The sequence below is a fragment of the Spermophilus citellus genome (genome assembly GCF_964194105.1).
Source record: "Spermophilus citellus genome assembly, chromosome: 5".
Classification (NCBI taxonomy): Eukaryota; Metazoa; Chordata; class Mammalia; order Rodentia; family Sciuridae; genus Spermophilus; species Spermophilus citellus.
This window is the reverse complement of record NC_138186.1, coordinates 123,760,388-123,904,566: the sequence shown is the minus strand read 5'-3', so window position 1 is coordinate 123,904,566 and position 144,179 is coordinate 123,760,388. Positions and strand designations below refer to the sequence as shown.

Genomic DNA, 144,179 nt, shown 5'->3' with positions numbered 1-144,179 from the left:
TAATAATAATAATAATAATAATAATAATAATAATAATAATAATAAAGTTGTATTTTTTTTCTTGAATGACCTTTGCAAATAGGACATTTGGGACAGACACCTCTCTGCTCTCCTTAAGTCATGGTGGGCACAATGGGTATTACCAGATCAGAACACATCACTGCTGTCACTTACCCAACATTGTATCAATTGCTTCACAAATCATATCAAGGGCTTCACCAAGCATATCAAGAGCTTTACTCAGGATACACTGTGAGCATATTTTTCTGATTTACCACGTTAAAGATTCCATTATGAATGAATATAATGGAATATATAATTTATGTCTTGTTCTCAGTAAACTCATATTGTGATGTCAAGTTCTCCAAAGTTCTTCTGAATATAAATGTTTTATTACTTCACTCTATAATTTTTCTAGGTAATGAGATTATGTTTTCAGGTCTATTCTTTCCAAGTTCCCTCTTTTTATCTTCTGGAAATTAAGCAATTGACTCACAGTTTTCTGTCACTTTTCATCCCCCCATCCTTCCCCTTTCTCCCAATTAGCAAGAAAATAATGATTCTTCCTATCAAACTAGGCACTTACTAATGCTAAAAATGAAGACAGGCTCACAGTGAGAACAGAAATGGCTGAAAGGAGATGCTTCTGCATGGTGCATACCTGAGGTTTTCAGATTCCTTTCAGTTCCCTTATGATTCTTCAAATGAAAGACTACTTTCTACTACTTAATGGTAGTCCAATGACTGAAGCAGACATGATTGAAGTGCCTCTGGTTGCAAATAAGGAATACATCATATGGTGGTGCATGCCTGTAATCCCAGAAGTTTGGGAGTCTGAGGCAGGGAGATCACAAGTTCAAAGTCAGCCTCTGCAACTTAATGAAGCCCTAAACAACCTAGCAAGACTCTGTATCAAAATCAAAATAAAAAGGGCTGGGAATGTGACTCAGTGGGTAAATACACCTGGATTGAAAGGAAGGAAGGAAGGAAGGAAGGAAGGAAGGAAGGAAGGAAGGAAGGAGAAGGGAAGGGAAGGGAGGAAAGAAGGAAGGAAGGAAGGAAGGAAGAAAGGAAGGAAGGAAGGAAGGAAGGAAGGAAGGAAGGAAGGAAGGAAGGGAGGGAGGGAGGGAGGGAGGGAAGGAAGGAAAGAAGGAAGAAAGGAAGGAAAGAAGGGAGGGAGGGAGGGAGGGAAGGAAGGAAGGAAGGAAAGAAGGAAGGAAGGAAGGAAAGAAGGGAGGGAGGGAGGGAGTGAAGGAAGGAAGGAAGGAAGGAAGGAAGGAAGGAAGGAAAGAAAGAAAGATTTTCTACATACTTTTAATGTGTGCATGAATCTCACCTGAGGATCCTGTTTAAACTACAGATCCTAGATCAGTGGGTATGCGGTAAGCCAAAGAATCTGCCTTTCCAATGATCTTCTAGGTTGATGCCCAGATTTTCACCCACAGACTACACAATGGGGCAGTTATGGGATATTGGCAGCCTCTCAAAGCTGGAAAACATGAGGACCCAGTATTTATTTATTTATTTTGATACTGGGAATTAAACCCAGAGGTGCTTAACCACTGAACCACATCCCCAGCCCTTATTTATATTTTATTTAGAGACAGGGTCTAGCTAAATTGCTAAGATGGCCTGGAACCTGCCGTCCTCCTTCTTCAGCCTCCTGAGCTGCTGGATTACAAGCAGAACCCAGTTTTCTTCCACAGCCTACACAAAGGAACGCAGTCCTACTTATATCTTGATTTTAGTTCAATGAGACTCATTTCATACTTCTACAGAGCCGTAAAATTGTTTTAATCCAATATATGTGGTAATTTGTTATAGAAGCAATAGAAAACTAATAGATTCTCCGTACTAGTGTTTTCCTGAATAAAGAACTAACTCAAATTGTCTACATAATATCATGGGTTTCTCTTTTTAAAAATTAGATAATATTTGAGTGAAACTTTTGTCCTCTGAATTGCTACTTCATTTTCAATCTTCAAAACTATAAGGAAACTCACTTCATGTAAGCGTCAGTGGTGCATGTGTATGACAATATAGTATACTTTATTGACTAACTGAGCATCTGGAATTTGTTTACAAAGTACTCAAAATTGGTGGCTTTCATTTTTATTTTAGAGTAAGATTTACTACTTAAACTAATTGAGTAGAGTCCAATTTTTAAGTGTGAAATTTTGTTGGTTTTTTTAGGTGTTCAAAATGTGTCACCATTTGTGTTTAAAAAAACTAATTGAAAACCTATGAAATGATTTTTTTTTGTTAAAATTTTTATCCTTGTGGAGAGGAGATCAGAAAAAAATGTGAGATCAGAATGAGAAGAGCCTCAGTGGATGCCTAAATGGAAAGAAAATCAGGGAAGGGTTCCAGTATCACAATAAAGCAGTAGTTAAATAAGCATGGAACTTTCATCATCAGAGGTTTGAAGTTGCAAACAACAGAAACCCACACCGACTTTTTGAAAATGGGTATTATTTGAGATCTTACAATGTTGTTCACAGTTCTTTGCATTGGAGAACAGGAGGAAATGAGGGCAACAAAGCAAGACCAAGTTCCAGAACCAGTCCATAAAAGTCACCACTGCTTCTGTTACTAAATATTGGAGCAGGTCTGCCATAGCTTTTGGCACTGAACATCGAACGCCATAGTAATACTGCTATAGTAATACTGTAGTAAAGCCATAGTAACACTGCTAGAAACAGTATTACTGCCACTTCTGCTGACACTATTCATCTCCAAAATGGATTTTCTCCAAATCTTACTCCTTTGAATCAGTAACTTCTTATTTAAAGTCAGAAGAGGTTATCATTCCAACCAGACTGGCAGTCATCAAAAATACAAATAATAATTAATGTTGACAAGGATAGGGGTGGGAACGAACTCTTAAACATAGTTGGTCAGAATACAAATTAGAACAGCCACTATGGAAATAAGTATGGAGTTTCCTCAAAAAACTAAAAATAAAATTACCATGTGATCCAGCTATACCACTCCAGACATTTACACAAAAGAATCAAAGTCAGTATACTTTACAGATACATGCATACCTATGTTTATAGTAGTACAATTCAGAATAACCATGATATGAAATTAGTCTAGGTTTCTGGGAAGAAATGAATGTATAAAGAAAATATGATGTATATATACATAATGGTATTTAATTCAACTGTAAAGAAGAATGAAATCCTGTCATTTACAAGAAAATGGATGGAGATGAAGACCATCGTGCTAAGCAAAATGTCAGATTCAAAAGTATTGTATATTTTCTCTCATATGAGAAATTTAAAGGAAGAGGTGAAGGAGGACATCATGAATGTAAAAGGGAAACTTACTGTAGAGAAAGGGGAGGCATAAGGGAGAGTAAAAGGAGGTAGTAGGAAATTAATCTGATCAAACTATGTTATAAGCATTATGAATATGCCACAATGAAATGCAATATTCTGAATAATTAATATAAACATTAAAAAACTTAGAAGAGGTTGTGTATTTGCCTAGGTCGTAGAATAAAGGTTATGTGCTCACATCATATACCAAAAGTACTTTGGGGATACAAATATCAAGTATGAGAATATCTATTATATAAGACAGACTCTCTCTCTCTCCTACACTATAGTTATCCCCTTGTTATCCACAGGGATTGCTTCCAGGACACCTCTATACATAAATCCCACCTTCCTGCCCCCTGTGGAGCCCAAAATTTGTAGATGCTCAAGACCCTTATATAACATGGCATAATATTTGCATATAACCTATGCACATCCTCCTGGAAATTTAAATCATCTTTAGATTATTCATAGCACATACTTCAATGAAAATGCTATCAAAGTAGCTGTTATTCTGTGTTGTATGGGAAATAATAACAAGGAAAAATGTCATTATATATTTGGCATAGATACAATTTTTCTTTTTCCAAATATTTTCTATGTGTAGTTGGTTGAATCCACAGATGTGAAAGGCCTACTGTAAGAAATGGAGGGCCTACTGTAATTACGTGTGGAATCCCAGAAATATAAAGGGACTTAAGGTGTTGGTCAACCCTAGCCTCTCAGAAAAGGTATTATCCAGTACAAGCAATCTGAATTAAATGAAAGGAAGCATGGAATTCCATGAGTGTTGGTTTCCTTCAAATTAGCTACAAATTTTTGGAGTAAGAGATGATGAAAAGATTCCTTCTACTTTTCCACTTACTCATTCTTTTTTTTTAAGAGAGAGAGACAGAGAGAGAAAATTTTTTAATATTTATTTTTTAGTTATCAGCGGACACAACATCTTTGTTTGTATGTGGTGCAGGATCGAACCTGGGCCACACGCATGCCAGGCAAGTGCGCTACCGCTTGAGCCACATCCCCAGCCCATACTTACTCATTCTTATACTCACTACCTGAAGTACAAGAACATCAGTTGGTACTTTTAGATTATACCTATGTGTCAACCCCTGTGATGATTCTGAGTACAAGATTAAGTATAATAACAATTATGGATTTACTGAATATTAGTACAATTTTTTATTTTTAAGAGCACAAATAAAAATTTTACTATCTATCTTTATGGTAAAAGATAACAAAAAAGGGCTGGGGCTGTGGCTCAGAGGTAGAGCACTTGCCTAGCATGTGTGAGGCACTGGGTTCAATCCTCAGCACCACATAAAAATAAACAAATAAAATAAAGGCATTGTGTCCATCTACAACTCAAAAAAACTTTTTTTCAAATAACAAAAAAATATAAATTAATTATAACAGTATCTTTACCATACAATTTTGGTGCATTGTCTTCTCCATTTAATGGTTAATGAAAATATTGAAAAACACTGTTAATTGCTTATAAAATTTTTTATTCCATCTTCATAAACAACTTTATGAGGAAAATGGAACAGACTTGTTGCAGTTAGAGACTTGCTGAGGATTACACAAACATAGCAGAACTAAGGCCTCACCCAATTATATCTTAATTTCAAGTTCCAACTCCTAATTCCAAAGTTCAGCACTGATTAAAACATGCTGTAGGAGAAGCCCAGCAAAGTTTATCTTTCCCATTTTGTTTGACTCATTATTCTCTCCTAAGTATTAAAATTAATTATATCAAAACTTTAGGGGGAAAAAAGTCTGAAATTGCAACTGGAAGTACTTACATAATTGTAAACCCCTGTGAGCTTTTTGAGACCTTGGAAAATATTTTTGTAGAACCCCTATCTAAATAATTTGACTTCAAATAAATTATAGAGGGCTGGGGATGTGGTTTAGTTGTCAAGCACTCCTGGGTTCAGTCTTCAGCATCAAATTAATTAATTAATTAATTAATTGCAGATCTAATAGGTCCCTGTAAAATTAGCAAGGTATTGATGAAGATTATAATAATGGTAGAAAAGAAGTATTTGTGTGTTTATTATCTAGTCATGTGAAGTCTCACAGTGTCCAGATGTCACCTCTTCCTGTTCTGAGCTAGGAACCATCCTCTTATGTTCTTTGTTCTCAACTGTGCTAACTTCATTATCTCCTACTGTGAGACTGTTATTATCTAATGTCATGCCTCATCAGAACCTGTTTGTGTTGAAACAATGCACATCTTCTTACCTATGCAGCTCCCTAATACTATTTGCTGAATGCTGGTTACATCATTACTGATGATTTCGAATTATCCCTCATACTGCCCATAGATATTTTCATCCAGCTGCTGATTTTCTTCTCAAAGAATAATGATGATTAACAAATATTGTCTTATACAGAGGAGGAAGGAAACCTGGACAATACTTCATTTATGGGCCACATTAAATTTATCATTCAGAATCTTACAAAATATATGCAGAATAACACATTGTATAGTAACGTTGACTGCATGGTGCCCTCCTCATAGCACCTCACCAAGAAAGACAGGGAAGGGACCCATGGGTGAAAGGAGAAGAATGTTCATATTTAAACAGGAATATGAATCCTATATCCCTCATGGCTTAAGACCAACCCAAGAGAGCATATTCTGGGAGCACTAACATTGCATAAAGATCTCAGAATCCCTGGAGACTGCACAATGCATAGTTATAAGCCTGAAAAGGAGTGGGGTTGGCCACCCTGGGTGCCATTGGTGAGGATGGGGAAGTACGGGGAAGGAAGCCTGCAAACCCACCCTACTACTGGTTGTTTACTTTTGTACTTTTTTTGCCTTGTTGCTGCCTCATCTATGTCATTATACCTGACTTAAACTCTAAAGAGATTTGTATGTGTGAGGAGTCCTGAAAGTCACGAATTCTCTGTAAATACATCTTCTCTGGTCTTGGTGAATTTGAGGACATTATGTGACAATTTTTCCTAGTTCTTTTGACCCTCAGTTTAAATATCTGTTCCTCTGGTTGAATTACATCTAAAATTTAGCAACTGGTTAATATCTTGCAATGGTCAATGTTTTGACAAATGCCTGTATGTTGCTGCATCAAAAGCAAATTACCAGTTAAAGTATTGGATAAAATACAAAAATAAAGAAACACAATCTTCTAAGTATTTGCTGAGTAATCTTGCCTGTGGCTGGACAAATATATATACCAGCTGACATCTGTTTCGATCTATCCTCCTAAATAAAAATGGGCAGTTTGACCTTACAGTTCTGTACTGCTATTAACTGTGATCAAAGCATCCTATGACAAATTTTAAAGGGATCCTCAGGAAAAATAATGTCTGCTAGAGACTAGTAAGATCAAATTATGGGGAGGAGGAAAGGAAACATTTCTTTTAAGTATAAAGTTAGAAATGTCAAAAGGTTTTTATGTTTGTTATCACTACAGTGAATGCAACACGTTTAGCACAATACAGTGAATTATGTTACTTTCAATAATTTCATGTTGGTCCTTTTCAGTTGAACAACACAGTTAATGTTTTATCAGAAATTTACAGTTAATCTTTTATCAGAAATTTATAGTTATTCTTTTTCAATATGTGATTTAATTTTTTTCTTGGTAAATAACATAGTTTTATCTAGCCAAGTATCATCTCTAATTTAATGATAAAATAACAAGAAAAATAAAACCAGAACCTTTTACCAAAAATTTGGATAGCAAACTTTTAAATTCTATTAAGGGAAGCATGGATGAGTGGTCAAGTGTAGCTCAAACTGTCAGATACCTTCTGTAGTTAATTAAATGCTTATTTATATGGCATCTACAGATACCTAAGGCACATGAAGAAAGAATTAGAAGTACTCCCAACAGAATTTTCTTTAACTTTTGATACAGGCCAAGTTCTTTATCCCTGAGAATTAGTTTGTATAGAGAAGTGTCCTAAATTCTTCCACAGTGCACTTCCTAGCAGCTCCAAGTAATACATCTTGTCCTCGTACGTGAGAAAGTGTTTAGTAAAACCAGATGGCCAACTGTTTTCATGTCCTGAGGCACTAAAAACTGGGAAGAATAGATTTAAGGTCAAAAAAGTTACAGATTCTAAGTACATGAACAGACTCTCGAAAACTCTGGTTCGCCCATAATTAGAATATTTCATTTATTCTCCACCCAACCTGTACTAAGGCACAGTTTGCTATCTGAAAAATATTATTCTAACACACATTGAGCTCAAATCACCTCTATCCCTAACTTTGTGAAAGTCTATAAAAGATCTGTTTTGTTGTTTGAAGCACTAAGAAACCATTGGGGAAATAAATGTAAATTTACAACCTGCTGTTATAATCAACTCAACTTTATTATTGGATATCTTCAATGTCATCCCTGAATACTCAATTCAGAGATGTCCAAAAATAAGTGGGTCTTCTAGGCTAGTCCTTTCCAAAAACAAATCACCTAGAGATCTTGTCACTAAGAAGAGTGCAGCTTCAGGATTTGCATTTCTAATAAGTTCCCAGATGATGTCCATGCTACTAGACTAAGGGCCATTTTTGAATAACAAGTTCCCAGGGCTAGATGATATTCAAAATTCTACTGCTGGCACTGATTTCAGCTTCTCCCACAATTTTCTTACAACCTTCTTATTCCCTTCTCCAACACCCATATTTTATAACCCCTACCCGAACTCCTCTTCTATTTTATATTGATGTGTCTGTCCATGGAGTGTGTAGTTTTGTCTACATCTCCAGTCTCTATGTTTCTTATTTTGAATGAAGCCTTCCACTTCTAGTTTCTGCTCTCTGGAATTCCTGCTTCATTTGTTGTCACCTCCAGAGCTCCTCATAAATGAACTAACATTTGGGTAATAAGAATATAAAGAAAGGGTGAAAGCAGACCCCAAAATACCAAAGGAAGTGCAGTATAAGATAGCAATGGTGTCTTTGGGAACCTGAAATCTATTTAATAGAGATCCTAAATTAAGATTAAAATGCTATTAGGAACACCAGATCTCATGTACGGGTCGAGAAATCAAACAGTACTTGCGAATTCAAAGAGAAAGCAATTAATCATAGCGATTAATTCTTAGTAGGGAAACTTAGTTAAGAAATATAAACTCTAAAAGTTGTATGGGAATAGATCTTGGGTTTATAAAAATAGATAAATTAGCTAAATATCATACAAACTTATAAATACAGTTTGTTAATCACTAGAACTTTTCAAAACATAAAGTTCAGAGTCAATAAACAGATTTATAGAAAGTTAATAAGAGGGAATCTTCATCTTATTAAAGTATGTCAAGAATCAATGAAGAAGGCAATGCGCAGTGTGGGGAGCATATATGGGGAGCTGGTTAGGATGACAACAGTCATGGAAAAATAAGTTAGATGCCAGATACATTTTAGTTGGAGAATCAGTGGGGCTTAGAACCTGCCTGGCTACAAGAAAAGGAAGAAGTGAAGGATGGATTTTGAATTTTAACCTTGAATGCCTAAAAGATATTATTAGAAAAGCAAAAGGGACTGCAAAGCAGGAGAGAGGGTTCAGCAGACATATTGATGGCATTATCCTCAAGTGAATGTACCCACTAGGTACCTCAATTAATCCCTTAGCTAGAAGCTGCATTCTTCCCTTTCATTTTTCATTTATAGAGAATTTATCCTTTCCTTTTGTAAATAAATCAAATTTCTAGCTTATGTTCTCAACTTCAGGGCATCCTTCATGGATGTTCAAAATACTGACATTATCCACAGTACTTTTTATGAATTAAGAGGCCATCAATAGGACAATTATCAATTTAAGTTATGTTTTATACTATGTGACCTTAATATCAATCTGTGCCCAAATTCAATGGTATATAAAAAAACTATCTTCATTAAAAATTGTAAATGAAAGACAAAAATTGGTTTGATGTACACATTTAAGGATGAATTCTGCTACTCTATTTTCCCAGACTCAATTTATATGAGCTATATTCCTGTTTTATTTTAAACTTGAAACAAATGAGGTTTGTTATTACCTGAACCATAAGAGTGTAAGGAATTGGGCAGACAGTATTACCCCAACTATTGAAATTTTCTTGGAGATGCTGCCTTAAATTGGTCCTTTTGTTCATTCACTTGCCCTACACTTCAGGCTCTTATCAGTGTCTTAAAGCAAAGACAACTCAGACTTTGAACCCTCTGGTTTCCCTTGTGCTGGTATAACATTTTCTCCCATGTTATACCAATATACAACTGCCATATTCAAGGATGCCTTGACTCTTGTTTTTTGTCCTAGTTTCTAACATCATTTCAAACTAAACCTTTTGTACTCATGGATGTTTCTGGGCTTTTCACCAGCAGGAAATTTGATGATCTTTACACACAACCTAAATCATAATGTTAAAGTAGTGAGGGAAACATGTGGAATACAGTAATTTTATAGATGACAAAACTGAGCACAGATAGATCTATTAACTAAGCAGGGCCATAAGGCAAATTTGTGGCAGTTTTAAGCCTTGGAACCAAATGTTATATCTTCTACTTCAATGTTTTGTTTACCACAAAAGTTTATTTATTCTTTACCTATAATCCCAGGGCTAAGACCAAATTTAACAGTAATTTTATGGTACTCATTTGTACATACATCATTCTATATTCCAGCATCTTACTAAGCTTCATTACAAGGTATAGCTAATTCATTTTCACTTCTAAAACAGAGATCTTCCTGGAGTGAAATATAATAGCTAAAGCTATTCACTGGGAACAAATTCAAGCAACAGATAAGTAGCAATATCCATTTGAAAGGATATGGAGAATCTAAATGATGCTGAGTAGCTATCAAAATTTATAAAATGGATACAGCTCAGATATATTGTCACCTTAGTAATGCTCCTGGAGAACTACTACCCTCAAGGAGAAGTTTCATGGGGTTTTATAAGAAATTAAAACTTTTACACTTTCCAGGAGCACAGAAATAATTAGTTTGTGTAGTCATGATTCAGTACTATTTCAAAAGGATAATTCTGCATCCCAAATTGCTAAAGGGGTGGTCTAACAAGCTGGAAGCTCAGTTTGTCTTTGGATTTCAATTTCTTTTGAAGATAAGTTAAACGAATATCAACAATGACACAAGCATGTCCAACCCTGAGAGGCACAGAGGGTTAAAAATCACAGGAGAATTCCAGAGTCTCAAATCACAGCTTGTTCCAGCAACAGCCCATGAATTTCACCCTTCCCCACCAAAAATCAAAACATTAATTTAAGTGCTTTAAAACTAACATGGCTTTGTGTAAAGCACTTATTGGATGCTTGTCATGGAAATAAATCAAGGGATGGTAAGAAAAAATGTCTTACACAGAAGAACTAGGATTTACGGTTCAGGTCAATATATCCTTCCTCTACCTTTTCTATTTTCCACAAGTCTCAGAGGAGAATAAGCTCAAATAATGAAACAGGAAGAATAAAAGTTGGAATATCTGACTTCCCAAGCCCTCAAGAGAAATTTATCAGTAAAAAGGAAAGATAAAACTGAGTCCTGCTTGGTTTCTCAAGTACACAGGAAGGCTGACTTTTTACTTTGAAATTTTTATGTGTGCATTTTTAAATAAAGTACATAGGGATATAAACAACAAAGTTTCTTATTAAATACCTTTAGAAAATTAACAAAATTAATTTAATCAGAAAGCTTATTAGTTTCCTGTTTTGTTGTTTTGAGACTGGATACAGACTTCTGAGTTAGTGAAAAGATAAGAATGTATTTTGCATTTTTGACTAAGAATGTATTTTGCATTTTTGACTAGAAATTGCTGTTTCTCTGTTGAATGGTTTCTCCATTGTTAAGTAATTTTGGCATGGATGATCTTTTTTCTTATAGTTATAATATTTGCAATATTCATGGCAATGACAAAATGACAGCACAAATATCAATCCCCCTTGCTAGACTTATAAAAATCTCAAGAGGAAAAGTAACCTAATTGATTAAACAATTACTGTGTTCCTCTACTGATGCTAAGAGTATTAAGTACAATTTTTACAGTAACTTTAGAAAGTATATATTATTGACCTCTGATACCAAAGAGTCTACCATGACACAGCACTCTACAGCCACTAGCAATTGCAGGTGGTCAACCAAAAATGTCAATTAGACAATGATTTTAACAAGCTATGCTATGAAATCACCATGATGTTTTATTAAGATATCACAGAGCACCTGGGCACAGTGGAGCATGCCTGTAATCCCAGTAGCTCCAGAGGCTGACGCAGGAGGATCTTAAGTTCAAAGCCAGCCTCAGCAAAAGCAAGGCACAAAGCAACTCAGTGAGACCCTGTCTCTAAATAAAATATAAAACAGGGCTAGGGATGTGGCTCAGTGGTTGAGTGCCCCAGAGTTCAATCCCTGGTACCCTCCCCACTCAAAAAAAATATATCACTGATGCACAAATAACTAATAAAACTATTTAGAAAAATCCCTAAATTACTCAATGCACCATTTTCTGAATATGTATTTAATGGCTTTTATCATTCCCCCCCATATTTCCCTACTAGAAGGGATAATTAATGGTAAGATGATTTCATAGATGAAATTCCACAGAATTGTCATTAGATGCAACTCTGAGTTGATTTCCAATAATAGATATTAGTTCCAACCTTCAATTTTGAATAAGTATGTAAGGGATAGCTAACCAGAGATTTGAAGGAAGCCTGTGCCAAGGAACAGTGTGTGCTTCTGTGTGACACTAACTGGCACCTACAGAGAACTAGTCATATTGACCTCATAGAAATCAATCTATCATCAATGAAAGTGTCTGGCTCAGATAATCTATGAGCTCCTGACACCCCTCCAAAACCCCACATGTTAGCTATATGTATTAGTTCCCAACAGTCATATATTCAGTTACCAAAAACCTCAGTGGACAAACATGAAAATGTTGAGAAAAATCTTCAAAATTCACTTTTAATTCAGAACCTCCTTCTGCTTTGTAAGAAAATGAAAATATTGTTTGCTCTTTTATCATACTGAAAAAGCAGACATCCACATAATATTCAATGATCAGAAACCTCTCAAAGTGAGAAACTACTCCTTTAAAATCTGAACTTTGCTTTATTTGAGAAAAAAGTGTTTGGCATTAAGTTCATCTTCCTCAAAGCCACATTACTGCGAGTGAAATAACAAAACTAGATTATTTAGCATGACAACCTGCTGGGCACACTTTTCTGAGTGGTTATCACAAACCCTACCTCAGGTGACGATTGCAAGGCCCCCAGCCAAAAGCAAAGTGATTTCCAAGTACTGTATAAATCAACCAGAAATCATTTTGCTTGGCTCTCATATTGCTATTATGAAATAGAACAAATACAAACTAAGAAAGAAAAATCTGCTGCAGGCTGAACATTCCCTTTGCCTTTTCTTCATGTTCATGATAGACTTTGGTTCGTAAAGTACCATGGGATTGAAGATGTGTATAAAGTTCTCCAGCTTTACAAGGACATTCTGCAGCTTATATCTGGTTTCTGGTTACTGGCATATACCTTCTTTGGTAGCTCAAAGGACAGACTAATGGGTAGCATACAACTGTATCAAATGTGGAAGTAACTTTTGATCAACTGGAGTATAGTATATTTCCAAAACATATTGAAAATTAGTTATGTACCAAAAATAATTTGTTGATAACTTCATGAGCATATAATATGTTCTAGGAACTTGGCAATCATTACTTCATTTTCAGTAGGCCTGTTTTAACACAGCTCCATTTTAAAGTTGAGGAAACAGGAGAGATCAATTAATATATTCATTCTCTTAAATATTATCAACATGAACATAGTTTAATTTAATTCATTTATGAGTTACTAAAAAAATCAAGCAAACCATAGATGTTTAAAATATAATTGCTGTTGAATTGATCAATTCCAAAATTGAAGGTACTTTTCTTTGTACTATGCTAATTCTCTAAATAAGAAGGGAAAAAAATGAGAGAAAGGGGGAGGGAAGGAGAGAGAGAGAAAGTATCATCTCTTTAGTAAAAAAAAAAAAAAAAGAGGAAAAAAATAACTTCAGTACTTTTAATTGTTCAGAACATTCGGGCAATTATTTTTCTATCCTTTCCCTGTCCAGCTAATATAGTTGTAATTACAATGTAGTTACTGAGTACTGTCAAAATCCTTTTTATATATTTTTGGAACTTAAAAAAAGTGCTTCAAATTTGTTAATGAAGTACAAATTGAGGCAAAGTTACATGACTTGCTCAAGATCATCATATAAATAGCAGAGCTGGGGTCATCTGATCGTTCATTTTTTATATGACTAGGTACTACACAATGTTCTAAGTGTTGGAGATTTATATGTAAGTGCAGTACAGTGCCTGCCTCAAGAAGTTTACAGGTCTGTGAGTAATACTCTAAAGTAATTAAGCAATGAATATAAAATAATTAAAACCCCAAAGAATCAAAAACATAAAAGAATATCTTTATGACCTTGAGATGGGCAAGAAAACTTTAATCCAGACACAAAATCTACTAATGATGAAGAAATAATCATAAATTAGACTATAACACAGTTCAGAATTTCTGTTCATTAAAGGATAATTAAAAGAGTGATGGCTACTTTTATGTGTCAACTTGACTGGACTAAGTTAGCAAAGCATTATTTATGGATGTGTCTATGAAGGTTTTTCCAGAGGAGATTAGCATTTAGAATCAAAACATTGAATAAAAAAGGAGATTCTCACAAATGTAGGCAGTTATCATTCAATCCACTGACGCTCTGTACAAGATAAAAAGGCAGCCAGGGGAAAGAGAAGAGTAAATTCACTTTCTCTGTTTGAACTGAAGCATTTGTCTTCTCCTACCTCTGACATTGGCACTCCTGTTTTCTGACCTTCAGGCTTGGACCAGAACCTAGCACCATTAACTCTCCTAGTTCTTAGTCCTTCACACAGGCTTTGGAATTTTGATTGAATTATGATATCACTTTCCTGGTTCTCCAGCTTACAGCCTACATCTAGGATTTTGCAGCCTCTATAATGGAAATAACCAGAGTTACAGGAGATATTCACAAGACATTACAAAATGATAGTATTTGGAACATACAAAGAACATACAAATTCATGTAAAAATTAAGATATTTCAATAGAAAACACTTCACAAAAGAGGATAGCCAAATGCCCAATACACATATGAAAGATGAGACACTACATTGTGTACGACCAGAGAAATGAAAAGTTGTGCTGCAACTGTGTACAATGAGTCAAAATGCTTCTACTGTCATATATACCTAATTAGAATAAATAAATTAATTAATTTTTTAAAAAATAAAAATCGCTGAATCACTTCTTTAAAAAACCCCTGTTCCTGATAATGGGGAGAATCCTATCCTTTAGGACAGGAGTCCTCTGTGTTTCTCCTTTTCTACCAAAACAATAAACCTTCTTTTTCCTTTTTCTCAAAAAGAAAGAAAGAAAATTGTCTGATATAGTGGTGCTTGCCGGTAATCCTAGCAACTTAGGAGCCTGAGACAAGAGGATCACTAGTACAAGGTCAGCCTCAACAACTAACCAAGGCCCTAAGCAACTTAGTGAGGCCCTATGTCAAAATAAAAAATAAAAGGACTGGGGATGTGACTGAGTGGTAAAGTGCCCTTGGGCTTAATCCCTAGTACCAAAAAAAAAAAAAAAAAGAAAGGAAGAAAGAAAGAAAGAAAGAAAGAAATGAAACTACAATAAAATATGACTGCATATACACTAGCCTTGATAAAATTAAATAGATAAAATTTAAGATGTACATAATGTGAAACAAAAAATTCATACATTGCTGGTAAGAGTCAAAATTGGTATAAAACCTTATGAAAACCAAACAGCACTGTTTATTAAAGCTATATGTATATAGCTTTATATACTCTGTTACCCAACCATCCAATTACTATTTATATTCCCAAGAGAAATATATTTAAGGCGTGCATGGTGGTATACACCTGTAATCCCAGTGGCTCAGGAGGCTGAGGCAGGGGGATCGCTCAAAACCAGCTTCAACAACTTAGAGAGGCCCTAAGCAACTCAGGGAGATCCCATCTCTTAATAACATATGTAGAAAAAGCTACGGATGTGGTTCAGTGGTTAAGCATCCCATGTGTTCAAAATCCTTGGTACCAAAAAGAGAGAGAGAGAAACAAAGAAAGAGAAAAGAAAAGAAAATGTTCACCAATACACATGTACCTCGTCAGTATTTATCTAAAAAAGTTTAAATTCAGCATACTATAGCAATACATAAATATCCATATTTATAGCCACACAAAAAGTACTTGCCACATAATTGCAAAATTAAAAAGGAGAAGAACCATAGAAAGAAATGAATCTATGCTAAGACTTCCACATTCAACCAAGATATAGTAACAGGGATTTGATTTAATGTTCTACCTGAAACAACTAAATCCTCAGATAAAATATAGGATATAATGATGGATTTTTGTAACACTAAGCATGAAGCAATGAAGGAAAGTGATCCTGAGAGATGAAAAACAAATGAGATCAGCCGTACCATTGCCCAACTCTAGCCTGGAGAGAGATTTCTGGCCATGGCCCAGGGAAGGAAAAAAGAGCCATATTGCAGAAAGACAGGTGAATTTCCCAGGAACCACTGGTAGCTGGAGTTTGCAAAGCAGAGTGGTAGAGAGAATGAAACTTCACACAGAGAGTTCTCCAGAGCTCTGCAGAGTTTTCCTCCACTCTCCAAACAAGTATTCATTATCATGGGATATCTAAAGTGCTACCTATGGCTAGAGAAAGAACCATCAGAAAGAAACAGAGGGAATATTATTGGAATTTACAAAGAAACTGAGATCGTTATTGTTCACCTACCAAGAGTGCAAAACCTCATGGTTCATGGGTTACTGAGGAGACTACTCAGAAGAGTTCTGCCCAAATAGTGGGGCAAAATAAATCCTAGGAAAGGCTGTTCTGGTTCCATCTAACAAATTTTACATAGAAGATATAAAGGTATTAGTATGTTTCCAAGTAACTTATCAGTTGTCCAGAAGAAAAGTTCAAGAATATTTATAAGAAAACAAAAATGTCCAAAAACATACAAGGTTAAATTCCTGATGTCTGACAATCAACAACAACAAAAATCACAAAGCATGCAAAGGAACAATACAATCAATAGTAAAGAAAATATCAATTAAAACTGTTAGACAGTCATTAGACATGAGCAGTGGATCAGGAGTTTATGAAAATTATACAGAGCAAATAAATTGATCAACAGCTCTGCTTCAATGGCATTGCAAGGTCTAAAAAGTATAGCTATTCGGGACCTTTGCCTGACCTCAGCCATATAAACTATTCTTCTTACATCAGGAGGAAAATAGATAAATTCAGGGGAAGACAAAGATGTTTGCTCAGGAGGACCTAATTATTAAGACATTTTAAGAAAAGCCCTACACAAACAACACAGACTAGAGATTCTCAGACGTATTAATAAGGGTTCTCTAGAGGAACAGAACCAATGGGGGGATATTTGTGTGTGTGTGTGTGTATATATATATATATATATATATATATATATATATATATATATAAAACAACATAAGGGGGTTTATTTATTAGATTGGCTTACACAACCAGAAGCTGCATAGTTCCATAATGGCCATCAGCAGGCTGGACAGCAGGAAGAACCAGTAGCTGCTCAGGATAAGAAACTGAGCCTCAAAACAAGAGACATCAATGGTGCAGCCCCAGTCCAGAACTGAAGGCCTGGAAACTCCCTGGAGAGTCACTGGTCAAGAGTCTACTTTGGAAGCAAGAAGGATCTGGAGATCTATGATCTCAGGTGATCACAGCAGCAATCGAAGAATCCACTCAAGAACTGAATTTTTACTTGCTGCTGCTTCCTTGTTCTTCCAGCTTTCATTCCATATATGCCCCCAACTTATTGGACCATGCAGCCCACACTCAGTGTGGTCTCTGTGTCAGTCTGCTGCCCCATATGGCATTCTTTCTAGAAACACCCACATTAACACACTCAGAAGCCTCTAAATCTTGGACATCTCTTAATCCAATGAAGTTGACAAATCAGATTGACCATCATGCCTAAGAAAGCATGATGATTAAGATCATCTGACCATAAATTCTGAAAAACCAGTTTCAATTAGGACCTGTCAGCAATGAGCCAGAATGCAGCACCATCCACTGCCTTCACTAGAGGCCAAACCAATGGAGTCTAGGAAATCTTGGATTCTAAACATCTAAAATTCTAAGATAACCTTTTTCTCTTTATAAATTAGCAGCTTCTGGCATTTCGTTATAGTGATAAAACTCTAAATAACACAGTAGATTGCTAAGTAAAGAATATTACCAACAATTCAAAGATTCATTTCACAATGATAAAGGGATAAATTCATTAAGATAATATGATAATTGTAAGTTTTTTATGTATCTCATCCATGAGTATATGAAATTACATAGAGCAAAAACTGAAAGAACTATAAAAGAAATAGAAAAATTCACAATTATGTTTAGAGATTTCAGCCTCGAAATCTGTCTTGATAGAATGAGCATACAGAAAATCAGTAAAGAGCCAAGAATGTAATCACCTGTCAATCAGTAAAGTGCCTATAATCCCAGCTCCTCAGAAAGCTGCTCCAAGAGGATCACAATTTCAAGGACAGCCTAATAATTTAGTAACACCCTCTATCAAAACAAAAACTTTAAAAAGGGATGCGGATGTAGCAAGGTAGTAGAGTGGCAGGGGGCTTGCCTAGCATTTGTGAGGCCCTGAGTTCAATCCCTAGCACCATATAAAAAAAAATAAAGTCATTCTGTCCATCTACAACTACAAAAAAAATCTTTTAAAAAAAGGAATCAATAAATGGGATGGAATCAAACTAAAAAGCTTCTTCACAGCAAAAGAAACAAGCAAGAAAGTGAAGAGAGAGCCTACAGAATTGGGAGAAAATCTTTGTCACCTGCACCTCAGATACAGCTTCAATATAAAGAACTCACAAAAACTTAACACCAAAAAAAAAAATCAATAAATGGGCTAAGATACTTCATAGAAGAAGAAATATGATTGGTTAACAAATATATGAAAAAATGTTCAACATCTCTAGTAATAAGAAAAATGCAAATTAAAACTACACTAAGATTTCATATCACTCCAGTCAGAATAGCAATTATCAAGAATACAAGCAACAATAAATGTTGGCCAGGATGCAGGGGGGGGGGAGAGGTGGCTTCTTAATGAAGAGTTTTTGCAAATATAGAACTTATTGCAAAAGTAATTGGAGAACAACTCCTTAGGGTTATGATAGATACATTAAGTTGGTAAAGAAAATAAAAATCTGCATGGCTTGGAGGGCACATAGTGTGCATTATCACAAGGAATAATTCCAAGAATTATTAGGTGAGTTTCAAAGTGCCCTGGAAGCACACACCAAAGGTGGGGCATATGAAAACAGAGCCAGGAAAAAGCACAAATCTGTGTTAGATGTTGGTCTGATGGGAGAATATCTACTGGGTGGGATTATCAAAGAGTTTAACTTGAACAATATTTATATAAGAAGTAGCTGTTTTGATGAGTCTAGATGATATCACTATCAGCATCTACAAAAATCTGGAGGAAAAATCTGGATTATTCAACAAAAATAATCTTGAGGGAAAATGCAATTACATGAAACAGTGTCAGAGAATGAAAGGAAACAATTTTATGATGGAGTTTAAAATTCAACAGGGCCTCTCTGAAGGTGGAATACAAGAAAGGGAAATAAAATTAGAGACAAACACCCTACAGGTGCAGAACAAGATGTGGAAGAAAATATTGTTACTCAAGACCTGGAACATTTGAAAACTGAGCATAAGAAATAATTTTTTTAAAAGACAAGTATAACGTTTCAACGTGCAGGCCCCTAAGGGGCAGAGCTTTCAGAATAATCAAAAGTAATTTCAGTTTTGAAATCTATTAAGAGTAATTCTTAAATAGATACCAGTGGAAAACTTCCCTCTCAGCAGGTTTCCGGACTCATGCAATTTATATCACATAGAAATGAAAAGATACAAAATGAGAAAATGCCTGTTCACAAGATATTGGAACTCTGTATCTGTAGGTACAGTCATCGTCACTAAGGTCTAGGATGCTGGATGTACAAGACTCAAAGGGGAAAACAGAAATTAAAAAGGTTTAAATATGCAAAAGGAAAATAAAGCACCTGAAATGAGACCCATGGGCCAAAGTTACCACCATCATAATTTCTGAGCTTGGAAAAATGCACAAAGGACCTGGATCCCTAAATCTGATCATGAGATAATGCCAAAATGAATTCCTTCTAGAAGATATTGCAGTCTTTCAAGTTCATTGTTTAAATTAGTCAGCTTTATGTTACCATAACAAAATACCTAAGATAACGAACTAAAAAGGAGGAAAGGTTTATTTTGGTGCACAGTTTTGGAGTTTTCAGTTCATATTTAGTTGGACTTTGTTTTGGGGCCTGGGGTGAGGTAGCACATCATGGTGGAAGCATGTGGTAAAGGAAACTGCCTACCTTACAGCAGTCAGAAAGCAGAGAGACGGGCAGGGAGGGGCTGGAATTTCAGTATGAGTACACATACCTAGTGACCTAAGTTTCCCCCACTAGGCCTTATTTCTTTTTTTTTTTTTTTTTTCTTGGAAGGTTAGGTATTTATTTCTGTTGCTTAAGACAAGCTCCATAAGGTAAAAACAAAACAGAGAGGCTGAATGGCATAGATATTAAACATCCACCTTGGACCATAGCATTTAGGATTTCCAGAGCATGTCGGTGGAGGCACTTTTGTACCGAGGCACATAGACTTTCCCAGGCCGCGGGGAGTGACCCGCTCTCTTGGGGATGCTGTTGCCAGCTGCCTAGTGAGGTAGGGAGGAACAGCAGTAGACACAGGTCAGGGCCAGCCCAGGGCCCCTTCACTAGCTGATTGTCTGGTGGCAGATGACAACGACGCCTATTTCTTCCTGTCACCCACCTTGGGACCATTTCTGACCTGAACAGCCTTGGCAGGAGGCAGGTGGAGAAGGAAGGAAGGACCTTGTTTGGTGTCATCCTCTTTGGTGTAAGGAGGCACCCCCAGCCAGGGACCGATGGAGAAGGAACAGCTGACACCCACTGGGGCTGGGATCGTGGGAGGTTCATGTGCCAGTCAGTGTTTTCCCTGCTTCTCATTAGTAGGGAGACCCCGGGCCCTCCCTGTGCCAAGCAAATGCCAATCTCTGCTCTGCTCCTCCCCCTTTAGGTGAACCTCTCATAGGCCATTTCTGGCACTCTATCAGGACCAATTTATGTGACACGCTTCTGCCTCCAGCCTGGGGGAGCACCTTAGAAAACAGACACCCCCCCCCCCCCACACACACACACACATACACAGCCCTCCTCCAGCAGCCACAGGCCTAATGAGAGGCTCCTACACTGAGTTTTTTATTCCTTATCACTTAAGGACCCTAATGCAGTCTGTAGACGTTAGTACGTGAAGCCTCTGGGGGCTGGCAGGGGCATCTCACGCACTCTGTTGGCCTCTGAAGACCTTACTCTCTTGGCTTCATCAAAACATGCCTCCTGGTCCAGGAGCCCTCTGTGATCTTTGGGTTCAGAAATGACTTTTTGGTGGCTGATCATTCTAACCAGGGGAGGCAGGGCCGTAGGGGAGACTCAACAGAAAACAGCTGTTTATCAACAGAGAGTAAACCAGTTTTAGTCTGAATCAGTGATGGGTGGCATGGGATTGGGGGACAGATGTTCTGTGACCCTGGCTTTTTTGGTCTGGTCTCTTGTGCTTTGGGGCAGCAGTGTTTTTAGATTGGTAACTTTAATGGAAAAGTCCCTCCTAGCTGTTCTGAACCATACATAATACAGTAGTCCCCTCGTATCCTCAGGGATACTTACAGGACACCCCAACCCCCAGTGGATGCCTGAAACCTCAGATGGTATGAACTCTATACGTACATTCTTTCATATGCATACACTCCTGTGATAAAGTTTAATTAATAAATTAGGCACAGGAAGAGATGAACAGAAATAAAAACAGAATAATTATAACAACCTACTGTAACAAAATGTGTGGTCTCCCTATTAAAAGTCAAGACAAGTATTCATATTTTCAGACTGCAGTTAACCATGGAGAACTGAAAATAAGGACCATGAAACTGTGGATAAGAGGAGACTACTGTACCCCATGAGGGGGAACCACGAGCCACTGTGATTTTCAGGGTGCTGGGAAGGAAGTCAGTTTCTCTGCCTTGCATCAATGGAGGACATTTGAAGGTGCCCCGTTATTTTTCCACAGAGCCAACTTAATGAAGACAGTCCTTCAGCCTTGAAGGCAGGTTCAAGAAGAGGCTCAGCCATGATACTCAGTGAGCAGGTGTGTGTCCCCCTCCTACTGGACTGATCTGTAAAGGGTCTACTCTAAGCCTTCCAGGGAGACATTCAGGGTAACAATGAAAAGGTGAGAAGGCACAGTGGTTTAAAGAACGGTCACCACCTACTTAATGGAGAGAAAGCAATTACACTTGCACGGAAGACAGTTCATTAGTGGCTCCACAAAGAGGTGCCTTCACACCCTCACAGGAGGATCCATTTGCAGGCTCCATGGTGACTCCCAACTTTCAAGGGGGAAAAAATCTCCCTGGCTCAGTGAGAACCAGGTGCAGCAGCTTCAGCCCCAAAGTAACCCCCACCCCACCGCCAAATGGGTGGACCTTCATTTGGCTCCCACCCTTCCCACCACTGCCCAGGGGAGAGGAAGAGAAGGGACCACAACCCCTGCCCACTGACATCTCCTCATCTCCAGGCGCCCTTAGGTTGCAGGTAGAGCTGTTGTCTCCCTGTCACTTATGAGTCCCAGCTCCGCATGAGCCTTGGGAGAGCTGAAGGGGGACTAGGGTGGAGGATAAAGGCCGGTACTCATCAAGGCCAAAGCCTCTTCTGTACAAAAAATGGGTATATCTCCGCAAACGTCACAATAGCATGATCTTGCTATTTAACATCTGGCACTTGCTTTTAGCTACAAGTTGAAATCTCAGGGACCCAATTTTTTTTTAAGCTAAGTAAATATAATGGGAAGTCATGTTATATATGTAAAATACACGTACATCTATGACGCGCACACGTGCGTCATTCTGAATATTACCGCGCACAGTTGCATCCCAGGAATTCCAACCTCAAACCACCCCTTTGTGCGTGGACACTCCACATTGCTCCATCCAGAAAAGAAAACCCGAACAGGGCTCGGGCTGCCGACCCGCCCGCACCTCTGGAGCTGAAGCAGGCACCTCACAGGTGGCTCTTCTTCTCCACCAGGATGTGGTCTGTGGGTAGCACAAACTTAATGGCGCCATCCTTCTCCCAGCCCCTGCGGATCTTGGCAAGTCTTCGGCTGAAACAGGGGAGGAGGAACAGGCCTTTGGCCAGGATGATGACGCAGGGGACCAGCAGCGTGAGCGTGAAGGTGGGCGGCAGGTAGAACTTGTAGCGGTTCTCCTCGAAGGCGCGGGTCCAGCCGTAGGTGAGTGTGTGCAGCGTGGTCAGCACCAGGGCCACGAAGCCCAGCGTGGACTGTACAAAGCTGAACTCCCTCCAGTTGAGCGAGTTTGCAATGGACGGCAGAGAGGTGACGGCCAGCAGGGACAGCGTGCCGAGGGCCAGCACTCCCAGGGAGACGTATATCTCCATTCGCCAGACTTCCTCCTCCACCCAGAGGTGGCTCTTGTTGGCTACCTGATCGACAGCCAGGTTGACCAGCTCGTAGCGGGAGGAGCGCAGCAGAGGCAGGCAGAAGCTGTAGACAGCGTGCAGAGCCGCACAGTAGAAGCTGAGCAGCCCAATCTGCTTGCGGTGCTGCAGCCAGTGGTCCAACCAGTCGTGGAAGCGGCGGTATTTGGTGCCTCCTCGCAGCTGCAGAGCGGCTGCCAGCACGCCAGGCAGGTAGACCACGGACAAGAGCACGTAGGCCACACAGGGCAGCGTGGTGTTGACCACAGACACGGGCAGCTTGTAGAACTTGTTCTTGCCGTCTTGCACATAGGGGTGCAGCACGTCGCGGACGAAGTTGTAGGCATAGAAGCAGACAAAGAGCCCCAGGGCCAGGAGGGTGGGCACCTTCCAGCCCGGGAGGAGGCGCAAGGGCATGGCCTCTACCTCCTGGGCTGATGCTAGGGATCCCATGTCCACAGGCATGAAGCCCATGGCGTGCACCATCTCTGAGACGGTACGCTTGGCTTCTGGCTGGTCACTACAGATGGGCACCTGCCTGTTCCCATCCCTCGGGCCAGCCTGCAGTGTCCAGGCGGAGATGACGTTGAAGGCCTTGACCACCATGCAGGTGGGGAAGAGAGAGGCCAGGTATTCGGCGTTGGACTCGCGATGCTGGAGGTGCTCCTGCTCCGTGGGATTGCTAACGTCCATCAGGATCTTGCCGGCTAGCTGGTCACTGAGATCACACAGTGAGGAGTAGTGCTCCCGGAACACAGCCACGAAGATGACTTCTGGGGAGCTCACCGCCTCCTCCCTCAGAGTCACCTGGGCTGAGGAGGGGAACAGCCCGGCTGTGCGCTTGGGATTACGGCTTCCCACCACCACGCTGAAGCCAGAGCCTATAAGGCGTGTGGCCAGGGAGCGGGCAAAGTCCCCACTGCCCAGAATGCCCACTTTGGGGGCCTTGCTGGGGGTCTCCGCGAGGCTGCCGTCACTGTCCACCAGGCAGCGGCCGATCAGTGGCTTGTCCATGTCTCCTGACATTTTGGTGGCTCCGCGGCCCGCCGCTCCGTGCAGCGGCAGTCTAGGCCTTATTTCTTAAAGATCCTACCATCTCCCACAGGCTGGAAACCAAATCTTTAATACATGGACCTTCAAGGGACATTTCAGATCCAAACTATAACACTAGTCATGGATTTGAAAGAACTAAATTATGTATGGGAATCATTTGAGGTGTGAACCTCCCCCCAAAAAATCTACATCTAACTTCCTTCTCTAAAATTACTATTAAGACCTTAGGAACACTAAATTTAAGGATCTGGGAACGCACTTCTTGGGACAACTACTCTAGGAGATAGGAACCAACCCGTTTTTCAAATTGCATGAATGTAGGATTGACGCTCAGATAATAGTTTGTTCTACTAACTCATTCATAAGTGTTTTCATTTAAAGCAATATTTAAGACTTAACTAAAACAACTGAAAGAGTCATACATATTATAGTGAAAAACTCTGATCACAGATGCTAGTGGAAAAAAATTGACTCTAGACTGGGGTTGTGGCTCAATGGTACAACACATGCCTGGCACATGTGAGGCACTGGATTCGATCCTCAGCACCACATAAAAACAAATAAATAAAATAATTAATATTACTTAAGTGGTATAATTTGATTTGGGACTTAAAATCTGTGGCAATTCCCCCAAATTCAATAATTAGAAAGCACTTATATTCCAATTTGGGATATCTCTGTGTGATAGTTTTCTACCAAAAAGTCTTAATGTATCATTGAATCTCATTGCAAAACTTGGACAAGGAATTTTGGACTATCATCATCCTTAGATGCAAAATGTTAATTTAGACAGTAAACTGATCTGACTTATTTCAGGGCCTTGTTCCAAAATGTTTAAAAATTGGTAAGAGGAGACTAGCCCCACAAAGAGAGAAACCTGTCTCAAAAAGCTCATTTTTCTCCCAAAAGGAAAAGCCACACTTCCCAATGAGCATAAGCTAAATGATTAAACCCAAAGGGTTAAAAGCAATCAAGATATTCTATATACTAAGACTATGGTAGAGTGTTTTGGTCCCTTCAGTCTTCCATAGTACAATGTCATAAACTGGGGAACCAGTAAGCAACAGAAACGTGTTTCTTACACTTCTGGAGCCCGGGAAGTCCAAGATAGAAGCACCAGGAGGCTCAGTGTAAGATGGGGGCTTCTTCTTTATAGTTGTGCTTCCCTTAACCTCACATGGCAGAAAGGCAAGAGGCCCTCTGAGGCCTGTTTTAAAAGGACACTTACCTCACTCGTGAGTTTGCTGCTCGTGAAGCAATCGGCTCCCAAGACCCTACCTCCTAACACCATCACCTGGGGGCTGAGGATTTCACATGAATTTGGGGGGGGGATATAAATATTCAGGCCATGAGACAGAAGTAGAGGGAAACTCAGCACATTATTATATTGATAAATTTGGGAGCAAGCACTGGACAAGCTGAGTTGAGATTCCTCCCGTACCCTTCTTCCTTTCTTGGGAACAATCCACCAAAGGATTCTCTATTCTTAACACAACTAAAATTTTACAACTCTGCCTTTTGGGAAGTGGCCTGCTATAGTACAGGCATGTGGGAGGGAAAACTGGCCTGTTTATGGGTTCAAGATTTATAGGGTTTAATATCTTTATCACATACTCATACAAGTGTCCCAATAGCTCCAGCAGTTAAAAAACAAAACAAAACTAACATTCAGATCCTCCCCAGCTGGACTTCCTTGTCCATTTCAATTTAATCAGAATCAAGACAAGGAATTCTGAGTGATGTTATGTACTGCTCCTCTTTAAACCCCAGCTCTTAAAGGTTCTTAAAGATCGACCACATGCTGTTGCCCCACAGCAGATAGCCCTGCTACCTGCCTAACGGAAGATAACTTCTGAAAGTTGCCCTTGTACCAGAGTAATCACAGTGGGAGTGAAGAAAAGTTTACTAAATAAGCACGGATAGGATTTGGTGATAGATTATTACAACATTACTGGGTAGTAGATGATGTCAAATGTTTCATTTGGGAGCACAGCGGAGGAATCAGAAAAATGATGGTGCTTCCAATAAGAGAACTAAGAAGAAGAGAAAACAGAGCTCAGCCTGGTATCACTCTTCTTTCAAAAAATTGAATATCTACTTGGTACATGCTGTGTGCTGGCACTGGGTTGTTAGTTAATAGTATACAGACAAAAGTGGATCCAGGGGTGCCTTGCCAATTACCCTTAGCTCCTGCTGGGCTGCACCAGCAGCAAGAACAGTGGCATACAACATACAATAAAATACAAGCTCTATACAAATTCTTTACTTAACATTCATTCAGTATCATGAAAATACCAGGCACAGTGGCACATGCCTGTAATCCCAGCATCTTGGGAGGATGAAGCAAGAGGATTGCTGGTTTAAAACCATCCTCCACAACTTAGCAAGGCCCTAAGCAACTCAGCAAGATCCTGTTTCCAAATAAAATATAAAAAAGAACTGGGGATGTTAAGTTCTTTTTTATATTTTACGGTTAAGCTCCCCCTGGGTTCAATTCCCAGTACAAAAAAAAAAAAAAAAAAAAAACATACAAAGGAGAACCAAATGCATAGCCCACAACATAGTAGAATCCCTTTATATATGATTCTCTTCCTCCCTTCATGTCTCTAAAAACTCTTATTCCCTAAGATCCAATTTCTCAACCCAGAGTTTGTTGTCATTTATTTTTAAACTCTTCCTCTTCCTCCTGGTTCTTCCTCACTCTTCATTTCTGTCTGTATATGATGCTTCGGAGCCTTCCCATAAATCATAGCTTCCTGAGAGATGCCCCCTTAGCATGCATAGATTTCCCCCTGAGAACCAGCCCACTGGCCTGGTTCTTTCCATATCTGCACTTGTTCTCCTGACTTAAAATGCTTAAAATGCTTTCTGGAAAAGTCAGAACCCTTTGTAAGGTGGAGGAGGAATGAAGCCAAGTGAGCAGATCCAGAATTCTTTTCAGGGGAAACTAGAGGGGAGAACTGAAAATGTTTAATCAGTTTTTCCCAATCACAAGTCACTAATTAAAGCAATAATTAAGCTGGACCGGTGGCGCATGCCTGTAATCCCAGCGGCTGGGGAGGCTGAGGTGGGACAGCATCTCAAGTTCAAAACCAGTCTCAGCAAAAGTGAGAGGCTAAGCAACTCAATGAGACCCTGTCTCTAAATAAAATACAAAATAGGGCTGAGGATGTGGCTCAGTGGTCAAATGCCCCTGAATTAAATCCCCAGTACTAAATCATCATCATCATCATCATCATCATCATCATCATCTTGAATACAAGAACTTATACTGAACATTCTTCCATGGAATTTTCCATTTATTGCAACAATTCTTTGGGATAATTAGTGCTATTATTCACATTGTAGATAGAAAGGAACTGAGATTTAGGGGTCAAACATTACCCAAGTCCACAAAACTAAGTAGAAATGAAATTAGAACTAGAACTTGGGTGTACCTGACATAAGAATCCTTAAAATCTTAATGTTGTACGTGACAACATATTTGCCCCTTTCTTCTTATCACCCTCCAAAAAAAGAATACCAATTTTTTCAACTTTTTCTCACAATAAAGATCAGAAATTTTAAAGCACTTAGAACAACATGACATATAAAAGCAAGCACATGGTGCCAACACACTGTCAGCACTCAACCAATAGTTGCTCATTTGATTTATAATGTCTAAAACACAATCATATACCTCCATCCAGCTTTACCCTCCAAATCAGTTTCTCTAAGTTTGCATGCTTTTGTTAAGAATATCATCTACTACTACCCTCAGCTTAGGCCACATCACCTTAGACTTTATTGATTTTTACATAGTCTGTTCACTCAAATCTCCTCTAATTCTTGTTTGAGATAGTGCCTACCATTACATGACTACTACCACACATAGCCTAAGGTCTCATCTAGTTTCTAAATTACAATAGATTTGATGGACTGTTTATTACCTTTATACAAACCCTTTAATTAATTCATTGTCTTTAGATGTAACTACATATTCTTTGATCAGAATCTGGCCCCTGCATCTCTACACTGTAACTCACTCAGTTTCAAACTACCTTACTCATTATTCCCTGAATATATATTTACATTTTCCTAAGTAAAATATGAACAAAAATATATAAAAATGAGCTCATCTTCACTTACTAATTATAACATATTTATTATTAAATATGTATTAACTAAAACCTTGAAGTAACAAGTTTTGATTCAATAGGCAGAGATAAAGCTAAAAGAGATATAACATTCAATGTTAATAAGAATATAAGAAAAGAAGCATTCTCATTGGCAACAAAAATTACTTCAGTATTTGGAGAGCAGTATCTCTATCAAAAAGACAAACCCGTAACTAAGGGTTTGTTCTATAGATATTTTAAAACAATTAAACAAAAAATACAAAGTTATTTACTAAGCACTGTGCTATTAAAAATACTATCCAGTTCAGTTCTATGGCAAGAAGGATGACTATAAATAACAATAATGTACTGTGTATTTCTAAAAAGTTAAAAGAAATCATTTTGAGTGTTTTCACTAGAAATGATAAATGAAGGAATGTATGTTTCTACTGCACATATATCAAAACATTTTATTTTAACCAATAAATATTAATGATTCCTATGTATCAATTAAACAATTACTACTTGGGAAATAATAATATGCCAAGTAAGAAATAAGCAAGGTTGGGAATGTAGCTCAGTGGTAAAGTGCTTGACTATCATGCACACCATAGCTCCAGATCCCAGATTCAATACTCAGTACTACAAAAAAAAAAAAAAAAGAAAGAAACCAGTGAAACAATTTATGGTGTATACTTCACTTTTGCTTAAAAAGAAGATATGTATAAAAAATATATATGTATATATATGTATATGTATATATATATATATATATATATATATATAAAATTGGTCTTTATGTGCTGATATAGAAAGATATTTATGATATAATACTAAGGGCAAAGAACAAATTTCTTCAGCAAAATCAATGAGTTTGCAGGAAAATTATACCAAGATAGAAGAAAAGACAACCTCAAAAAAAAGTTTTATACTGTATAATTCCACTGATAGAACATTCATAAAATAATAAAATTATAGAAATTAAGAACAAATTTGTGACTGCCAGAGGTGAGGGATTGGGGCTAAAAGGGGTAGCATAAAGAAGCCTTGTGGTCATGATGGCATTCCCTATATTGATTGCAGTGGTAATTACAGGATGCTACATATAAGATAAAGTTCCATTGAAGTATATACATAGACATTAAAAAATGGGTGCATATAAGGGTTGGGGATATAGCTCAGTCAGTAGAGTGCTTCCCTAGTATGCACAAGGCCATGGGTTCAAACCCCAGCACCACCAAAATAAAAAAAAAGGTACATATATAGTTGGTAAAATCTGAATAAACTCAAACTTTGTGAATTTTATCAATGTCAATTTTCTGGTTCTAATACTGTACCATATATGGGAGAGAATGGATGAAGGGTGCACAGGACCTCCCTGTACATATCTTTGCCATTTCCTATAAAGATATGATTATTTCAAAATAAAAACACTTTAGAAAAGCATAGGGAACTCCTCTGTGTTTACAACAAATGCAGTATTAGAGTGAAGCTCTTACTAGAATAGAAGATGAATATTGATAATACTTTAAGATGGTAGGGGTATTATATAAAGGTTAGAAGTGTTAATACATGTTAGCATAATCTTAATAATTCTTCTTGTAAACCTCTTAATAATTCTTCTTGTAAATATGTAAGAATAAAAAGAATAGTTGTAGAATAGATGTATGATTATATCTCATTTTCAATATGTAAACATTTATGTAATTAAAATAGCAGGAATATATGCACCTAATTATTAATGATGTTTCCCACTAGGAAATGTGACAGGGAAAATTGGGAACAAGGAGTGGAAAATTGTATTTTTTATTAATTTAATAAAAATTTTATGTTTTCTGTAACATTTAACTTTACTTTGTATTGGTGTATATTTATTTAGTAATTTAATATTGGTCAGGAAATGAGGAGGAAGAAACCAAAAAGGGAAAATAAATGAAAGGAAAAGGAATTCTTCCTCTGAGCCTTTGCCCATCATAATTTTTCAAGACCTGTTTGACAATTTCCTGTGCGAGAGGTCAACAGAACTCTGAACACTAGAGGTATTAGACTTACTGTTCAACACTATATATTTGGGATTTAGGAAAGTGTTCTGTGATTTTATACCTTCAAGTAGTAGGTTCCTAAGAAATGTTCATAATGATAATACTAACACAACATAGCTATAAAAAAACAGGATAAGTTTTTTAAAATGTTAAAATTATCATATTGATACTTAAAAATGAACTCTGTCCAAACATCTAGTCGAACGCTCATTAATCCACTGCTGTATCATTTCCTACAAGAAGCTGCCCTGCACTCTTGTGGTGGTTTCTCTCCTTTGCAGCAAACATCCTCAACAGTGTTTATAGTAAAGGGAAGATAACCCTAAATGCATATGCTGATCATTCAGACTTCCTGTACTTATGATCAGGGTTGGGGAAAAGACAAGGATTGTTTAATGTATATGGAAGTAGTAGACCTTTGAAGAACTCAGCCGAAGTACTTGCACTCATATACATCTTCCATTTTGCACTGATAGCTGTTTTGTTATGGTGGTCTTGATATTTAGATATTCATCATTCATTTGAAATAACTGAAAAAATGGATCTTATGCATATCAAATTTTTCCTTATTAAAAATGAAGAATTAGTTTTATAATACCAAGAAAAAGAGTATACTAGCAATTTTCAAAAAAAAATTGTATACATTTCAATATCTCAAACATATGATGCAATATCATCTCAATTATTAAATTATAGTGGATAGATAGAAAGGATTTGGTTTTATTCAGATACAGAATAAAATATAGAAAGGTCTTAAGAATGTTCTACTGATTTTCTAGCATAACTGTGCCTTGTCCACCACCTACAGGAAATATGTAAGATTTGCACTGAACATAACCGCTTGTGTGGGTTATAGAAACAAATCTAATGTTCATTATGAGATTTGTAAAATAGAGACAATTTCATCTACCTAAAATAATTGTCATGTAGTACTGATGGAATATGACTTCCAATATTATATACATGAAGTCAGATATCAATTAGAATCCAGCACAAATATTTGCAATTACTTAAACTTATCACTCAAATATATTTTAAACTCTACTTTCCTTTAATAAATTGGAGACAGCACAACTAGATTTTCCTCTAACATTCAAATCTATTGTTATTAATTAAATATATCATTTGTGCTGTCAATAAATAGTTTATACAAGGAGAAAAAAAAAACCTGTCTTTCCTTTTTTTTCCTATCTAAACAAGGAAACTGAAGCATAGATTAGAAAAACTTCCAAACCTGAACATTTTATTTAAAAAAAAATAAATAAAAAACAGCAGATCTGAATTTTTCACCAAATATTTCTAGAAATTATCTTTCTAGGCCTCATAGCATCCCTGTAACAAAGTGAGTTGCTTTAATGTTTGAATCACCTCCTATGAGTAAACATTTTTAATACGAAACTCTGTACTTGTGGTGTTATTATTTTCTAACAATATTTATTGTGAACACATTTTTAATGACAAGTACCATGTTATGCTATATCAAAAACACCTAATCAGGGCTAAATCTATGCCTTTATTTATTCTCAGAATTTGCCCTCTCCCTAATAAATCTCATTTAAAATTTCAGTTATATTCCAATGACTCCAAATTAATATCTGTAACAAAGATCTCACCTCTGAATATCTAAAAGACAACTTATAATTTATATGTGTATGCCTGAAAGGTATTTCAACTCAACATGCTCAAAGGTATTATGTTGTGTCTCCCAAACTTCAAGTGCACCTCTTTATTCTGTGGCATTATTGAAGTCATCCTTGGAAAACTCTCTACTTCCTTATTTAGTGCATCATCCAGATCGCCAATTTCACTGTAAAGTCACCCCCAATCTGTTCACTCCAGTCCATCTCCACCTCTGCAATTCTAGTGCAAATTATTAACACTCCACACGTGAGCAATTGCCTTAACTACCAAATTCATCTCCCTTCCACACCATTGCCTGTGTCCAGTTCACCACACAGCAGCCATGAACAAGAATGGTGATTTTGTTCTTCATTCTAATGGGAGGAAAAAGATAAAGGACCAAGTTATCTTCTCTCTCTGCCACAAACCAACAAAACTGTAGTAAAGGTATACACACAATCACACACACACACACACACACACACACACACACACATACACGCGCACACAAAATAGATTAGGCCAGCAATGAGAAAAAGAGGGGAAAAGAGGGCATTTGAGAAGTAATTTCAAGAAATACTGGGAAGAATGAAAAACGATAAACCAGTGCCTGATAAATAAGGCAATGGAAAGTGCTATCAAGTGCTCACATAGAAAAGGCAGAAGTAGCAAGATGTTCTGCCCCCACAGAATCGGGGAACTGAGAACTTTGAAGGGTTGATCAACTTGGAGAACAGAACTAAGGCATAGGCTAAAAATGGAGAGATTAATTGAAAGATTTCAAACAAAGCATGTCACCTTCCCCCAAACCCATCTCTTTCACCCATATGCTTTCTTAGATGGTTCAGCTGCTGCCTAAGATTTACCCCATCACAACTAGAGAGAGAGATAGAGAAGAGAAAAGAAGGAAGAAGGAAGGAAGGAGTAAAACCTGCCATTCTTCTCTATAAAATCTAACATGGTTCTTTGGAAGAAGCAGGGCAGCTTGTGTGGGAGTTGGAACTTTGACATTCAGGAGTCTAAAACTATAGTATTTAGCTCCCACCCACATATCTTAGAACAAAGCTTGCTAGTGCAATAACAGCACCTGACAGAAACTCACCTGGTTTTTCTGTTACTGCTTTCATAGTGCAAACGGACAGCAAGAACCACCAAAAATGTGGAGAGAAAAATGCAATATGAGAAAGCTCAAAATAAGCAAAAGTGACTCCAGAAAAAAGAGATAATTCATCAACACAGAAAAAAAAAAAGAAAAGGAAGAAGGAAGGAAGGACGGACGGATGGACAGATAGGTGGTAACTTTCTGATGGTACCATCAAAGGTATTTGGGAAGATATCTTTCTTATCTACAAAACAAACAAAAAGTACAAGTACCAGATGTTCTTAGAAATAAGAAAGCCAGGCTTAGTGGCACAGGCCTGTCATCACAGTGACTCAGAGGGTTGAGGCAGGAAGATCACAGGTTGAAGGTCAGCCTCACTCAGCAACTCAGCAAGACTTGTCTCAAAATAAAAGGGCTCAGGATGTAGCTCAGATGTGAAGCATCCCTGGGTTTAAGCCCCAGTACCTCCACAAAAATAATCAGTATGTTCTTGCAAATTAAAATATTAATATTAAAAAATCTTCAGAATAATAAAATTAAATATGCAATAGAAAATATAAGAGAAAATGAGACATGGTTTACTTGCAGATGTCCAAGTTTAGAGAGCACAGAATAAATAGGAAAAGGTGATAATAATAAATAAAAATGGAAGAAATCTCCTACAGCTAAAATGCTTCTTACATGGAAGTCAGCAAATTGAAAACATCCATGCAGACACAGTGGCGCATCTCTGTAATCCCAGCAGCTCAGGAGGCTGACACAGGAGGATCACAAGTTCAAAGCCAGCCTCAGCAAAATCGAGGTGCCAAGCAAATCAGTGAGACACTGTCTCTAAATAAAATACAAAATAGGGCTGAAGATGTGGCTCGGTGGTCGGTGGTCGAGTGCCCATGAGTTGAATCCACGGTACAACAACAACAACAAATTTAAAGCATCCGGGATGTATCTGATTCAATAGCTAAAAGAAAGACATAGGCTGAGATATATCATTATAAAACTTCAAAACTATAAATATAAAACATACAAATATAATTTATAAATAAGTTGTCCAGTGTGGAGATAAAAACAAATTCCCTAAAAAAAAAAAAAAAAAAAAAAAAAAAAAAAACACAGACTATCATCAGAATTACCAGCAGTACTAGATCAGGGAAAATCATGAAAGGATGTTTTCAAAATTTTGAGGGAAAATAATTTTTCACCCAGAAATCTCTAGTCAGCAAAGTCATTCACCAAATATGAGAGCTGGAAAAAATCAATATCTTCTGACATGTAAGTAATGAGTAAGTTCAGTTATTATAGTGCTTTCTGATGAAATTTCTTTAGAATTGATGTAACATATTCATCAAAAGGAGGGAATACACTAAGAAAGAAGAAAGTTCAAAAAAACAATGAATCCTCTTCAGAAGAGCAATAGTGAGTCCCAGGATGACAGCAGGGTGGGTCAGGAAGTTGGAGAGCTCCAAGCAGGAACTAGGTGGCAAAAAGACCTACAATACCAGGGACTCGTGACAGGAAGTTCTAATAAAATTTAAAATCCAAGAAAGATAGATGATGCAAGAGAAAAAAATTAGAAACTACAAGAAAAAAAAACAGATATAAAAGAAAGGAAATACAAATATAATGCATTCCTAACATTATATTTCAACAATACTTACAGGATCATAATAGTGTTAACACTCTGTTGAATTTTGTACTTTAGAATCAACTTACAGAGAAAGTATGAAAGTCTTGTGGCTGTAGAGTAGAATGCAGTGGTGTGAACCTCATTAAAAGTGAAAGGTCAAGAGGACTGGGGATGTGGCTTTGTTGTCTGGAGGTAGAAAGGAAAGAAGGGAAAGTAGAACTGACCAGATAAGCAGGGAGGCTGCTCCTGTAGCACAGAGTGGAAAGAAAAGACACTCTCCACAGTTGGAAAAACGAGAGGTCGAGGTAGCATAAAACTGAAAATGGCAGGAACTAAAGTGATTCTATAGAAGACAGATTTTCTTATTAAAACAAATTGCAAGATCAGGATATAGGAGAGCTTGGTAAAAATGAGCTAAATCTTCATCTGTCATTGCAAGAAGCCAATAAAGAGCCTTCACAATTGGTAAATCTAGGAATACAAAAGATAAGAATATTTTGAAGATACCTTAGTGGTATGCTGGTTATGTGACAGCTAAGATAAACCACTGTGCATCATTTACTTCATCTATAAAATGAGAATAATAGCAGTGCATGTTCATTTTGTGTGGCCTCTTCATGTTTATTAGGAACATTAAATAAGTCAATATATGTAAGTCACTTATAATGTGGTCTGGTGCATTATGAGTGCCACATACAAATTTTATATATATATATATATATATATATATATATATATATATATATATATATATCAATGTCTTTTGATGAGTGATATGGTGGAGATGGGGAAAGCAGTTACAGGGCTCTTAATGTTCATTAGTCACCTTTCTTATTATTTTTTGTTCTAACAAAAGATATGTGTTGCTTTGATTACCAAAAAAAAAATAAATACTTTTAAAAAAATATTGAAAAGAGTCAATTCCAAAACCTAGAGATGCCAAATTTACATTTATCCCACATTTTTTCTTTTTGGTGCTCCCAGCTTCACCCAGGTCTTCACACATCATGCCTGCTGGGGAAGTATTCTACTACTGAGCTACATCCCCAGCCCCATCCCATGAGTTTTTAAGCTCTGCTATAGAACTAATTTAAAAATCTACATAAAGTAAAATTGAATTAAAGCATTAAACATGAGTGCTATTAAATTAAAAAAAATTAATTTACCATAAATCTCTTTAATTAAATTGATCAATTTAATTAAACTTGAAATTTTTAATATAAATTTATTTTGGAATAAAATTTTATTTGTTAAAGTTCCAAAGATAACAGAAAGTGTTCCTAAATATTCTCCATCCTGTTTCCCCTTATGTTATTTTTTACGGTGCCAAGATATATTTGTTAATACCAAAAGACCAACATTTGTTCACTACTATTAAATAAACTACAGCTTCATTCACATTTTATGTTTTCTAACTTCAATATATCTTATTGTATTCTAAGATCCAAGTCAGAATATCACACTACCTATAGTAATTTTGTTTCTTGAGTCGCCTTCATTTTGTGCCAGTTTCTCTGTTTCCCTTAGTATTTTTTCTTGATGTTGGCAGGCTTGGGGAGGACTGGTCTTGTCATTTCTAAAGCATCTTTGAAGTTTATTTTGCCTGTTTTTAATACTCAATGGATTCATGCCTATAAAAACAGAATTTCAGACATTTTATTGATTTCTGTAACATAGTTATTAATGTAAATAAAACATTAAATATTATAATGTGCTGTACGTGTTTCCTAACATCTCAGAAGGGACCATGTGTTTTTAATTTAAGAGAATAATTTTTAAATGTATTTAATGATATAACAACCATAATATAGAAATATTCTGAACTTCCAATATCCTAGTGAATCATTTAAATAAATAGGAGAAATCATATGCCTTTAACATCTGTATACTTTTTTGTAAAATTATACCTTCAAGAGAAGCACTTGCTATGTGTTCATATTTTATCTTTTTTTAGTATTTCATTCCAGTTTTATTGTAGAATGATATTACATTGTAAGTATATATCACAGTTTCCTTTTAAAAAATGTTATGAGCTTATTATAAATACAAATAATAGGCCATTGTGTATAGTCGTACTTGAAGTGAACAGTATTTAGTCAGTTTCATTATTTTTTATTTAAAAAAAATAACATTAAGGAAGGGAAGAAAATCTGATCTTAGGAAATGCAACACTCTAAAATACATTCAATAACATGGTTTTTCTAATAATGAGAAATTCTAATGGAAATTAAGAAATTAATCATATTAAAGGACACTAGGGGCTTCCTCCCGCGCCGCACGCCCCCGCGAGGGGCCCGGCTTCCTTGACAGCGGATTCGTAGGCGCTCTTCCCGCCGCGACCGTGGGGTCGTCCCGGCAGAGCTTTGGCCCTGATGGGCAACGGGCCGTTTCACCTTCCTGAGCCGGAATCGCCCGAGCGCCTCTGCGTTCCGACAGGCTCGCGGCCCAACTAGCAGGTCCTTGTGTCCCGACAGGTGCGACCCTGACCGCCCATGCCTGCGGGCACCGGGAGGCGCGGCCTCCCCCAGGGCCTCCGCCTGTGCTGGCTCTTCTGCGCTTTCACCATAGAGCTCTGCCGAGCAGAGGCTTCCGTGCGGGAGGAGAAGCAGTCAGTGAGCACCTCGACTTTGCCGTGCTGGCTGGGAGAAGAGTTCGTGGTCGCAGAAGAGTGTACTCCGTGTTCCAGTTTTCAGGCTAAAACCATCCCTGAGTGTGGTTCCACAGGTTATGTTGAGAAAATTACATGCAGCTCCTCTAAGAGAAATGAGTTCAAAAGCTGCCGCTCAGCTCTGATGGAACAACACTTATTCTGGAAATTTGAAGGGGCTGTGGTGGGTGTGGCTTTGGTCTTCGCATGCCTTGTCATCATTCGTCAGCGACAACTGGACAGAAAGGCTCTGGAAAAGGTCCGGAAGCAAATTGAGTCCATATAGCTACATTCCACCCTTTTATCCTGGGTCTTATAGACCATATCTCAGAGAAAGTGAAATGGACTGATTTGCGCCTTTGGTTCTTAGGAATCTTGTGGTGGTAACCCCTTCTCCCCATCTTCCTCTCCATGTCATTAATAAGCACAATGAAAAAGAGTAAGTTAGTTTTTTTCTCCCTATAGTAATTTGTTTTGGGACAGGAAATCATGGAAGCAGAGAGAAAAGGGGATGGCAATCTCCCAAGTACCTACCTTCCCCCCTTTTACTACTTATTTAGAACTTCTGGGATATAATTTTAACTAGAAAATTTATTTCTTAGTCAAAACTTTGTTTCCCTCAACCCTATCCCCAAAGAAGAAATAAAATCACAGATACATAACAAAAAAAAAGGACACTAGGGGCCTAGAGAAAGTGGAAACTAGGAAATTAATCACATTAAATGCCATTTGGGATCTTTGAAAATCAGGTTCAGGTTTCTAGTAGACATTTCTCTTAGAGGTGGTCTTTTTCTTCTTGTATTTACAGATCACAGAAGTAACAAATAATGAACACTAGAGGGAGCCAGAGGCACAGGCCAGAGGATAAATGTCAGCAACTATGTTTGGGGAATAGCCTTAAAGGAATGAATCAGGAAGATCAAAATTAAAAAGGCGTTATTTATTTTTTCTATCGCTCATAATATAAGAAAGAAATAAAAATAAGTATCCATAAAAATGTATTATGAGTACCATAAAAAATGCAATAATTTTTCTTGGGATATGTCATGAAAAATGTTTATAAGGAAATACGCTTTGTGACGGATCTTGGAGAATGGTAAAAGATCAGTAAATATAAACGCAGAGGTCAAGATGAATAACACTGAGGCAGGAAGAAATAATTGTGCTGAAGCTAGAGATAAATATGAAAGAGTATCTGGAAATTGTGTACCTTGTCAGATGATAAAGATTCCTTCCCTACAATAGATTCCTTCCCTACAATATTCATAACAGACTCTGTCTTTTGGTAAACCTCTTTTACCCTTCTGTAGACTTGAAGAGGAAGATTGAAAACTGCAATTACCAATCTTCACTCTGCTTCTTTTATTATTTATAAAAAATTACAATTGTACTAATTCATAGGGGTATAATGAAATTAAGCAAGTTAATAAAGACAGAGAATTTGTAACTGTTCCTGGAGCATATTAAATACTATAAAGATGCTTCTTCTTGTTGATGCCATTGTTGGTTATTTGGTATCCATTCAAATACTCTGTTCTTTCCATGAAGAGTTTTCTAATCTCTCCAATCCACTCTGATCTTTCATTTCACTGTACTCAAATTCAATTTTACCTAGATAATATTTAATATTTCTCCAGTTATTTTGTATGTCTTCATGTTGTGCCTTCACTAGCTCATATTTTTCTTGGAAGGGACCATCAAATACTGGATACTTATTTGATGTGTTATGGAATCAATAAAATTGAGGTCAGCTAATGGACAGTGAAAGAATGTCGTACATATCTTAAAAATGAAACAGTGAATAGCATGAGATGTAATTACCCATTAGCTAATGGAAAGTGAACATTATAAATAAGCTCAGGAGACATCTGAACAAACATGCTCAAATAAACACAGCATTTTACTATTTCAACATTATTCAGTAGTATCAGGGAATATTTATTTGACATCTACAATTTCCTATACATTTACTCACAATAAATTTGAAAATAAATTTATTTAGAATTTTACAACAATCTTAGAGGGTTTTGTAAATGATTGAGGTTCATAGAGTACATTTTTTGTTAATAGTGATAAAGTTAAGATTTAAATCTATGTTTACCAAACTTCAAGTATATACTGTTTTGCCTATTACATCTTCTACTGATATAAATAAATTGGAGAAAAATAATTTTCATTTTTTAGATTAAGAAGGCATATAATTATAGAGTGAACAAATAAAATGAAAACAAGAAAAATAAAAATGAAGTAGGAAGGATGGATATGATCAAAACATGTATATGAGTTTATGAAAACGTCACAGTGAAACCCTCCATTTATACAATTAATGTGAGTTTATAAATAATGTTTACAAATAATGTGAGTATTACATAAAAATCTGCTCTTTTTGTTTATCATTTTCCAACAAATGTTTATTAAGCACTTATACTGTTCCAAGCACACTTCTAGAATTTGGGATTTACATCTGTGAAAAAACAAAGATCCCTATCCTTGAAAGAAATTACGAGTATGTGGGATGGGACATTGAGATAGTTGTAGTATTGAACAGGTTGATCAAGATAGGCCTTATGGAAAATATTACATTTGAGCGAAGACTAAGGGGATTTTTATCTCTAGGAAATATAGGCAAATAGTATTCCAGATGGAGGAAGCTGTCATTAAAAAATTTCTAGGGAAATATGCTCCTGGCATGTTTAAGAACAATAAAGAGTCCACTCTATCTGGACAGAAATGAGAGTAGTAAGAGAGAAGCTGGAGGGGTGAGGGTACAGGTCATGGGGAGACAAATCAGGTAGGCTCTTATGGGCATTAAAAGTTGTTTCTTGGAGGCAAATGAGGACCTTTTGCAGAGTGAGCATAGGAGTGACATCTTCTGATGTACAGTTTCAGTTTAAAGTAAATAACATAAAGTCATAGAATTATTTATTTAATTCAAAAGCAGGAAGCTAGCAAAGAGGAAAAATTGGTTTCACCTCTAAAACATCCAGGTAAATTTTTTTTTCTTAGGTTATCAAGGACTTTTTATTGCATATTCATTAAACTCTTTTTAAATTAATGACAAATATCACACAGATAATTCTAATTTTAATAAAGGTAAATAATTCTTGGCTCACCTAGGGCAAGAATAATACTTTAATATCTAATCACTAATTTTTTGTTATTAAATACAAATATTAATAATAATTTAAAATGTGTATTAATTTATCCAGTCATTATAAATCAACTGTCATAATAAAATATTTTGGTTAAACTTGTTCTAATATGCATAATAGTTGGGCTTTGGGGACGTCTGGAGAATTTGGTGTAGTTTGAAATCATGAACCTCCTGCAGAGCATACATGAGCAGTCTTAACTACAGAAGTTTCCAGTAATAACAGTGTGCAAGGGAGAGAGAGAGAACAGGAAGAACCAGGACTAAAACTGGCTACAGACCAGATGGGAGTGAACACTGGCAGATCCGGTGTTCGCTGTGTATGGCGAACTTCTCTACTGAGGACAGCACTGACAGATAACCCAAGGCAGGGAAGCCAAATAGGCTGCTACATTGTTCACCTACTATATTAGTGTGCTAGAGTTACTAGGTGGATTAAACAACACAAATCTGTTCTCACAATTCTGGAGATTAAAATCCAAGATCAAGGTGTTGGCAAGTCTGGTTTCCTCTAAGGCACCTTTTGTTGGCTTCCAACTAGCTGTCTTTTCCTTATGTTCTCACATAGTCACCCCTTGCTCTGTGTGTTGTCTGTATTGTATGCTCTTCCAGTCATATTGGATTCAATCCATCCACATGTCCTACTGATATAAATAAATTGGAGAAAAATAATTTTCATTTTTTAGATTAAGATGGCATATAATTATAGAGTGAACAAATAAAATGAAAACAAGAAAAATAAAAATGAAGTAGGAAGGGTGGATATGACCGTAAAGGACCTCATCTCCAAGTATGGTCACATTTTGAAGCACCAGGGTGAAGATTTCAACATATGAATTTTTATGGAATATGAATCAGCCTATAACACCTTGCATCAAGATCCAAATGATCTATCTGGTTGAAACAAGACTCAGGTCTGGAGTACTCATTTACCTAATTAAGCTCTAGGTAAAACAGGAGACCCAAAATAGGTTTTTGTTTGTTTGTGGGAGTAGCATATTTGTTATTACAGATTTTGGTAATTTAAAAAATGTCAAAACAGTTATCCTGGAAAAAACAGAATTTTGTTGTACTTTCTTGTATTTATTATAATAGTCTTAATTTTTTTTTAGATTCTTAAGAAGCATTTAATTAATTTTTCTTTATAAAAAGTCTAGGAGAAATTGGAGTAGAAGTCACCTTCCTGTCTGTGACCAGATGGAAGCCTTTATCAGAAATCAGCAGCAAATACCTCATGCCACGGTCGACCAATAAATGCAATTCCATGAAAACCAGGAACAAGACAGGGCAACATTTTTACAAGAATTCTGGAGATTTTAGACAATGGAATAAGGCAAGAAATTATAATAAGTTCCGTAAGTGTAACCACGTCAACGACCCAGTGCCAGGCACTGTCCTGAGTTCATTACATGAGATGGAGAAACTAGAGCACAGAGAGGCACAGCAACTCTCCCAAAGTCACACAGCTTCTGAATGACAAAGCTAGGATTTGAATCCAAGAGATCTGGTTCCAGGACACGGATGTTCCTGACTTAGGAGACGTTGTCTCTCAGGTGTTGGAAGAGAATAGAAAACTTATCACTTTTTGTAGATGATGTAGAAACCCGGTACCAGACGATCTCGCGCATGCGACCGTCCGTCTTGAAATTATACTTCAAGATCACCGCGTCCCCAGCCACCACAGGGGGCAGAGGCTCAATGTTAAGGGTCAGGTAGCCGCGCGCCAGGTCCAGGATCGCGGCGAGCAGCAGGCAGACGCCGCCGCGGAGGCCCGGGGCGGCTCGCATGGTGCCCGGGAGCTGGCGGCGGTGGCTGGGCGGCGGTGGCGGCGGTGGCGGTGGCGGCGGTGGCGGTGGCGGCGGCGGCGGCGGGTCCCTTCGCCATGGGCTCAGGCGCGCTCCTGCTTCCAGCCGCCGGCGAGGCGGTGGCGGGCAGTGCGGGGCGCCGCGGGGGCGCCCCCATGCCGCCGCGGCCGGGCCGCAGGGCGCCGGGCTCCACTCGGCTCGGGCTCGGCGGGGCGCCGCGACCCTCTCGCCGGCGACGTCCTCCTCGGGGCGCGCAGAGGCTCCGGGTCCTCGCCGCGCACGGCGCCCACCGTGGCCCGGAGTCCGATCGGCGGCGGCAGCGCCGGAGTTTGGAGCCGAATCCAATAGTCTTAATTTTTAACTGGCCCCTAAAGTCAGTCAGCCTGTGACAAACCATGTGTAAGAGCTAAGAGAGCAGCCAAGCCAAGTGGGTATACACTGGAGGCCCAAATCTGCACCAAATCAGAAAACTGCAGCCCAGTTATAGGCTTGAGAAGAGAAAGAGAAGCAAAGGGAAGGCTACCACTTTGGACTGGGGATGGCAAGCACTTATTCCAGACACATCAGATACAGGAGACTTGAGACACCAGGTTTCATCCATCAAAGAATAGGCCCATCATAAGATAAATCCTAAACAACATAGTGGAAAGACATAGGCTTCAAAGTGGAAATATTTTGCACACTTCCAGTATCCTCTCATATGTACATACATATTTCCATACGTAAACATGCTGATTTGTGAGCCTGTGGGAATGTGACCAAAATTCTCTGGATCTCAATGCCCGTAAGTATCTCCATAAATATTAGCTGCTTTTCTCCTCTTGCAGTTGAGTAAGTCTACAGGAGATAGTTACCATAAATTATTAATTGAACTAGTAAAAAATAAAGCATAAAGAAATTAGTCCAAAACAGATATAGAATATATCTTCAGCTATCAATTCCCAAAAAGTTACAAGTAAGATTTAGTTTCCTGATGTTGCATTAACGGTTATGAAAATACCAAAGAATAAATGTATTTTCTTTCATTTATATCCAATGGTGAAATCTCCCCTGAGCACCAAATATTAGATTATTTTGTCAAGCTTAAATATTTGCTATTGCCATAGAAGCATGATGTTGACATTTCTGGTTGCTAGGAGCATCATAGCCTTGGATGCATATACAATAGCTTTCTCTTGGCTCAAATAGGGGATTTTTTTTTAATCAGTGTTACTTTCTTTTTGTATGCTGGTAATAATGGAAAATATAGATTTGCTATGTAAATCATTCATGAAGATCTGAATTCACTAATCCAAAGAAATAAAAGCACCAATATTTAAGGATTTAAGCTTGAGATTTCTTTCTTTCAGCCAGTCTTTCTTTCTTTCTTTCTTTCCTTCCTTCCTTCCTTCCTTCCTTCCTTCCTTCCTTCCTTCCTTCCTTCCTTCCTTCTCTCTCTCTCTCCCTCCCTCCCTCCCTCCTTTCCTTACTTCCTTCCTACCTTCTTTACCCTCTTTCTTTCTCTCCCCCCTTTTTTTTTTCAGGATCTTAAGTGTAAATAAATGCTGGGCATGATAGTACATGCCTGTACCCTAGCATCTGGGGAGGCTGAGGTAGTAAGAGGATCACAAGTTCAAAGCCAGCCTCAGCAACTTAGTGAGGCCTTAAGCAACTTAGGGAGACCCTATCTCAAAATAAAAAATACAAAGGGCTAGGGATGTGGTTCAGGGGTTAAGTGCCCCTGGATTTAATCCCCGGTGGAGGGGTGTGTGTAAATAATTAAATAAATAAGCTCCTTGAAATGAAACAAATGTCCATCAGTAGCCTGGATATATTCTGCTCTAAACACATTGTGGAGCACCATGATATTATTAAAAAGAGTAAATTATAATTGTGCCAATTGAAATAATTTTCACCAAGTGTTGTCAAAATGAGAAAAGCAAAATTCATCAAATTATATATATCAATGTTCATGGCAACACCATTTATAACAGCCAAAAGATGGAAGCAACTAGCATGTCCATTGACAGATAAAAGGATAACAAAATTCAGTGGTGTGTGTGTGTGTGTACATATAGGATTCTACCTTATAAAGAAAGAAAATTATAAAACATGCTACAACATGGTTGAATCTTGGGGACATTATGGCAAGTGAAATAAGCCATTCTCCAAAATGAATACTGTATGAACAGATATATATGAGATACAGATATATGTGAGTAATCTAATTTATAAAGTCAGAAAGTAAATGGTGGTTTCCAGAGACTGGGGGAGTGGAGAAATGGTAGTTGTCATGAGAATACAGTTTTACATTTATAATATTAAAAGAGTTTTGGAGATTGTTTACACAACAATATGAATGTACTGAACTACTAAATTGAACACTTAAAAATAATTAACATAGCCAGGCCTAGTGGTGCAAGTCTGTACTTTCAGTGATTTGGAAGGTTGAGTCAGGAAGATCATAAATTCAAGGATAGACCCAGCAATTTAGCAAGGTCCTAAGCAACTTAGACTCTCTATCAAAATAAAAAAAAACTAAAAAGCTGGGAATGTGGCTCATTGGTTAAGTACCCCTGGGTTCAATCCCCAGTACCAAAAAAAAAAAAAAAAAGTTAACATAGTGAACTTTATACAATATATATTTTACCACAATTAAAAGTAAATATAGATTTTTTTTTTAGGCAAGTGCATTGATGCACATTTGTGGTCCTAGCTACTCTGTAAGAGTAGACAGGAAGATCACTTAAGGTCAGATATTCAAGACCAATCTATGTAACATAGTAAGACTCCACCTCAGGAAAAAAAAATGTTAAATACCTTTGTATAAAAATAATCCACAAAACCATCTACATGTATGTGAATATATATGTCTGTATATATACATATATATGTATGTGTGTGTGTGTGTGTGTGTGTGTGTGTGTATATATATATATATATATATATATATATATATATATCTGGTATTAGATTACCAATTATGTCAAAGTTGAAAGGATGCCACCAGGTGTCAAATGAGGTAATTTGTACAAATGTTTGGTAGGTTGTTCCAGTAGATCAAGAAAATAAATGGTATAGAACTTATACGGAGGAAATGGGAGTTCTTCACAGAGTGATGTTAGGAGGTCTTTATCCTAAGAGATTGGAAATATATCTTGGAATATATCCTTAACCACTAATATCTGAAAGGTGCCATGCAATTAAACCTACAATCCAGCACTGAAATTCAGTTTTCCATCTAACTGAACTCATAGTTCAATGTAAGGATCTGTTTTGTTGCTTCAATCTGGAGAATTTTGCCAGATTTACATTCTTGATGACTAAGCTAAGCCAATTTGACTATTTCAGTGATTGGATTTTTTGTAGTCCCAAAGAATCAGAATTAGTGAAAGTCGACTCATTTTCTTTTCACAACGGTACCATCAAGTAGAAGAACTAAGAATCAGTTGCTATTCTGCCATGGTTACAAAGATATGTTACCAAAAATATGCAAAAAGCTAGTCCCCCATTCTATAAACCAGGTGAAGTACACTGATGTTGCAATGTTCCAACATTAGGTCTCAGCAAATGTTCAAGAGAGTTGGTAAAATCTAGATGTATTACTTTCATACTCTAGAGCAGTTCTCTGCCTAGAACCCAGGATTTTAGAAGGCCTTGAATATCCTAATGCATATACTCATTAAGAATCAAATAGGCGGAGGTGGTCTCCTGGAATAAAAATTGGTGTGCCTAGAAGCATATTTTAAAGGTGGTTGCTCTTCAGCACATCTTTCATCATATGGTCTGATCATCTTTATAACACCATGGCAGCGATAGCATTCAAATGGATGATATCAAAGAGAAGTCTCTGGAAGCATTTATTTCCAGTTCAAAACAGTGCTTTTTCTGGTGTTTGTCATAAGTCCACATTTTCTTCTCTTCCAGATGCCTATAATTTCAAAGTAGAGCTTGCTTTGACATCTGATGGCAGGACGTTAGTATGGTGTCCTATTCTGTGGATATCCCATGTGAACATACACAACCTATTTCTCAACCAGATCCTGTGCACAGTAATGAAGAAACACATGATCAAGTGCTAAAAACCAGATTAGAAGAAAAAGATGAACACCTTGAGCAAGGACCCATGATAGAAAAATTTAGCAAAATGTTCTTTACTACTAAACATCGTTGGTATCCTCATGGACAGTATCATAGATGTCATAAGAATCCGAACCAAAAGACAGATGATATTGAGACTCCTGGGAGAATCAAAGAAAAATGTTATCTGGTGTCTCATTTGCCATTTGAGAAAATGCAATCTAGCGTATTCACTAATATGTTATTTGGTAATATAATAAAATGTCTTTTCATATATTAAAAAAAAGAAAGTAATATGCCCCTCTATCACTTGGGATCTAGCACCCAGTGTTGGCATCCTACAGTTCTTAACATCACTCTATCTCCTATGCCTTTGAAATACAAGATTTTAGGTTACTCTACTTTCTATCCATGCCAGAGACAGAACTGTTTCAGAGTAAAAGAGAGATTATTTTTTGAAGCATTTAATCCATTTGATTTTCTTTCAAAATATTAAATTTAAAATATGATATTTATGTGAATAGTTTTTAAAATTTAAAATTTATTAAATATAATTTATTGAATTTTAATTTTGTAACAATTCTGAATATAACTTAAATTATGAACATACCTAATTTTTCAACATTCAACATTTATTTTTAATAATTTTAGAAAATAGATTGGTTTTTAAATACATTTGTGCTTTGAGTGCAATTACATTTTTGATCAATAACATCAATAACATCCATACAACACAGATTATGTAACAATTTTGATGATGACAGCCTAATCAGTGACTTTGTTGAAATAAAATCAAGAAAAAATAATTATATGGAATAAACATGATTTAATAATTATGTCTTTATTCATTAATGATTTTAAACATCACTGTTCCATTAACAGAATACCAGACAATAATAATTAAATTTGATCTTCTTGGATATTTTACCAAACATGTCTTTTTTCTTTTTCTTTTTTGTGCTGCTGATCAAACCCAAGGACCCATGCTACCAGCATTTACTCTACCACATCCCTAACCTATTATGTCTTATGAAAACTATGGCAAAAAAAATTGTAGGAGAGCCTCCATTTTTACTTTCACCCCAGAGCACCCAAATGCTTTGATTAAGAGGATAAGAATCCTAAGGTCAGGGACAAGGGCACCTTCAGAAGAAGGGTGTTATTGCTCAAGTATCAGGATTCCCAGTTTAGTCCAAAGTGGAGGTGTACACAGTTTTTAGTAAACACAAATATCCTGAACTTCACTCATTTCACACACAAATTCATTTTCACATATATTATTCTAATTAACAAAACTTTGATGCTGATTTAAAAAAAAAAAAAGAAAGAAAGAATGCTTTCAGAGAGTAGGAATTTGTTACATCTTTCAAATGCTAACCAAATGCCTCTGGAGTGTGTATTCTTAATTAGAGTATTTTAACCATTAACTATCCCCAGGGTGCAAATTACAATTAAGGGTCACACTACATATTACTGTTTAAGTAGGAGTATTTTAGAGTAAACTATAGCAAATCTAACAATCACCACGTATAAGGGCTTTATAAAGCAAGAGTTCTGTCATTAATTAGCAAGTCTTTAATGTGTCCCAGGGAGTCCTTGATTCAGACTTTGATCTAAAAGGTCAGAAGTCATTCAGTTCTATCCTGGCCTTTTCAAGGAAAAGGAAGCTTGACTAAATGGATGGTTAGCACTTATCTGTGTATTCATAGATTTATTCAACTAATACTTATTGAGTTTAATGTATACAAAACACTGTGATAGCTTTGTAGGTGAATGGATGTAATTATGACAGTCTTTATATTAAAAGTATTTTCATAGTCCAGTATAAAAAGGCACATACATTTCAATATGATGTAATAAGTGCTATAATAAAGATCACCAAGGAAGATTTCACCAAAGAGATGAGAGCTGCATGCAACTGACCTTGAACGTTAAGGAGGAATTTAGGGTATAATGGGGAACCAGAAAGGCTCTCCAGGAGAGGCAACAGTGGTGAAAATATACAGAGGTGTGAAAGAATGTGACTTGTAAAATAACAGCAGTGAAGCAGTCAGGTGTGGCTCAGGCTAAGGTGTGAAGAGTGCTGGACCATGACTGGAATAGTAGGTAGTATCAGAACACTGAAGGTCTTTCATGCCATCTTAAAGGTTTAGACTTAGTTCTGGAAATTATGGGAAGCCACTGAATGACTTCAAGGAGAAGATAAGGTTTTCAGATTTGTGTTTTAGAAAGGTATCTGTAGGATTGTGGAGAAAAATGTCAGTTCGTTGAGTTTCACTCTGTGAAGTAAGTATAGGAGGTATTTTCACTCACATTTGATGTAAGAGGCACTAGATCTGGTAAATACCATTCCAAAATGGAGAAAAATCAACACATTGTCCAGAAAGGAATGTAGGTAGAAACCTCTGTGTAGTTCATCTTTGGCTTCAGTCTTCTTATCCTTGAAAATAATTATTAATCACTAAGTCAGGTTACACTGTTGATACCAGATTTTTGCATAATTGATTGGATCAGAATCTGAATCAGGTACTCTGAAGCTTCAATTTCAATGATTGGATGGTTGTGGGGATTGAATAAGAGCTGTAAAGCCCTTGTCATATATAAAAGCTAATAAAAAATCCTTTATTACTTGTATCCCTTCATACATCTGATTTTGTTTCAGCGAATAAGCCAGTGCTGAACACAAAGTCAGTATTCAATCAATATGTGCTCATTGGAAATTATGTACATTTTTTAAAATAGACTATTTTACATATACCTAGGTAGGAAACTAATTCTATAGTGAATTATCTTTATTTGCAAATCTTATTTTTTGCTGACTATTGTAAAAGCTAAAAGTTTAATTTTGCACAATTCTTTATACTTTCAAAGAATTTTTCAGCTATATTATTAGGGAAACTATGGGAAAATATATTCTTATCTCCAAGGAAGAAATGGGAAAAAACCTTTGCAGATACATTAAAGAATTCTTCCAAATGACACAGTACCAGTGTAATTTAACATACATTAAAGTGTCCCTGAAGCTGAACCCAAACTCAGACTTACTTTTTCCTTGCCCAATAATTTTTTCCATATGCCAAACTATTTCGGGTAAATAAAAATGTACCTACAGTGTACCTGAAGAAACAATTAATTTGACTAAAATAATATAAAGTATTAGACAATGAGCTGGGCCTGATGGCACAGGCCTGTAAACCCAGCAGCTCCAGAGGCTGAGGCAGGAGAATAAAAGTTCTGCAATTTAGTGAGGCCCTTAGCAATTTCGGAAGACCCTACATCATCATCATCATCATCATCATCATCATCATCATCATAATAATAGACTGGGGATGTGACTCAGTGGTTAAGTGCTCCTGGGTTTAATTCTGTTCCGCCTCCTAAACTCCCCCTCACTCTCCTTACCCCCTCCCCAGAAAAGAATTAGGCTAATTCATTTTAGGCTGGGCACAGAGTAGGCACTGATGTTTGCATAATTATAAACAACATGTAACAGCATGCCTATTACAGTGCCTGGTTTACAGTAATCCGTATATACAAAATAGTTATTGTTTAAATTCCTCTTTTCGATAAATATTTTAAAGGAGTCGCTTTCCCCTAATTAAACTTTAAGGATAAGGTTCATTATTTTAACAGTTTCTATTTGGGCCTAACACATCACATTGGAAAGCTGCCCTGTGCCTCAGGTGATTTATCCCTTCCACTACCCAGATGCAAATTACACTTTGCTTGCTAAACTAAGGACTCAAAAGCCCCTGATGGCTTTTTGTAGCCCTTTCTGACACAGCCAGAGAATTCAATGCCCTTCCCAATAGAAACAACTAAGCACCTTCTCCTAAGCTGGAGGTCCGCTACAGTGAAACCTCCCGTATAAAAGGCAAATAAGGGGCTGGGGATGTGGCTCAAGCGGTAGCGCGCTCGCCTGACATGCGTGCGGCCGGGGTTCGATCCTCAGCACCACATACCAAAAAAGATGTTGTGTCCCCCGAGAACTAAAAAATAAGATATTTCCCATTGTTTGTTTTGTGTATTTTCTGTTTTATTCAATTACTTTAGTAATTTCTATCAGGATGAATAAAAATGAATGAAATCCTTATTTTGAAATAGATCATCTTTAGGATACAAAGTTTTATAAAAGTTTGGCTTATAGCCCATTATATCTATAAAAAAAATATTAAAAATTCTCTCTCTCCTCTGTCACTCTCTTTAAAAAAAAAAAAAAAAGGCAAATAAGAAGGCAGCGTCCCCTTTAACTCCCGCCCATTACGCAGGCAGCATCCAATCACTTTTCTCAGTGGCGCGGCAGGGGCCTAGGTCTGGCTCCGCGGAGGACGGGCGCGAGACCAGCGCGCATGGGCGGAGTACAGAGATTTGTCTGTCAGTGCGGTCGCCGGGCCTCCTAGCCTAGCTGAGCGCCCGGAAGGGCTGGGTGGGGGGCGGGGCCCGAGAGCTGCTGCGCCTGCGTGGTGGGCGTTCTCGGGGAGCAGTTGCTGCCGCCGCCGCCAACGCTGGCCACCGACGCCTCGGCCAGCACCGCCGCCGACGCCTCGGCCAGCACCGCCGCCGACGCCTCGGCCAGCACCGCCGCCGACGCCTCGGCCAGCACCGCCGCCGACGCCTCGGCCAGCACCGCCGCCACCACCGCCGCAGCGTTGGGGTGTAAAATTAAAATTCCTGCGGCTGGTTAACGATGAAGCAGAGTTGGAACGTGCCGGCTTTCCTCAGCAAGCTGTGGACGTTTGTGGAGGAAACCCACACCAACGAGTTCATCACCTAGAGCCAGGTATGGTCGGGGCACCACAGCCTCCCAACGCCTCCTCCCGCTCCCTCCCCCGGGGTTGTCCCTCGCGGCCTGAGGCTCCACGCTCCCTGCCAGGCGAGTGGAGGCTGTGCGGCACCGCGCGCGGCCTTTGCGGGCAGCCTCTAGAGGACCCTCCCAACCGCCTCCTCCCGCTCCCTCCCGCGGGGTTGTCCCTCGCGGCCTGAGGCTCCACGCTCCCTGCCAGGCGCGGGGCGGCTGTGCGGCACCGCGCGGCCTTTGCGCGCAGCCTCTAGAGGACCCACCCAACCGCCTCCTCCCGCTCCCTCCCGCGGGGTTGTCCCTCGCGGCCTGAGGCTCCACGCTCCCTGCCAGGCGCGTGGAGGCTGTGCGGCACCGCGCGCGGCCTTTGCGGGCAGCCTCTAGAGGACCCTCCCAACCGCCTCCTCCCGCTCCCTCCCGCGGGGTTGTCCCTCGCGGCCTGAGGCTCCACGCTCCCTGCCAGGCGCGGGGCGGCTGTGCGGCACCGCGCGGCCTTTGCGCGCAGCCTCTAGAGGACCCACCCAACCGCCTCCTCCCGCTCCCTCCCGCGGGGTTGTCCCTCGCGGCCTGAGGCTCCACGCTCCCTGCCAGGCGAGTGGAGGCTGTGCGGCACCGCGCGCGGCCTTTGCGGGCAGCCTCTAGAGGACCCTCCCAACCGCCTCCTCCCGCTCCCTCCCGCGGGGTTGTCCCTCGCGGCCTGAGGCTCCACGCTCCCTGCCAGGCGCGGGGCGGCTGTGCGGCACCGCGCGGCCTTTGCGCGCAGCCTCTAGAGGACCCACCCAACCGCCTCCTCCCGCTCCCTCCCGCGGGGTTGTCCCTCGCGGCCTGAGGCTCCACGCTCCCTGCCAGGCGCGTGGAGGCTGTGCGGCACCGCGCGCGGCCTTTGCGGGCAGCCTCTAGAGGACCCTCCCAACCGCCTCCTCCCGCTCCCTCCCGCGGGGTTGTCCCTCGCGGCCTGAGGCTCCACGCTCCCTGCCAGGCGCGGGGCGGCTGTGCGGCACCGCGCGGCCTTTGCGGGCAGCCTCTAGAGGACCCTCCCAACCGCCTCCTCCCGCTCCCTCCCGCGGGGTTGTCCCTCGCGGCCTGAGGCTCCACGCTCCCTGCCAGGCCTGCGGCGGCTGTGCGGCACCGCGCGGCCTTTGCGGGCAGCCTCTAGAGGACCCCTGGTATTGGTCATGAGGGGAGCTGGGGTCCAGCCGCACCGCTCGCCGCGGGCCGCGGTGGGGGAGGGGCGGCCTGTAACGGTCCGGCCGGGTCGCGTTCCGAACCGGCCCGGCGCAGCCTAGGCAGAGGATGTACCTAGGGCGCGGGAGCCACGTTATTGCACACTCATCCTCCATCCGGCTGGGGTAGGGAACCCGGAGATTCAGGCCAGGCTCTTCGGCGCGGGGTTAGCTGGGGAAATCTGTACCCTAGCGACCTGACCACACGCACACACCCCTCGCTTTGCATCTGGGACCTTTTATGAGGAGAGCTGTCGGGGAAGTAGACAGATGTTCAAACACAGGCTATTGCTTATCAATCCCTAAAAAACAAATACCAAATGTCTTTGATATAATGAGAGCAATCATGACTAACTTTTTAAGACTGAATATTTCATTGTATATACTACATTTTGTTTATCCATTCAACTGTTGGACATTTTGGTTGTTTCTACCTTTTGGCTATTATAAATAATGCTATTGTGAGCTTCAAAGTTTATGCTTCTTTTTCTTCTTTTAAGTACATATCTATAACAGGAATTGCTGGATATTATGGTGATTGTTTTAATTTTTTGAGGAACTACTATACTCTTTCCATAGTAGCCACACTTTTATAATCCATTGGCAATTCACACGAGTTCAAATTTCTCCACATCTTCAACAATACTTATTTTTTGTTTTTTGCTCATGACCATCTTAATGGCTACGAAGTAGTAGGTATCTCATAGTGGTTTTGATTTTATTTCTAATGATTAAGTGATATTGAGTGCCTTTTCATGTGCTTATTGACTATATTTATAAATGTTCTTTGGAGAAAGGTCTACTACAGTCCTTTGTTTTGTTTTAGTTAGGTTGTTTGATTTTTGTTGTTGAATTGTAGGAGTTTTGTATGTATTGTGGATATTTATTAGATCCTCCTCCCTCAGCCTTCCTACCCTCTGGGATTACAGGCTTGGGCCCCCTCACCTGGCCACTGTTAACTTTCAGTTTTAATGTAGTAAACATATAGCTTCGAGTTTTGCAGTTGATTTGTAATCAGTGCATCTTAGTATAGTGTCTACTACAGATATTGATAAAATGTGTTTCCTTTTAATTTATCTTATTTATTTTATTGTTATACAAGATAGCAGAAATGGTCTATTTTTCTTATTTAATGGAAATGCTAATGATATAATGCAGTATTTGGTGTCAGGTAGATATCGAAAAATTTAATTGCAGTTTGGCACTTAATTGCAATTTGTTGTTGTTGTTGCCATTATCAGGAATAGAATTTTGATTTGAAGGTATCATGGAAGGACTGGTCAGGACAGGTTTGGGATTCATATATATGAGTGTGCCAGAGAACCTTAACTAATTGACCTTTTCTGGTTTTCCTTAGAATGGCCAAAGTTTTCTGGTCTTGGATGAACAAAGATTTGCAAAAGAAATTCTTCCAAAATACTTCAAGCACAATAACATGGCAAGCTTTGTAAGGCAACTAAATATGTGTAAGTATGGCCAGCAGTTTATTTGTTCTGCTAACCAATTACTGATTAAACCATTTTTTTTCTCATTAAGATAGATGATAAAGGAAAATTCCACACAAGCATTGTGACTTTTTGACTATTGTCTAATTCCAGTGTGATTAAATTTTCAATTTTTTTCAGATGGTTTCCGTAAAGTAGTACATATTGACTCTGGAATAGTAAAGCAGGAAAGAGATGGTCCTGTTGAATTTCAGCATCCTTTCTTCAAACAAGGCCAGGATGACTTGTTGGAGAACATTAAAAGGAAGGTGAGTTGTTGTTAACATTATTTAGCTAAGATTTTGACATGTATGATTGACCAATGAGCAATTTTAGCTATTGTAATGCAGAATGTACAGAAATTACTCAGGTGTTCTTTGTTAGAATGAATCAGACCAATAAAACTTTAATTAAATATTCTATCCTCCACCTTTCCCTGTGTTCATCTGTAGTGAGAGCTCATTCTTTAATTTTCTTGATGAAAGGAAAATGCTTACAACATTCTGATTGAGGATGAAGAGTCATTATTATATTAGGAAAGTTCATTCCTGTGTTGACTGAAAAAAAGTCCTCACTGTAGGACTTTTTTTGTTGTTTACTGATATATATCCATTGTACAGAATAAGTACTTTGTACATGGTAGGCATTAATTATTACATTTTTGAATGAATATCTTTTGCTGAAATAAGATATTTTTACTAAATCCATAAAAGGGCTGTAAACCATGAAAGAAAATGACCTGCCATGTAGCCATTACTGTTTAAATTTAATTAAAAGTGGAATGTGGTAATAAAAAGGCTTGAGAAAATTACAGGGAATTTGGCAGAAGGAAAAGAAAAAAAACCCTAAGATGTTACTGCTCATGGAAACTTAAAGAAATTTTGTTTTGTTTTGTTTTCTGATTATTTCTTGCTTTCTCTCTGGATGAGCTGTGAAGTGTATTCTTTTCCTAGAATTCCACCCTGGGCTTTTAGAACAAAATCTCCCTTTGAGTAGATCACAAAAAATTCTTATAATAGGGAAGCTTTGAATTATAATCATGGGTGTGCAGTGTATTTTTGATTTTCTAAATTTGCTTTTTGAAAGGTTTCATCTTCAAAACCAGAAGAAAATAAAATTCGCCAGGAAGATTTAACAAAAATTATAAGTAGTGCTCAGAAGGTTCAAATAAAACAGGAAACAATTGAGTCCAGACTTTCAGAATTAAAAAGGTAAACCATTCTTCCAAATATAGTACTAATGTGTTGGGTGTTGGAGTTGTCTGGTGCATTGGTTCTTACTACTTTTGATTTGTAGTCATAGACTTAACTTTAATAACACGTTTTAATTGTGATGGTCAGGATCACGTATGAACCTAAGAACATCAAAACAATTTGATAAACAAATATTACTGAAGAAACAATAAATCTTTAGTGTAGGAAATACATTTCTACTTAGGTGTTCACAAACAAAAGAGGGCACACACAAAAAATCTTATGTACTACTCATCCTCCCCCCCCCCTTTAAAATTCTTCCTTGAGTTCTATTAGGAAAAAGTAGGACACAAAAAGTAGGGAATAAAAGAACCCAAGAGATTTGCCCTACTTGATATTTGTTCTGCATAGGTGTGGGAGAATGTTATTTAAACCTTTTCTTCAAAAAGATGCTTTGTTTTGTTTTATGACATTACTTGATAGGTTTTCCTAACTTACAAAAGTAATAAGTTTTTATATATATATATATATATATATATATATATATATATATATATATAGAGAGAGAGAGAGAGAGAGAGAGAGAGAGAGAGAGAGAGAGAGGTATTTTACTACTCTTAGTAAGCAGGTGAGATTTTTCCCTTTAATAGTTTCCAAGGGCTTGAGAGTAGTTCCTTGAAGTATTCTTCACCCATTTCAGTTATATTCCTAACTATATTTTAATAGTAACCTTGGGCTTTGGTTCTTTTTTTGAATAAATATAAATTTCTCCATTTTGCATATTTTATTTAATCACTGAGGATGTGTCTGTTCGCTATACTTTGACCTAATTCTTTGAATCTCAGTATAGCTCTTAAGGAAATAGATCCCCAGATCATCCTTTAAGTGTTAGAGGCAATGATCTCCTCCTTTAGTAGGCAGATAATAGCATCTTTAAAGGTGCGTCTGAAAAAATATAGCAGTTATTCAGTAAGTAAGTATTAAAGAAAATCTCCTTTTCATATACCTCTGTATTTAAATCCACATTTCTTTTTGTAATAATTCAGACTGAGAAAAATAGCTTTTGTGGAGATTAACAAAAGTTGAAAATTATTTAATTGGTAGATTATCTTTTATATCTTCTCACCATTTTCACAGTGCAATTTCAATTAAGAAACGGCAAAGGAAAAGAATCTTAGTATTGGGCAAGTTATTGGTTTGACATTGTTGAATATTCCATCTTTTTTTTTTAAAATTTTTATTTATTGATTATTTAAAGCATTACATAGCTCATGATATATCATCTTTCATACATTTGACTCAAATTGTGTTTTGAACTCCCATTTTCACCCCAAATACAGACATCTTTAAAAAAAAATAAAACAGTGGTTTGTATATGCTTGTTTGAGACAGTTATCAAGGTAGTTTGAGAGTCTCACTTTAGTTTGGCTTTAACAGTTATAGAATTATCTTTGTGACACTGGGCAGGTTCCCACAAATTCTCTGTACCTCAGTGTCCTAATCTTTCAAGACAATTATTCCTTACTTGGCTGATTTTAGAGAAATTTAAATGCTTAATTGAAATGTTTAGCATAGTGCCTGAAGCACATCAAGTGTTCAGTAAATGTCACTTTTGTTTCCTAAGGTGATTCACAAATTCTAACCTTACTTAAGTGATGAACATTAAAAAAAGTAATGAACCACATTATCAAAAGGAGTAAATTGCTTGCTACCATATGGATATAGAAGTGTGTTTTAAGTGGGTTTTTTTTTTTTTTTTTTTTTTTTTGTATATTTTGCCATGAATAGCAGATAATACATTTAAGAGGGAACGATTCTGGAGTTGTGTTGAGATAGTTGTCATTCCTGTATTATTGAACCAGCTTTCTGGTCTCATAAAAATACATATCATAGTGAAAACAAACATAGTTAAGTTCTCTAGGTTTGTGTTTTTTAATTCTCTAGTATTCTTAATTAAGATACTGGGGTTTGGTTTTCTGACTAAATCTTTTTTATTTATTTATTTATTTTTTAATTATAATAGTGAGAATGAGTCCCTTTGGAAGGAGGTGTCTGAATTAAGAGCAAAGCATGCACAGCAGCAACAAGTTATTCGAAAGGTAAGAAGCTCTTTTCCTTGTGACTATCATTTGCATTTGTTTAATGAGTTATGTGTGTAACACAAAGAAAACTCTGTTGAGTAGTTAGTAATTGATCTTAGTTTTTTATGTATTAAATACACAAAAGTAAAATTTTGAAGACAAACAAATTAAGCCAAGTGTTATATATCCTTTTTAACAACAGCAGAAACATTTCTCATAGCTAATGATGATTTTTCTATACTCTCATATAATATCTCAGTAGCTTTTACCTGGCATAACAATTTTGAGATACTTTATTCTTGGGAGCTTAATTAATACACTAGCCAATTTCTTAGCACTTTTTATTATTATTATTATAAAACAGTCTTACTGTGTTTTGTGGGAGATTTCCCCTTACTTTTTAATATAATAGGCATAGTTAATTTTTAAATAATTTGACCCAATTAGGAATTCAAAAGGATTTTTCAGTGGATGCCATTAAATCATAAAATCTGCGCCCATGGGCGGAGCACAGAGATTTGTCTGTCACCTGTGGTCACTGGGCCTCCTAGCCTAGCTGAGCGCCCTGCAGGACTGGGTGGGGGGCGGGGCCCAAGAGCTGCTGCGCCTGCGGGGTGGGCGTTCTCGGGGAGCAGCTGCTGCCGCCGCCACCTAAGGCTTGGCCAGCACCACCACCACTGCCGCTGGGTTGGGGTGTAAAATTCGGAATTCCTGTGTCTGGTTAACGCTGAAGCAGAGTTGGAACGTGCCGGCTTTCCTCAGCAAGCTGTGGACGTTTGTGGAGGAAACCCACACCAACGAGTTCATCACCTAGAGCCAGGTATGGTCGGGGCACCGCGGCCTCCTGCTCCCTCCCGCGGGGTTGTCCCTAGGCGGCCTGAGGCTCCTCGCTCCCTGCCAGGCGCGCGGCGGCTGTGGGGCACCGCGCGCGGCCTTTGCGCACAGCCTCTAGAGGACCCTCCAAACCGCCTGCGAACCGCCTCCTCCCGCTCCCTCTCGCGGGGTTGTCCCTTGCGGCCTGAGGCTCGATGCTCCCTGCCAGGCGCGCGGCGGCTGTGCGGCAGGGCCAGGGCGTGCGGCCTTTGCGCACAGCCTCTAGAGGACCCTCCAAACCGCCTGCGAACCACCTCCTCCCGCTCCCTCCCGCGGGGTTGTCCCTCGCGTCCTGAGGCTTCATGGTCCCTGCCAGGCGCCCGGCGGCTGTGCGGCACCACGCGAAGCCTTTGCGCTCAGCCTCTAGAGGACCCTCCGAACCGCCTCCTCCCGCTCCCTCTCGCGGGGTTGTCCCTCGCGGCCTGAGGCTCCACGCTCCCTGCCAGGCGCACGGCTGCTGTGCGGCCTTTGCGCGCAGCCTCTAGAGGACCCTCCAAACCGCCTCCTCCCGCTCCCTCCCATGGGGTTGTCCCTCGGAGGCCTGAGGCTCGATGCTCCCTGCCAGGCGCGCGGTGGCTGTGCGGCACCGCGCGCGGCCTTTGCGCGCAGCCTCTAGAGGACCCACCAAACCGCCTCCTCCCGCTCCCTCCCACGGGGTTGTCCCTAGGCGGCCTGAGGCTCGTCGCTCCCTGCCAGGCGCGCGGCGGCTGTGCGGCAGGGCCAGGGCGTGCGGCCTTTGCGCACAGCCTCTAGAGGACCCTCCCAACCGCCTCCTCCCGCTCCCTCCCGCGGGGTTGTCCCTGGCGGCCTGAGGCTAGATGCTCCCTGCCAGGCGCGCTGAGGCTGTGTGGCACCTCGCGCGGCCTTTGCGCACAGCCTCTAGAGGACCCTCCCAACCGCCTCCTCCCGCTCCCTCCCCCGGGGTTGTCCCTTGCGGCCTGAGGATCGATGCTCCCTGCCAGGCGCGCGGCGGCTGTGCGGCAGGGCCAGGGCGTGCGGCCTTTGCGCACAGCCTCTAGAGGACCCTCCAAACCGCCTGCGAACCGCCTCCTCCCGCTCCCTCCCGCGGGGTTGTCCCTCGCGTCCTGAGGCTTCATGGTCCCTGCCAGGCGCCCGGCGGCTGTGCGGCACCGCGGGAAGCCTTTGCGCTCAGCCTCTAGAGGACCCTCCGAACCGCCTCCTCCCGCTCCCTCCCACGGGGTTGTCCCTCGCGGCCTGAGGCTCCACGCTCCCTGCCAGGCGAGCTGCGGCTCTGCGGCACCGCGCGAAGCCTTTGCGCTCAGCCTCTAGAGGACCCTCCGAACCGCCTCCTCCCGCTCCCTCTCGCGGGGTTGTCCCTCGCGGCCTGAGGCTCCACGCTCCCTGCCAGGCGCATGGCTGCTGTGCGTCCTTTGCGCGCAGCCTCTAGAGGACCCTCCGAACCGCCTCCTCCCGCTCCCTCCCATGGGGTTGTCCCTCAGAGGCCTGAGGCTCGATGCTCCCTGCCAGGCGCGCGGTGGCTGTGCGGCACCGCGCGGCCTTTGCGCGCAGCCTCTAGAGGACCCACCAAACCGCCTCCTCCCGCTCCCTCCCACGGGGTTGTCCCTAGGCGGCCTGAGGCTCGTCGCTCCCTGCCAGGCGCGCGGCGGCTGTGCGGCAGGGCCAGGGCGTGCGGCCTTTGCGCACAGCCTCTAGAGGACCCTCCAAACCGCCTGCGAACCACCTCCTCCCGCTCCCTCCCGCGGGGTTGTCCCTCGCGTCCTGAGGCTTCATGGTCCCTGCCAGGCGCCCGGCGGCTGTGCGGCACCACGGGAAGCCTTTGCGCTCAGCCTCTAGAGGACCCTCCGAACCGCCTCCTCCCGCTCCCTCCCATGGGGTTGTCCCTCGGAGGCCTGAGGCTCGATGCTCCCTGCCAGGCGCGCGGTGGCTGTGCGGCACCGCGCGCGGCCTTTGCGCGCAGCCTCTAGAGGACCCACCAAACCGCCTCCTCCCGCTCCCTCCCACGGGGTTGTCCCTAGGCGGCCTGAGGCTCGTCGCTCCCTGCCAGGCGCGCGGCGGCTGTGCGGCAGGGCCAGGGCGTGCGGCCTTTGCGCACAGCCTCTAGAGGACCCTCCGAACCGCCTCCTCCCGCTCCCTCCCACGGGGTTGTCCCTCGCGGCCTGAGGCTCCACGCTCCCTGCCAGGCGCACGGCTGCTGTGCGGCCTTTGCGCGCAGCCTCTAGAGGACCCTCCGAACCGCCTCCTCCTGCTCCCTCCCATGGGGTTGTCCCTCGGAGGCCTGAGGCTCGATGCTCCCTGCCAGGCGCGCGGTGGCTGTGCGGCACCACACGCGGCCTTTGCGCGCAGCCTCTAGAGGACCCACCAAACCGCCTCCTCCCGCTCCCTCCCACGGGGTTGTCCCTAGGCGGCCTGAGGCTCGTCGCTCCCTGCCAGGCGCGCGGCAGTTGTGCGGCAGGGCCAGGGCGTGCGGCCTTTGCGCACAGCCTCTAGAGGTCCCTCCGAACCGCCTCCTCCCGCTCCCTCCCGCTCCCTCCCGCGGGGTTGTCCCTGGCGGCCTGAGGCTAGATGCTCCCTGCCAGGCGCGCTGCGGCTGTGTGGCACCTCGCGCGGCCTTTGCGCACAGCCTCTAGAGGTCCCTCCCAACCGCCTCCTCCCGCTCCCTCCCCCGGGGTTGTCCCTTGCGGCCTGAGGCTCGATGCTCCCTGCCAGGCTCGCGGCGGCTGTGCGGCAGGGCCAGGGCGTGCGGCCTTTGCGCACAGCCTCTAGAAGACCCTCCAAACCGCCTGCGAACCACCTTCTTCCGCTCCCTCCCGCGGGGTTGTCCCTCGCGTCCTGAGGCTTCATGGTCCCTGCCAGGCGCCCGGCGGCTGTGCGGCACCGTGCGAAGCCTTTGCGCTCAGCCTCTAGAGGACCCTCCGAACCACCTCCTCCCGCTCCCTCCCGCGGGGTTGTCCCTCGCGTCCTGAGGCTTCATGGTCCCTGCCAGGCGCCCGGCGGCTGTGCGGCCTTTGCGCGCAGCCTCTAGAGGACCCACCAAACCGCCTCCTCCCGCTCCCTCCCACGGGGTTGTCCCTAGGCGGCCTGAGGCTCGTCGCTCCCTGCCAGGCGCACTGCGGCTGTGCGGCACCTCCCGCGGCCTTTGTGCGCAGCCTCTAAAGGACCCCTGGTATTGTTCACCAGGGGAGCTGGGGCACCACCAAAAAAAGAAAAAAGAAAAAGAAAAAAATTTAAAAAGGAGCAGCCTGTGACATTCAGAAGCAGGCCTGGCTTTTATAGTTAGGCATATTAGGTATCAACCACATCATAAAACCCACTCTCAGCTGAGGCCACTCTTAGACTGTGCCAAAATGACCAAAAGAAAAGGGTGGGGGGAAGGCCACTTCATCATGTTGTCTAAGCACCCGCTGAAATGAAGTCACTCTGCCTCTCACAAAATACACAAGTATCCCCTTTCTCAGGCCAATGAATGACTATTGCTTCTTTACCAAAGACAACCCTGTTTTGGTTCTGGCCTCCTCTCCCTATGGATCAGATGTATTGAGACATGCAGTTGTAGAGTTACCCCTGTTTTCTGACAATATCCAATCTAGAGTGTAACCTACTTTCCTAGGCCCATCCCCCAAATCACCCAGCCAAAGCCAGACCACATCATAGGTTCTTTTCCTCCCTTTTGGCTGAGATAACTCTTGATTCCCAGGGTGTATGTTTCCCTCACCCCAATGAATAATCGACCCAACTTGTTCAACTACAGGTGTGTCTGACCAACGAGGAAGCCACCATCGGGAGACTCATAAAAAAGAGTGTGTATGGGCTGGGGATGTGGCTCAAGCGGTAGCGCGCTCGCCTGGCATGCGTGCGGCCCGGGTTTGATCCTCAGCACCACATACCAACAAAGATGTTGTGTCTGCGGAGAACTAAAATAAATAAATAAATAAAAATAAATAAAAAAGAGTGTGTATTAGGAAGAATCGCCTGGAAAAAAAAAAAAACCAAAATGTGTGGAAAGGGCTAGAGAAAGGGGCAGGATAATTATTTAGGAAACAATTATACTTATCTAGGAGAGAGGCGATGAGAGACTGTGGGAAGTCTGTCGTTATTGGAAGAAAGGGAAATCCCACGAACTATTTTGGGAGAACTGGTAGGAAATGACAAACTATCATGATGTTCTTCATGCAACCAGTGCATGCCAGGGCTGATAAGATAATAAGAGCTCATGTTCCAAAGAGGGAGGACAATAACTATACCACGTGGGCATGTCTTTGGAGAGACAGGCAACAAATGGGATGGGAGTGAACAAAATGCTGTGGTGGCAATGTGAGAAGGCTGGTCAGGGAAGGTCGCCCTGCCATGAGGAGGGGCAAATTGAGACCCCAATGAGAAGCAAGAGCTGGCCAGTGAAGGGGGCACGGTTGTTATTTAGGAAATAATTGTGCCTGGATATAGAGAGCGGCAGATAACACGCTAAACTCTGTGTAAAGTCAAGGAGAGGCACAAAGGCTTGGTTGCAGAGCAGAGAGCCAGGGGAGAGCTGAACAGAGGGACATTGGTAAGGACATAGAGTCAGAAGCCACAGAGGCTTGGATGCCAAGAGAAGAATCTTACTAAGGAAGAGGAACCTGATCCTTCAGATTCATGCTGTTCATTGCAAAAGCCTCTTTCCTTGTCCTTCACTCCTTCTTTTCTTCTTTGTGTTGCCCTTCCCAAGTGCCCCTCTTGGATGTAAGAGGCCTTCTGAGCAGTGGTGTCCTGGTCCCAGGGCCATTGATGGGCCAACTTCCTAGCTTCTGACTCAGCCTTTGAAATTAATTTCCCTTGAGGTGATTTGCAAATAATCCTTACCAAAAAAAAAAAAAAAAAACAATGTGTGTGGAATGGCCCCGCCACTGGCTTGCCTTCATAATTACAGATGACCTCTAGAGAGGCCCAAGGTTTGGTTAAGAGTAACCATTTTATGTCTGAGACTACATATTGCTTTTAAAAAATTCCAGATGTGCGCAGTGGCCCACACCTGTAATCCCAGCAGATCAGAAGACTGAGGCAGGAGGATAGGGAGTTCAAAGTCTGCCTCCGCAACTTAGAGAGGCCCTAAGCAACTCAGCAAGACCCTGTCTATAAATAAAACATAAAAATGTGTAGGGGATGTGGCTCAGTGGTTAAGCATCCCTGAGTTCAATCGCCAGTACTAAAAAAAAAAAAAAAAAATTAAAAAAAAAAATCACAGTGACTTTCCCATAGCTTTGCCACTTTTCCCACAATAGATTTTTTTTATTTGTCTGCATTGTTCTAGAGTCTGAGTTATTCTTTTGGTGTTTTGTTTTTTCAGTTTGGTTTTCCCTCTTCAATATAATAGAGTGTTTGTTCCCATGTTTGAATCATTTTTTGATATTTATTTTTTTAGTTTTCGGTGAACACAGCATCTTTATTTTATTTTTTTCTGTAGTGCTGAGGATCGAACTCAGCGCCCCGCGCATACCAGGCGAGCACTCTACTGCTTGAGCCACATCCCCAGCCCTACATTGTCTTCCTTCTATTGCTTTTTCCCCTTAATTTGTTTTCCAAGTTTCACCTTTATTGCTGCTTATGCGCCCAACCACTTGTGAGACGATAATATCTGAGGTCGGTACTTTGCTTCACTGAAATGCGTCAGTTGTTGTTCCCAGACACAAGATCTTCATTTGGCAATTCTCCACTCTCTCCCTTGGTGAGTAATGAAATCATCTTTTCAAAACCTATCTTTCTTTATACCTTTTGTACTCCAAACCCTTTTTTCCTCTGCAATAACATTCGATGTCTTGTGTATATGGTTAAAAAGCCCATGATTATGAATGCTGCTTGCAATATTGAGCCTCTTGATTTTTTTAATCTTTCCCTGATTAAACCCATATAATGATTAATTCTGCTTGTCTTTTGTAATTCCCTTATCTTTATTCTGGCTCCCTTAGATCTTAAAAAAAAAAAAAAAAAAGGACAGAAACAAAACCCCCCTGTATTGTTCTATCTTTAATTGAATATATTTCGGGGGCCATGTTAGCTTTTTAATATTATATTAAATGAGTTGCATTATTCTGAAAATTTCAGTACTACGTGATATAACTGTCACTTCAATTTATTCAGTTGTTAAACCTTTGAGATTAAGATTTTCATAGAATTTGGGAGCTGGGGATGACAGGTTAGTAGGACTTTCAATTACAGATCAGGACTTAGAGGTCCGTAGAAGTTAAACAATGTGTCCAAAATTAAGCAGCTCATTCATATGGCAGAGTCAGAAGTGGAAACTTGGTACCTGATTTCCTGTCTGCTGTTCTTGCTAGGACACAACTGTATCTCCTTTTAAGGTGTCATTTATATTCAAATGCTATCAGCAGGTCACCATTTTTACATCCTGTTCATTCTTTCTCTCTCCCTCTCTTCTGTATTTGTACTTGGAACACCCACAAAAGAAAAATCTTCCAATAAAATCTAGAAACAGGCTCCATCCTTCAATGTCCCTGGAGGTCCCTTGAGTTTTTACTGATGGAGTGGGCAGTAAAAGTCCCTCGGTTTTATTTTCAGTTCTTCTGCTGATTTGGTGTACAACTTTGGGGATATTTGCCTCTTGGGTCTTCCTAATGTGTTGGATTCCAGTTAGAGACAGACTCAGTGAAAGACCTTATCAAAGAAAATCAAAATGGGATGAGCAGCATCATTTAGGACATCTGATTTGAGGAAGTACAGTTATTTTTAATCCAGAAATTTGATTCTCACACCTCTCTTGTTAGTTAGGAGTGCATTTCTAAACCTCTCAGAATAAGCCCTAAACCCAGGATTTAGGGCATTTTAGACCTAAAAAAAAAAAAAAAAAAAAAAAAAAAAAACTGTTTTGGTGAAATTGGAAAAGGAAGTGCTGATAAAAGAGGCCTACATTTTTAATGCAGCTTTTCTCTATGTGGTGGGACATGGCCATGGCCAGTGTCTGAGATCAAGTCTTGCTAAAGCCTCATGAATGATCCAAGGTCTTGGGAATTTGCTTGCCTCCAGGAAAACTGATTTGAGAGCTGTGGTCCTGAGCTGTCCTTAGTATGTCAGTAGAGGGAGACTGCTTCAATTCTCTAGAGAAAGTTTGAGTAGCCTTCCTGATCAGTGAAACACACATCTTTGATCTTAGTAAGTACCCCTTGGCTGCAAGTACCTGAAACCAATTTGATTCTGCTCAAACAAGAAAGAGAAATCTACTTTAAGTATATGTCCTGTGTCATATAACTCAGGGCAGACACAAGGCTAGGCTAAGAAGATGTAAACTAGGGCTTAGAAAAATCCCTAGGAGGGAACCCAAGAGGGGTTCTCTCCAACTCTGGCTACTTTGCGGCAAGAATCAGAAAGAATAGGCTTCATGCCCACCAGCATATGAGTTCATGCAGAGGTCCTGTTTTGATTCCAAATTCCCTTGTGTGAATCAGGTACCCATCCACGAAGGCTTACAACAAAAGGAGGGGGAGGGCAGGTAAATGCACACAAGTTTGTTGTTGTTGTTGTTTTGGGTTTTTTTTTTTTATGACTCTATTCTCATCAAAGAATAAATGTGCATAAGGGCAAAGCTTTGAATTCAGACACACACACAAAACCCATACGCTCACATATTCTTATATGGTCTAAGCCACACTCCCTGTGGTTTTAAATGATTATGGCATACTTTGACTATTTTTAGGGTGATGCTCAATGGTAGGATTCTCAGGAAACTCATAAATAAAATTCACTGCTTCATGCAAGGGAAGAAGAAATAGGAGGAAAGCAGGAAGAAATTCTATCACTTAAATGAATGATTCCTTTAACTCAGAAAGCACAGGCTCTGCAATATCTGATATAAGCCTTTTAATATTTATTTTTTAGTTCTCGGTGGACACAACATCTTTGTTGGTATGTGGTGCTGAGGATCGAACCCGGGCCGCACGCATGCCAGGCGAGCGCGCTACCGCTTGAGCCACATCCCCAGCCCTGATATAAGCCTTTTGAAGGGCCAAATGACCTGCTCAAACTATAATAATGATCATTTTCTAATTAGAAAATAAATAAAACAAGGAGACTTCCCACTGAACTCCAGGTTGAACATTCATTATGTTTCTTTCTAAATATCACAGATATTTAGAAATGATTGTAAACGGATTTTTGTTTTAAATTCAAGGGACTAAAATACACAGAAAAAAGAGAATGGGGAAGGAGAGAAGTAAGCAAAGTTTGGAAGCTAGAAAGCAGAAGGCTTCATAGCCACACTCCTGGCTGATAGGGGAAGCTGAAGGCCAAGTGCCCCTGGTCGGCCAGAGGCAGGAGCAACCTAAGGACCCTTAAGAATGGAGATCAGTACGCCTCTCTGAAGGCAGGGGTGAGGGTAGTCAGCGGTGAGGGTAAGAGTAGGAGCAGGTCTCTACATATGGTGGCCTCATTCTTCTGGTCGTTGTGGCCAAAACCCAGCAATTCTTCATCCACCCTAAACCCGACTCACAGTCCAACATCAAACTCCATTGACTCAATTTCAAAACCATCTTCAAAGCTTGCCTATTTCTATCATCTCCATTATGAGCAACCTAGACCCAAACTGCCCTTACCTTTCACCTGGATCTGACCACTTCCTCTCATTTTCTGTCAATCAAGCTTTAGTTCCCACTTTCCTGCAGGACTTACCTCCACATTGTCAAGTATATTCATCATTCTCAGTCCTTACTTTATTTGCAACCCTCCCAACTTCTGGTTTTCAGAGTTCTGCAATCTTTTCCTTTCTTTCTTTCTTTCCTTCCTTCTTTCTTTCTCATCTCCTCCTCCTTCCTTTTCCTTTTCTTTTCGGTACTGGGGATTGAACTCAGGGGTGCTTAACTACTGAGCCGCATCCCCAGATCTTTTAAAAATTTTATCTAGGGCTGGGGCTGTGGCTCAGTGGTAGAGCACTCGCCTCTCACGTGTGGGACCCTGGGTTTGATCCTCAGCACCACATAAAAATAAATATACAAAATAAAAATATTGTGCCCATGTATAACTAAAAATTTTTTAAATATATATATATTTTAGAGAAAGAGTCTCACTGAGTTGTCCCATACCTAGCTAAGTTGCTAAGGTTGACTTTGAACTCCTGATCCTCCTGCCTAAGCCTCCTGAGCTCCTGAGATAACAGACAAGCACCACTGTGTCCATCTTCGCCCCCTCCCCTTTTTTTCCCCATTGACATTGCACCCTTCTAAGCTTCTTTTGCTGGTTTCCCATCATCTAGACAGCATCTAGGCGTGAGAGTGCTCCAAGTCTTAGGCGTCAGTTGTCTTCTCCACTTAGTCTCTAATTGATTGTATCTAAACAGTTTTAAGCATCATGCATAAACTAAGAACTCTAAAATGTATATCCCAACCTGGATATCTCCCCAGATAGCTGTTTATTTAATATCTCCACTTGCATATCTCATGGATATCTCAAACTTAACCTGACTAAAGCAGAATTCCTGATTTCTACCCCCTTCCTAACATGCTCTTCCTTAATTATTCCCCACATGGCTGCTGCAGAGATTCCTTTTAAAAGTAAACCATATGCGACATTCACCCCTCTGTTAAAAACCCTTCGATAGCTCTATCATACTTGGCATAAAAGAGCCAGTGAATGATATGAAAGGCTTTCTGCCAGTCTGCACCCCCATCCAGTCATTCTGGTCCTTGTCATTCTTTTGCAGATTCATTGTCCTTAAATATCCAGGCATATTTCAAGCTTAGGGTCTTTGACCTCACAGTTTCCTGTGCTTGGATTGTACTTCTTTAAGAGAACTGCAAGGCACCTTCCCAACTTCAAGAGGCTCCCACTGGCTAAATCTGGGACAATTTGTAGACAATTTGTAAAAATCTATGAATCCATTAGGACTTTCAAGAAAATGAAGGAAGAATAAAGAGAGAAAGAAAAAGCTTATTTACTGCCATTGGAGGTTACTATTAGACAACCCTTTTCTATAGAAAATAGTAATTAAATAGAAAGCATTAAACACTTTCCCTGATTTCTAAGGAGGAATTATAATAAATACACCCCTGTGCATAAAGGAAAGTTCTTTAAAGAAGAACGCTAGCCAATAAATAGAAGGGATGATGGAGTGAGGAAAACTTCCTTTGCAACCCAATAAAATGGTTGACTGAGGCTGGGATCATCAATGGAGGCTGAAGATTAAAGAGAATATTGACTTGGTAAAAAAATTTCCACCCCACAGCTTACACAGGGGGAAATGTAGTTTTACACCCAATAGATTTAGCTGCCACTACCCAGCCAAGTGATCCAACTTAGTTATCACTAGAGGCAGGAAAATCGGTATTTCTCAGTATGATGGAATTTGAAGTACACAGCAGTATCATGAAACATTCCTGCCAATGTGGAATAGGAAATGAGAGAGTGACAGTGTCAACCTGATTTCAAAATTTGAGAAGTGATACATTGCCCATAGGACACACATGCCCCATTTGCAATGATGGTGAAGAATGAAATTAAAATATTATTTTTGCTTTCAATTTACATGTTGTAATGTTTTTCAATTAGTTACCAAGTTGTTAGGTCAAAAATACTTGTTTGGCCCTCTCTACATAAAATGTTAGGTATTTCTTTTGGCCTAGGGGAAAGAAAAAAAAAAAAAAAAACAGTAAGGATTCCATGAACAGAAAAAGCTTGGGAATCTCTGCCATACGGCCATCATTGTTTTAGAATTAAACATATAAGATGATATTCACCCTTTTGACCTAAAGTCATCAAAATGGTGCTCTGACTCACTTTCTCTTTCTCTGGTCTTTATTCCTGATGATTTTAACATGCACAGTAATGATCCTTTTCTACTGTGACCCTCCATTGTCTTAAACTTCTCCCTTTCAATGTCTCGTCCTCCATCCTATCACAGCCACGAATTCCCTCTGCATTCCTGTTATTTCCCTGTTCTCTAGTTCTTGGCTTCAAAAAAATCCTTTGAAATGGTCCCCCATTGACCACTGACACCATACACCACCCACCCTTGGTTTGTCCTCTTCTCTCCTCTGCTTAGGTTCCATGATCAATCATTATAATCTCTCCCTTGTCCATGTCCTCAACTTCCTTTCCCTTTTCTCATTTCATTATAGTTGCTTTGCAAACCCCTACCTTAGGCAGATCTACCTCCCTGGCTCTTCTGGGTTATACCTGAGCACCTGGACTACTACAAGACCCCCATATTGCTTCTCAAACCTATTCTCCCTGCAACAGCCAGAGTGACTTTTTCTTTTTTTAAGATATTTTTTTCAGTTATATTTGGACACAATACCTTTATTTTTATTTATTTTTATGTGGTGTTGAGGATCGAACCCAGTGCCTCGAACATGCTAGGCAAGCGCTCTACCGCTGAGTCACAATCCCAGCTCAGCAGCTAGAGTGACTTTCTAAAGTTTCCTTACTTCTTAAACCCTCATTGGTTCCTTGCCCTTCGGAAAGTCAAAACACATGAATCCTCATGCTCTGACCCCAACTTACCTCTCCAACCTCCTTTATTAGCATGCACTCCTTCCCACAGCCCATGTCACACTGTGTGATTCCTGGAATGTACCCTGTCTGCCCTCCCTTTTCTGCTTTTCCCTAACTGAACTAGTCTATCAGTCCTTACTGTGATCTCACTTTTCCAAGAGACCCCCAATATCTTCCCTACATGCTGCATAGACTACCCTTAGGTTGTAGCCCCGAACCTGTATTCCAGGTGATTCTATCTCATTTGTCTTCCTCACTATATTGGAAGTTTTTTGGGGACAGGAAATGTCCTCATATGGAATGTGCACCATAACTTGTTGTGAAATCGTGCTGAATTTTGCAAATGGTGTCATTTAAATACATACACCTTTGCCAGTCTGAAAGAATTCAGTCTTGGCAAACCAATTCTGGCTTCAACTTCCTAAGTGTCCATGGGCTTAAGGTCATTTTCCCTTGTTATTTCGTCTTTCAGCAAAATGTGCAGCATGCCTTGCCACAATCAGCATTATGACTTGAGTTACTGTGACCACATCACCCTAGGGACTGGAGTACAAACTTTTTTTTTTTTTAAATAGTTTTATACTCTTATTCTGTTTTGATATTTTAGACACTAGGTGTGGATGTTTCCAAGAAAGTTAACTGCTAGATACTGATATGAAAGAATAGCAGCAGTCAAGTCCTTATCCAGGGCTGTCCCATTAGGATCACTAGTCTGGACTTCCATAGGCCCCTTGAGATGTCAGTAATGAATTTTAATCAAGTTCAGAAAAGAGGGAAAAGGTGAAGTTCCCTAAAGCACTCCCCTAAATGGAGGTCCAGGTTGACCATCTCATTTCCTTTCTTCAAAATTTGGTTTTCTTGCCTTATATGGGAAAGATAGTTCTGAGAATAAACAGAAACAGATAAATGAATGGAGTGACTAATCAATGTTGAAATAAAAGGTTCTTCAGACATCGTGAAATGGCATAAGACAGAATATTCTGGAGCAGACAAAAATAGAACCTCACAAAATTGTTCATACCAAGGATTTTAGTGTTTGTATACATCCTATTTCTGTACTCTTCATCTTTTTTAATATTTATTTTTTAGACATAGGTGGACACAATATCTTTATTTTATATTTAAGTGGTGCTGAGGATCCAACCCAGTGCCTCACACATGCTAGGCAAGCTCTACCTCTGAGCCACAACCCCAGCCCTTTATTTTTTAATCTAGAGAGCAAGGTGGTTTCTTTCCTCCTTACTAGTAAAACTTGCATACTAATTTGCCCTGAAGTGCAGTTTATACCCTTTTATATTCTACAGAGGTACTACTAGGGTGAGTTAGTTCAACATTTATTTCTTGCTTGAGAAAATTCAGAGAAAAAAATCTTTGACACAAATAATAATAGAAAACAAAATTGAAATTGAAATAATAATGATGCAGTTCCTATAGAGTTCACAGGTTATTTTTCAACTTCAAAATCAAGTCTTGCTATTTATTACTGATGAAAATAATGCCATGTAGAGAGAGAGATTTTTAAGCCTCATAAGGAAGAAGGTGTTGTCACTGTTTTTCTGTGCTACACAACTTAAAATGTACACATTTCATTCATTCATTGCATATTTGCATATTAATTTCATAGAGTAAATATGTCTTATGTAACTATTAAATGAAGGTAAGATAACACCATACATTTATAGATGACCATAGTAATGACACTGATTAAAAGCAATTTAAAGGCGGTTTCATTAATCTTAATATTCAGTAGACTTTAGAGTTTCAAATATGTAACCAACAGATTAATACTGGTGAATATTTGGGCATTTTCTCTCTAAATGGGGTGAGTTTTACTTGTTTCTGATGAACTGTTTGTACTTAAAGTGTTAATAATTCTTTTGTAAATACATAAAACATCATTTTTGCATGAAAGTGATTGCTCCTTATGATGAACTTCATTTCCTTGGTATATGTTAAAATCCATCAGTAGCCATAGTAAAGAAGGCAGAATGATAGTCTTTTTAGTGGGATTTGACCAGCCTCTTAAAATGTACAGAATGTGCTCTAGCAAACGATGAACTAAAGTTAGGTAAAATACAAACATAAATAATCTTGTTATATTTTAAATAATCCGGTCCTTAATGAGAAACTTCCTATAGTTTGGACATCCCTGTTAAAAGAATAGAAGTCAGGAAGTCTTGCATTGTAGGCATTTCAAATCCTTGGCTCTTACAGACACAGCTGCTCTACCATTTGCCTTAAAATTGGCCTTACCTGGGCAGATTTCCAAAACATTAAAAAAAAAAAAAAAAAAAAAAAAGAAAAGTCTACTTAAATTAAAGGGTTTAGGGAGTAGAATCTTTCTTGCTTGCTGTTTCTTTCCACCACATCCAGTTTACATTCATATATGGCCACCTAAGGGATTCTTCTGAGTGCTGATTCTTTATACTTGTTTTTTTAGATGAAGAGATGTCTCGCCAAATGCTTTAGACTTACCCTGTGTCGTAGCTAGGTAGTCCTTTGGACTGGGGTTTGAACCCAGATCTTGTGTCAGTAAATCTTTGCTTTTTGTTATGTTGTAGATAGATCATGGATGTTCATTTAAATAAACTGTTATATACTTCATAGCTTTCAAATATGTAGTCTCAAAATTTGATTTTCACTCTGAACTAGCAAGGTATATTCCTAGAATAGTAGCTAATGTTTATTGAGAACATACTCCATATGCTAGGAATAAGAATACTATTACATATATGAATTCACTCATTTTCCATTTTTAAACAAATTTTTGGAGATCCATAACTGCATTATCTATTAATGTTGCTGGATCAGGAGAAGATGGTAGGTTATTTAGGTTGCACAATACAGGTTTAGAATCCTTTAACGCTTGCCCCAGGGTCATCAAGCATTGTGAAATTGGCTTGGGAACCCAGTCTGCAAGAGTTGGCTCAGAAAACAAGAATGTGATATTTATTTACAAGTCTAATCTTGATAATTGGTTAGTTGTCAATACTAAGAGGTTGCCTCTCAATGAGCAGATTTAGTAAATAAGGCATAATTCAAAACATTGCTTGAAACCAAGAATAAAAACAGGGAGCAGATTATTTCTGAGGCATATTTCTGTCAAGTAGTATGCTGATTGATTGCCGTACTCCCTTTTAGGGAAATGTCTAATTTGAAGAATCAAATCAGTCACCTAGAGGGAAGAACGTTTCTCTGAATTTATCTATAGGGACATTGGCAGAGCCACTTTCTTTTTGTGATGGTCCTTACTGGCTTGCAGGAACTTAGGCCTTTTACATCTTGACACATTACAGTTTCTAAGAATAGGCACTTTTTATTTGTTTGTTTTTGGGGTACTGGTAGTTAAAACCAGGGGCTCTCTACCAGTGAGCCAAAATCCTCAAACTATTTATTTATTTTTTGAAACTAAATTGCTGAGACTGGCCCCAAACTTGCAATTCTGTCTCAGCCTGCCTAGTCACTGAGATTACAGGTGTGCACCATCATGCCCAGTTAAGACAGGGTTTTACATTTGCTCCTTCCTGATTTTACATTATATAAGCAGCTCTCTGGATGATTTGCCATTAATTCCCATCTATTGTGTGGTTCTCGTTAGCGTTAGCGTTGAAGGTGTGTTACTTGCTGTTGTACCTGTGTTACCACATTTTGGGGGAGAGGTATCTGTGATTGATGAGTAGATTTAGTAAATATTTGAGTGTGAATATTTCGAAAAATGTTATTAAGAGAAATAAAAGCTAAAATTAAAAACTCAGGATCTTTTCAAATATTGATGTATTGGGCAACCATATATTTGGGATGTATTTCTGTTACTGTGCTTTATAGGTTACCTGTAAGTTTACTTTCTTTACTCAGGAAGTATTTATTGTCTGACTACCTATCGTTTACAGGATTAATGACAATTTTATACATAGTGTATTTTAAATGTTTGCAACATAATGTTTTGAGTATCTGAAAGGAGGTGCATGTGGGTCTCGGTGAAGTATGAATTGTATGTATTAACAGAAGTGTTGATAAACATAGGGTGGTTTGTTTCCTGTTGCAACATCTTGCTTTTATTTGGCCTTACACTTGAGGTGGTCAGATGGTGGCTTTGCTGCATGCTAAAATTTGTCCTCTAAGTAGCATTGTTTCCCAGCATTGTGGAGCTGAATCATGTAGTTTGCTTTGCGCTCCAGGGTGCCTCATCCTGTCTTGCTGAAAATCTTCCGTTTGAGTTTATTTGTAGGACTTGTATTTCCTTAAGCCTTGTGCTCATTTATTTTTTGGTTAAAGTTTAGAACTTTTTTTTTTTTAATCTCCTTTAACATAGTAATTATGCTGGTTAAAGTTTGTGTTAAATTCAGTATTTCTAGGTCTGTGATTTTATTATTCTGTTTTTTTTATTATTTTATTGTTGGTTGTTCAAAACATTACATAGTTCTTAATATACCATATTTCACAGAATGATTCAAGTGGATTATGAACTCCCACCTTTACCCTGTATACAGATTGCTGTTGTTTTTACTTGTACTTTGTGTCACAGACTTTATATTTTATTTGCAAAATTGATTGTAGAAATATGTGAAGTTTAGGACGTTGCTATCATCCATAGTGGATTTACATTTGCTTCTTCTAGTTGTTTTGAAGTTTTAGCAATCCAGGAGCACCTTAACTATTTTCAGAGTAGAAATAATGTAAGGTAGGATTCAGTTTCTGCAAAGTTGTAATCAGTTTACTTTTAGTTTATTTTTCCACCCAGGGCCCTAATCCCAAGCAGGGAGATACATGTGTATCCTTGGAAGATGCTTCAATTCCAGTTCTTATTCTCTTAGCACCATGATTGTCAAAAACATTGCCCAGCCTTTCAGACACTCCTTGAGAACTGGTGAATACCTTCAGAGGGAAAAGTGATCCTGCTTTGGGGAGGAGAACTGAGTTGATATATTTTCTTTGTAGATTTTGTCCTCTTGTGATTCTTGGCCAGTAATTTCTACTTTCCCTAGGCCTTCTATATCTGGAGGCAAGTTTTTAAAAAACAATTTATATATAAAGTTCTGCATTCAGCTTTGTTTTATACTTGTCTATTCTAAAACCATCAGTAAGGATTTTCTTATTGGCTTTTTTAAAAAGTATATATTTTTGTTGTAAATGGACTCAATACCTTTGTTTTATTTATTTATTTTTATATAGTCCTGAGGATCTAACTTAGTGCCACATACGTGTAAGGCAAGCGCTCCATCACTGAGCTAAACCTAGCCCTCTTATTGGCCTTTTGCAGTGGGACTATAGTAGAACTTAATAAGTGGGACACTTAAATGATTGAGCAAATGGATTAAGCTTTTAAAATATATTTTGTTATTTGATTTACCTTTAAAATTAGTAGTTTAATAGTTTTATTATTGTGAGTTTGCATCCTTGGCCAGAACTCCCAAGCTCTTGACTTGTAAGACTAGGCATATGGATTCAGAGTTTATGTGAAGTTAAGAAATGTTTTAAAACATTTCTTAAACTCCCTTAAAATAAGGGGTGAAGACTTTGTTGGGGGAGCCTAGGCTAAGAAGAAATATTTAACAGAAAATATGGCACTTCTGGGACTTGATATTGAACACATCAGGTTTCTATGCTCCTGCGTATAGCAAACTTTTAAAGTTCTCTCCAAAGAGTTAATCAGTTTACCTTCTATTTTCAGAGCATTTTGCATATGCCCCTAAAACATTTATATTATCCTCTGCTGGGACTTAACTCTTTGAGAATTATTTCTATGTGCCAGTAAAGAGAAGCTAAACCCCACAGTATACCAAGAACAAGAGTATTTGGAAGAAAATGCTTTGTCTTTCTCATCATGTTTTAAAGTGGTGTTAAGTAAAAAATTCTCATTAATCATAACAAAGCTCATTTGATGACTTTGATAATTTTTTAAAACAATTTTTAAAAGTCCTCCAAATTTTTTTATTAATTGACGCACTTTTTGTGGTGCTGAGGATTGAACTCAGGCCTCTGTACGTGCTATCAACTGAGCCTCACTTTGATAATGTTTAAGGCTTCATATAGTAACCCATTGATACAAACCTATGCAGTGACTAGAAGAAAATCCTAAATAGAAGTTATATTAAATTTGTAAAGGTTAATGCAGTGTGGCCATTTCAGTTAAAAGATTTGACCTTACAGGGAGTTGTATTTAGTGCCATTTTGACATAAATAATTTTGTGTCTTGCAAGACATCAAGCCTGCCTAACACTTGTAATGGCCATCATTTGGTCATCCTGGTGGTTTTTACAGTATAGTTGGCTGGCTAAGTGTTGCCTTAAGGAGAATGCCAGATGTACTCAATTATTATACATGATAATCTTTCTGCATCATGTCCTCTATGACGTATTGTTTTAATTGACTTCTTTTAGGGCTTTTTGTAGATTGGTGAATTACACTGTGAGCACAATTGTAAGTATCCACTATGTAACAACAAAGACAGGAGTTGAAGCTGTTACACGATGGTTGATGAAAGGAAATGTTTTATTAATTAATGGTAACAAGTTAATAAGTGTGGCCATGTTTGTTGCATATGATGATGTTTTTATATGAGTGAACGTTAAGATACCTATTCAGGAATGCATAAAAATTTATCTATAAAAATTGAAATTTACAGTAGTTAAATTCTAGGAGGGTGTTTTAGGGACAAATTTCACTTGTAAAGCAGTCTAAGAATAATATATTTTGGAAAAAGTTTACTAGGTATTGGATTAATTGAGCATTTGAATTTATTTTAATTTTTTATTTTTCTTAATACTGAAATAAAATGATAATTAGGAGTACATTGTGTTATAAAACTGATGTCCCCCCCCCCCCCAATACAGAAGCTCCACCATGAGGCGAGGTGGATGGAGGAAGCGAGCTGAAAATGATGGCTGGGAAAAATTTTATAAACAAAAAGTGCTACAGCAAACAAAACAAAATTTTTAAAAAGAGCTATAGCAAAAAAAAAAAAAAAAAAAAAAAAAAACTACAACAAGAAGCAAAAAAAAAAAAAAAACCTAGTATCTATATACATATATATATATCAGCTTTTTTTCTTTCTCTTTTTGTCTACAAATACAGAGTTCTTTTGCAAAAGGCCATGCTGTAAAACATCAAAAAGGGTTATGGCTTCTTTAAAGTGCTAAATATTTAGAAGATCCTAGAGTACAAGTCTGGCACTGTTGTCCGGGGACACTGGCAGTGGTGTGAAGGTGGGCATGAAATCTGCGATGGGTTTAAAAAGAGGATGCCCAGGTTATTTTATTTTATTTATTTATTTGTTTGTGTGTGTGTGTGTGTGTGTGTGTGTGTGTGTGTTATTCAGATTTGTGAGTTCTTTCTATGCCCTAGAGATTAGTGCTCTATCTGATGTGTGATGGGGCAAAAATTTTCTCCCAAGATGTAGGATCTCTATTCACCTCCCAGATTGTTTGTTTTGTGGAGAAGAAACTTTTTTAGTTTGAATCTATCTCATTTATTGATACTTGATTTTAATTCTTGTGCTATAGGAGTCTTAGTAAGGAATTTTGGGACTAATCCCATATGATTGGAATTAGGGCCTACTTTTTCTTCGGTTACATGCAAGCTCTCTGATTTTATTCCTAGGTCCTTGATTCATTTGAGTGGAGTTTTGTGCATGGTGAGAGATAGGGGTTTAATTGCACCTCACTCCAGTTAGAATGTCAGCGATTTTTGAAAATGGCAGCTATGATGAAGACAACAAGGATAAGTGTTGGTGAGGATTTCAGGAAAAATGTACACTCCTACACTGTCGGTGGGACTGTAGATTGGTGGAGCCAATATGGAGAGCAGTTTGGAGATTCCTTGGGAATTTGGGAATAGAACCACCATTTGACCTAGCTATCCCTCTTTTTGGTCTATACCCAAAGGACTTAAAAACTGCATACTACAGGGACACAGCCTCGTCAATGTTTATAGCAGCAAAATTCACATTAGCTAAATTGTGGAAACAACTTAGTAGATGAATGCATAAAAAATGTGGCATTTATACACAATTAATATTACTCAGATACTTACCCTCTCGCTCAGTCCAGGAGACGCTAGTGCCCTTCACTACCTCTGTCAGAGCCTGGTTCCGACAGCTGGTGCCTCTGAGAGGACAGGCTGATCCTGCCTGCCTCCCATGTACCCTTTGTCACAGGGAGCTACATTAATGTGAGACCAAATAAAATCCAGTCATAGACATTAATAGAATACCTCAAAAAAGTATTTAATAAAAAGGCTAGCAAATACAGGGTCTTTAATGAAACTTTAATAAAATTTATGAGACAAGGAAACTGAAAGCACAATATTTTCTTAGGAACTTTTCTGTTTGGTGTTATTCTTTACAATATAGAAGCTTTTCCTAAGAATGCAGGGAGTATGAAATTTCTAAGGCTATCTTGCTGTTTTCTCCATTAAACCCCTTGTCTTAAAAAAAATCTTGAATCTATATTAATCTTTGTAATTTTCTGAGTACCCGTATAACATATTTTTCTCAAGAATGCAGTGAGGTCGCTGTTTCCAAGAGCTCTTCAATTCTGAAATAGAAGAAGTGTGTTTCCAGGCATCGAAACCCAAAGGCTCACCTAGACACAATGGAGTGAGCCGAATATATAAAAATCTCTCATGACAAATCTGAACTCTGCTTTTCCCAACCATGTGAAGTCTACTGGAATAAGATTCCAAGTAATTTGGCAGGTCGAAGCAAAATATATACTTTGGTATTCTTCTCAGGAGTAACAACTGATGGCATCTTAATTTTGGTAGAATAATGTAAATGTTAAGGTGAAATTTAGAAATAAGAAAGGAAAAGCTGATGTGTGTGTAGGTACTAGGTGTTTTTCTTCCTTTTTTTATTTTTGTAAAGTAAAACAAAAGATAAACCAAAAGGTTCTAGCTTAAGTTAGGTACAATCAAAGAGGAGAAAAAAGAAGATAATATAGCTAATACTTCACTGCCACCTGTAATTTCCAAAACAACTAAGAGCATTTTTATTAAAATTAACTTTATTGACGTTTATATTAAATTATATAGTCAATATTAAATAACTCAATCTATATTATGTTAAATTTACTTTGTTAAATTGTATTAATTTAAATAAAATTTAATGAGTTTTTAAATATAAATCATACTATAATTTAATATAAGTTAATAAACAATATCAATTAATAAAATAAATTTAAATCAAACCATAGTATTAATAAAAGAAATTTAAATAATACTACTAATAAAATTAATTTAAATTAGGTTAATTTATATTAAATGATGATGTAATTTATATTTAAAAATATATTAAATTTTGTTTAAATTAATTTTAACAAAAATGTTCTGAATGGTTTTAGAAACTACAGGTGTGAGAGAAGTATGTGCTATGCAATCTGCTTTTTCTCTTCTCTGATTTCACCTACTTAAGCTGGAAACTTTTGATTCATCTTTTACCTTAATTTATCAAAAGGTTATAACTACTCCTATTTTAAAGCTTTTCATCTTCCAAAAACTGTTGTTAGCTTATTTCTCTCCCCAACTTGTTTTGATCAAATGTTTTATAAAATGTGTTTATGAGAATTATTGTAGAGCCCCCAATAGTATGTAGATAAGCAGTCCAGATATTTAATGATACATTCTTACTAATTAACTTTTCCATTGGCAATGGATCCTGTGATCCCACTTCGGGGTTGACTCATAAAAATACTCTTCCTTCTGGACATGTTTATCATCTGGAAAACTGAATTAATGTGAAGTGACTTTCGTATAGAAATGGAAATAAGCGAAATGGATAGGGGTCATAGAATTTGGATTCAAAGCATCTTAGAATTTATCCACTAAGCTTCATGTTTAGGTCCTCCCCATTGGAATTTTCACGTGGTAGTTGTACAATGTTATCTTGGATAAACTAAATATTCTCAACTTTTTGCAACATTATGTTTGGTTTTCATGTACTCTAAATCTGAGACATCCTTCTTATGGGTTGGATGTTTCTTATTTCCTGTAATTACATGTATCGTTTTTATCTTAATGCCATTAAATTTAAGAAATATTACTATTGTTTAAAAAAAAAGAGGTTGGAACTAGTGGTTCAAGAAGGCTGCTCTGTACAGTTGCTCCCAAAAGTACATCAGAATTGATAACGGGTGATGATTATCTGCTACATTGGAACAAAATTCTAGAAACAAAAAGTGCTACAAAAAACAAAACAAATTTTTTAAAAAGTACTATAGCAAAAAATCACAACAACAACAACAACTAAAAAAAATAAAATAAAATACCTAGTAGCTATACACTTACATATACCAGCTTTTTTGCTTTCTCTTTTTGTCTACAAACACATGAGTACTTTTTCAAAAGGCCATGCTGTAAAACGTAAAAAAGGGTTATGGCTTCTTTCAAATGCTAAATATTTAGAAGATCCTGGAGTACAACTCTGGCACTATTGTCCGGGGACACTGGCAGTGGTGTAAAGGTGGGCATGAAATCTGCAATGGGTTTAACAAGAGGATGCCCAGGTCCACCAAGTCCAACTCCAGCTAGGTTACCAAGAGGCACAGCTGCAGAACGTGGAACCAAAACAACTCATCCACTTACTGACACCACCATGATCTTTATTCAGCAACTGCTCCATTTCGTCCTTCGGAATGTCCAGGATGCTCCCCATCACCTGCAATACTTCACGACGTTTGTCCTTTGGTGTCTGGAAATGACCGATAAAAAGGTTTCGCATGAGGACTTTGTCCACTTTTCCTTCTGCGCTGTTGACCAAAGTCGACAATTTCTGTTGTGCATGGTCCAACATTTCTTTTCGGAGCTCGTTTTGTTTTTTCAGTTCTTCCATCTGTTCTTCCTTGAGATCTAAGTCTTCTCTCAGTCTGGAAGCAGAATCCAACAGAGCATTTGCTTCATCCAAACGTTCCTGCAATGATGATACTTCTCCTTCTAGCTTTTCGGCCTTGTTCTTCCATTCAGCTATTGACTGTTTTTCTTTGTCTTCTGCAGCCAAAATTTCCTGGGTGTAAGACTCTTCTGATTCCAAGAGATGGCTGCGTAGCCTTTCTAGCTCCCGGTTTAGGCGTAATTCTTGGTCCCGTAAGTGTTGAACCTCTTTTTCTCTTAGGATTTTTACTTTGGTCTCTTGAAAAATATCAGAATTCAATGTTTGAGCATCTCCTTTCTCTCCAGGCAACTGGGCTTTTAGTTCTTCAATAGTTTTCTGCAAGTTCTTAATTTCCTCCTCTTTTTCTAAAATTAACTGGCTATGCGCAGCATTCATCTGCTCATATTTGTACTTAAATTCATCCATTTCCTCCTTCTGCTCCTGTAAAGACTGAAGTAGTTGCATTTTACGCTGGTTTTGGTTTTCAATGATATTCAGGTGGTCTTGAATTTCATCTTCCAGATGATTTTTGACTATATTCAGTTGAGATACCTCCAATTCTAGTTCTGTGACAGCATCAAGAGCTGTAGGCTCAGCCACTGGTACGGCTTGATTGTGCTGTTCCCTAAGTATTTCCAATTCTACTCGCAGATAGTTGTTTTCTGCTCTCATGTAGGTAAGACTTTTGTCCTTTCTTTCGATGGATTGCCTTAAAGTTTCATTTTCTCCTAAGGCCTGAGAACACTTATCTAAATCCTTTTGTAGTTGTGAACTTTTTTCTTCGAGTTTTTCAATAAAAACTTCTTTCTCATTTATGACTTGTATCAATCGCTCCTCTTCTTCTACATAAGATGCCAAAATTTCATCAGTTTCTTTTTCATCAGCAGTCATTTGCTCAATATTCTTTTTGAGTCCTGCTATTTCAAGGTCCTTCTCTTGGATGAGTTGAACTGCACATTCGTGTTTCAGCTTTAAGACAGAGGTATTCAAATTATGTGCATTGGAGAGTTCCTGAATAGTCTGCCTGTGATTATTTGCTTCTTCCAACAGTCTTTTTTCTGCCTGGTGCAGTTTGGCTTCACTCTCTTCTTTGTCTCTTTTGAGAGTCTCCGTGATAGTGTCTTTTTCTTGAGAGAGTTGATTGTAAGCAGCAATAGATTCTTCCAACTTACGCCTTACATCGTCACGTGCTAAAATCAACATTTCATTTTCCGTTTTGAGTTCCACAGCAACTTTCTTTAAATTTTCATTGAGCTGTTCCTCTTCAGAAAGATTTTGCCTTAAGTTGCTAACTTCAGCTTCTCGTTCTTTAAGCATGTCATCCTTACAATGACTGTTAGAGTCTTCATTCAGAGAAGTTCGATACTTGCTCTTAAATCCAGACAGCTCATCTTCAAGTTGTCTAATGTGATCCTTAAGCCCAAGGTTTTCCTGCTGGATGTTTAAACTATTTTTTTGTGACTGATTTAGCTGATCTACTAAATCTTCTACTTTACCTTCAAGCTTCTGCTTAGTTAAATGCAAATCACTGAGGCTCTGTGCGTTCTCAGTTAACTTCTCCTTCTGCACATGCAACTCTTGGGATATGTTCATTTGATCATCCTCAAGTTGATGGACTCTCTTTTTTTCATCATCTAGATCTTGTTCCAACTTCTTGATGACAAGGTCTCCTTCATGTCGTTGTTGGGATAGCTCCTCTTGTATCAAAATCATGTGCTTTGTAGCTTCCTGATTCTGATGATCCAGTTCTTCTAACTCGGCTATCAGCATTTTCTTTTCATTGATAGTCTGATTCAGTTCTTCCTCCTTTGCCTTCAAGTGAAGTTTTAAGTCTAGTAATTGTACATTCAAATTCATGTCTGTTGAAGCTCTGTTTTTCATGACTTGGTAGTCACAGCTCCATTTTGACAGTGACATCTGAAGTTCCTCTTTTTCTTGACTCAATGATGCCTTCTCTTTTTCTAAAGCTTCAACATGCATTTTAAGTTTCAGATGGTCTTCAGCCAGACGGTTATCCTGGTTTAAACCATTTAGTCTCACGATTTCCTTCTCCGCATCAGCCAGGGCTTGTTGAAGCCTGAACACTTCTTCCACTGCTGAGCTCTGAGGAAGGATTCTTCCCTTTTCTGCCACAGTAGAACTCTGCTCCCAAACTGAAATTTCATGCTGATGATCATATATGTCTGGACTTTGGTTTGGTTGAAGAGTCTTGACAGTATTTTGTACTTTGCAGATTTCACTTGAGTCAGAATGGTGTGTTCCCTGAGCCTCAGCAATCTGCCTCGAGTGGCCAACTTCAGATTCATGTTTTGCAGCTTCAGTTGATAATCTGTTTGTTTCTTGTTGTGATAAGATTATGTCACTAGAGTCCATGTCGTCATCACGAAAGGCTGAAAAATGACTACTGATCAGGGAACCGAACGGAGCCGGTGCAGTTGTTGTTGGCACACCACAAGCTCCCGAGTGTACTGATTGAGCGGCTGCCTGTAGTTGGAACATTTGATCTTGCAGTACAATCTGTCTTGCTTTAAGATGGCTGATCTCTACCTCTTTCTGTTGCAGTTGGTTTTGGTAACTTACAGACTGATGGTTTATTTGTAGCTCTGATGCTTCATGCTTTTCTTCCAGGTCAGTACAATACTCTTTCAGTCTTTCATTCTCACATCTTAGTGTGGAATCAGTAGTTTCCATTTCCTTTCTCCAACAATGATGTAAAGCTGCTTCTGGGTCTCCTAAGTCACCCGGAAGCATTTCCCCGGCGAAGCTGGAGCTATGGCCGGTGAGGAAAGCCAAGCTGCTCCCCACCTGACCCAAGAAGTGGCCCAAGCCTGAGCCCAGGCCTCCAAACCAGGACCACATCGTGGCCACTTCAGTGATCCATGGGACCAGCTCTGAAAAGCGCGCCCATCACCGTCCACTTCTCTGCCCCGAACGTCCTCTGGCGTTGCCGGGGTCAATTATGACCCAAGCGCTCAGAATTCCTCAGAGCGCGGGGTTCCTGGGGCTCCACCAACACTAATCATCCCTTCCTGCCTGTAAACTCAGAAGCCTGTCCTGCGCTTTGACCAGGGACTGGCATCCAGTAGCACACACTCACCCCCTGCAGGGCCTCTGCTTCTTCCCTGCACTTGCCTGTCAGCTATTGGCTCACAGGATTGGGCAGGGTTGGCTGGGAGGAGCTAGAGATCCAGGAAAGTGTTCTAGTTTGAGTCCCAAGGCAGTGTGCTGTGGAGCCAGGAAGAATCAATGTTGTAGATGAAATCCAAAGGTAGTTCACTGGAGAGTTCCCTCTTGTCTGGGAGAGGTGGGCTTTTTGTCCCATTCAGTTGCACTCGGTTGACGAGGTGAGGTCTCTCTCCATTACAGAATGGAATCTATTTAACTGAAAGTCCCCGATTCAGAAGTAAATCTCACCCCATAACACCAGCACAGACACACCCAGAATAAAAGTTGGCCAAGTGTCTGGGCATCGTAGCCCAGACGAGTTAACATGTAAAATTAACCATCACAAAGTCTTAATCATTCTCAGAATTCAAATTATAATATGGATTAAATGTCACTAAAGAACCATCTTTACCCTTTCCAAAAATAAATTTTTGCTGTTAATCTATAAATTTTCGAGTTCATTTTAATATTATTTGGTCCTTGTTAATTCTGATTGAGTTTATTTAAGTGCTCAAAAATTCCACTTAAATTTCACTTAAGAAAATTTGTTTTAGAGCCAATAGGTTGATGTTCACTTAACCTATTGTTGTTTATCAATGCCAAATATAATCCAGGTTTAAACAGTACAGAGTGAAATAAAAAGTTGAGAAATTTTCTACGATGGAGTAACAATCCTAACTTTAATTCCCATACCTCTAAGGATCAGAAGGAGTTAAGATAAGGCCCTGGTTTCCAAGGTGTTTAAATTCCAACAAGTTAATGAGGAGGCAGTTTTGTAGAGTTGGGGACAAAGCAAAGAGATGATGCACGTGGGCTGTAACAGACATACCAGTTGGGACCAAAGCAATTTTGGAGCTAAACTGACAGAATGCATTTAAAAAAACCTCTCTCCCAAGCATGAGTTGAACAGTAAATGAGAACATAGTGTGTAGTTCTCACCTGATGGCTGGTGCAGAGAAAGTGGCCAACAAATAGAGCCTGCTGCCACTTTGTTCATATTTGCTTTTTGTTTTGTTTAGGATCATTTTCCTCATTACCCTTTAGAAGGGGTTTGGGTTTGCTCCCATTACTCTCTTCCCAGAGCCCATATTCAGGAGACTCTTTTCCTTGAGCTGTTCTTTCTATATGTCTGTTCAGGGAACAGAACCTCAAGGTGGCAGAAATAAAATTTTAAAAAAAGGCAGAATTTTTGGAAAATTAATGGTTAAATAGATTCTAAGGATTATATTAATCACCTCATAATGTCTCTTGCCTTCAAGATGGAGCAAGTAGACATAATTACTCAGATTGGTATCAGAAACTAGTGACTGCATTTGTGTCCTGTGCTAGAAAAGGAAATCTTCTTGGTCCTTCTTATTCATCTCCAAATCTGAGAGAGAAATCAGGCCTGTGTTAGTCAATCTCTCCTCATAAAAGACTAATATAAAAATTTAAGCCCCTTTTAGCATCTGCTGAAGTGCGAATCCACGCTGTACCCCAGCTGTGTCTACTGTTGAAGAAGGCATCAACAATACCAAGTGTCCTTTTCTCCCTTTAGACCATTCCTCCTGTGTGTGTGTGTGTGTTTGTGTGTGTGTGTGTGTGTGTGTGTGTGTGTGTTAGAAGACTTTTTCATCACTTTGACAACATACCTGAGAAAATTAAATGAGTAAATATTTATTTTGGTTCAATTTCAGGCTCCATTGCTGTGGCCTGAAGTGAGGCAGATTACCATGGCAGAGAGCCTGGCTTCAAAACAGAGCTGCTCAACTCATGGAGATCAGGGGATCAACTCATGGAGATCATGGAGATCAGGTGAGGGGAAGAAAGGACTGAGGAATATGATGTACCCTTCCAGGGAATCAACTCCAATGACCTACCCTCCAACTAGGCCCTACCGCCCACAGTTTTTACCAACTCCCAATAGTCCTGTCCAATCGTGAACCCATCAGTGGATTGATCCACAGATGAGGTTAGAGCCCAGGATTCAATTCACCTTTCTGTAGAGTCCGTTCTGAATGCTGTTACATTGGGGTCCAAGCTTTCAACACATGACCTTTAGGCAACATTCCAGATCCAAATTATAGCAGGGTGCCTCCTTCTCTTTAGGTGTTCTGTGTTTGTTTATTGTTTTAAATCACAAATAATGATCCTTTTTCAGTGTAAGACCTATCACATTTGGCTTGAATCTGGTTCCAGTGGTTGTTGCTCCTACTGCTGAAAGGCATTTCTGATCACTCAGATTCAGTCTTCTAGCGTGGTTCACTCTGACCACAGCTGTTTGTCATTTTATATTTCAATCTGAGAGAGATACCTACCTACTGTATTCAAAACTGACCATCCAAATAAAAGCATTTCTCTTCTTGTAAATATGTTTGGAATATTCCTGGAAACTATGGGGGATATGGAGGGAAAACCCTGGCTCATTCGTGAACACATGTGACAAAAAGCATCCAATAATCATAAGTATATCCTTATACATGTATTCAGTGCCCCCAAAGTACAAGGTATTGTGGTAGATATTGTGAACAACATAAAGCTGTGTTATATACATTTCCTGCTATGAAGTGCAATTGAATACAGTCAATCAATGGGGAACATGTTACATAGAGTGATCCTTGAATTATAATGCAAGGTCAGCCATTGATGACTGTGGTGGTGAGGATCTCATATGGGGGAAAAGACTAAGTAAGAAAGAATAAGCCAGAAGTAGAGAGCCCTTAATAATGTGGCTTTGTTAAAACACAGTTGAAGATTAAAATAATGAAAGCTTTTTGAGTCTATAAACATAGGGTGATAAATTCTATGCAAGATATTAAGTTTGTACTTTTTTTTTAATACCTCATAATTCATTCAAACATTTTCTTATAGATTTCAGTAGGATTTTTAAATCTCTTTAATATGGGCCTTGTCTCTTCCTGTTTCTTTTTTTAAATTTTTATTGGTTGCTCAAAACATTACAATGATCTTGACATATCATATTTCATACATTTGATTCAAGTGGGGTATGAATTCTTATTTTTACCACGTGTACAGTTTGCAGGATCACATTGGTTATACATCCGAGTTTATACATACTGCCATACTAGTGTCTGTTATATTCTGCTGCCTTTCCTATTCCCTCCCTTTCTCCCCTTCTGTCCCCTCCCCTCCCCTCCCATAATCTCTCTCTACCCCATCTACTGTAATTCATTTCTCTCCTTTTTCCCCCTTTCCCCTCACATCCTCTTATATGTAATTTTGTATAACAATGAGGGTATCCTTCCATTTCCATGAAATTCCCCTTCTCTCTCCCATTCCCTCCCACCTCTTGTCCCTTCTAAATGGTAATCTTCTTTTCATGCTCTTCCAGCCTGCTCTGTTTTGAGTCCCCCCTCCTTATATGAAAGAAGACATTCAGCATTTCTTTTCTAGGGATTGGCTAACTTCACTTAGCATAATCTGCTCTCATGCCATCCATTTCCCTGCAAATGCCATGATTTTGTTATTTTTTAGTGCTGAGTAATATTCCATTGGGTACAAATGCCACATTTTTTTATCCATTCATCTATTGACTGGCATCTAGGCTGGTTCCACGTTCTAGCTATTGTGAATTGTGCTGCTATGAACATTGATGTAGCTGTATCCCTATAGTGTGCTCTTTTTAGGTCTCTGGGAATAGTCCGAGAAGGGGAATAGCTGGGTCGGATGGCGGTTCCATTCCCAGCTTTCCAAGGAATCTCCATAATGCTTTCCAAATTGGCTGCACCAATTTGCAGTCCCACCGGCAATGTACAAGTGTACCTTTTCCCCCACATCCTTGCCAGCACTTGTTGCTGTTTGACTTCCTGATGGCTGCCATTCTTACTGGACTGATATGGTATCTTAGAGTGGTTTTAATTTGCATTTCCCTGATTGCTAGAGATGGTGAGCATTTTTTCCGTGTATTTTTTGATTAATTATATATCCTCCTCTGAGAAGTGTCTGTTCAGGTCCTTGGCCCATTTGTTGATTGGGTTATTTGTTTTCTTAATGTTTAATTTTTGAGTTCTTTGTATACTCTGGATATTAGGGCTCGGCACATTTGTATTTTTAAGAATTGGCATAATCAATGAAATGTTCCGCACACATTTGTAGGAAGATTAACATAACACTCCAGTGACAATACAATAGTAGAAGGATTGATTTGGACTGAGAAGTTGTTCAGTGAATGATATATTACCCATAAATTTGAATTCTCATTATCACAAAGAAGCAAGGTGAAAATAAGAATTTAAGAGAGTGTTGGGGATATGGCTCAAGTAGCAGCTCGTTCACCTAGCATGCGTGAGGCATGGGGTTTGATCCTCAGCACTACATAAAAAAATAAATAAAATAAAGATGCTGTGTCCACTAAAGGCTAAATAATAAATATTTTTTAAAACGAATTTAAGATAGTCCATAAATGCTATATACAAACTGTGAAAGTAGATGCTTTCGCATCTAGTGACTTTTATAAGTAGGACAAAGAATTAAATGTAGTTCTGCTGTGTATAAAATGATCACAATAAATCACCAATGTCATTTTTTGAAATGGGAAAATGTTTTTTTATTGGTTATTCAAAACATTACAAAGCTCTTGACATATCATCTTTCATACATTTGATTCAAGTGGGTTATAAACTCCCATTTTTACCCCAAATACAGATTGCAGAATCACATCGGTTACACATCCACGTTTCTACATAATGCCATATTAGTGACTGTTGTATTCTGGTAACTTTCCTATCGCCTACTATCTCCTCTCCCTCCCCTCCCATCTTCTCTCTCTACCCCATCTGCTGTAATTCAATTCTCTCCCTTGTTTTTTTTTTTCCCCCTTTTCCCTCACATCCTCTTATATTTAATTTTGTGTAACAATGAGGGTCTCCTTCCATTTCCATGTGATTTCCCTTCTCTCTCCCTTTCCCTCCCACCACTTGTCTCTCTTTCATGTTAATCTTTCCCTCATGCTCTTCCTCCCTGCTCTGTTCTTAGTTGCTCTCCTTATATCAAAGAAGACATTTAGCATTTGTTTTTTAGGGATTGGCTAGATTCACTTAGCATAATCTGCTCTAATGCCATCCATTTCCCTGCAAATTCCATGATTTTTTCATTTCTTAGTGCTGCCTAATACTCCATTGTGTGTAAATGCCACATTTTTTTTTTTTTATCCATCCTCTACTAAAGGGCATCTAGGTGGGTTCCACAGTCTAGCTATTGTGAATTGTGCTGCTGTGCACACTGAAATGGCAGTATCCCTATAGTACGCTCTTTTAAGGTCTTCAGGGAATATTCCGAGAAGGGCTATAGCTGGGTCAAATGGTGGTTCCATTCCCAGCTTTCCCAGGAATCTCCATATTGCTTTCCAAATTGACCGCACCAATTTGCAGTCCCACCAGCAGTGTACAAGTGTACCCTTTTCCCCACATCCTCGCCAGTTCTTATTGTTGTTTGACTTCATAATGGATGCCAATCTTACTGGAGTGAGGTGATATCTTAGGGTGGTTTTGATTTGCATTTCTCTGACTGCTAGAGATGGTGAGCATTTATTCATGTACTTGTTGATTGATTGTATGTCCTCCTCTGAGAAGTGTCTGTTCAGGTCCTTGGCCCATTTGTTGATTGGGTTATTTGTTATCTTATGGTTTAATTTTTTGAGTTCTTTGTATACTCTGGATATTAGGGCTCTATCTGAAGTGTGAGGAGTAAAAATTTGTTCCCAGGATGTAGGCTCCCTATTTACCTCTCTTATTGTTCCTCTTGCTGAGAAAAAAAAAATAAATAAATAAAAAATAAAGAAAAAAAAAACCTTTTTAGTTTAAGTCAGTCCCAATTGTTGATTCTTGTTATTAACTCTTGTGCTATGGATGTCCTATTAAGGAATTTGGAGCCCGGCACCACAATATGTGGATCGGAGCCAACTTTTTCTTCTATGAGATGCAGAGTCTCTGATTTGATATCAAGCTCGTTGATCCATTTTGTGTTAACTTTTGTGCATGGCGAGAGAAAGGGATTCAGTTTCATTTTGTTGTATATGGATTTCCAGTTTTCCCAGCACCATTTGTTGAAGACGCTATCCTTCCTCCATTGCATGCTTTTAGCCCCTTCATTAAATATAAGAAAGTTGTAATTTTGTGGATTGGTCTCTGTGTCCTCTATTCTGTACCATTGGTTCACCCGCCTGTTTTGGTACCAGTACCATGCTGTTTTGGTTACTCTTGCTCTGTAGTACAGTTTGAAATCTGGTATCGCTATACCGCCAGATTCACACTTCCTGCTTAGAATTGCTTTTGCTAATGTTTCTCAGACACCTGTAGTTTCTAAAACCACTAAGAGGATTTTTATTAAAATTAATTTTATTAATTTTTTTATTATATTATATAGTTAATATTAAATGATTTAATCTATATTAAATGTTATTTAAATTGACTTTGTTAAATTGTATTAATGTAAATGAAATTTAATGAGCTTTTAAATATAAATCAATCTAAAATTTAGTCAAAATTAATTTAAAAAATCAATTAAGAAAATAAATTTAAATCAAACACCAGTATTAATAAAATAAATTTAAACAATATTAATTAATAAAATAAATTTAAATTAGATCAACTTATATTAAATGATAATATAATTTATATTTAAAAATTTATTAAATTTTATTTGAATTAATTTTAATAAAAATATTCTGAATGGTTTTAGAAACTACAGGTGTTATAGAAGTATGTGCTATGCAATCTGCTTTTTCTCTTCTCTGATTTCACCTACTTAAGCTAGAAACTTTTGATTATCTTTTACCTTAATTTACGAAAAGGTTGAAACTACTCCTTTTTTAAAGCCTTTCATCTTTCAAAAACCGATGTTAGCTTCTTTCTCTCCCCCAATTTTTTTGATCAAATGTTTTAAAAAATGTGTTGATAGGCATTATTGTAGAGCCCCCAAAGTATGTAGATAAACAGTCCAGATATTTAATGAAATATTCTTACTAAGTAACTTTTCCATTGGCAATGGATCATGTGATTCCACTTTGGGGTTGACTCATAAAAATACTCTTACTTCTGGACATATTTAACATCTGGAAAACTGAATTAATGTGAGGTGACTTTTCTATAGAAATGGAAATAAGTAAAATGGATAGGGGTCATAGTATTTGGATTAAAAGTATCTTAGAATTTATCCACTAAGCTTCATGATAAGGCCCTCTGCACTGGAATTTTCTTTCAGTACTTGTACCAGGTTATTTGGGATAAACTAAATATTCTCAACATTTTGCAACATCATATTTGGTTTTCTTCTTCTCTAAATCTGAGATCTCCCTCAGGTGGTTTGGATTTTTCATCCTTCCTGTTATTTAAATGTATCATTTTTATCTTAATGCCATTAAATTTAACAAATATAATCATTTTTAAAAAAAAGAGTTTGGAGCTAATGGTTCACTACTGCTGCTCTGTACAGTTGCTTACAAAAGTACATCAGAATTGAAGACTGGTGATGATTACCTGCTACACTGGAGCAAAATTTTATAAACAAAAAGTGCTACAGCAAACAAAACAAAATTTTTAAAAAGAGCTATAGCAAAAAAAAAAAAAAAAAAAACTACAAGATGCAAAAAAAAACAAAAAAACCTAGTATCTATATACATATATATCAGCTTTTTTTCTTTCTCTTTTTGTCTACAAATACAGAGTTCTTTTGCAAAAGGCCATGCTGTAAAACATCAAAAAGGGTTATGGCTTCTTTAAAGTGCTAAATATTTAGAAGATCCTAGAGTACAAGTCTGGCACTGTTGTCCGGGGACACTGGCAGTGGTGTGAAGGTGGGCACGAAATCTGCGATGGGTTTAAAAAGAGGATGCCCAGGTTATTTTATTTATTTATTTATTTATTTATTTATTTGTGTGTGTGTGTGTGTGTGTGTGTGTGTGTGTGTGTGTATGTGTTCAGATTTGTGAGTTCTTTCTACGCCCTAGAGATTAGTGCTCTATCTGATGTGTGATGGGGGAAAAATTTTCTCCCAAGATGTAGGATCTCTATTCACCTCCCAGATTGTTTGTTTTGTGGAGAAGAAACTTTTTTAGTTTGAATCTATCTCATTTATTGATACTTGATTTTAATTCTTGTGCTATAGGAGTCTTAGTAAGGAATTTTGGGACTAATCCCATATGATTGGAATTAGGGCCTACTTTTTCTTCGGTTACATGCAAGCTCTCTGGTTTTATTCCTAGGTCCTTGATTCATTTGAGTGGAGTTTTGTGCATGGTGAGAGATAGGGGTTGAATTGCACCTCACTCCAGTTAGAATGTCAGCGATTTTTGAAAATGGCAGCTATGATGAAGACAACAAGGATAAGTGTTGGTGAGGATTTCAGGAAAAATGTACACTCCTACACTGTCGGTGGGACTGTAGATTGGTGGAGCCAATATGGAGAGCAGTTTGGAGATTCCTTGGAAATTTGGGAATAGAACCACCATTTGACCTAGCTATCCCTCTTTTTGGTCTATACCCAAAGGACTTAAAAACTGCATACTACAGGGACACAGCCTCGTCAATGTTTATAGCAGCAAAATTCACATTAGCTAAATTGTGGAAACAACTTAGTAGATGAATGCATAAAAAATGTGGCATTTATACACAATTAATATTACTCAGATACTTACCCTCTCGCTCAGTCCAGGAGACGCTAGTGCCCTTCACTACCTCTGTCAGAGCCTGGTTCCGACAGCTGGTGCCTCGGAGAGGACAGGCTGATCCTGCCTGCCTCCCATGTACCCTTTGTCACAGGGAGCGACATTAATGTGAGACCAAATAAAATCCAGTCATAGACATTAATAGAATATCTCAAAAAAGTATTCAATAAAAAGGCTAGCAAATACAGGGTCTTTAATGAAACTTTAATAAAATTTATGAGACAAGGAAACTGAAAGCACAATATTTTCTTAGGAACTTTTCTGTTTGGTGTTATTCTTTACAATATAGAAGCTTTTCCTAAGAATGCAGGGAGTATGAAATTTCTAAGGCTATCTTGCTGTTTTCTCCATTAAACCCCTTGTCTTAAAAAAAATCTTGAATCTATATTAATCTTTGTAATTTTCTGAGTACCCGTATAACATATTTTTCTCAAGAATGCAGTGAGGTCGCTGTTTCCAAGAGCTCTTCAATTCTGAAATATAAGAAGTGTGTTTCCAGGCATCGAAACCCAAAGGCTCACCTAGACACAATGGAGTGAGCCGAATATATAAAAATCTCTCATGACAAATCTGAACTCTGCTTTTCCCAACCATGTGAAGTCTACTGGAATAAGATTCCAAGTAATTTGGCAGGTCGAAGCAAAATATATACTTTGGTATTCTTCTCAGGAGTAACAACTGACGGCATCTTAATTTTGGTAGAATAATGTAAATGTTAAGGTGAAATTTAGAAATAAGAAAGGAAAAGCTGATGTGTGTGTAGGTACTAGGTGTTTTTCTTCCTTTTTTTATTTTTGTAAAGTAAAACAAAAGATAAACCAAAAGGTTCTAGCTTAAGTTAGGTACAATCAAAGAGGAGAAAAAAGAAGATAATATAGCTAATACTTCACTGCCACCTGTAATTTCCAAAACAACTAAGAGCATTTTTATTAAAATTAACTTTATTGACGTTTATATTAAATTATATAGTCAATATTAAATAACTCAATCTATATTATGTTAAATTTACTTTGTTAAATTGTATTAATTTAAATAAAATTTAATGAGTTTTTAAATATAAATCATACTATAATTTAATATAAGTTAATAAACAATATCAATTAATAAAATAAATTTAAATCAAACCATAGTATTAATAAAAGAAATTTAAATAATACTACTAATAAAATTAATTTAAATTAGGTTAATTTATATTAAATGATGATGTAATTTATATTTAAAAATATATTAAATTTTGTTTAAATTAATTTTAACAAAAATGTTCTGAATGGTTTTAGAAACTACAGGTGTGAGAGAAGTATGTGCTATGCAATCTGCTTTTTCTCTTCTCTGATTTCACCTACTTAAGCTGGAAACTTTTGATTCATCTTTTACCTTAATTTATCAAAAGGTTATAACTACTCCTATTTTAAAGCTTTTCATCTTCCAAAAACTGTTGTTAGCTTATTTCTCTCCCCAACTTGTTTTGATCAAATGTTTTATAAAATGTGTTTATGAGAATTATTGTAGAGCCCCCAATAGTATGTAGATAAGCAGTCCAGATATTTAATGATACATTCTTACTAATTAACTTTTCCATTGGCAATGGATCCTGTGATCCCACTTCGGGGTTGACTCATAAAAATACTCTTCCTTCTGGACATGTTTATCATCTGGAAAACTGAATTAATGTGAAGTGACTTTCGTATAGAAATGGAAATAAGCGAAATGGATAGGGGTCATAGAATTTGGATTCAAAGCATCTTAGAATTTATCCACTAAGCTTCATGTTTAGGTCCTCCCCATTGGAATTTTCGCGTGGTAGTTGTACAATGTTATCTTGGATAAACTAAATATTCTCAACTTTTTGCAACATTATGTTTGGTTTTCATGTACTCTAAATCTGAGACATCCTTCTTATGGGTTGGATGTTTCTTGTTTCCTGTAATTACATGTATCGTTTTTATCTTAATGCCATTAAATTTAAGAAATATTATTATTGTTTAAAAAAAAAGAGGTTGGAACTAGTGGTTCAAGAAGGCTGCTCTGTACAGTTGCTCCCAAAAGTACATCAGAATTGATAACGGGTGATGATTATCTGCTACATTGGAACAAAATTCTAGAAACAAAAAGTGCTACAAAAAACAAAACAAATTTTTTAAAAAGTACTATAGCAAAAAATCACAACAACAACTAAAAAAAATAAAATAAAATACCTAGTAGCTATACACTTACATATACCAGCTTTTTTGCTTTCTCTTTTTGTCTACAAACACATGAGTACTTTTTCAAAAGGCCATGCTGTAAAACGTAAAAAAGGGTTATGGCTTCTTTCAAATGCTAAATATTTAGAAGATCCTGGAGTACAACTCTGGCAGTATTGTCCGGGGACACTGGCAGTGGTGTAAAGGTGGGCATGAAATCTGCAATGGGTTTAACAAGAGGATGCCCAGGTCCACCAAGTCCAACTCCAGCTAGGTTACCAAGAGGCACAGCTGCAGAACGTGGAACCAAAACAACTCATCCACTTACTGACACCACCATGATCTTTATTCAGCAACTGCTCCATTTCGTCCTTCGGAATGTCCAGGATGCTCCCCATCACCTGCAATACTTCACGACGTTTGTCCTTTGGTGTCTGGAAATGACCGATAAAAAGGTTTCGCATGAGGACTTTGTCCACTTTTCCTTCTGCGCTGTTGACCAAAGTCGACAATTTCTGTTGTGCATGGTCCAACATTTCTTTTCGGAGCTCGTTTTGTTTTTTCAGTTCTTCCATCTGTTCTTCCTTGAGATCTAAGTCTTCTCTCAGTCTGGAAGCAGAATCCAACAGAGCATTTGCTTCATCCAAACGTTCCTGCAATGATGATACTTCTCCTTCTAGCTTTTCGGCCTTGTTCTTCCATTCAGCTATTGACTGTTTTTCTTTGTCTTCTGCAGCCAAAATTTCCTGGGTGTAAGACTCTTCTGATTCCAAGAGATGGCTGCGTAGCCTTTCTAGCTCCCGGTTTAGGCGTAATTCTTGGTCCCGTAAGTGTTGAACCTCTTTTTCTCTTAGGATTTTTACTTTGGTCTCTTGAAAAATATCAGAATTCAATGTTTGAGCATCTCCTTTCTCTCCAGGCAACTGGGCTTTTAGTTCTTCAATAGTTTTCTGCAAGTTCTTAATTTCCTCCTCTTTTTCTAAAATTAACTGGCTATGCGCAGCATTCATCTGCTCATATTTGTACTTAAATTCATCCATTTCCTCCTTCTGCTCCTGTAAAGACTGAAGTAGTTGCATTTTACGCTGGTTTTGGTTTTCAATGATATTCAGGTGGTCTTGAATTTCATCTTCCAGATGATTTTTGACTATATTCAGTTGAGATACCTCCAATTCTAGTTCTGTGACAGCATCAAGAGCTGTAGGCTCAGCCACTGGTACGGCTTGATTGTGCTGTTCCCTAAGTATTTCCAATTCTACTCGCAGATAGTTGTTTTCTGCTCTCATGTAGGTAAGACTTTTGTCCTTTCTTTCGATGGATTGCCTTAAAGTTTCATTTTCTCCTAAGGCCTGAGAACACTTATCTAAATCCTTTTGTAGTTGTGAACTTTTTTCTTCGAGTTTTTCAATAAAAACTTCTTTCTCATTTATGACTTGTATCAATCGCTCCTCTTCTTCTACATAAGATGCCAAAATTTCATCAGTTTCTTTTTCATCAGCAGTCATTTGCTCAATATTCTTTTTGAGTCCTGCTATTTCAAGGTCCTTCTCTTGGATGAGTTGAACTGCACATTCGTGTTTCAGCTTTAAGACAGAGGTATTCAAATTATGTGCATTGGAGAGTTCCTGAATAGTCTGCCTGTGATTATTTGCTTCTTCCAACAGTCTTTTTTCTGCCTGGTGCAGTTTGGCTTCAATCTCTTCTTTGTCTCTTTTGAGAGTCTCCGTGATAGTGTCTTTTTCTTGAGAGAGTTGATTGTAAGCAGCAATAGATTCTTCCAACTTACGCCTTACATCGTCACGTGCTAAAATCAACATTTCATTTTCCGTTTTGAGTTCCACAGCAACTTTCTTTAAATTTTCATTGAGCTGTTCCTCTTCAGAAAGATTTTGCCTTAAGTTGCTAACTTCAGCTTCTCGTTCTTTAAGCATGTCATCCTTACAATGACTGTTAGAGTCTTCATTCAGAGAAGTTCGATACTTGCTCTTAAATCCAGACAGCTCATCTTCAAGTTGTCTAATGTGATCCTTAAGCCCAAGGTTTTCCTGCTGGATGTTTAAACTATTTTTTTGTGACTGATTTAGCTGATCTACTAAATCTTCTACTTTACCTTCAAGCTTCTGCTTAGTTAAATGCAAATCACTGAGGCTCTGTGCGTTCTCAGTTAACTTCTCCTTCTGCACATGCAACTCTTGGGATATGTTCATTTGATCATCCTCAAGTTGATGGACTCTCTTTTTTTCATCATCTAGATCTTGTTCCAACTTCTTGATGACAAGGTCTCCTTCATGTCGTTGTTGGGATAGCTCCTCTTGTATCAAAATCATGTGCTTTGTAGCTTCCTGATTCTGATGATCCAGTTCTTCTAACTCGGCTATCAGCATTTTCTTTTCATTGATAGTCTGATTCAGTTCTTCCTCCTTTGCCTTCAAGTGAAGTTTTAAGTCTAGTAATTGTACATTCAAATTCATGTCTGTTGAAGCTCTGTTTTTCATGACTTGGTAGTCACAGCTCCATTTTGACAGTGACATCTGAAGTTCCTCTTTTTCTTGACTCAATGATGCCTTCTCTTTTTCTAAAGCTTCAACATGCATTTTAAGTTTCAGATGGTCTTCAGCCAGACGGTTATCCTGGTTTAAACCATTTAGTCTCACGATTTCCTTCTCCGCATCAGCCAGGGCTTGTTGAAGCCTGAACACTTCTTCCACTGCTGAGCTCTGAGGAAGGATTCTTCCCTTTTCTGCCACAGTAGAACTCTGCTCCCAAACTGAAATTTCATGCTGATGATCATATATGTCTGGACTTTGGTTTGGTTGAAGAGTCTTGACAGTATTTTGTACTTTGCAGATTTCACTTGAGTCAGAATGGTGTGTTCCCTGAGCCTCAGCAATCTGCCTCGAGTGGCCAACTTCAGATTCATGTTTTGCAGCTTCAGTTGATAATCTGTTTGTTTCTTGTTGTGATAAGATTATGTCACTAGAGTCCATGTCGTCATCACGAAAGGCTGAAAAATGACTACTGATCAGGGAACCGAACGGAGCCGGTGCAGTTGTTGTTGGCACACCACAAGCTCCCGAGTGTACTGATTGAGCGGCTGCCTGTAGTTGGAACATTTGATCTTGCAGTACAATCTGTCCTGCTTTAAGATGGCTGATCTCTACCTCTTTCTGTTGCAGTTGGTTTTGGTAACTTACAGACTGATGGTTTATTTGTAGCTCTGATGCTTCATGCTTTTCTTCCAGGTCAGTACAATACTCTTTCAGTCTTTCATTCTCACATCTTAGTGTGGAATCAGTAGTTTCCATTTCCTTTCTCCAACAATGATGTAAAGCTGCTTCTGGGTCTCCTAAGTCACCCGGAAGCATTTCCCCGGCGAAGCTGGAGCTATGGCCGGTGAGGAAAGCCAAGCTGCTCCCCACCTGACCCAAGAAGTGGCCCAAGCCTGAGCCCAGGCCTCCAAACCAGGACCACATCGTGGCCACTTCAGTGATCCATGGGACCAGCTCTGAAAAGCGCGCCCATCACCGTCCACTTCTCTGCCCCGAACGTCCTCTGGCGTTGCCGGGGTCAATTATGACCCAAGCGCTCAGAATTCCTCAGAGCGCGGGGTTCCTGGGGCTCCACCAACACTAATCATCCCTTCCTGCCTGTAAACTCAGAAGCCTGTCCTGCGCTTTGACCAGGGACTGGCATCCAGTAGCACACACTCACCCCCTGCAGGGCCTCTGCTTCTTCCCTGCACTTGCCTGTCAGCTATTGGCTCACAGGATTGGGCAGGGTTGGCTGGGAGGAGCTAGAGATCCAGGAAAGTGTTCTAGTTTGAGTCCCAAGGCAGTGTGCTGTGGAGCCAGGAAGAATCAATGTTGTAGATGAAATCCAAAGGTAGTTCACTGGAGAGTTCCCTCTTGTCTGGGAGAGGTGGGCTTTTTGTCCCATTCAGTTGCACTCGGTTGACGAGGTGAGGTCTCTCTCCATTACAGAATGGAATCTATTTAACTGAAAGTCCCCGATTCAGAAGTAAATCTCACCCCATAACACCAGCACAGACACACCCAGAATAAAAGTTGGCCAAGTGTCTGGGCATCGTAGCCCAGACGAGTTAACATGTAAAATTAACCATCACAAAGTCTTAATCATTCTCAGAATTCAAATTATAATATGGATTAAATGTCACTAAAGAACCATCTTTACCCTTTCCAAAAATAAATTTTTGCTGTTAATCTATAAATTTTCGAGTTCATTTTAATATTATTTGGTCCTTGTTAATTCTGATTGAGTTTATTTAAGTGCTCAAAAATTCCACTTAAATTTCACTTAAGAAAATTTGTTTTAGAGCCAATAGGTTGATGTTCACTTAACCTATTGTTGTTTATCAATGCCAAATATAATCCAGGTTTAAACAGTACAGAGTGAAATAAAAAGTTGAGAAATTTTCTACGATGGAGTAACAATCCTAACTTTAATTCCCATACCTCTAAGGATCAGAAGGAGTTAAGATAAGGCCCTGGTTTCCAAGGTGTTTAAATTCCAACAAGTTAATGAGGAGGCAGTTTTGTAGAGTTGGGGACAAAGCAAAGAGATGATGCACGTGGGCTGTAACAGACATACCAGTTGGGACCAAAGCAATTTTGGAGCTAAACTGACAGAATGCATTTAAAAAAACCTCTCTCCCAAGCATGAGTTGAACAGTAAATGAGAACATAGTGTGTAGTTCTCACCTGATGGCTGGTGCAGAGAAAGTGGCCAACAAATAGAGCCTGCTGCCACTTTGTTCATATTTGCTTTTTGTTTTGTTTAGGATCATTTTCCTCATTACCCTTTAGAAGGGGTTTGGGTTTGCTCCCATTACTCTCTTCCCAGAGCCCATATTCAGGAGACTCTTTTCCTTGAGCTGTTCTTTCTATATGTCTGTTCAGGGAACAGAACCTCAAGGTGGCAGAAATAAAATTTTAAAAAAAGGCAGAATTTTTGGAAAATTAATGGTTAAATAGATTCTAAGGATTATATTAATCACCTCATAATGTCTCTTGCCTTCAAGATGGAGCAAGTAGACATAATTACTCAGATTGGTATCAGAAACTAGTGACTGCATTTGTGTCCTGTGCTAGAAAAGGAAATCTTCTTGGTCCTTCTTATTCATCTCCAAATCTGAGAGAGAAATCAGGCCTGTGTTAGTCAATCTCTCCTCATAAAAGACTAATATAAAAATTTAAGCCCCTTTTAGCATCTGCTGAAGTGCGAATCCACGCTGTACCCCAGCTGTGTCTACTGTTGAAGAAGGCATCAACAATACCAAGTGTCCTTTTCTCCCTTTAGACCATTCCTCCTGTGTGTGTGTGTGTGTTTGTGTGTGTGTGTGTGTGTGTGTGTGTGTGTGTGTTAGAAGACTTTTTCATCACTTTGACAACATACCTGAGAAAATTAAATGAGTAAATATTTATTTTGGTTCAATTTCAGGCTCCATTGCTGTGGCCTGAAGTGAGGCAGATTACCATGGCAGAGAGCCTGGCTTCAAAACAGAGCTGCTCAACTCATGGAGATCAGGGGATCAACTCATGGAGATCATGGAGATCAGGTGAGGGGAAGAAAGGACTGAGGAATATGATGTACCCTTCCAGGGAATCAACTCCAATGACCTACCCTCCAACTAGGCCCTACCGCCCACAGTTTTTACCAACTCCCAATAGTCCTGTCCAATCGTGAACCCATCAGTGGATTGATCCACAGATGAGGTTAGAGCCCAGGATTCAATTCACCTTTCTGTAGAGTCCGTTCTGAATGCTGTTACATTGGGGTCCAAGCTTTCAACACATGACCTTTAGGCAACATTCCAGATCCAAATTATAGCAGGGTGCCTCCTTCTCTTTAGGTGTTCTGTGTTTGTTTATTGTTTTAAATCACAAATAATGATCCTTTTTCAGTGTAAGACCTATCACATTTGGCTTGAATCTGGTTCCAGTGGTTGTTGCTCCTACTGCTGAAAGGCATTTCTGATCACTCAGATTCAGTCTTCTAGCGTGGTTCACTCTGACCACAGCTGTTTGTCATTTTATATTTCAATCTGAGAGAGATACCTACCTACTGTATTCAAAACTGACCATCCAAATAAAAGCATTTCTCTTCTTGTAAATATGTTTGGAATATTCCTGGAAACTATGGGGGATATGGAGGGAAAACCCTGGCTCATTCGTGAACACATGTGACAAAAAGCATCCAATAATCATAAGTATATCCTTATACATGTATTCAGTGCCCCCAAAGTACAAGGTATTGTGGTAGATATTGTGAACAACATAAAGCTGTGTTATATACATTTCCTGCTATGAAGTGCAATTGAATACAGTCAATCAATGGGGAACATGTTACATAGAGTGATCCTTGAATTATAATGCAAGGTCAGCCATTGATGACTGTGGTGGTGAGGATCTCATATGGGGGAAAAGACTAAGTAAGAAAGAATAAGCCAGAAGTAGAGAGCCCTTAATAATGTGGCTTTGTTAAAACACAGTTGAAGATTAAAATAATGAAAGCTTTTTGAGTCTATAAACATAGGGTGATAAATTCTATGCAAGATATTAAGTTTGTACTTTTTTTTTAATACCTCATAATTCATTCAAACATTTTCTTATAGATTTCAGTAGGATTTTTAAATCTCTTTAATATGGGCCTTGTCTCTTCCTGTTTCTTTTTTTAAATTTTTATTGGTTGCTCAAAACATTACAATGATCTTGACATATCATATTTCATACATTTGATTCAAGTGGGGTATGAATTCTTATTTTTACCACGTGTACAGTTTGCAGGATCACATTGGTTATACATCCGAGTTTATACATACTGCCATACTAGTGTCTGTTATATTCTGCTGCCTTTCCTATTCCCTCCCTTTCTCCCCTTCTGTCCCCTCCCCTCCCCTCCCATAATCTCTCTCTACCCCATCTACTGTAATTCATTTCTCTCCTTTTTCCCCCTTTCCCCTCACATCCTCTTATATGTAATTTTGTATAACAATGAGGGTATCCTTCCATTTCCATGAAATTCCCCTTCTCTCTCCCATTCCCTCCCACCTCTTGTCCCTTCTAAATGGTAATCTTCTTTTCATGCTCTTCCAGCCTGCTCTGTTTTGAGTCCCCCCTCCTTATATGAAAGAAGACATTCAGCATTTCTTTTCTAGGGATTGGCTAACTTCACTTAGCATAATCTGCTCTCATGCCATCCATTTCCCTGCAAATGCCATGATTTTGTTATTTTTTAGTGCTGAGTAATATTCCATTGGGTACAAATGCCACATTTTTTTATCCATTCATCTATTGACTGGCATCTAGGCTGGTTCCACGTTCTAGCTATTGTGAATTGTGCTGCTATGAACATTGATGTAGCTGTATCCCTATAGTGTGCTCTTTTTAGGTCTCTGGGAATAGTCCGAGAAGGGGAATAGCTGGGTCGGATGGCGGTTCCATTCCCAGCTTTCCAAGGAATCTCCATAATGCTTTCCAAATTGGCTGCACCAATTTGCAGTCCCACCGGCAATGTACAAGTGTACCTTTTCCCCCACATCCTTGCCAGCACTTGTTGCTGTTTGACTTCCTGATGGCTGCCATTCTTACTGGACTGATATGGTATCTTAGAGTGGTTTTAATTTGCATTTCCCTGATTGCTAGAGATGGTGAGCATTTTTTCCGTGTATTTTTTGATTAATTATATATCCTCCTCTGAGAAGTGTCTGTTCAGGTCCTTGGCCCATTTGTTGATTGGGTTATTTGTTTTCTTAATGTTTAATTTTTGAGTTCTTTGTATACTCTGGATATTAGGGCTCGGCACATTTGTATTTTTAAGAATTGGCATAATCAATGAAATGTTCCGCACACATTTGTAGGAAGATTAACATAACACTCCAGTGACAATACAATAGTAGAAGGATTGATTTGGACTGAGAAGTTGTTCAGTGAATGATATATTACCCATAAATTTGAATTCTCATTATCACAAAGAAGCAAGGTGAAAATAAGAATTTAAGAGAGTGTTGGGGATATGGCTCAAGTAGCAGCTCGTTCACCTAGCATGCGTGAGGCATGGGGTTTGATCCTCAGCACTACATAAAAAAATAAATAAAATAAAGATGCTGTGTCCACTAAAGGCTAAATAATAAATATTTTTTAAAACGAATTTAAGATAGTCCATAAATGCTATATACAAACTGTGAAAGTAGATGCTTTCGCATCTAGTGACTTTTATAAGTAGGACAAAGAATTAAATGTAGTTCTGCTGTGTATAAAATGATCACAATAAATCACCAATGTCATTTTTTGAAATGGGAAAATGTTTTTTTATTGGTTATTCAAAACATTACAAAGCTCTTGACATATCATCTTTCATACATTTGATTCAAGTGGGTTATAAACTCCCATTTTTACCCCAAATACAGATTGCAGAATCACATCGGTTACACATCCACGTTTCTACATAATGCCATATTAGTGACTGTTGTATTCTGGTAACTTTCCTATCGCCTACTATCTCCTCTCCCTCCCCTCCCATCTTCTCTCTCTACCCCATCTGCTGTAATTCAATTCTCTCCCTTGTTTTTTTTTTTTCCCCCTTTTCCCTCACATCCTCTTATATTTAATTTTGTGTAACAATGAGGGTCTCCTTCCATTTCCATGCGATTTCCCTTCTCTCTCCCTTTCCCTCCCACCACTTGTCTCTCTTTCATGTTAATCTTTCCCTCATGCTCTTCCTCCCTGCTCTGTTCTTAGTTGCTCTCCTTATATCAAAGAAGACATTTAGCATTTGTTTTTTAGGGATTGGCTAGATTCACTTAGCATAATCTGCTCTAATGCCATCCATTTCCCTGCAAATTCCATGATTTTTTCATTTCTTAGTGCTGCCTAATACTCCATTGTGTGTAAATGCCACATTTTTTTTTTTTTTTATCCATCCTCTACTAAAGGGCATCTAGGTGGGTTCCACAGTCTAGCTATTGTGAATTGTGCTGCTGTGCACACTGAAATGGCAGTATCCCTATAGTACGCTCTTTTAAGGTCTTCAGGGAATATTCCGAGAAGGGCTATAGCTGGGTCAAATGGTGGTTCCATTCCCAGCTTTCCCAGGAATCTCCATATTGCTTTCCAAATTGACCGCACCAATTTGCAGTCCCACCAGCAGTGTACAAGTGTACCCTTTTCCCCACATCCTCGCCAGTTCTTATTGTTGTTTGACTTCATAATGGATGCCAATCTTACTGGAGTGAGGTGATATCTTAGGGTGGTTTTGATTTGCATTTCTCTGACTGCTAGAGATGGTGAGCATTTATTCATGTACTTGTTGATTGATTGTATGTCCTCCTCTGAGAAGTGTCTGTTCAGGTCCTTGGCCCATTTGTTGATTGGGTTATTTGTTATCTTATGGTTTAATTTTTTGAGTTCTTTGTATACTCTGGATATTAGGGCTCTATCTGAAGTGTGAGGAGTAAAAATTTGTTCCCAGGATGTAGGCTCCCTATTTACCTCTCTTATTGTTCCTCTTGCTGAGAAAAAAAAAAAATAAATAAAAAATAAAGAAAAAAAAAACCTTTTTAGTTTAAGTCAGTCCCAATTGTTGATTCTTGTTATTAACTCTTGTGCTATGGATGTCCTATTAAGGAATTTGGAGCCCGGCACCACAATATGTGGATCGGAGCCAACTTTTTCTTCTATGAGATGCAGAGTCTCTGATTTGATATCAAGCTCTTTGATCCATTTTGTGTTAACTTTTGTGCATGGCGAGAGAAAGGGATTCAGTTTCATTTTGTTGTATATGGATTTCCAGTTTTCCCAGCACCATTTGTTGAAGACGCTATCCTTCCTCCATTGCATGCTTTTAGCCCCTTCATTAAATATAAGAAAGTTGTAATTTTGTGGATTGGTCTCTGTGTCCTCTATTCTGTACCATTGGTTCACCCGCCTGTTTTGGTACCAGTACCATGCTGTTTTGGTTACTCTTGCTCTGTAGTACAGTTTGAAATCTGGTATCGCTATACCGCCAGATTCACACTTCCTGCTTAGAATTGCTTTTGCTAATGTTTCTCAGACACCTGTAGTTTCTAAAACCACTAAGAGGATTTTTATTAAAATTAATTTTATTAATTTTTTTATTATATTATATAGTTAATATTAAATGATTTAATCTATATTAAATGTTATTTAAATTGACTTTGTTAAATTGTATTAATGTAAATGAAATTTAATGAGCTTTTAAATATAAATCAATCTAAAATTTAGTCAAAATTAATTTAAAAAATCAATTAAGAAAATAAATTTAAATCAAACACCAGTATTAATAAAATAAATTTAAACAATATTAATTAATAAAATAAATTTAAATTAGATCAACTTATATTAAATGATAATATAATTTATATTTAAAAATTTATTAAATTTTATTTGAATTAATTTTAATAAAAATATTCTGAATGGTTTTAGAAACTACAGGTGTTAGAGAAGTATGTGCTATGCAATCTGCTTTTTCTCTTCTCTGATTTCCCCTACTTAAGCTAGAAACTTTTGATTATCTTTTACCTTAATTTACGAAAAGGTTGAAACTACTCCTTTTTTAAAGCCTTTCATCTTTCAAAAACCGATGTTAGCTTCTTTCTCTCCCCCAATTTTTTTGATCAAATGTTTTAAAAAATGTGTTGATAGGCATTATTGTAGAGCCCCCAAAGTATGTAGATAAACAGTCCAGATATTTAATGAAATATTCTTACTAAGTAACTTTTCCATTGGCAATGGATCATGTGATTCCACTTTGGGGTTGACTCATAAAAATACTCTTACTTCTGGACATATTTAACATCTGGAAAACTGAATTAATGTGAGGTGACTTTTCTATAGAAATGGAAATAAGTAAAATGGATAGGGGTCATAGTATTTGGATTAAAAGTATCTTAGAATTTATCCACTAAGCTTCATGATAAGGCCCTCTGCACTGGAATTTTCTTTCAGTACTTGTACCAGGTTATTTGGGATAAACTAAATATTCTCAACATTTTGCAACATCATATTTGGTTTTCTTCTTCTCTAAATCTGAGATCTCCCTCAGGTGGTTTGGATTTTTCATGCTTCCTGTTATTTAAATGTATCATTTTTATCTTAATGCCATTAAATTTAACAAATATAATCATTTTTTAAAAAAAAAGAGTTTGGAGCTAATGGTTCACTACTGCTGCTCTGTACAGTTGCTTACAAAAGTACATCAGAATTGAAGACTGGTGATGATTACCTGCTACACTGGAGCAAAATTTTATAAACAAAAAGTGCTACAGCAAACAAAACAAAATTTTTAAAAAGAGCTATAGCAAAAAAAAAAAAAAAAAAACTACAAGATGCAAAAAAAAAAAAAAACAAACCTAGTATCTATATACATATATATCAGCTTTTTTTCTTTCTCTTTTTGTCTACAAATACAGAGTTCTTTTGCAAAAGGCCATGCTGTAAAACATCAAAAAGGGTTATGGCTTCTTTAAAGTGCTAAATATTTAGAAGATCCTAGAGTACAAGTCTGGCACTGTTGTCCGGGGACACTGGCAGTGGTGTGAAGGTGGGCACGAAATCTGCGATGGGTTTAAAAAGAGGATGCCCAGGTTATTTTATTTATTTATTTATTTATTTATTTATTTATTTGTGTGTGTGTGTGTGTGTGTGTGTGTGTGTGTGTGTATGTGTTCAGATTTGTGAGTTCTTTCTACGCCCTAGAGATTAGTGCTCTATCTGATGTGTGATGGGGGAAAAATTTTCTCCCAAGATGTAGGATCTCTATTCACCTCCCAGATTGTTTGTTTTGTGGAGAAGAAACTTTTTTAGTTTGAATCTATCTCATTTATTGATACTTGATTTTAATTCTTGTGCTATAGGAGTCTTAGTAAGGAATTTTGGGACTAATCCCATATGATTGGAATTAGGGCCTACTTTTTCTTCGGTTACATGCAAGCTCTCTGGTTTTATTCCTAGGTCCTTGATTCATTTGAGTGGAGTTTTGTGCATGGTGAGAGATAGGGGTTGAATTGCACCTCACTCCAGTTAGAATGTCAGCGATTTTTGAAAATGGCAGCTATGATGAAGACAACAAGGATAAGTGTTGGTGAGGATTTCAGGAAAAATGTACACTCCTACACTGTCGGTGGGACTGTAGATTGGTGGAGCCAATATGGAGAGCAGTTTGGAGATTCCTTGGAAATTTGGGAATAGAACCACCATTTGACCTAGCTATCCCTCTTTTTGGTCTATACCCAAAGGACTTAAAAACTGCATACTACAGGGACACAGCCTCGTCAATGTTTATAGCAGCAAAATTCACATTAGCTAAATTGTGGAAACAACTTAGTAGATGAATGCATAAAAAATGTGGCATTTATACACAATTAATATTACTCAGATACTTACCCTCTCGCTCAGTCCAGGAGACGCTAGTGCCCTTCACTACCTCTGTCAGAGCCTGGTTCCGACAGCTGGTGCCTCGGAGAGGACAGGCTGATCCTGCCTGCCTCCCATGTACCCTTTGTCACAGGGAGCGACATTAATGTGAGACCAAATAAAATCCAGTCATAGACATTAATAGAATATCTCAAAAAAGTATTCAATAAAAAGGCTAGCAAATACAGGGTCTTTAATGAAACTTTAATAAAATTTATGAGACAAGGAAACTGAAAGCACAATATTTTCTTAGGAACTTTTCTGTTTGGTGTTATTCTTTACAATATAGAAGCTTTTCCTAAGAATGCAGGGAGTATGAAATTTCTAAGGCTATCTTGCTGTTTTCTCCATTAAACCCCTTGTCTTAAAAAAAATCTTGAATCTATATTAATCTTTGTAATTTTCTGAGTACCCGTATAACATATTTTTCTCAAGAATGCAGTGAGGTCGCTGTTTCCAAGAGCTCTTCAATTCTGAAATAGAAGAAGTGTGTTTCCAGGCATCGAAACCCAAAGGCTCACCTAGACACAATGGAGTGAGCCGAATATATAAAAATCTCTCATGACAAATCTGAACTCTGCTTTTCCCAACCATGTGAAGTCTACTGGAATAAGATTCCAAGTAATTTGGCAGGTCGAAGCAAAATATATACTTTGGTATTCTTCTCAGGAGTAACAACTGATGGCATCTTAATTTTGGTAGAATAATGTAAATGTTAAGGTGAAATTTAGAAATAAGAAAGGAAAAGCTGATGTGTGTGTAGGTACTAGGTGTTTTTCTTCCTTTTTTTATTTTTGTAAAGTAAAACAAAAGATAAACCAAAAGGTTCTAGCTTAAGTTAGGTACAATCAAAGAGGAGAAAAAAGAAGATAATATAGCTAATACTTCACTGCCACCTGTAATTTCCAAAACAACTAAGAGCATTTTTATTAAAATTAACTTTATTGACGTTTATATTAAATTATATAGTCAATATTAAATAACTCAATCTATATTATGTTAAATTTACTTTGTTAAATTGTATTAATTTAAATAAAATTTAATGAGTTTTTAAATATAAATCATACTATAATTTAATATAAGTTAATAAACAATATCAATTAATAAAATAAATTTAAATCAAACCATAGTATTAATAAAAGAAATTTAAATAATACTACTAATAAAATTAATTTAAATTAGGTTAATTTATATTAAATGATGATGTAATTTATATTTAAAAATATATTAAATTTTGTTTAAATTAATTTTAACAAAAATGTTCTGAATGGTTTTAGAAACTACAGGTGTGAGAGAAGTATGTGCTATGCAATCTGCTTTTTCTCTTCTCTGATTTCACCTACTTAAGCTGGAAACTTTTGATTCATCTTTTACCTTAATTTATCAAAAGGTTATAACTACTCCTATTTTAAAGCTTTTCATCTTCCAAAAACTGTTGTTAGCTTATTTCTCTCCCCAACTTGTTTTGATCAAATGTTTTATAAAATGTGTTTATGAGAATTATTGTAGAGCCCCCAATAGTATGTAGATAAGCAGTCCAGATATTTAATGATACATTCTTACTAATTAACTTTTCCATTGGCAATGGATCCTGTGATCCCACTTCGGGGTTGACTCATAAAAATACTCTTCCTTCTGGACATGTTTATCATCTGGAAAACTGAATTAATGTGAAGTGACTTTCGTATAGAAATGGAAATAAGCGAAATGGATAGGGGTCATAGAATTTGGATTCAAAGCATCTTAGAATTTATCCACTAAGCTTCATGTTTAGGTCCTCCCCATTGGAATTTTCGCGTGGTAGTTGTACAATGTTATCTTGGATAAACTAAATATTCTCAACTTTTTGCAACATTATGTTTGGTTTTCATGTACTCTAAATCTGAGACATCCTTCTTATGGGTTGGATGTTTCTTGTTTCCTGTAATTACATGTATCGTTTTTATCTTAATGCCATTAAATTTAAGAAATATTATTATTGTTTAAAAAAAAAGAGGTTGGAACTAGTGGTTCAAGAAGGCTGCTCTGTACAGTTGCTCCCAAAAGTACATCAGAATTGATAACGGGTGATGATTATCTGCTACATTGGAACAAAATTCTAGAAACAAAAAGTGCTACAAAAAACAAAACAAATTTTTTAAAAAGTACTATAGCAAAAAATCACAACAACAACAACAACTAAAAAAAATAAAATAAAATACCTAGTAGCTATACACTTACATATACCAGCTTTTTTGCTTTCTCTTTTTGTCTACAAACACATGAGTACTTTTCAAAAGGCCATGCTGTAAAACGTAAAAAAGGGTTATGGCTTCTTTCAAATGCTAAATATTTAGAAGATCCTGGAGTACAACTCTGGCACTATTGTCCGGGGACACTGGCAGTGGTGTAAAGGTGGGCATGAAATCTGCAATGGGTTTAACAAGAGGATGCCCAGGTCCACCAAGTCCAACTCCAGCTAGGTTACCAAGAGGCACAGCTGCAGAACGTGGAACCAAAACAACTCATCCACTTACTGACACCACCATGATTTTTATTCAGCAACTGCTCCATTTCGTCCTTCGGAATGTCCAGGATGCTCCCCATCACCTGCAATACTTCACGACGTTTGTCCTTTGGTGTCTGGAAATGACCGATAAAAAGGTTTCGCATGAGGACTTTGTCCACTTTTCCTTCTGCGCTGTTGACCAAAGTCGACAATTTCTGTTGTGCATGGTCCAACATTTCTTTTCGGAGCTCGTTTTGTTTTTTCAGTTCTTCCATCTGTTCTTCCTTGAGATCTAAGTCTTCTCTCAGTCTGGAAGCAGAATCCAACAGAGCATTTGCTTCATCCAAACGTTCCTGCAATGATGATACTTCTCCTTCTAGCTTTTCGGCCTTGTTCTTCCATTCAGCTATTGACTGTTTTTCTTTGTCTTCTGCAGCCAAAATTTCCTGGGTGTAAGACTCTTCTGATTCCAAGAGATGGCTGCGTAGCCTTTCTAGCTCCCGGTTTAGGCGTAATTCTTGGTCCCGTAAGTGTTGAACCTCTTTTTCTCTTAGGATTTTTACTTTGGTCTCTTGAAAAATATCAGAATTCAATGTTTGAGCATCTCCTTTCTCTCCAGGCAACTGGGCTTTTAGTTCTTCAATAGTTTTCTGCAAGTTCTTAATTTCCTCCTCTTTTTCTAAAATTAACTGGCTATGCGCAGCATTCATCTGCTCATATTTGTACTTAAATTCATCCATTTCCTCCTTCTGCTCCTGTAAAGACTGAAGTAGTTGCATTTTACGCTGGTTTTGGTTTTCAATGATATTCAGGTGGTCTTGAATTTCATCTTCCAGATGATTTTTGACTATATTCAGTTGAGATACCTCCAATTCTAGTTCTGTGACAGCATCAAGAGCTGTAGGCTCAGCCACTGGTACGGCTTGATTGTGCTGTTCCCTAAGTATTTCCAATTCTACTCGCAGATAGTTGTTTTCTGCTCTCATGTAGGTAAGACTTTTGTCCTTTCTTTCGATGGATTGCCTTAAAGTTTCATTTTCTCCTAAGGCCTGAGAACACTTATCTAAATCCTTTTGTAGTTGTGAACTTTTTTCTTCGAGTTTTTCAATAAAAACTTCTTTCTCATTTATGACTTGTATCAATCGCTCCTCTTCTTCTACATAAGATGCCAAAATTTCATCAGTTTCTTTTTCATCAGCAGTCATTTGCTCAATATTCTTTTTGAGTCCTGCTATTTCAAGGTCCTTCTCTTGGATGAGTTGAACTGCACATTCGTGTTTCAGCTTTAAGACAGAGGTATTCAAATTATGTGCATTGGAGAGTTCCTGAATAGTCTGCCTGTGATTATTTGCTTCTTCCAACAGTCTTTTTTCTGCCTGGTGCAGTTTGGCTTCACTCTCTTCTTTGTCTCTTTTGAGAGTCTCCGTGATAGTGTCTTTTTCTTGAGAGAGTTGATTGTAAGCAGCAATAGATTCTTCCAACTTACGCCTTACATCGTCACGTGCTAAAATCAACATTTCATTTTCCGTTTTGAGTTCCACAGCAACTTTCTTTAAATTTTCATTGAGCTGTTCCTCTTCAGAAAGATTTTGCCTTAAGTTGCTAACTTCAGCTTCTCGTTCTTTAAGCATGTCATCCTTACAATGACTGTTAGAGTCTTCATTCAGAGAAGTTCGATACTTGCTCTTAAATCCAGACAGCTCATCTTCAAGTTGTCTAATGTGATCCTTAAGCCCAAGGTTTTCCTGCTGGATGTTTAAACTATTTTTTTGTGACTGATTTAGCTGATCTACTAAATCTTCTACTTTACCTTCAAGCTTCTGCTTAGTTAAATGCAAATCACTGAGGCTCTGTGCGTTCTCAGTTAACTTCTCCTTCTGCACATGCAACTCTTGGGATATGTTCATTTGATCATCCTCAAGTTGATGGACTCTCTTTTTTTCATCATCTAGATCTTGTTCCAACTTCTTGATGACAAGGTCTCCTTCATGTCGTTGTTGGGATAGCTCCTCTTGTATCAAAATCATGTGCTTTGTAGCTTCCTGATTCTGATGATCCAGTTCTTCTAACTCGGCTATCAGCATTTTCTTTTCATTGATAGTCTGATTCAGTTCTTCCTCCTTTGCCTTCAAGTGAAGTTTTAAGTCTAGTAATTGTACATTCAAATTCATGTCTGTTGAAGCTCTGTTTTTCATGACTTGGTAGTCACAGCTCCATTTTGACAGTGACATCTGAAGTTCCTCTTTTTCTTGACTCAATGATGCCTTCTCTTTTTCTAAAGCTTCAACATGCATTTTAAGTTTCAGATGGTCTTCAGCCAGACGGTTATCCTGGTTTAAACCATTTAGTCTCACGATTTCCTTCTCCGCATCAGCCAGGGCTTGTTGAAGCCTGAACACTTCTTCCACTGCTGAGCTCTGAGGAAGGATTCTTCCCTTTTCTGCCACAGTAGAACTCTGCTCCCAAACTGAAATTTCATGCTGATGATCATATATGTCTGGACTTTGGTTTGGTTGAAGAGTCTTGACAGTATTTTGTACTTTGCAGATTTCACTTGAGTCAGAATGGTGTGTTCCCTGAGCCTCAGCAATCTGCCTCGAGTGGCCAACTTCAGATTCATGTTTTGCAGCTTCAGTTGATAATCTGTTTGTTTCTTGTTGTGATAAGATTATGTCACTAGAGTCCATGTCGTCATCACGAAAGGCTGAAAAATGACTACTGATCAGGGAACCGAACGGAGCCGGTGCAGTTGTTGTTGGCACACCACAAGCTCCCGAGTGTACTGATTGAGCGGCTGCCTGTAGTTGGAACATTTGATCTTGCAGTACAATCTGTCCTGCTTTAAGATGGCTGATCTCTACCTCTTTCTGTTGCAGTTGGTTTTGGTAACTTACAGACTGATGGTTTATTTGTAGCTCTGATGCTTCATGCTTTTCTTCCAGGTCAGTACAATACTCTTTCAGTCTTTCATTCTCACATCTTAGTGTGGAATCAGTAGTTTCCATTTCCTTTCTCCAACAATGATGTAAAGCTGCTTCTGGGTCTCCTAAGTCACCCGGAAGCATTTCCCCGGCGAAGCTGGAGCTATGGCCGGTGAGGAAAGCCAAGCTGCTCCCCACCTGACCCAAGAAGTGGCCCAAGCCTGAGCCCAGGCCTCCAAACCAGGACCACATCGTGGCCACTTCAGTGATCCATGGGACCAGCTCTGAAAAGCGCGCCCATCACCGTCCACTTCTCTGCCCCGAACGTCCTCTGGCGTTGCCGGGGTCAATTATGACCCAAGCGCTCAGAATTCCTCAGAGCGCGGGGTTCCTGGGGCTCCACCAACACTAATCATCCCTTCCTGCCTGTAAACTCAGAAGCCTGTCCTGCGCTTTGACCAGGGACTGGCATCCAGTAGCACACACTCACCCCCTGCAGGGCCTCTGCTTCTTCCCTGCACTTGCCTGTCAGCTATTGGCTCACAGGATTGGGCAGGGTTGGCTGGGAGGAGCTAGAGATCCAGGAAAGTGTTCTAGTTTGAGTCCCAAGGCAGTGTGCTGTGGAGCCAGGAAGAATCAATGTTGTAGATGAAATCCAAAGGTAGTTCACTGGAGAGTTCCCTCTTGTCTGGGAGAGGTGGGCTTTTTGTCCCATTCAGTTGCACTCGGTTGACGAGGTGAGGTCTCTCTCCATTACAGAATGGAATCTATTTAACTGAAAGTCCCCGATTCAGAAGTAAATCTCACCCCATAACACCAGCACAGACACACCCAGAATAAAAGTTGGCCAAGTGTCTGGGCATCGTAGCCCAGACGAGTTAACATGTAAAATTAACCATCACAAAGTCTTAATCATTCTCAGAATTCAAATTATAATATGGATTAAATGTCACTAAAGAACCATCTTTACCCTTTCCAAAAATAAATTTTTGCTGTTAATCTATAAATTTTCGAGTTCATTTTAATATTATTTGGTCCTTGTTAATTCTGATTGAGTTTATTTAAGTGCTCAAAAATTCCACTTAAATTTCACTTAAGAAAATTTGTTTTAGAGCCAATAGGTTGATGTTCACTTAACCTATTGTTGTTTATCAATGCCAAATATAATCCAGGTTTAAACAGTACAGAGTGAAATAAAAAGTTGAGAAATTTTCTACGATGGAGTAACAATCCTAACTTTAATTCCCATACCTCTAAGGATCAGAAGGAGTTAAGATAAGGCCCTGGTTTCCAAGGTGTTTAAATTCCAACAAGTTAATGAGGAGGCAGTTTTGTAGAGTTGGGGACAAAGCAAAGAGATGATGCACGTGGGCTGTAACAGACATACCAGTTGGGACCAAAGCAATTTTGGAGCTAAACTGACAGAATGCATTTAAAAAAACCTCTCTCCCAAGCATGAGTTGAACAGTAAATGAGAACATAGTGTGTAGTTCTCACCTGATGGCTGGTGCAGAGAAAGTGGCCAACAAATAGAGCCTGCTGCCACTTTGTTCATATTTGCTTTTTGTTTTGTTTAGGATCATTTTCCTCATTACCCTTTAGAAGGGGTTTGGGTTTGCTCCCATTACTCTCTTCCCAGAGCCCATATTCAGGAGACTCTTTTCCTTGAGCTGTTCTTTCTATATGTCTGTTCAGGGAACAGAACCTCAAGGTGGCAGAAATAAAATTTTTAAAAAAGGCAGAATTTTTGGAAAATTAATGGTTAAATAGATTCTAAGGATTATATTAATCACCTCATAATGTCTCTTGCCTTCAAGATGGAGCAAGTAGACATAATTACTCAGATTGGTATCAGAAACTAGTGACTGCATTTGTGTCCTGTGCTAGAAAAGGAAATCTTCTTGGTCCTTCTTATTCATCTCCAAATCTGAGAGAGAAATCAGGCCTGTGTTAGTCAATCTCTCCTCATAAAAGACTAATATAAAAATTTAAGCCCCTTTTAGCATCTGCTGAAGTGCGAATCCACGCTGTACCCCAGCTGTGTCTACTGTTGAAGAAGGCATCAACAATACCAAGTGTCCTTTTCTCCCTTTAGACCATTCCTCCTGTGTGTGTGTGTGTTTGTGTGTGTGTGTGTGTGTGTGTGTGTGTGTGTGTGTTAGAAGACTTTTTCATCACTTTGACAACATACCTGAGAAAATTAAATGAGTAAATATTTATTTTGGTTCAATTTCAGGCTCCATTGCTGTGGCCTGAAGTGAGGCAGATTACCATGGCAGAGAGCCTGGCTTCAAAACAGAGCTGCTCAACTCATGGAGATCAGGGGATCAACTCATGGAGATCATGGAGATCAGGTGAGGGGAAGAAAGGACTGAGGAATATGATGTACCCTTCCAGGGAATCAACTCCAATGACCTACCCTCCAACTAGGCCCTACCGCCCACAGTTTTTACCAACTCCCAATAGTCCTGTCCAATCGTGAACCCATCAGTGGATTGATCCACAGATGAGGTTAGAGCCCAGGATTCAATTCACCTTTCTGTAGAGTCCGTTCTGAATGCTGTTACATTGGGGTCCAAGCTTTCAACACATGACCTTTAGGCAACATTCCAGATCCAAATTATAGCAGGGTGCCTCCTTCTCTTTAGGTGTTCTGTGTTTGTTTATTGTTTTAAATCACAAATAATGATCCTTTTTCAGTGTAAGACCTATCACATTTGGCTTGAATCTGGTTCCAGTGGTTGTTGCTCCTACTGCTGAAAGGCATTTCTGATCACTCAGATTCAGTCTTCTAGCGTGGTTCACTCTGACCACAGCTGTTTGTCATTTTATATTTCAATCTGAGAGAGATACCTACCTACTGTATTCAAAACTGACCATCCAAATAAAAGCATTTCTCTTCTTGTAAATATGTTTGGAATATTCCTGGAAACTATGGGGGATATGGAGGGAAAACCCTGGCTCATTCGCGAACACATGTGACAAAAAGCATCCAATAATCATAAGTATATCCTTATACATGTATTCAGTGCCCCCAAAGTACAAGGTATTGTGGTAGATATTGTGAACAACATAAAGCTGTGTTATATACATTTCCTGCTATGAAGTGCAATTGAATACAGTCAATCAATGGGGAACATGTTACATAGAGTGATCCTTGAATTATAATGCAAGGTCAGCCATTGATGACTGTGGTGGTGAGGATCTCATATGGGGGAAAAGACTAAGAAAGAAAGAATAAGCCAGAAGTAGAGAGCCCTTAATAATGTGGCTTTGTTAAAACACAGTTGAAGATTAAAATAATGAAAGCTTTTTGAGTCTATAAACATAGGGTGATAAATTCTATGCAAGATATTAAGTTTGTACTTTTTTTTTAATACCTCATAATTCATTCAAACATTTTCTTATAGATTTCAGTAGGATTTTTAAATCTCTTTAATATGGGCCTTGTCTCTTCCTGTTTCTTTTTTTAAATTTTTATTGGTTGCTCAAAACATTACAATGATCTTGACATATCATATTTCATACATTTGATTCAAGTGGGGTATGAATTCTTATTTTTACCACGTGTACAGTTTGCAGGATCACATTGGTTATACATCCGAGTTTATACATACTGCCATACTAGTGTCTGTTATATTCTGCTGCCTTTCCTATTCCCTCCCTTTCTCCCCTTCTGTCCCCTCCCCTCCCCTCCCATAATCTCTCTCTACCCCATCTACTGTAATTCATTTCTCTCCTTTTTCCCCCTTTCCCCTCACATCCTCTTATATGTAATTTTGTATAACAATGAGGGTATCCTTCCATTTCCATGAAATTCCCCTTCTCTCTCCCATTCCCTCCCACCTCTTGTCCCTTCTAAATGGTAATCTTCTTTTCATGCTCTTCCAGCCTGCTCTGTTTTGAGTCCCCCCTCCTTATATGAAAGAAGACATTCAGCATTTCTTTTCTAGGGATTGGCTAACTTCACTTAGCATAATCTGCTCTCATGCCATCCATTTCCCTGCAAATGCCATGATTTTGTTATTTTTTAGTGCTGAGTAATATTCCATTGGGTACAAATGCCACATTTTTTTATCCATTCATCTATTGACTGGCATCTAGGCTGGTTCCACGTTCTAGCTATTGTGAATTGTGCTGCTATGAACATTGATGTAGCTGTATCCCTATAGTGTGCTCTTTTTAGGTCTCTGGGAATAGTCCGAGAAGGGGAATAGCTGGGTCGGATGGCGGTTCCATTCCCAGCTTTCCAAGGAATCTCCATAATGCTTTCCAAATTGGCTGCACCAATTTGCAGTCCCACCGGCAATGTACAAGTGTACCTTTTCCCCCACATCCTTGCCAGCACTTGTTGCTGTTTGACTTCCTGATGGCTGCCATTCTTACTGGACTGATATGGTATCTTAGAGTGGTTTTAATTTGCATTTCCCTGATTGCTAGAGATGGTGAGCATTTTTTCCGTGTATTTTTTGATTAATTATATATCCTCCTCTGAGAAGTGTCTGTTCAGGTCCTTGGCCCATTTGTTGATTGGGTTATTTGTTTTCTTAATGTTTAATTTTTGAGTTCTTTGTATACTCTGGATATTAGGGCTCGGCACATTTGTATTTTTAAGAATTGGCATAATCAATGAAATGTTCCGCACACATTTGTAGGAAGATTAACATAACACTCCAGTGACAATACAATAGTAGAAGGATTGATTTGGACTGAGAAGTTGTTCAGTGAATGATATATTACCCATAAATTTGAATTCTCATTATCACAAAGAAGCAAGGTGAAAATAAGAATTTAAGAGAGTGTTGGGGATATGGCTCAAGTAGCAGCTCGTTCACCTAGCATGCGTGAGGCATGGGGTTTGATCCTCAGCACTACATAAAAAAATAAATAAAATAAAGATGCTGTGTCCACTAAAGGCTAAATAATAAATATTTTTTAAAACGAATTTAAGATAGTCCATAAATGTTATATACAAACTGTGAAAGTAGATGCTTTCGCATCTAGTGACTTTTATAAGTAGGACAAAGAATTAAATGTAGTTCTGCTGTGTATAAAATGATCACAATAAATCACCAATGTCATTTTTTGAAATGGGAAAATGTTTTTTTATTGGTTATTCAAAACATTACAAAGCTCTTGACATATCATCTTTCGTACATTTGATTCAAGTGGGTTATAAACTCCCATTTTTACCCCAAATACAGATTGCAGAATCACATCGGTTACACATCCACGTTTCTACATAATGCCATATTAGTGACTGTTGTATTCTGGTACCTTTCCTATCGCCTACTATCTCCTCTCCCTCCCCTCCCATCTTCTCTCTCTACCCCATCTGCTGTAATTCAATTCTCTCCCTTGTTTTTTTTTCCCCCTTTTCCCTCACATCCTCTTATATTTAATTTTGTGTAACAATGAGGGTCTCCTTCCATTTCCATGCGATTTCCCTTCTCTCTCCCTTTCCCTCCCACCACTTGTCTCTGTTTAATGTTAATCTTTCCCTCATGCTCTTCCTCCCTGCTCTGTTCTTAGTTGCTCTCCTTATATCAAAGAAGACATTTAGCATTTGTTTTTTAGGGATTGGCTAGATTCACTTAGCATAATCTGCTCCAATGCCATCCATTTCCCTGCAAATTCCATGATTTTGTCATTTCTTGGTGCTGCGTAATACTCCATTGTGTGTAAATGCCACATTTTTTTTTTATCCATTCGTCTACTAAAGGGCATCTAGGTGGGTTCCACAGTCTAGCTATTGTGAATTGTGCTGCTGTGCACACTGAAATGGCAGTATCCCTATAGTACGCTCTTTTAAGGTCTTCAGGGAATATTCCGAGAAGGGCTATAGCTGGGTCAAATGGTGGTTCCATTCACAGCTTTCCCAGGAATCTCCATATTGCTTTCCAAATTGACCGCACCAATTTGCAGTCCCACCAGCAGTGTACAAGTGTACCCTTTTCCCCACATCCTCGCCAGTTCTTATTGTTGTTTGACTTCATAATGGATGCCAATCTTACTGGAGTGAGGTGATATCTTAGGGTGGTTTTGATTTGCATTTCTCTGACTGCTAGAGATGGTGAGCATTTATTCATGTACTTGTTGATTGATTGTATGTCCTCCTCTGAGAAGTGTCTGTTCAGGTCCTTGGCCCATTTGTTGATTGGGTTATTTGTTATCTTATGGTTTAATTTTTTGAGTTCTTTGTATACTCTGGATATTAGGGCTCTATCTGAAGTGTGAGGAGTAAAAATTTGTTCCCAGGATGTAGGCTCCCTATTTACCTCTCTTATTGTTTCTCTTGCTGAGAAAAAAAAAAAAAAAAAGAAAAAAAAAAAAAACCTTTTTAGTTTAAGTCAGTCCCATTTGTTGATTCTTGTTATTAACTCTTGTGCTATGGATGTCCTATTAAGGAATTTGGAGCCCGGCACCACAATATGTGGATCGGAGCCAACTTTTTCTTCTATGAGATGCAGAGTCTCTGATTTGATATCAAGCTCTTTGATCCATTTTGTGTTAACTTTTGTGCATGGCGAGAGAAAGGGATTCAGTTTCATTTTGTTGTATATGGATTTCCAGTTTTCCCAGCACCATTTGTTGAAGACGCTATCCTTCCTCCATTGCATGCTTTTAGCCCCTTTATCAAATATAAGAAAGTTGTAATTTTGTGGATTGGTCTCTGTGTCCTCTATTCTGTACCATTGGTTCACCCGCCTGTTTTGGTACCAGTACCATGCTGTTTTGGTTACTCTTGCTCTGCAGTACAGTTTGAAATCTGGTATCGCTATACCGCCAGATTCACACTTCCTGCTTAGAATTGCTTTTGCTAATATTTCTCAGACACCTGTAGTTTCTAAAACCACTAAGAGGATTTTTTTTAAAATTAATTTTATTAATTTTTTATTATATTATATAGTTAATATTAAATGATTTAATCTATATTAAATGTTATTTAAATTGACTTTGTTAAATTGTATTAATGTAAATGAAATTTAATGAGCTTTTAAATATAAATCAATCTAAAATTTAGTCAAAATTAATTTAAAAAATCAATTAAGAAAATAAATTTAAATCAAACACCAGTATTAATAAAATAAATTTAAACAATATTAATTAATAAAGTAAATTTAAATTAGATCAACTTATATTAAATGATAATATAATTTATATTTAAAAATTTATTAAATTTTATTTGAATTAATTTTAATAAAAATATTCTGAATGGTTTTAGAAACTACAGGTGTTATAGAAGTATGTGCTATGCAATCTGCTTTTTCTCTTCTCTGATTTCACCTACTTAAGCTAGAAACTTTTGATTATCTTTTACCTTAATTTACGAAAAGGTTGAAACTACTCCTTTTTTAAAGCCTTTCATCTTTCAAAAACCGATGTTAGCTTCTTTCTCTCCCCCAATTTTTTTGATCAAATGTTTTAAAAAATGTGTTGATAGGCATTATTGTAGAGCCCCCAAAGTATGTAGATAAACAGTCCAGATATTTAATGAAATATTCTTACTAAGTAACTTTTCCATTGGCAATGGATCATGTGATTCCACTTTGGGGTTGACTCATAAAAATACTCTTACTTCTGGACATATTTAACATCTGGAAAACTGAATTAATGTGAGGTGACTTTTCTATAGAAATGGAAATAAGTAAAATGGATAGGGGTCATAGTATTTGGATTAAAAGTATCTTAGAATTTATCCACTAAGCTTCATGATAAGGCCCTCTGCACTGGAATTTTCTTTCAGTACTTGTACCAGGTTATTTGGGATAAACTAAATATTCTCAACATTTTGCAACATCATATTTGGTTTTCTTCTTCTCTAAATCTGAGATCTCCCTCAGGTGGTTTGGATTTTTCATCCTTCCTGTTATTTAAATGTATCATTTTTATCTTAATGCCATTAAATTTAACAAATATAATCATTTTTAAAAAAAAGAGTTTGGAGCTAATGGTTCACTACTGCTGCTCTGTACAGTTGCTTACAAAAGTACATCAGAATTGAAGACTGGTGATGATTACCTGCTACACTGGAGCAAAATTTTATAAACAAAAAGTGCTACAGCAAACAAAACAAAATTTTTAAAAAGAGCTATAGCAAAAAAAAAAAAAACAAAAACTACAAGAAGATGCAAAAAAAAAAAAACCTAGTATCTATATACATATATATCAGCTTTTTTTCTTTCTCTTTTTGTCTACAAATACAGAGTTCTTTTGCAAAAGGCCATGCTGTAAAACATCAAAAAGGGTTATGGCTTCTTTAAAGTGCTAAATATTTAGAAGATCCTAGAGTACAAGTCTGGCACTGTTGTCCGGGGACACTGGCAGTGGTGTGAAGGTGGGCACGAAATCTGCGATGGGTTTAAAAGGAGGATGCCCAGGTTATTTTATTTATTTATTAATTTATTTATTTATTTATTTGTGTGTGTGTGTGTGTGTGTGTGTGTGTGTGTGTGTGTGTGTTCAGATTTGTGAGTTCTTTCTACGCCCTAGAGATTAGTGCTCTATCTGATGTGTGATGGGGCAAAAATTTTCTCCCAAGATGTAGGATCTCTATTCACCTCCCAGATTGTTTGTTTTGTGGAGAAGAAACTTTTTTAGTTTGAATCTATCTCATTTATTGATACTTGATTTTAATTCTTGTGCTATAGGAGTCTTAGTAAGGAATTTTGGGACTAATCCCATATGATTGGAATTAGGGCCTACTTTTTCTTCGGTTACATGCAAGCTCTCTGGTTTTATTCCTAGGTCCTTGATTCATTTGAGTGGAGTTTTGTGCATGGTGAGAGATAGGGGTTGAATTGCACCTCACTCCAGTTAGAATGTCAGCGATTTTTGAAAATGGCAGCTATGATGAAGACAACAAGGATAAGTGTTGGTGAGGATTTCAGGAAAAATGTACACTCCTACACTGTCGGTGGGACTGTAGATTGGTGGAGCCAATATGGAGAGCAGTTTGGAGATTCCTTGGAAATTTGGGAATAGAACCACCATTTGACCTAGCTATCCCTCTTTTTGGTCTATACCCAAAGGACTTAAAAACTGCATACTACAGGGACACAGCCTCGTCAATGTTTATAGCAGCAAAATTCACATTAGCTAAATTGTGGAAACAACTTAGTAGATGAATGCATAAAAAATGTGGCATTTATACACAATTAATATTACTCAGATACTTACCCTCTCGCTCAGTCCAGGAGACGCTAGTGCCCTTCACTACCTCTGTCAGAGCCTGGTTCCGACAGCTGGTGCCTCGGAGAGGACAGGCTGATCCTGCCTGCCTCCCATGTACCCTTTGTCACAGGGAGCGACATTAATGTGAGACCAAATAAAATCCAGTCATAGACATTAATAGAATATCTCAAAAAAGTATTCAATAAAAAGGCTAGCAAATACAGGGTCTTTAATGAAACTTTAATAAAATTTATGAGACAAGGAAACTGAAAGCACAATATTTTCTTAGGAACTTTTCTGTTTGGTGTTATTCTTTACAATATAGAAGCTTTTCCTAAGAATGCAGGGAGTATGAAATTTCTAAGGCTATCTTGCTGTTTTCTCCATTAAACCCCTTGTCTTAAAAAAAATCTTGAATCTATATTAATCTTTGTAATTTTCTGAGTACCCGTATAACATATTTTTCTCAAGAATGCAGTGAGGTCGCTGTTTCCAAGAGCTCTTCAATTCTGAAATAGAAGAAGTGTGTTTCCAGGCATCGAAACCCAAAGGCTCACCTAGACACAATGGAGTGAGCCGAATATATAAAAATCTCTCATGACAAATCTGAACTCTGCTTTTCCCAACCATGTGAAGTCTACTGGAATAAGATTCCAAGTAATTTGGCAGGTCGAAGCAAAATATATACTTTGGTATTCTTCTCAGGAGTAACAACTGATGGCATCTTAATTTTGGTAGAATAATGTAAATGTTAAGGTGAAATTTAGAAATAAGAAAGGAAAAGCTGATGTGTGTGTAGGTACTAGGTGTTTTTCTTCCTTTTTTTATTTTTGTAAAGTAAAACAAAAGATAAACCAAAAGGTTCTAGCTTAAGTTAGGTACAATCAAAGAGGAGAAAAAAGAAGATAATATAGCTAATACTTCACTGCCACCTGTAATTTCCAAAACAACTAAGAGCATTTTTATTAAAATTAACTTTATTGACGTTTATATTAAATTATATAGTCAATATTAAATAACTCAATCTATATTATGTTAAATTTACTTTGTTAAATTGTATTAATTTAAATAAAATTTAATGAGTTTTTAAATATAAATCATACTATAATTTAATATAAGTTAATAAACAATATCAATTAATAAAATAAATTTAAATCAAACCATAGTATTAATAAAAGAAATTTAAATAATACTACTAATAAAATTAATTTAAATTAGGTTAATTTATATTAAATGATGATGTAATTTATATTTAAAAATATATTAAATTTTGTTTAAATTAATTTTAACAAAAATGTTCTGAATGGTTTTAGAAACTACAGGTGTGAGAGAAGTATGTGCTATGCAATCTGCTTTTTCTCTTCTCTGATTTCACCTACTTAAGCTGGAAACTTTTGATTCATCTTTTACCTTAATTTATCAAAAGGTTATAACTACTCCTATTTTAAAGCTTTTCATCTTCCAAAAACTGTTGTTAGCTTATTTCTCTCCCCAACTTGTTTTGATCAAATGTTTTATAAAATGTGTTTATGAGAATTATTGTAGAGCCCCCAATAGTATGTAGATAAGCAGTCCAGATATTTAATGATACATTCTTACTAATTAACTTTTCCATTGGCAATGGATCCTGTGATCCCACTTCGGGGTTGACTCATAAAAATACTCTTCCTTCTGGACATGTTTATCATCTGGAAAACTGAATTAATGTGAAGTGACTTTCGTATAGAAATGGAAATAAGCGAAATGGATAGGGGTCATAGAATTTGGATTCAAAGCATCTTAGAATTTATCCACTAAGCTTCATGTTTAGGTCCTCCCCATTGGAATTTTCGCGTGGTAGTTGTACAATGTTATCTTGGATAAACTAAATATTCTCAACTTTTTGCAACATTATGTTTGGTTTTCATGTACTCTAAATCTGAGACATCCTTCTTATGGGTTGGATGTTTCTTGTTTCCTGTAATTACATGTATCGTTTTTATCTTAATGCCATTAAATTTAAGAAATATTATTATTGTTTAAAAAAAAAGAGGTTGGAACTAGTGGTTCAAGAAGGCTGCTCTGTACAGTTGCTCCCAAAAGTACATCAGAATTGATAACGGGTGATGATTATCTGCTACATTGGAACAAAATTCTAGAAACAAAAAGTGCTACAAAAAACAAAACAAATTTTTTAAAAAGTACTATAGCAAAAAATCACAACAACAACTAAAAAAAATAAAATAAAATACCTAGTAGCTATACACTTACATATACCAGCTTTTTTGCTTTCTCTTTTTGTCTACAAACACATGAGTACTTTTTCAAAAGGCCATGCTGTAAAACGTAAAAAAGGGTTATGGCTTCTTTCAAATGCTAAATATTTAGAAGATCCTGGAGTACAACTCTGGCAGTATTGTCCGGGGACACTGGCAGTGGTGTAAAGGTGGGCATGAAATCTGCAATGGGTTTAACAAGAGGATGCCCAGGTCCACCAAGTCCAACTCCAGCTAGGTTACCAAGAGGCACAGCTGCAGAACGTGGAACCAAAACAACTCATCCACTTACTGACACCACCATGATCTTTATTCAGCAACTGCTCCATTTCGTCCTTCGGAATGTCCAGGATGCTCCCCATCACCTGCAATACTTCACGACGTTTGTCCTTTGGTGTCTGGAAATGACCGATAAAAAGGTTTCGCATGAGGACTTTGTCCACTTTTCCTTCTGCGCTGTTGACCAAAGTCGACAATTTCTGTTGTGCATGGTCCAACATTTCTTTTCGGAGCTCGTTTTGTTTTTTCAGTTCTTCCATCTGTTCTTCCTTGAGATCTAAGTCTTCTCTCAGTCTGGAAGCAGAATCCAACAGAGCATTTGCTTCATCCAAACGTTCCTGCAATGATGATACTTCTCCTTCTAGCTTTTCAGCCTTGTTCTTCCATTCAGCTATTGACTGTTTTTCTTTGTCTTCTGCAGCCAAAATTTCCTGGGTGTAAGACTCTTCTGATTCCAAGAGATGGCTGCGTAGCCTTTCTAGCTCCCGGTTTAGGCGTAATTCTTGGTCCCGTAAGTGTTGAACCTCTTTTTCTCTTAGGATTTTTACTTTGGTCTCTTGAAAAATATCAGAATTCAATGTTTGAGCATCTCCTTTCTCTCCAGGCAACTGGGCTTTTAGTTCTTCAATAGTTTTCTGCAAGTTCTTAATTTCCTCCTCTTTTTCTAAAATTAACTGGCTATGCGCAGCATTCATCTGCTCATATTTGTACTTAAATTCATCCATTTCCTCCTTCTGCTCCTGTAAAGACTGAAGTAGTTGCATTTTACGCTGGTTTTGGTTTTCAATGATATTCAGGTGGTCTTGAATTTCATCTTCCAGATGATTTTTGACTATATTCAGTTGAGATACCTCCAATTCTAGTTCTGTGACAGCATCAAGAGCTGTAGGCTCAGCCACTGGTACGGCTTGATTGTGCTGTTCCCTAAGTATTTCCAATTCTACTCGCAGATAGTTGTTTTCTGCTCTCATGTAGGTAAGACTTTTGTCCTTTCTTTCGATGGATTGCCTTAAAGTTTCATTTTCTCCTAAGGCCTGAGAACACTTATCTAAATCCTTTTGTAGTTGTGAACTTTTTTCTTCGAGTTTTTCAATAAAAACTTCTTTCTCATTTATGACTTGTATCAATCGCTCCTCTTCTTCTACATAAGATGCCAAAATTTCATCAGTTTCTTTTTCATCAGCAGTCATTTGCTCAATATTCTTTTTGAGTCCTGCTATTTCAAGGTCCTTCTCTTGGATGAGTTGAACTGCACATTCGTGTTTCAGCTTTAAGACAGAGGTATTCAAATTATGTGCATTGGAGAGTTCCTGAATAGTCTGCCTGTGATTATTTGCTTCTTCCAACAGTCTTTTTTCTGCCTGGTGCAGTTTGGCTTCAATCTCTTCTTTGTCTCTTTTGAGAGTCTCCGTGATAGTGTCTTTTTCTTGAGAGAGTTGATTGTAAGCAGCAATAGATTCTTCCAACTTACGCCTTACATCGTCACGTGCTAAAATCAACATTTCATTTTCCGTTTTGAGTTCCACAGCAACTTTCTTTAAATTTTCATTGAGCTGTTCCTCTTCAGAAAGATTTTGCCTTAAGTTGCTAACTTCAGCTTCTCGTTCTTTAAGCATGTCATCCTTACAATGACTGTTAGAGTCTTCATTCAGAGAAGTTCGATACTTGCTCTTAAATCCAGACAGCTCATCTTCAAGTTGTCTAATGTGATCCTTAAGCCCAAGGTTTTCCTGCTGGATGTTTAAACTATTTTTTTGTGACTGATTTAGCTGATCTACTAAATCTTCTACTTTACCTTCAAGCTTCTGCTTAGTTAAATGCAAATCACTGAGGCTCTGTGCGTTCTCAGTTAACTTCTCCTTCTGCACATGCAACTCTTGGGATATGTTCATTTGATCATCCTCAAGTTGATGGACTCTCTTTTTTTCATCATCTAGATCTTGTTCCAACTTCTTGATGACAAGGTCTCCTTCATGTCGTTGTTGGGATAGCTCCTCTTGTATCAAAATCATGTGCTTTGTAGCTTCCTGATTCTGATGATCCAGTTCTTCTAACTCGGCTATCAGCATTTTCTTTTCATTGATAGTCTGATTCAGTTCTTCCTCCTTTGCCTTCAAGTGAAGTTTTAAGTCTAGTAATTGTACATTCAAATTCATGTCTGTTGAAGCTCTGTTTTTCATGACTTGGTAGTCACAGCTCCATTTTGACAGTGACATCTGAAGTTCCTCTTTTTCTTGACTCAATGATGCCTTCTCTTTTTCTAAAGCTTCAACATGCATTTTAAGTTTCAGATGGTCTTCAGCCAGACGGTTATCCTGGTTTAAACCATTTAGTCTCACGATTTCCTTCTCCGCATCAGCCAGGGCTTGTTGAAGCCTGAACACTTCTTCCACTGCTGAGCTCTGAGGAAGGATTCTTCCCTTTTCTGCCACAGTAGAACTCTGCTCCCAAACTGAAATTTCATGCTGATGATCATATATGTCTGGACTTTGGTTTGGTTGAAGAGTCTTGACAGTATTTTGTACTTTGCAGATTTCACTTGAGTCAGAATGGTGTGTTCCCTGAGCCTCAGCAATCTGCCTCGAGTGGCCAACTTCAGATTCATGTTTTGCAGCTTCAGTTGATAATCTGTTTGTTTCTTGTTGTGATAAGATTATGTCACTAGAGTCCATGTCGTCATCACGAAAGGCTGAAAAATGACTACTGATCAGGGAACCGAACGGAGCCGGTGCAGTTGTTGTTGGCACACCACAAGCTCCCGAGTGTACTGATTGAGCGGCTGCCTGTAGTTGGAACATTTGATCTTGCAGTACAATCTGTCCTGCTTTAAGATGGCTGATCTCTACCTCTTTCTGTTGCAGTTGGTTTTGGTAACTTACAGACTGATGGTTTATTTGTAGCTCTGATGCTTCATGCTTTTCTTCCAGGTCAGTACAATACTCTTTCAGTCTTTCATTCTCACATCTTAGTGTGGAATCAGTAGTTTCCATTTCCTTTCTCCAACAATGATGTAAAGCTGCTTCTGGGTCTCCTAAGTCACCCGGAAGCATTTCCCCGGCGAAGCTGGAGCTATGGCCGGTGAGGAAAGCCAAGCTGCTCCCCACCTGACCCAAGAAGTGGCCCAAGCCTGAGCCCAGGCCTCCAAACCAGGACCACATCGTGGCCACTTCAGTGATCCATGGGACCAGCTCTGAAAAGCGCGCCCATCACCGTCCACTTCTCTGCCCCGAACGTCCTCTGGCGTTGCCGGGGTCAATTATGACCCAAGCGCTCAGAATTCCTCAGAGCGCGGGGTTCCTGGGGCTCCACCAACACTAATCATCCCTTCCTGCCTGTAAACTCAGAAGCCTGTCCTGCGCTTTGACCAGGGACTGGCATCCAGTAGCACACACTCACCCCCTGCAGGGCCTCTGCTTCTTCCCTGCACTTGCCTGTCAGCTATTGGCTCACAGGATTGGGCAGGGTTGGCTGGGAGGAGCTAGAGATCCAGGAAAGTGTTCTAGTTTGAGTCCCAAGGCAGTGTGCTGTGGAGCCAGGAAGAATCAATGTTGTAGATGAAATCCAAAGGTAGTTCACTGGAGAGTTCCCTCTTGTCTGGGAGAGGTGGGCTTTTTGTCCCATTCAGTTGCACTCGGTTGACGAGGTGAGGTCTCTCTCCATTACAGAATGGAATCTATTTAACTGAAAGTCCCCGATTCAGAAGTAAATCTCACCCCATAACACCAGCACAGACACACCCAGAATAAAAGTTGGCCAAGTGTCTGGGCATCGTAGCCCAGACGAGTTAACATGTAAAATTAACCATCACAAAGTCTTAATCATTCTCAGAATTCAAATTATAATATGGATTAAATGTCACTAAAGAACCATCTTTACCCTTTCCAAAAATAAATTTTTGCTGTTAATCTATAAATTTTCGAGTTCATTTTAATATTATTTGGTCCTTGTTAATTCTGATTGAGTTTATTTAAGTGCTCAAAAATTCCACTTAAATTTCACTTAAGAAAATTTGTTTTAGAGCCAATAGGTTGATGTTCACTTAACCTATTGTTGTTTATCAATGCCAAATATAATCCAGGTTTAAACAGTACAGAGTGAAATAAAAAGTTGAGAAATTTTCTACGATGGAGTAACAATCCTAACTTTAATTCCCATACCTCTAAGGATCAGAAGGAGTTAAGATAAGGCCCTGGTTTCCAAGGTGTTTAAATTCCAACAAGTTAATGAGGAGGCAGTTTTGTAGAGTTGGGGACAAAGCAAAGAGATGATGCACGTGGGCTGTAACAGACATACCAGTTGGGACCAAAGCAATTTTGGAGCTAAACTGACAGAATGCATTTAAAAAAACCTCTCTCCCAAGCATGAGTTGAACAGTAAATGAGAACATAGTGTGTAGTTCTCACCTGATGGCTGGTGCAGAGAAAGTGGCCAACAAATAGAGCCTGCTGCCACTTTGTTCATATTTGCTTTTTGTTTTGTTTAGGATCATTTTCCTCATTACCCTTTAGAAGGGGTTTGGGTTTGCTCCCATTACTCTCTTCCCAGAGCCCATATTCAGGAGACTCTTTTCCTTGAGCTGTTCTTTCTATATGTCTGTTCAGGGAACAGAACCTCAAGGTGGCAGAAATAAAATTTTAAAAAAAGGCAGAATTTTTGGAAAATTAATGGTTAAATAGATTCTAAGGATTATATTAATCACCTCATAATGTCTCTTGCCTTCAAGATGGAGCAAGTAGACATAATTACTCAGATTGGTATCAGAAACTAGTGACTGCATTTGTGTCCTGTGCTAGAAAAGGAAATCTTCTTGGTCCTTCTTATTCATCTCCAAATCTGAGAGAGAAATCAGGCCTGTGTTAGTCAATCTCTCCTCATAAAAGACTAATATAAAAATTTAAGCCCCTTTTAGCATCTGCTGAAGTGCGAATCCACGCTGTACCCCAGCTGTGTCTACTGTTGAAGAAGGCATCAACAATACCAAGTGTCCTTTTCTCCCTTTAGACCATTCCTCCTGTGTGTGTGTGTGTGTTTGTGTGTGTGTGTGTGTGTGTGTGTGTGTGTGTGTTAGAAGACTTTTTCATCACTTTGACAACATACCTGAGAAAATTAAATGAGTAAATATTTATTTTGGTTCAATTTCAGGCTCCATTGCTGTGGCCTGAAGTGAGGCAGATTACCATGGCAGAGAGCCTGGCTTCAAAACAGAGCTGCTCAACTCATGGAGATCAGGGGATCAACTCATGGAGATCATGGAGATCAGGTGAGGGGAAGAAAGGACTGAGGAATATGATGTACCCTTCCAGGGAATCAACTCCAATGACCTACCCTCCAACTAGGCCCTACCGCCCACAGTTTTTACCAACTCCCAATAGTCCTGTCCAATCGTGAACCCATCAGTGGATTGATCCACAGATGAGGTTAGAGCCCAGGATTCAATTCACCTTTCTGTAGAGTCCGTTCTGAATGCTGTTACATTGGGGTCCAAGCTTTCAACACATGACCTTTAGGCAACATTCCAGATCCAAATTATAGCAGGGTGCCTCCTTCTCTTTAGGTGTTCTGTGTTTGTTTATTGTTTTAAATCACAAATAATGATCCTTTTTCAGTGTAAGACCTATCACATTTGGCTTGAATCTGGTTCCAGTGGTTGTTGCTCCTACTGCTGAAAGGCATTTCTGATCACTCAGATTCAGTCTTCTAGCGTGGTTCACTCTGACCACAGCTGTTTGTCATTTTATATTTCAATCTGAGAGAGATACCTACCTACTGTATTCAAAACTGACCATCCAAATAAAAGCATTTCTCTTCTTGTAAATATGTTTGGAATATTCCTGGAAACTATGGGGGATATGGAGGGAAAACCCTGGCTCATTCGCGAACACATGTGACAAAAAGCATCCAATAATCATAAGTATATCCTTATACATGTATTCAGTGCCCCCAAAGTACAAGGTATTGTGGTAGATATTGTGAACAACATAAAGCTGTGTTATATACATTTCCTGCTATGAAGTGCAATTGAATACAGTCAATCAATGGGGAACATGTTACATAGAGTGATCCTTGAATTATAATGCAAGGTCAGCCATTGATGACTGTGGTGGTGAGGATCTCATATGGGGGAAAAGACTAAGAAAGAAAGAATAAGCCAGAAGTAGAGAGCCCTTAATAATGTGGCTTTGTTAAAACACAGTTGAAGATTAAAATAATGAAAGCTTTTTGAGTCTATAAACATAGGGTGATAAATTCTATGCAAGATATTAAGTTTGTACTTTTTTTTTAATACCTCATAATTCATTCAAACATTTTCTTATAGATTTCAGTAGGATTTTTAAATCTCTTTAATATGGGCCTTGTCTCTTCCTGTTTCTTTTTTTAAATTTTTATTGGTTGCTCAAAACATTACAATGATCTTGACATATCATATTTCATACATTTGATTCAAGTGGGGTATGAATTCTTATTTTTACCACGTGTACAGTTTGCAGGATCACATTGGTTATACATCCGAGTTTATACATACTGCCATACTAGTGTCTGTTATATTCTGCTGCCTTTCCTATTCCCTCCCTTTCTCCCCTTCTGTCCCCTCCCCTCCCCTCCCATAATCTCTCTCTACCCCATCTACTGTAATTCATTTCTCTCCTTTTTCCCCCTTTCCCCTCACATCCTCTTATATGTAATTTTGTATAACAATGAGGGTATCCTTCCATTTCCATGAAATTCCCCTTCTCTCTCCCATTCCCTCCCACCTCTTGTCCCTTCTAAATGGTAATCTTCTTTTCATGCTCTTCCAGCCTGCTCTGTTTTGAGTCCCCCCTCCTTATATGAAAGAAGACATTCAGCATTTCTTTTCTAGGGATTGGCTAACTTCACTTAGCATAATCTGCTCTCATGCCATCCATTTCCCTGCAAATGCCATGATTTTGTTATTTTTTAGTGCTGAGTAATATTCCATTGGGTACAAATGCCACATTTTTTTATCCATTCATCTATTGACTGGCATCTAGGCTGGTTCCACGTTCTAGCTATTGTGAATTGTGCTGCTATGAACATTGATGTAGCTGTATCCCTATAGTGTGCTCTTTTTAGGTCTCTGGGAATAGTCCGAGAAGGGGAATAGCTGGGTCGGATGGCGGTTCCATTCCCAGCTTTCCAAGGAATCTCCATAATGCTTTCCAAATTGGCTGCACCAATTTGCAGTCCCACCGGCAATGTACAAGTGTACCTTTTCCCCCACATCCTTGCCAGCACTTGTTGCTGTTTGACTTCCTGATGGCTGCCATTCTTACTGGACTGATATGGTATCTTAGAGTGGTTTTAATTTGCATTTCCCTGATTGCTAGAGATGGTGAGCATTTTTTCCGTGTATTTTTTGATTAATTATATATCCTCCTCTGAGAAGTGTCTGTTCAGGTCCTTGGCCCATTTGTTGATTGGGTTATTTGTTTTCTTAATGTTTAATTTTTGAGTTCTTTGTATACTCTGGATATTAGGGCTCGGCACATTTGTATTTTTAAGAATTGGCATAATCAATGAAATGTTCCGCACACATTTGTAGGAAGATTAACATAACACTCCAGTGACAATACAATAGTAGAAGGATTGATTTGGACTGAGAAGTTGTTCAGTGAATGATATATTACCCATAAATTTGAATTCTCATTATCACAAAGAAGCAAGGTGAAAATAAGAATTTAAGAGAGTGTTGGGGATATGGCTCAAGTAGCAGCTCGTTCACCTAGCATGCGTGAGGCATGGGGTTTGATCCTCAGCACTACATAAAAAAATAAATAAAATAAAGATGCTGTGTCCACTAAAGGCTAAATAATAAATATTTTTTAAAACGAATTTAAGATAGTCCATAAATGTTATATACAAACTGTGAAAGTAGATGCTTTCGCATCTAGTGACTTTTATAAGTAGGACAAAGAATTAAATGTAGTTCTGCTGTGTATAAAATGATCACAATAAATCACCAATGTCATTTTTTGAAATGGGAAAATGTTTTTTTATTGGTTATTCAAAACATTACAAAGCTCTTGACATATCATCTTTCGTACATTTGATTCAAGTGGGTTATAAACTCCCATTTTTACCCCAAATACAGATTGCAGAATCACATCGGTTACACATCCACGTTTCTACATAATGCCATATTAGTGACTGTTGTATTCTGGTACCTTTCCTATCGCCTACTATCTCCTCTCCCTCCCCTCCCATCTTCTCTCTCTACCCCATCTGCTGTAATTCAATTCTCTCCCTTGTTTTTTTTTTCCCCCTTTTCCCTCACATCCTCTTATATTTAATTTTGTGTAACAATGAGGGTCTCCTTCCATTTCCATGCGATTTCCCTTCTCTCTCCCTTTCCCTCCCACCACTTGTCTCTGTTTAATGTTAATCTTTCCCTCATGCTCTTCCTCCCTGCTCTGTTCTTAGTTGCTCTCCTTATATCAAAGAAGACATTTAGCATTTGTTTTTTAGGGATTGGCTAGATTCACTTAGCATAATCTGCTCCAATGCCATCCATTTCCCTGCAAATTCCATGATTTTGTCATTTCTTGGTGCTGCGTAATACTCCATTGTGTGTAAATGCCACATTTTTTTTTTATCCATTCGTCTACTAAAGGGCATCTAGGTGGGTTCCACAGTCTAGCTATTGTGAATTGTGCTGCTGTGCACACTGATGTGGCAGTATCCCTATAGTACGCTCTTTTAAGGTCTTCAGGGAATATTCCGAGAAGGGCTATAGCTGGGTCAAATGGTGGTTCCATTCCCAGCTTTCCCAGGAATCTCCATATTGCTTTCCAAATTGACCGCACCAATTTGCAGTCCCACCAGCAGTGTACAAGTGTACCCTTTTCCCCACATCCTCGCCAGTTCTTATTGTTGTTTGACTTCATAATGGATGCCAATCTTACTGGAGTGAGGTGATATCTTAGGGTGGTTTTGATTTGCATTTCTCTGACTGCTAGAGATGGTGAGCATTTATTCATGTACTTGTTGATTGATTGTATGTCCTCCTCTGAGAAGTGTCTGTTCAGGTCCTTGGCCCATTTGTTGATTGGGTTATTTGTTATCTTATGGTTTAATTTTTTGAGTTCTTTGTATACTCTGGATATTAGGGCTCTATCTGAAGTGTGAGGAGTAAAAATTTGTTCCCAGGATGTAGGCTCCCTATTTACCTCTCTTATTGTTTCTCTTGCTGAGAAAAAAAAAAAAAAAAAAAAGAAAAAAAAAAAACCTTTTTAGTTTAAGTCAGTCCCATTTGTTGATTCTTGTTATTAACTCTTGTGCTATGGATGTCCTATTAAGGAATTTGGAGCCCGGCACCACAATATGTGGATCGGAGCCAACTTTTTCTTCTATGAGATGCAGAGTCTCTGATTTGATATCAAGCTCTTTGATCCATTTTGTGTTAACTTTTGTGCATGGCGAGAGAAAGGGATTCAGTTTCATTTTGTTGTATATGGATTTCCAGTTTTCCCAGCACCATTTGTTGAAGACGCTATCCTTCCTCCATTGCATGCTTTTAGCCCCTTTATCAAATATAAGAAAGTTGTAATTTTGTGGATTGGTCTCTGTGTCCTCTATTCTGTACCATTGGTTCACCCGCCTGTTTTGGTACCAGTACCATGCTGTTTTGGTTACTCTTGCTCTGCAGTACAGTTTGAAATCTGGTATCGCTATACCGCCAGATTCACACTTCCTGCTTAGAATTGCTTTTGCTAATATTTCTCAGACACCTGTAGTTTCTAAAACCACTAAGAGGATTTTTATTAAAATTAATTTTATTAATTTTTTTATTATATTATATAGTTAATATTAAATGATTTAATCTATATTAAATGTTATTTAAATTGACTTTGTTAAATTGTATTAATGTAAATGAAATTTAATGAGCTTTTAAATATAAATCAATCTAAAATTTAGTCAAAATTAATTTAAAAAATCAATTAAGAAAATAAATTTAAATCAAACACCAGTATTAACAAAATAAATTTAAACAATATTAATTAATAAAGTAAATTTAAATTAGATCAACTTATATTAAATGATAATATAATTTATATTTAAAAATTTATTAAATTTTATTTGAATTAATTTTAATAAAAATATTCTGAATGGTTTTAGAAACTACAGGTGTTATAGAAGTATGTGCTATGCAATCTGCTTTTTCTCTTCTCTGATTTCACCTACTTAAGCTAGAAACTTTTGATTATCTTTTACCTTAATTTACGAAAAGGTTGAAACTACTCCTTTTTTAAAGCCTTTCATCTTTCAAAAACCGATGTTAGCTTCTTTCTCTCCCCCAATTTTTTTGATCAAATGTTTTAAAAAATGTGTTGATAGGCATTATTGTAGAGCCCCCAAAGTATGTAGATAAACAGTCCAGATATTTAATGAAATATTCTTACTAAGTAACTTTTCCATTGGCAATGGATCATGTGATTCCACTTTGGGGTTGACTCATAAAAATACTCTTACTTCTGGACATATTTAACATCTGGAAAACTGAATTAATGTGAGGTGACTTTTCTATAGAAATGGAAATAAGTAAAATGGATAGGGGTCATAGTATTTGGATTAAAAGTATCTTAGAATTTATCCACTAAGCTTCATGATAAGGCCCTCTGCACTGGAATTTTCTTTCAGTACTTGTACCAGGTTATTTGGGATAAACTAAATATTCTCAACATTTTGCAACATCATATTTGGTTTTCTTCTTCTCTAAATCTGAGATCTCCCTCAGGTGGTTTGGATTTTTCATCCTTCCTGTTATTTAAATGTATCATTTTTATCTTAATGCCATTAAATTTAACAAATATAATCATTTTTAAAAAAAAGAGTTTGGAGCTAATGGTTCACTACTGCTGCTCTGTACAGTTGCTTACAAAAGTACATCAGAATTGAAGACTGGTGATGATTACCTGCTACACTGGAGCAAAATTTTATAAACAAAAAGTGCTACAGCAAACAAAACAAAATTTTTAAAAAGAGCTATAGCAAAAAAAAAAAAAACAAAAACTACAAGAAGATGCAAAAAAAAAAAAAAACCTAGTATCTATATACATATATATCAGCTTTTTTTCTTTCTCTTTTTGTCTACAAATACAGAGTTCTTTTGCAAAAGGCCATGCTGTAAAACATCAAAAAGGGTTATGGCTTCTTTAAAGTGCTAAATATTTAGAAGATCCTAGAGTACAAGTCTGGCACTGTTGTCCGGGGACACTGGCAGTGGTGTGAAGGTGGGCACGAAATCTGCGATGGGTTTAAAAGGAGGATGCCCAGGTTATTTTATTTATTTATTTATTTATTTATTTGTGTGTGTGTGTGTGTGTGTGTGTGTGTGTGTGTGTGTTCAGATTTGTGAGTTCTTTCTACGCCCTAGAGATTAGTGCTCTATCTGATGTGTGATGGGGCAAAAATTTTCTCCCAAGATGTAGGATCTCTATTCACCTCCCAGATTGTTTGTTTTGTGGAGAAGAAACTTTTTTAGTTTGAATCTATCTCATTTATTGATACTTGATTTTAATTCTTGTGCTATAGGAGTCTTAGTAAGGAATTTTGGGACTAATCCCATATGATTGGTCTTCGGTTACATGCAAGCTCTCTGGTTTTATTCCTAGGTCCTTGATTCATTTGAGTGGAGTTTTGTGCATGGTGAGAGATAGGGGTTGAATTGCACCTCACTCCAGTTAGAATGTCAGCGATTTTTGAAAATGGCAGCTATGATGAAGACAACAAGGATAAGTGTTGGTGAGGATTTCAGGAAAAATGTACACTCCTACACTGTCGGTGGGACTGTAGATTGGTGGAGCCAATATGGAGAGCAGTTTGGAGATTCCTTGGAAATTTGGGAATAGAACCACCATTTGACCTAGCTATCCCTCTTTTTGGTCTATACCCAAAGGACTTAAAAACTGCATACTACAGGGACACAGCCTCGTCAATGTTTATAGCAGCAAAATTCACATTAGCTAAATTGTGGAAACAACTTAGTAGATGAATGCATAAAAAATGTGGCATTTATACACAATTAATATTACTCAGATACTTACCCTCTCGCTCAGTCCAGGAGACGCTAGTGCCCTTCACTACCTCTGTCAGAGCCTGGTTCCGACAGCTGGTGCCTCGGAGAGGACAGGCTGATCCTGCCTGCCTCCCATGTACCCTTTGTCACAGGGAGCGACATTAATGTGAGACCAAATAAAATCCAGTCATAGACATTAATAGAATATCTCAAAAAAGTATTCAATAAAAAGGCTAGCAAATACAGGGTCTTTAATGAAACTTTAATAAAATTTATGAGACAAGGAAACTGAAAGCACAATATTTTCTTAGGAACTTTTCTGTTTGGTGTTATTCTTTACAATATAGAAGCTTTTCCTAAGAATGCAGGGAGTATGAAATTTCTAAGGCTATCTTGCTGTTTTCTCCATTAAACCCCTTGTCTTAAAAAAAATCTTGAATCTATATTAATCTTTGTAATTTTCTGAGTACCCGTATAACATATTTTTCTCAAGAATGCAGTGAGGTCGCTGTTTCCAAGAGCTCTTCAATTCTGAAATAGAAGAAGTGTGTTTCCAGGCATCGAAACCCAAAGGCTCACCTAGACACAATGGAGTGAGCCGAATATATAAAAATCTCTCATGACAAATCTGAACTCTGCTTTTCCCAACCATGTGAAGTCTACTGGAATAAGATTCCAAGTAATTTGGCAGGTCGAAGCAAAATATATACTTTGGTATTCTTCTCAGGAGTAACAACTGATGGCATCTTAATTTTGGTAGAATAATGTAAATGTTAAGGTGAAATTTAGAAATAAGAAAGGAAAAGCTGATGTGTGTGTAGGTACTAGGTGTTTTTCTTCCTTTTTTTATTTTTGTAAAGTAAAACAAAAGATAAACCAAAAGGTTCTAGCTTAAGTTAGGTACAATCAAAGAGGAGAAAAAAGAAGATAATATAGCTAATACTTCACTGCCACCTGTAATTTCCAAAACAACTAAGAGCATTTTTATTAAAATTAACTTTATTGACGTTTATATTAAATTATATAGTCAATATTAAATAACTCAATCTATATTATGTTAAATTTACTTTGTTAAATTGTATTAATTTAAATAAAATTTAATGAGTTTTTAAATATAAATCATACTATAATTTAATATAAGTTAATAAACAATATCAATTAATAAAATAAATTTAAATCAAACCATAGTATTAATAAAAGAAATTTAAATAATACTACTAATAAAATTAATTTAAATTAGGTTAATTTATATTAAATGATGATGTAATTTATATTTAAAAATATATTAAATTTTGTTTAAATTAATTTTAACAAAAATGTTCTGAATGGTTTTAGAAACTACAGGTGTGAGAGAAGTATGTGCTATGCAATCTGCTTTTTCTCTTCTCTGATTTCACCTACTTAAGCTGGAAACTTTTGATTCATCTTTTACCTTAATTTATCAAAAGGTTATAACTACTCCTATTTTAAAGCTTTTCATCTTCCAAAAACTGTTGTTAGCTTATTTCTCTCCCCAACTTGTTTTGATCAAATGTTTTATAAAATGTGTTTATGAGAATTATTGTAGAGCCCCCAATAGTATGTAGATAAGCAGTCCAGATATTTAATGATACATTCTTACTAATTAACTTTTCCATTGGCAATGGATCCTGTGATCCCACTTCGGGGTTGACTCATAAAAATACTCTTCCTTCTGGACATGTTTATCATCTGGAAAACTGAATTAATGTGAAGTGACTTTCGTATAGAAATGGAAATAAGCGAAATGGATAGGGGTCATAGAATTTGGATTCAAAGCATCTTAGAATTTATCCACTAAGCTTCATGTTTAGGTCCTCCCCATTGGAATTTTCGCGTGGTAGTTGTACAATGTTATCTTGGATAAACTAAATATTCTCAACTTTTTGCAACATTATGTTTGGTTTTCATGTACTCTAAATCTGAGACATCCTTCTTATGGGTTGGATGTTTCTTGTTTCCTGTAATTACATGTATCGTTTTTATCTTAATGCCATTAAATTTAAGAAATATTACTATTGTTTAAAAAAAAAGAGGTTGGAACTAGTGGTTCAAGAAGGCTGCTCTGTACAGTTGCTCCCAAAAGTACATCAGAATTGATAACGGGTGATGATTATCTGCTACATTGGAACAAAATTCTAGAAACAAAAAGTGCTACAAAAAACAAAACAAATTTTTTAAAAAGTACTATAGCAAAAAATCACAACAACAACAACAACTAAAAAAAATAAAATAAAATACCTAGTAGCTATACACTTACATATACCAGCTTTTTTGCTTTCTCTTTTTGTCTACAAACACATGAGTACTTTTCAAAAGGCCATGCTGTAAAACGTAAAAAAGGGTTATGGCTTCTTTCAAATGCTAAATATTTAGAAGATCCTGGAGTACAACTCTGGCACTATTGTCCGGGGACACTGGCAGTGGTGTAAAGGTGGGCATGAAATCTGCAATGGGTTTAACAAGAGGATGCCCAGGTCCACCAAGTCCAACTCCAGCTAGGTTACCAAGAGGCACAGCTGCAGAACGTGGAACCAAAACAACTCATCCACTTACTGACACCACCATGATTTTTATTCAGCAACTGCTCCATTTCGTCCTTCGGAATGTCCAGGATGCTCCCCATCACCTGCAATACTTCACGACGTTTGTCCTTTGGTGTCTGGAAATGACCGATAAAAAGGTTTCGCATGAGGACTTTGTCCACTTTTCCTTCTGCGCTGTTGACCAAAGTCGACAATTTCTGTTGTGCATGGTCCAACATTTCTTTTCGGAGCTCGTTTTGTTTTTTCAGTTCTTCCATCTGTTCTTCCTTGAGATCTAAGTCTTCTCTCAGTCTGGAAGCAGAATCCAACAGAGCATTTGCTTCATCCAAACGTTCCTGCAATGATGATACTTCTCCTTCTAGCTTTTCGGCCTTGTTCTTCCATTCAGCTATTGACTGTTTTTCTTTGTCTTCTGCAGCCAAAATTTCCTGGGTGTAAGACTCTTCTGATTCCAAGAGATGGCTGCGTAGCCTTTCTAGCTCCCGGTTTAGGCGTAATTCTTGGTCCCGTAAGTGTTGAACCTCTTTTTCTCTTAGGATTTTTACTTTGGTCTCTTGAAAAATATCAGAATTCAATGTTTGAGCATCTCCTTTCTCTCCAGGCAACTGGGCTTTTAGTTCTTCAATAGTTTTCTGCAAGTTCTTAATTTCCTCCTCTTTTTCTAAAATTAACTGGCTATGCGCAGCATTCATCTGCTCATATTTGTACTTAAATTCATCCATTTCCTCCTTCTGCTCCTGTAAAGACTGAAGTAGTTGCATTTTACGCTGGTTTTGGTTTTCAATGATATTCAGGTGGTCTTGAATTTCATCTTCCAGATGATTTTTGACTATATTCAGTTGAGATACCTCCAATTCTAGTTCTGTGACAGCATCAAGAGCTGTAGGCTCAGCCACTGGTACGGCTTGATTGTGCTGTTCCCTAAGTATTTCCAATTCTACTCGCAGATAGTTGTTTTCTGCTCTCATGTAGGTAAGACTTTTGTCCTTTCTTTCGATGGATTGCCTTAAAGTTTCATTTTCTCCTAAGGCCTGAGAACACTTATCTAAATCCTTTTGTAGTTGTGAACTTTTTTCTTCGAGTTTTTCAATAAAAACTTCTTTCTCATTTATGACTTGTATCAATCGCTCCTCTTCTTCTACATAAGATGCCAAAATTTCATCAGTTTCTTTTTCATCAGCAGTCATTTGCTCAATATTCTTTTTGAGTCCTGCTATTTCAAGGTCCTTCTCTTGGATGAGTTGAACTGCACATTCGTGTTTCAGCTTTAAGACAGAGGTATTCAAATTATGTGCATTGGAGAGTTCCTGAATAGTCTGCCTGTGATTATTTGCTTCTTCCAACAGTCTTTTTTCTGCCTGGTGCAGTTTGGCTTCACTCTCTTCTTTGTCTCTTTTGAGAGTCTCCGTGATAGTGTCTTTTTCTTGAGAGAGTTGATTGTAAGCAGCAATAGATTCTTCCAACTTACGCCTTACATCGTCACGTGCTAAAATCAACATTTCATTTTCCGTTTTGAGTTCCACAGCAACTTTCTTTAAATTTTCATTGAGCTGTTCCTCTTCAGAAAGATTTTGCCTTAAGTTGCTAACTTCAGCTTCTCGTTCTTTAAGCATGTCATCCTTACAATGACTGTTAGAGTCTTCATTCAGAGAAGTTCGATACTTGCTCTTAAATCCAGACAGCTCATCTTCAAGTTGTCTAATGTGATCCTTAAGCCCAAGGTTTTCCTGCTGGATGTTTAAACTATTTTTTTGTGACTGATTTAGCTGATCTACTAAATCTTCTACTTTACCTTCAAGCTTCTGCTTAGTTAAATGCAAATCACTGAGGCTCTGTGCGTTCTCAGTTAACTTCTCCTTCTGCACATGCAACTCTTGGGATATGTTCATTTGATCATCCTCAAGTTGATGGACTCTCTTTTTTTCATCATCTAGATCTTGTTCCAACTTCTTGATGACAAGGTCTCCTTCATGTCGTTGTTGGGATAGCTCCTCTTGTATCAAAATCATGTGCTTTGTAGCTTCCTGATTCTGATGATCCAGTTCTTCTAACTCGGCTATCAGCATTTTCTTTTCATTGATAGTCTGATTCAGTTCTTCCTCCTTTGCCTTCAAGTGAAGTTTTAAGTCTAGTAATTGTACATTCAAATTCATGTCTGTTGAAGCTCTGTTTTTCATGACTTGGTAGTCACAGCTCCATTTTGACAGTGACATCTGAAGTTCCTCTTTTTCTTGACTCAATGATGCCTTCTCTTTTTCTAAAGCTTCAACATGCATTTTAAGTTTCAGATGGTCTTCAGCCAGACGGTTATCCTGGTTTAAACCATTTAGTCTCACGATTTCCTTCTCCGCATCAGCCAGGGCTTGTTGAAGCCTGAACACTTCTTCCACTGCTGAGCTCTGAGGAAGGATTCTTCCCTTTTCTGCCACAGTAGAACTCTGCTCCCAAACTGAAATTTCATGCTGATGATCATATATGTCTGGACTTTGGTTTGGTTGAAGAGTCTTGACAGTATTTTGTACTTTGCAGATTTCACTTGAGTCAGAATGGTGTGTTCCCTGAGCCTCAGCAATCTGCCTCGAGTGGCCAACTTCAGATTCATGTTTTGCAGCTTCAGTTGATAATCTGTTTGTTTCTTGTTGTGATAAGATTATGTCACTAGAGTCCATGTCGTCATCACGAAAGGCTGAAAAATGACTACTGATCAGGGAACCGAACGGAGCCGGTGCAGTTGTTGTTGGCACACCACAAGCTCCCGAGTGTACTGATTGAGCGGCTGCCTGTAGTTGGAACATTTGATCTTGCAGTACAATCTGTCCTGCTTTAAGATGGCTGATCTCTACCTCTTTCTGTTGCAGTTGGTTTTGGTAACTTACAGACTGATGGTTTATTTGTAGCTCTGATGCTTCATGCTTTTCTTCCAGGTCAGTACAATACTCTTTCAGTCTTTCATTCTCACATCTTAGTGTGGAATCAGTAGTTTCCATTTCCTTTCTCCAACAATGATGTAAAGCTGCTTCTGGGTCTCCTAAGTCACCCGGAAGCATTTCCCCGGCGAAGCTGGAGCTATGGCCGGTGAGGAAAGCCAAGCTGCTCCCCACCTGACCCAAGAAGTGGCCCAAGCCTGAGCCCAGGCCTCCAAACCAGGACCACATCGTGGCCACTTCAGTGATCCATGGGACCAGCTCTGAAAAGCGCGCCCATCACCGTCCACTTCTCTGCCCCGAACGTCCTCTGGCGTTGCCGGGGTCAATTATGACCCAAGCGCTCAGAATTCCTCAGAGCGCGGGGTTCCTGGGGCTCCACCAACACTAATCATCCCTTCCTGCCTGTAAACTCAGAAGCCTGTCCTGCGCTTTGACCAGGGACTGGCATCCAGTAGCACACACTCACCCCCTGCAGGGCCTCTGCTTCTTCCCTGCACTTGCCTGTCAGCTATTGGCTCACAGGATTGGGCAGGGTTGGCTGGGAGGAGCTAGAGATCCAGGAAAGTGTTCTAGTTTGAGTCCCAAGGCAGTGTGCTGTGGAGCCAGGAAGAATCAATGTTGTAGATGAAATCCAAAGGTAGTTCACTGGAGAGTTCCCTCTTGTCTGGGAGAGGTGGGCTTTTTGTCCCATTCAGTTGCACTCGGTTGACGAGGTGAGGTCTCTCTCCATTACAGAATGGAATCTATTTAACTGAAAGTCCCCGATTCAGAAGTAAATCTCACCCCATAACACCAGCACAGACACACCCAGAATAAAAGTTGGCCAAGTGTCTGGGCATCGTAGCCCAGACGAGTTAACATGTAAAATTAACCATCACAAAGTCTTAATCATTCTCAGAATTCAAATTATAATATGGATTAAATGTCACTAAAGAACCATCTTTACCCTTTCCAAAAATAAATTTTTGCTGTTAATCTATAAATTTTCGAGTTCATTTTAATATTATTTGGTCCTTGTTAATTCTGATTGAGTTTATTTAAGTGCTCAAAAATTCCACTTAAATTTCACTTAAGAAAATTTGTTTTAGAGCCAATAGGTTGATGTTCACTTAACCTATTGTTGTTTATCAATGCCAAATATAATCCAGGTTTAAACAGTACAGAGTGAAATAAAAAGTTGAGAAATTTTCTACGATGGAGTAACAATCCTAACTTTAATTCCCATACCTCTAAGGATCAGAAGGAGTTAAGATAAGGCCCTGGTTTCCAAGGTGTTTAAATTCCAACAAGTTAATGAGGAGGCAGTTTTGTAGAGTTGGGGACAAAGCAAAGAGATGATGCACGTGGGCTGTAACAGACATACCAGTTGGGACCAAAGCAATTTTGGAGCTAAACTGACAGAATGCATTTAAAAAAACCTCTCTCCCAAGCATGAGTTGAACAGTAAATGAGAACATAGTGTGTAGTTCTCACCTGATGGCTGGTGCAGAGAAAGTGGCCAACAAATAGAGCCTGCTGCCACTTTGTTCATATTTGCTTTTTGTTTTGTTTAGGATCATTTTCCTCATTACCCTTTAGAAGGGGTTTGGGTTTGCTCCCATTACTCTCTTCCCAGAGCCCATATTCAGGAGACTCTTTTCCTTGAGCTGTTCTTTCTATATGTCTGTTCAGGGAACAGAACCTCAAGGTGGCAGAAATAAAATTTTAAAAAAAGGCAGAATTTTTGGAAAATTAATGGTTAAATAGATTCTAAGGATTATATTAATCACCTCATAATGTCTCTTGCCTTCAAGATGGAGCAAGTAGACATAATTACTCAGATTGGTATCAGAAACTAGTGACTGCATTTGTGTCCTGTGCTAGAAAAGGAAATCTTCTTGGTCCTTCTTATTCATCTCCAAATCTGAGAGAGAAATCAGGCCTGTGTTAGTCAATCTCTCCTCATAAAAGACTAATATAAAAATTTAAGCCCCTTTTAGCATCTGCTGAAGTGCGAATCCACGCTGTACCCCAGCTGTGTCTACTGTTGAAGAAGGCATCAACAATACCAAGTGTCCTTTTCTCCCTTTAGACCATTCCTCCTGTGTGTGTGTGTGTGTTTGTGTGTGTGTGTGTGTGTGTGTGTGTGTGTGTGTTAGAAGACTTTTTCATCACTTTGACAACATACCTGAGAAAATTAAATGAGTAAATATTTATTTTGGTTCAATTTCAGGCTCCATTGCTGTGGCCTGAAGTGAGGCAGATTACCATGGCAGAGAGCCTGGCTTCAAAACAGAGCTGCTCAACTCATGGAGATCAGGGGATCAACTCATGGAGATCATGGAGATCAGGTGAGGGGAAGAAAGGACTGAGGAATATGATGTACCCTTCCAGGGAATCAACTCCAATGACCTACCCTCCAACTAGGCCCTACCGCCCACAGTTTTTACCAACTCCCAATAGTCCTGTCCAATCGTGAACCCATCAGTGGATTGATCCACAGATGAGGTTAGAGCCCAGGATTCAATTCACCTTTCTGTAGAGTCCGTTCTGAATGCTGTTACATTGGGGTCCAAGCTTTCAACACATGACCTTTAGGCAACATTCCAGATCCAAATTATAGCAGGGTGCCTCCTTCTCTTTAGGTGTTCTGTGTTTGTTTATTGTTTTAAATCACAAATAATGATCCTTTTTCAGTGTAAGACCTATCACATTTGGCTTGAATCTGGTTCCAGTGGTTGTTGCTCCTACTGCTGAAAGGCATTTCTGATCACTCAGATTCAGTCTTCTAGCGTGGTTCACTCTGACCACAGCTGTTTGTCATTTTATATTTCAATCTGAGAGAGATACCTACCTACTGTATTCAAAACTGACCATCCAAATAAAAGCATTTCTCTTCTTGTAAATATGTT

At 38.5% G+C, this 144,179-nt stretch overlaps 5 protein-coding genes and 2 pseudogenes across 7 annotated transcripts; 3 read left to right on the top strand and 4 right to left on the bottom strand.

The window, feature by feature from the left end:
• Positions 1-19,943: 19,943 nt before the first annotated feature.
• LOC308650293 (metalloreductase STEAP3-like) lies at positions 19,944-24,080 on the bottom strand. The gene has a single exon (XM_081296356.1). The coding sequence runs from the start codon at positions 24,044-24,046 to the stop codon at positions 22,583-22,585; it is 1,464 nt and encodes a 487-aa protein (XP_081152482.1). The 5' UTR covers positions 24,047-24,080; the 3' UTR covers positions 19,944-22,582.
• Positions 24,081-36,822: 12,742 nt separating this feature from the next.
• On the top strand, positions 36,823-37,653 carry LOC308650303 (protein JTB). Its single transcript, XM_081296374.1, has one exon. The coding sequence runs from the start codon at positions 37,051-37,053 to the stop codon at positions 37,489-37,491; it is 441 nt and encodes a 146-aa protein (XP_081152500.1). The 5' UTR covers positions 36,823-37,050; the 3' UTR covers positions 37,492-37,653.
• An 8,293-nt stretch (positions 37,654-45,946) lies between these two features.
• On the top strand, positions 45,947-50,625 carry LOC308649473 (large ribosomal subunit protein mL42-like; annotated as a pseudogene). Its single transcript has 2 exons — positions 45,947-46,468; positions 50,489-50,625. The product of its transcript is annotated as a large ribosomal subunit protein mL42-like (transcript).
• Positions 50,626-50,895: 270 nt separating this feature from the next.
• Positions 50,896-128,992, top strand: LOC308650302 (heat shock factor protein 2-like; annotated as a pseudogene). Its single transcript, XR_014024429.1, has 11 exons — positions 50,896-51,000; positions 53,599-53,707; positions 53,867-53,994; positions 54,812-54,936; positions 56,942-57,017; positions 85,029-85,146; positions 94,934-95,023; positions 99,655-99,772; positions 109,571-109,660; positions 114,292-114,409; positions 128,906-128,992. The product of XR_014024429.1 is annotated as a heat shock factor protein 2-like (transcript).
• Positions 95,636-97,670, bottom strand: LOC308649472 (thyroid receptor-interacting protein 11-like; the record flags this gene model as incomplete). Its single annotated transcript, XM_081295014.1, has 3 exons — positions 95,636-95,653; positions 95,964-96,947; positions 97,089-97,670. The coding sequence occupies 3 exons, from the start codon at positions 97,668-97,670 to the stop codon at positions 95,636-95,638; spliced, it is 1,584 nt and encodes a 527-aa protein (XP_081151140.1).
• Positions 109,110-112,307, bottom strand: LOC308649471 (thyroid receptor-interacting protein 11-like; the record flags this gene model as incomplete). The annotated part of the gene is made up of 3 exons (XM_081295013.1): positions 109,110-109,326; positions 110,344-111,569; positions 111,726-112,307. 3 exons carry the CDS (start codon positions 112,305-112,307, stop codon positions 109,110-109,112), a joined length of 2,025 nt encoding a protein of 674 aa, XP_081151139.1.
• On the bottom strand, positions 123,585-141,516 carry LOC308649470 (thyroid receptor-interacting protein 11-like; the record flags this gene model as incomplete). The annotated part of the gene is made up of 5 exons (XM_081295012.1): positions 123,585-123,667; positions 123,777-123,940; positions 124,208-126,188; positions 138,372-138,477; positions 140,893-141,516. The coding sequence occupies 5 exons, from the start codon at positions 141,514-141,516 to the stop codon at positions 123,585-123,587; spliced, it is 2,958 nt and encodes a 985-aa protein (XP_081151138.1).
• Positions 141,517-144,179: the final 2,663 nt, after the last annotated feature.

What these genes read in the sequence shown, in the direction of transcription:
- LOC308650293 (XM_081296356.1), bottom strand. Translation starts at nt 24,046, where the DNA reads ATGTCAGGAGACATGGACAAGCCACTGATCGGCCGCTGCCTGGTGGAC.
- LOC308650303 (XM_081296374.1), top strand. Translation starts at nt 37,051, where the DNA reads ATGCCTGCGGGCACCGGGAGGCGCGGCCTCCCCCAGGGCCTCCGCCTG.